The following is a 142,388-nucleotide window of genomic DNA, read 5'->3' as shown; positions in this document are numbered from 1 at the left end:
CTCACACTGTCTGTCACTGCTGGAATATCTGCTTGGTTTAGGATTCCCTGGCTCTACTGGAGCCTAAGGTGGCCTTAATGAAAATTAAACTCTTGGCCTGATGCTTTGATCACCTCATCAGTCTCTCCACTGTGTCATCTTTCCAATTATCTGACCAAAGCCAATGGGAGGGGAAAAAATCCAGGATTTAGCATTCTAATGAATTTCTCATTACAATTGTTACAAAGCTATTATTACAATACTTCCTAAACAGACAAAATAGTCAGGAAGCAATGCTGTGACACTTCCTGGCCCATCCTTGGGATGTTTAGAAATATGGAGAAACCACATCTCCTTGTGATTTCCATGAGAATGACCAAGCCAGCCACCATCCTGCCTGCCTGGGTCTGTGGCATCAGGCAAGGGAGCACTAAGAGATGCAGAAGAGACTTTATGCTTTGGGCTGGATTTTCTGTTGTACTCAAACATGCAAATTACTTATACCTAAGCAAAAGAGGTAAAAACCCTGTACATATGGGTGAAATGCAGAGTGAATTTCTACCACCACACTTGTTGTCTGCCTTGATGCTTCCTTGGCTGCTTGTCCTTGTGCAATTGTTTGTGTCCCTGTGAGTTTGCTCATGGGGCATTACCTACCACAATGTACCATTCTCAGGGAGCACACTCTGTGAAAAAGCATGCTGAGAACGAGGTTTGGTCTGTAAGGGAACATTCACAGAACTTTGGGGAGGGTTTATTAGACCCTGTTCCTAACTATGTGCAACCACCACTGAGGTGGTATAAATTCTGGTGTGTGTGTGTGCTAAAGGAATAAATGTAACACTTCACACTGCTGGGGGTATTGTTGTTACACCAGATAATGTGCACCATCACAACACTGACTTAAAACTTGTCTTAGCAGAGTGTAATATATGACTTGGAGCAGTCATTGAAAACTCTTTGTGAATTCTGCGGCAAAGGCTAATGTAAATAAAGGAAGATCAAAGTAAACTTTGAAGTAGGAATGGAGCCTGACATAGCTTAGCAAGACCTACTGTACTTAGGCATAACCCAACAAACTGGAAATATTTCATTTTCAATTTCCTGTCCAAGATATCAGCCTCTATGTATTTTTAGATTATTATTCTTATTGTCCATTTTGGTTCTCACTGCCATTAATTACAAAATATGCTGGCAACTCCTTTTACAAGTTTTCCCTAAACATATGGACTATATTTTCTTTTTAGAAACACTGTTGATAGTGCTTTATCATACAGCAGAACAGTGCAGTTTACCAACTTCTCTACACATGGAGAATGCTGTCATTCCTGCCACCAAACCATGGTGCAGCAAACAGCTGAATAAAGGCCCAAGAGAAGGTGGTGGGATGTAAATGAATCAGCAGACTCATCTTTCATCCATCCCTATTTCCATCTTTGTGTAGCACCTCTCTTACAAGCTACAGTGCTGCAAGCAGCTCTGCCAAGTCCCATTCTCCAGACCTGTCAGATATTCTCAGAACGAGCTTATCTCATGTTTCCAGCCATATATATCCACTCAGGCTCTTGAGGGAAGCAACACCTTTGAGTCTGACCCACACAGGTCTTCCTAATTCTCAGTGTCCAGTGCTGGAGGCTCCATGGGACAATCCTTCTGCCACTGTGGCTATTCAGTGCCTATGGATTGGGCTTTTTCCCTGCCTTTCAATCCGCAGGGGAAGGCGAATGAGCATCAACTGCAAGTGCCCACCATCCTTACACACAGTCCCACGCCCGGAGGCACATTCCAGCTGAAGTGGCTTCTCCCATGCCGTGCAGTGCAGCCGCTCGGCCGCTGGGCTATAGCAATGGGCTGCAGCGAAGGCAGAGTCACTGCGGGGAGCTGGAGGCAATGCTGAGCAGGCAGCTCCAAATACCAACCTGAGTTTCTCCAGGACCCTCCTGTATCACATCCAGCAGGGTAATGGGCACCTTTTATTGCTGCATGATAGACAAAATACAAGTGACTTTGATGCAGTACTTATCAGGCTGTTAAAAATGACTTCTGATAATTTTCTCCTTTGCAGAGGAAATGCCGGCTCTGCTCTCCTCCTCCTCTGGCAGTGTGGAAGTGGCAGAGATGTCCTGCTCTGTCCATTCCTGGAGCCCATGAAGGATGTGGTGCTGGGGGGTTGGCATGGCTGCCCTGGACTGAGCAAGATGATGAAAAGCAGCCTGGCAGCCACTTGCCTCCAGCTCTCCTGGCTGCCCTCCCAGCTGAAAGCAGAAGCCACAAGCTAACAGAAAACTCTTTTACGTTTCCAACACCTCCCTCAGCTGCAGCCAGCAAAACACCTGGAAACTGAGACCCCATTTCGAATAGGTTCTGAGCATAACATGAGCACAACCACCAAAAAAAAAGAAAAAAAAAAAAAAAAAGAGATTCCCAGTACATCAGCCATAGCATACACACTGACATTTCCAAACAGACCTAGTCCTTGTGGAGATTAAAGTAAATCCCACAGTATTTCATTCTAGCTATAATCCTAAATAAGAACAAATCTGAATCTGCTGTATAATATTAAATAACTCCCCCCTTACTTTTTGTTTTTCCTGTGTCAAAGAACATCATAAGCTTTGACAGTGACGTGTTCAGAAATAAGGAAATATAGACTGCCAGCTCTTCTGTTCATACAGAAGAGTGGCCAGCCCCTAACACACTGTACCATGAGCTGGATTAATTGCATTACATACTCTCTTCTAGAGAGAGAAGCTACACCCAGCTGAGCAATCTCAGGGCCTGCCCTCAAAACACTGATTGCTGGGTCAGTGCTTTCCTTATTAGGGGTTCATGGTGGGAACACAAACCACGAGAGCAGAGAGCTCTCGTGGTTTGTACAGCTCAGCAGAACACACAAACTGTCCAGCTGGAATGTATCTTATTAACATTGAGCATCAACTTCATGCACAGATAGCTTTGACATTGTTGGCACTTAAGTAACAATAAATCCCCAGTTATCTAGTGGGGTTTTTTTGGTTGTTTTTAAAGTGTTTTTCAAAGGCATCTCCCTTTGCAATGTGAGGTGTTTCTGTATTGTCTCTCTGCCTTAAGGGATGTGGTCTGATTGGTGTATTACTGCTCGCAGGGAGCCAGGCTCTGGGGATGTAGCTGTGTTGCCAGAAAGTCTGCACACTATAGACAGATCTTTTGTGCACTGCCAGTAAATTGTGGCTGTGACTCTGTCCCCAAGGGGTCCCAGAAGGTTTTGAACTGTAGGTGTATCTCTGTGCTGCCAGAAAGATTGTGGTTGTGGATGTCTTTGTCTGTGGGGATGAAAAGTTTTGGGCTGCTGATGTATCAGTATGTGTTATAATAAAGCCTCTGCACAGAAGATGTATCCCTCTCTTCTGGTAGAGGTCTTCAGGCAATTCCAGAGCTGTTTGTCCCCATGGCATTTGGGGCATTCACTGCTCTGGCATATCCACATGGTAATAGAGTTGTAGGTGTGATAATGCATTTGTGCCAAATTACTCACTGTATCAGCATATGTGCCATCCCTCTGAGGAGCTCAAGATGATTTGAAATCCCTAATTAAGCTTCCTACAGTGGAGACAATTAAGGATTATTATGGCCATTTTACAGACATTGTTGCCATGTTCCCTGGAAGGTCTGTGTGCTGCCTGCCAGGGGCGCACATAAAATCCACTGTGCCCTTTCTGGGTAGCCAATTTGCTCTTTACCATGACACTGACATGGATAGCTGTCAAAGCTATCCATCTGCACAAGGAACAAACCTTGGGGCTCAGGCAAAGGGAGCTTAGCTAGCCTGTACCCAGCAAACAGAGAAAAAACCTCGTGCATTCATTTTCTTGCCTTCGGGAACAGCGACCTTTGCCTCAAGGACAAACCCCAAGAGACTGCCCAGAGCCTTGCAGAGCCTGGGCGGTCTCAACACTCCTAAATATCAACTTCAGTGTGACTTTGTAGCACAGTATAGCAGTCTGTACTTGGGCATATCCCCAAAGGAAAGGATTTTCCAGCAGGATACAGTGTGCAAACATACAGCAATTTTCCCATGCAAATCTTTGTATCCGTGCCTGCTGTGTGCTTCCCCTTCAACAGTTAATCATCAATAGGGATGAGTCTAGACAACACTTTCTCTTTCATTCCCAAGCTAAAAATAAACAAGTGTGAAAAGATTCTGAATCCAGACAGATGTGTAACAGACTAAATTTTTCAGAAGATTGTGAGGATTCCACTTATTGTTGAGTCACTACAGTTCCACTTTATTTTATCCTCAGCATGAGAAGAAACACTGATTGTCACATACAGTAGTAACACAAAGCTGACTGTATTTTTCTCTGAATACTCAAACAATAGATATATAGAAGTGTGATCACTCAGGAAAGGCATCTGATCATATATCCAGATGAAAACTCAGGCCCCAAATACCCATCTGGATTCAGGAATAAACTCAGCACCTCAGGCTCATCACTAATGGAAAGAATGACACACACAGGCATGACTTCATGGTCTTGAGGCCTTGAAGATGTACATCCAAAATGTATATTATAGCAATATACATTTTATCACTTTTGGAAGCTGCTAAAAAGGAAAGAGCCAAATGATTGAAGCAATGTAGACTATCTACAGGGAAAAGGTGTTTTGTGCCAGTAAGTCAGAGATATTGCCTTTGGCTCATGAACCTGCATTATTTTTTTGGCCATACATTCAAACTTGACTCATGCAGACCCTACAAAATGCAAGAGAAGCAGAAGATGTCACTTGCTTCCTTAGATTCAAACCCCACATTTAAAAACTATGTTGAACATTATACACAACAGGGTTTTCTACCTAATTTTGTTCCCTTGTGATAGAGAAAAACGACCCTGGAATTTTGTGAATATGGCAAGAAGTTTTTGCATAAATTTTTTCCAGTTTGACTGTTTAACTGAACATGCTCCAGGCACAGCTGCTGAGCAGGCACCTGCACTAAACTTGACAAGCTGGAGAAGCCCAGGAGGTGAGTTGTGAAGGAAAAGTGAGCAATGGCTTTTCTACCACTTGTAGCTGAGCATGGGCTCTCCTCTATTTCCACCACCAAAGGTCCAGTTGAACCCTGTTATCCCACTGGTTTGATTTGCTTTGAATATGTTTCTGCCCATTTTGTATTTCCACTTTGTAAGGACTCCAGTTAAATAATTTACTTGTGATGGAGTGTGGCAATAATGATGTTGTAAGGATTTGTCAAAGGTTTGGTTTTTGAAACTGCTCTCCTAAAGGATTTACATTGCCAATGTATTTCCAAGAGCTGCCTTCCTCCTGACAGAGAGCAGAGCAGCACCTCTGAGCTGTGTGTGAAGGCAGCTTGAGCTGGGAGATGCAAACATCCCAGTGAGCTGTGGATATCCCTTATCTAGCCCAGTGGATGGGACCCTCAGCTCCACCTTCAGCTCCTTCTACAAGCATGGCTATTTCCACCTCCCTGGCCCTCGCTGGGAAAGCTGGCACCAGTCCCAAACCTCCCCCAGCTCTCTCCTGGGGCTGCTGTGGGTGACCTGCTGGTTGGGCTGACAGCCAGGATAAGTGCTGAGTGCCAGATTGCTTTTCCCTCAGGCAGCAACCAGCCAGAATAAAAAGGATGAGAAACTTGGGGCTGGGCTGGGAGTAGTTGTTTTTGGTTTTTGTTCGTTCGGTTTTTTTTTTTTTTGGTTGGTTGGTTTTTGTTTTAGTGGGGTTTTTTTTTTGTGTGTGTGTGTTTTTTCTTTGATTTTTTTTTTTTTTTTTGACTCATAGTATAGGTTAGAATCTCTAAAAGGTAATAAGGACACATTATCAGGCAGGAGAGGCTGCAGCTCGTAGGGTATACCTAGGAAAACCCTATTCCAGGTCACCCAAGGGATGTGGTAAGGAATAATGTGAGCAGAGGATGGGGGCTGAGATGGCTTGGAGGATCCTGTGTGTCTTTCAGACAGGGAACACCACCAGGTGATGGCCAGAGAAGCTTGGACTTGTTCTGCTTCTCAGACCTGCTGCTCCATCTGCTCCAGCAGTTTCCAAGCACTGCCAGTGTCACATTGTTTTTCACAGCTGCCTTGGTGATATGTGAATCCCTCTCTTAAGAATATTAGCTATAGCTACAATGTGGTCTGCTGCCAGTACTTGTTCTTTCAGCAATTCCTCCAGGAGTGGGGAAATGGCAAATTTTCAATCATTTCTATTATGGCAACACCTGAGGAGAAATTCACAGAAGAAAAATTAGATATTTTCTGTGCTGATCACTCGTTTCCTGCCAGATTTCAAAGCTGCCAGAGTTTTATTCTCAGCATGAAAACAATTACTGAAAGAATGAGGGTGAAACAATTAACAAACATGAAACAATTAACAAACATGAAACAATTAATGAAGGTGTTAGAACTTCTCAAAAGAGGTAGCAGGAGCCTTTCACTACATGAAGTGGCAGTGAAAGGCATCACAGTGCACTGTCTGGCTCTATAAACTGGCAGGTGAATTCAGCCCATGTGAATTAAACAGACTTACAGAAGGTCATAAAGGAAATTCAACCCTAGATAAACAAAATAAAGATGCAAATCTCTCAAAACCAAACTCCCTTTTGTGAGAAAAACCACCTATCACACCAGTAATCTCAGTCTTCCCCTCCTGCTCCTGTCTCAGGGAGGTGTCTGTGGCAAGACCTGGGAGCTGCTCTGTTTCTGTGACACCCTCCTGCCTCCAGATAAAGCTCACGGGAGCTGACAGAGCATCAGAATTTTATTTGCAATTTTCCATTGCATCACACCAGGCTACAAACACAATAGCCAATGTTAGCTGAGCTGGTGTGACATGGGCTTTGTTCTAACTCAAAAGTGTGTCTAAACCCGTTCCATCAACACTTTTTGTCGGGTATGAGACATGCAATGATTAATGGAGAGAAACTTCACCAAGCAGGGCCGTTCCACACCCTCATCCACCAATTCCCACCTATAGAAAACATGTCTGGGCAAGACTCCACTGTATTTGCTAGGTGAGATGTTTTCTCAGGAAAATAATGAGATTATTCATCCGGAGATTAGGGAGCTTGATTTAACCTTTCCTTTGAAGAAGCAGACTCCTTAATGACACAGTGCTCTCCTGGCAGTACCACACAGCTGTATTTCCATGTTGGACTTAGACCTGACTTGGGCATATGGGCTGTGCTAACTGTGTCATAACCCCTAAAAACTGTGTAAATTGGAGTCCTGGGCTCTTTTTTAATTTTTTTTTTCTTAAATTGAATAATTAGACATAATCACTGCTGCAGATGCTTCTTACCAGGGAATAAGCTATATGCTGTGGAAATGCTTCAGTATTACAGTTGTTTTTATTGGTTTGTTTGTTCTACTTTTTCAGTTTTACTGAAGTAGTTCGAGCATTTTCATATGGACAAAGGTTTTAGGATTTGGTGGCTAGTTCACTGAAGCTGCTATTGCATGTTTATAAATTCTGGTTTAGACATTTGTAAACATTTATTTCCTGGATGCCATCAGTTAACTCAGCCCAAACTCTAGCAGGGAGATATTTTTATGGTGAGAATGTAGCTATTTTCACTGTATGTTTTTATTATGACAATTCTCTGTGTGCCCTTGCCCAACTCCTCACTTGGGGGCACCTTCACAAGCATTTCTGTGCAAGTGGTTGAAGTCCAAGCAAAAAAAAAAAAATCAGGGCAGTATGCTTCCAGTTGGAATTTTACAGAAACAAGCACATATTTTTAAATTTTTTCTTCCTTAATTGTCCATAATTTGTAATCTTGTTTAGCTTTTTTTTGTTTGAGAATTGTTACTAGAAAACAGTAAACAAATAAAATGTAGTGTGGTTTGAAGCAGATTGACTGCCAACTAGATTTTTTAAAAAGGCTGTAATAAATCAGTGAGTCATCTGACATTCACAGGAAAAATGGGGGATGTGCAGTAGGAAGGGAAAGTGTAGAATGGAAAGGGTTGCTGCCCTGTTCTCCTGCCGTGCCTGTTTTACTGACTGCTGGAGATTGGATCTTAACCAGCATGGCCATATCAGAAAGAACCTGCCTCACAAGCACTTCACAGGAGCAAGGGCAAGAGTTGAGTTCATACCTTGCATCAAGGGAATTGCCAGAAAGAAAAGGTCAAGAAAGAAAAAAAAAATAATACAAATTATCTCTGGATATTTTTAAGCATGGGATAGGTTGATAGAGAGCAGAAAACAGAGCAGAAAACCTTTCAGAAAGCCAAATGAAAGTCATTAATGCCTGGGACTATGGGGAGATTGTAGGGAAGGAAGAAAAAATGTGTTCTGTATTAATTACACTGTAGACTTTTTCCCTTGGGTTCTCTCCCAGTTGGAGTATTAATGCTTTATAGTTAATTAGCTCTTCCTTCCTTCAAAACTATTTTATGATATTAATTAATATAGTATTGTAAACCAATTAATCTTACCAATTGGCTTGAGGTATTGCACAAATGGTTAAAAAAAAACAGTAACTAAAACAGAGACTTTATTAATCAAAGATTTTGGTTTTTGTTGTTGTTTTGTTTTTTTTTTTAACTTGAAATGAGCTGCTCAGCCCTATAACACAGAGACTCCAGGATCCCTGCCTGTAGAAAATTTGAGGCAGATAAAGTAGGGGCTGGATGCATGGACTGGGCACACCCTGCAGTCACACCCCCGGCTGATGGGGAACAAAAGATCTCTGGTAGCTTTTGACCAGGCACACACAGTGGCAAAGCTCTCCTTTTTATAACAAAATCCAGGGGAAAGGGGTAGCTGTGGCCGTGGCATCAGCACATTTTCACCACACAAAAGAGGTGGCACAGGGTCACAAATCTACCCTCTCACTGCAATTTGCCATCTCGTAGAAATGTGCTTTGGGGTTTTTTTCCTTTCCTGTGAAGAAGTGATCATTCCTTCAATACCCACCAAAGTTCCCAGATGTATTTGATATATGATGCAAAAGCATAATTCTCCCTTCCTAAGCCTTCCTTCCTCCCAGGTGAGGATAAACCAGAAAAAATTGTGGGAGTTACTTGGATGGATCAGCTCCAGGTGGAATTTTATTTGGAAGAAAAGCATGATTCTCACAGAATAGCAGCAGCATTATTTATTGTATTATTAGACAATAAACAATAATGCATTGCATCCCAGCTTTAACAGAGAAGCTTCACAGTCATTTCATAAACAGGAACATTAGGAATTTTATCATCTTGTTCCAGGTAATCATCTTGTTCCATATAATTATTTAGCTTTTGCTTCTTGGATGAAGCAATCTTTGAAAATCTGTTCATATTTAATTAGACACATTCCCTACTGACTGCCACAGGCATCTCCTGTGCAGGTGTAGTCTTGAAGCTGTAAATTCATTTTCAGGAGTGATTCCAGGAAGGAGCTGCTCAGAGTAGAATCTGCAGCATAAACCTTCTGCACCATTGGTCTGACCATGTAAGAGAAGAAGACAACATGCTCTGAGGCTCACTCCTCAGCAAGGAACCAGCTGAGCTATGTAACCTGGTCAGTGGTAGGTTTTCTTGTCATTCTTCTGCACTCAGTGCTTGGAAACCTTGCTCTTAGCCTCCTTGAAGTAACCTGGAGTTTAGATGTACTCAGAATCATCCAAAAGTAGGTCCTAATTTATTGTAAATGCAGGTGAACCCAGTGGGAAGAAATGACGATGTCTGACTCAATTCAAAACGCTGAATGATTTATTATACCTATGCTAAAATACATTAATATACTATATAAAAAGGAAGACACTAAAACTACATACTACTTTCTCTGACTCTAACACAACTCCTGACCCTCTCTCGAGAGTCCAGCTACAGGTGGGTTGGATTGGCCATCAGGGTCAAATAATCCTCCCCAGAATCCAATCAAGCACTCACTCCAGGTAAACAATTCTCCAAACACATTCCACATAGGAAAAACAAGGAGCAGAAATAGAAATGGTTTTCTCTTTCATTTCTCTCTGTCCACCTTTATGAAAAATCCTGAGAGGGAGAGAAATGTGCTTGCCACACTAACTGATCCGAAGGCAGGACCTCGAATGAATAATGGCCTGGGGATGGGCTTTGTGTTCCCACTGAATGTGCACATGCACATTCCTTCCCTGCCCTGAGCCTGTCGTGATCAGCTCCACGTGATCCCAAGCTTTAATGGCAATGAAGAGGCTGTGCACTAGAGCTGACAGCAGCGCCCAGCCACTCCCAGTGTTTCAGTCTGCTTCATGAGTGGCTGGGGATTTCTCCTTAGGCAAAGAACTCTGTTGTGGGAAGAAGAAGCTGGGAAAATGAATAAAGGGGAAGAAAAAAATGGGGCCTCAATATACTCCACAGTAAACCAGTAATCAGTGCCTGAGCACATCTGTCACACTACACGGCACAATCAAAAAAGGGTGACTGTGCCATAGCCTCTTGACTAGCAACAGCAAAGAATGAAAGTTTCTATCCTTCTTTCATTTGCAAACCACAACTGTGTCAACCTGCCTGGGACACAAAGATTGTACAAGCTTAGAACATCTCCACTAGAGAGCAATAAAAGGTATGTGCTGAGTTCTACCAGCTTTGGGGATCCAGCAGTCTCCTGCATTCAGTGAAATAAAGGATTGGAGAGAAAAAAAGGAATAGAGATACTAAAGGAATAGAGATACTCTATTGAGGCTGGACCCCTTGAAGAAGTCCTGATGGCAATGGTAGTGTCCATGCATGGAACATCATCTTGAGGAATTTCCCATTTGTTGCTCCAATACAACTGCACATAGTCTGGAGCACCCATACCTATATTTTAGGAAGAGGAAAGTTCATGTTTAACTCCCCTGCCTGATCTTGAGATGTCTGACTCAGAGAAAGTAATAACCATCTGTTGAGAAATAGAAAGCATTTTTAGAAAGCAAGGCTGGGACTTTCAAAAGAGTGGATGGGGTGTTTGCCTCAGACCAGAGACTTCAGAGAAACAAAGAAAGAACTCCCCTTTTTAACTGCTGAGTTAATCTGTTAAGTTTTAAAAAAATAGATCTTTCTAGTCTGGTCTCAGAGTTTCACATGATGTTTTGGAAATCAGTTCCTGGCTTCTCTCTCCTGTAGCCTCTATAGGAGCTCCTGTGTAGCTTCTATAGGAGCACAAATTTCCCCTGACATTGGCCCATCCTTTTCCTTTTACAGTGTTACACAATGTGCTTTGGGTAATGGCAAATTCAGCTCTAATCTTTTCATCTCCAGAAAGAGCTGAATTTTCTTAGGGGCTGTAAGAAGAGACTTCGGGGATCCTCTGGAGGGGACAGACTGGCAAGTCCAATTCTTCACTGTGTTCATAGTTAGAACAAATAGCCTGAGGTAAAGGGAATCCTCCTCTGCTTCAGAAGGTTTATTCCCCTGGCCCCAGGCCACAGCAATAAAGAAGTTCTTTGAAATTATTCCCCAGTCCATGATAACCTTTGTAAATCCCACATCAGGAGGGGATTTGGCAGAGTTATAGCTGCTGGTGTTGCCATTATTCTTTTCTTTTTCCATCATCCAGAACACGTTTGAGTTGCAGAAGACAGTGAGTTTTTTCTTGAGTGCCTGTACCTGGACAGGGAAAAGCTAAGGGTCTCTGTCTCCTCTATCCTCTCTTTTCTCCATGCTGCTGTGCTGGGCTCTGGTAAGGGTAAAAGCCAGGCTTCGTGTGATAGTATCATAATTATTATTAGTCTTGGATGATTTCCCAATGTGACATCAAACTCACTAGAACATATAAGAAGTGATTATGAGGATTAAAATGAACTTAAGCTCTTTCTTGCTGTCAATATGTATTGCCTACCTAATAGTACCTGAAACTGAGGAGTCTCTGTCAAACAGAGCCCATTTTTCATTACAAATGAAGGAATTTCACAGAGGCAAATCAATCTATTTTAGAAGAGATGCTCTTGGTTTGAATGAGTATAAAAAAAGAATGAGAATCAAGCTCCTAATATTAATATTTTAACTTTCTGCTTGTTTACCTACCATCATTCTTTATCCCTGCTGTAAACACATGGATGCTGGTGTGATTTCTGGATATACTTAAACAGGACCCTACTGAAGGGATTTCTTTTGGGGGTGGGAAATTGATAGCTCTGTGCCTGCAGTCAGCACTACTGAAGGCTCATCAGTGCCCAGCTCTGCTTTTTCCATATATTGCCTTTGGTGGGCACCTGAGAGTCTCTGAGCACTTCCAAAGCCTCACAGTGGCCTGGTGTGATGGGACAGCATCCCAATTCACAGAGGATTACATATTCACTCTGCCAACCTTTAAGCTTCTGGCTTGGCACATAGGAGCCTTAGGCTCCTTATAGAGTAAGTTAAATCCCCTGCCATCTAAATTAGGTATTCTGAATTATCACAAGAGATTAAAAACCTGACTTTCAAGCATGGCTTCTAATTTGGGAATATGCCACTCCTGGCTGTTCTGGGAGCACCTCGACCTTGATTAGCACATGGCAAAATCTGCAGGTCCCAGTGACTTCTCATCAAGCTGGAGGCACTAAAGGCCAGGCCTCCAACTGAACAGACAAAACCAAACACAACAAAAATCAGAAGCCAGTTTTGAAAACAAGCCTTATAGCTCTCTGCCAAAGGAGGACTGGAATAACTTTTAGGGGATTGCTTCCCTACATTTTTGAGTCCAAATGCAATACCTTAACCACAGTACCATCCTTTACTCTTAATTATAGAAGTTACAGAAAAGTCTAGAAGCTATGGGTCAAGCCAAAGGGTTTCTTTTGGGTTTTCAAAGCAGTAATGCAAACCTCAGGAAAATAATTTACGGGAAGGTACTGTCTCTTTAATGAGGGGAAAAATAATTTATTGGGAGGAGTGGACTACATTTTACCCATGATCTGCCTTGTTTACTCATAACACAAGGAAAACAGGGCTCAGAGAATAAAATGCCACCTAATTGCAGTCATCAATACTGCTGGACCTAGGCAGAAATGAGCCCTAACTAAAAATGCAGATGAAGCACCATAAAAAGTGAGAAACAAAAGGCTGTGAAATGTGCTCAGAGTTAAGAGAAATGGTCCTTTTTTTGTTGTTGTTCTACTCTCTCTGTGTTACTTTATTCCCAGACCATGCTACATAAAACAAAAACAAAACCAGTGGGGAAAACTGAAGTTGCAGCCAGAATTACTTGATAGTGTAGAAACAAAAGTTTTTTGAAAAGACTTCTACAAATCCTCAGTAAGTCTCTGTATCTTAAGCAATCCTCAGATGACTGACTGAATGATAAAAATGCAAACTTTCATATTTGGGCTCAAAGATAAAGAAGTCTCCAAATGAGCCTCAACTTTTCTGTGAATCAGGTCCAATTTTCCTAATCTGTGCTTCCTGACCAAGCACAAAACTACAGAGGTTTTATACAGATCTATGAACAGAAGATTTCACAAGCCCCAAACCAGCAGCTTTCTTCTCTCTATTTTTAAGGTTATCTGTCTTGAAAGAAATACTTGAAATAAATGGAGTTGCCCTCTCTTGCCCTTTCTATTATGTTGAAAGTCATCCTGAGTAGACTAAACCTCTAAAAAATATTGCCTTGATTTCCTTTCACTTCATGTCATCTGGATTGCCAGTTCTGGGTCTTCACTATTTTTGCATGGACATCTGCTGGCATCCTGTAAGGATGTGTGTCAATGCATCTCAGGCACTGGCTGAAATCACCAGGAGGTGGTGAAGTGAAAGGAAAGACACTTAGTGCTGGATAGCTTTGGAACAGAGATTTCCTTCTTCCAGCACATTAATTCATTTAAATCCAAACAGCTGAGTGCTTTTTAGGAGAGTATATGGATGGAAACACAGAGCTATCATTTCCTGACTCCTTGGAAGCTACCACTGGTGAGTGAATGTTGCCATGTCATCAAAGGATGCAGGGTAAACCCAGCCACCTTCTTTATTCTGGGACTACATCCAGGCCTGGATTAGGGCAAAACGTTAGAAAGCATATTTGGGGCATACATGAATCAGAAATCTATCTTTTAAAGTTTGGGTTTTGTTTCTATGTGGCAGGTCATTTTCAGCTGTTATTCCGTGAGCAGCACAGTAACCTGTCCTGTGTGTTCACCTTTAGGCATATTTGGACTTTCTGAAGAAGGCTGTGCTGCTTGAGTCTGTCATCACTTGTTGGTGCAACTTTTTAATTAAAAACTGACAAGGCCAAGAAGACTGACTGTGCAGTTGTCAGTGATTGATTTACAAGAAGTTTCTTGAAAGATCCCTTTATGAGTAGAGGTTCTTTGTTATTCAACCCAAAGAGGAGCACGCAGACCATGGACATGCTCTTGGAATCTGAGAAGGCATTTGTCATGACTGAGTGAGAGTATTCATTTGAAGTTCTTAGGAAATTTGGCACGAGAGGTCCCATTAAAAATCAATCCATTTTCTCAGCCTTGGAGGCACAAAGTGAGACATAGAGGAGAAATCTGACATCATCCACTTGTCTGACAAATCAGATGACTGGTAGAGTTGTTGTTCTAACAAAACATTGGGATGGGCAAATGATTCACCACACTATCCAGGGAATTATCTGTGTGCACTCTCTGGAATGCGAAGTCAGCCAGTGGCATATTTAAAAGACTGATATGTTGCTCACCTCTATCAGTAACTGTTTATATTTGTCTTCATTTCTTAGGTTGCAGTCCTGCAATGGTGCTAAGGAGCAAGGCTGAATTGTGTCAACAATGTCTTTGAAATCAATTTTTAGACATAAAATGAAAACCAGTGGAATAGCAACCAGATGTAGCATGCAAGGTTTCTAAGAAGGTTACTGTCAGGAGCAACTTAGCAAAAGAAAGGAAATCTTAATGGTCTTGCAGAATTTTGGTACTTAGAACCACAGTCTCCATATCTCAGCTCCCTACAGCTGTTGCTGCAGCTTGAGGGCTCAAATACAGCCCATGGTCCCTGGCATCTCACCCCATGCAGCTCTAAGTGTTGGCAAGCTGAGCTTAGTGCTAGGACTTGCCAAATTTCCTAGACTAGGCTTAGATTAGGAGCCAGAAGGTTTGGGGTCAGCACTTCACATGAGGCTAATTTTGGGGTCTATGAAGACCCCAGGCTGGAACATTATGCGTGAACTTGCTACTACTCAAAATTTGAAAGAAGAGTAGCTACCTGCACTGTGTGCCTTTTCTGAGAGAGAAAGCTTCACTGGCACTCATACAGACTTTTGCAGTCTCTCCCAGAAGAAGCCCTAGAATGCAGACACCTGTAGAGAACACTTTCAAGACAAATAGGGAATAACAAACACACCACACTGACCTCTTTACCATGGCAAAGCTGGAGAGTTCCAGGTGAATTAAATAGCAAAGGACCAGATGGACCACCTTACTGCAGGTATTGCAGGCAGAGGCTCTGAATGTTCCAGGGTGGTTGTCTATTTGCAAAGTGCCCAAGGCTGCAGCACAGGCACTGAAGACAACCAAACAAACAGCATAAAGCCCTCTGCAAGCTCCTTTGATCTTTTGTATAAATTAGGATTCAGTCAGGAGATTTATGAGAGCAGCCAGTGCTGCACAAATCAGCAGGGCTGAAAATTGCACAAGAACCCAGCACAGAGAGGGATACTGAAGAACCCACTGGGCCATTGTTGTGGCAAAGTCCTTTCTCTTGCACAGGACCCTTACAAAGCTCTTTCTGACCCCCGAGGCTGTAGTACCCTCCTGTGCAAACAGAACTGGGGGTACAGTGGGATTGCCAATCCAACTAATTTGCTCTATTTATATGTGCCACCACCTCCTCCAGCTAATTTCCCCCCATCTTGCTATGCTCCAGAGCATCTCATGATTGCTACATGAAGACTGACAGCAAGCAAAAGCAATTTGGATTACACTCTACTGTATTGCCTAGACTCCAAAGCACAAACTGAAATGGGGCAGTGTTGAGGGAGCAGTTTTGTTTCATTTAGCATGAGGACTGATTTTAAGAAAGCATAACTTTAAACCGTTTCCTCTTTTCTAAAATCTGTTTTAAGCTTTTTGATTCTACAGCTCCCCTGAAGCAGTAAGTAGTGCACACAGACAGAATGACCAACATGTACTTCAAAAAGAAAACGGAGCAAGAGAGAGATCTGTTCCAGCAACTACTGGACCTAATCCAAGAGAAGGCCCTAAAGCATTTCCCGAAGAATCCTCAGAGGACTGAAATGGAGCTCATTGCCCTGGAAAGAGCCCTGACACAGGCATTGCAGGGAGGAATGTCATGGATTAACTTCCTTTGCGATTGGCTCTAATGGCTGCACCCCGGAGCGCTGCACTCTGGAGAAGATGCACATTCAGGGGTGATTGGAGGGCCACCCCACAGCATGCAGTGTGCAATCCCACCAGCAGAAGATGGATGAGAACAAAGGCAAACAGTGTAATGACTTACACTGGGCATTCTTAAGATGTGGTGTGTGCTTTGCAGATGCCTAGCACTTTTCCAGTGGAGGTCCTGATTTGTATCCAATTAACTTCCAGTCTCCTTGCTTTGTTGCTTACCTGCCTCATGACCAATAGGTCAGTTCACCAGGAGCTTGCTAGTCAAGAAACAATGTGATACCTCTGGTTTTGCATTTATTTTCTTTTATTGCTTATCACAAAGCAAACTTATTCTGATGCCACCCAGCTGCCAAATTTCATTGGAGCACCACCTATTGAAAGCATAATATCCTTCCATGCTGTTAACTCCAAGTGTGAGTAAATGCAAACACATTCTTTGTTACACGACATTCCTTCCCCCCCAACTATTTTCTGGCCTCTAAATGGGAGCATAATGCCTCCCTGATCCTGTTTCCCTGACCACACGAGGCAGCCTGCCAGTGTATCCTCTTTGGCTTACACATGTCCAGAGGATCTCTTGACCTCCTGATCCCCACAGTGCTTCAGCATCTTTCTCATACACTCACAAATGTGCAAAAGCCATCAGACACTTCACATGAAAAACTCACAATACTAAGAATCATCAGCTTTTACAAAGGCACTGCTACTGAGTTCAGCTGTTCTGGAGAATATTCACAGCATATGCATACCCATAGTTCAGAATTAGACCATTGTTTTCTTCTGTATAACCAACATCATGAAAGGTTTTAGAAAGCAGAGAAGCATCAGGCAAGGTGTTTTTTCTATAATGATATGAAGCACTGAATTGACATATGTCAAAATCCACTCAGAGTAAGCATTCTCACTGCTGATGTCCTTGTCAGGAAGGGCATGAAAGGAATTTCAGTTTGCACAAATTACCTCTGCACCAAAGCAGGAACCTGTGACTCGGGGCATGTGATTTAATTTTGTGTGGTTATCTTATGTTTTATGCTATTATAAGTAATCAAAGCATTAATGTGTCAGCTGGTGCAGATACCTGAGAACGTCTGTTTGTCAGAAGTGACCTTTTCTAAACTGTTAGAAATGCAGTGCAACTAATAAACCCCTTTGCGTTGCTGTGTCCTATAAAGTGATACAGCAGCATCACAAAAATAACAAGTGCCCTGTGGCACAGCAGCTTCCACAGGTGAACAGTCATTGCAAAACTGCATCTGGAGAGAAGCTCTGTGTGTGAACCTGCTGCTGGTGCAGACAGGAGCGGAACCTCTGGCAACAGAGGCTGGTGGCCCCAGGATGGTCCCAAGATGCTACACCCAAAGTGCTGCTGCACTGAGCAGAGCTGTGACAGATGAATGTTCTGCTGAAGTACTCAGTTTCCTCATCATCATCGATACCCAAGAAGAAGCAGGGATGTGACAATGATTTCCAACCCCCCTGTACTTCGTGGTGGCCATCCCAAGGTGTACTGCCAGAGAAAACACCAGGTGTGGAATGAAGGGTCACAGCACCACAAGAGGGGCTGTCTTCCCAAAATATCACACCATCCCATCAGATGGGATCATCATCAACACAGCCATCAACAAGGAGCCAGTTAACTGGCTACAAACCAGTGTGGCTTGGCGTATTTAAATGCCACACAGTTTGATGATGTTTTGTCAAATAAAGTAACAAAGGATATCTATGCGTGAACTCACAGCCGTTATAGAATACAATAAAATGTTAGTTCTGCAGAGGGGATCTCTCTGCTTTATGTGCTTCCAGAGGGGATTCTGAGCCAGCCCAGCAGCTCTCCTGCAAATCCTCCTCCCATTAGAAAGAGCTGTGTGAATGCACAGGCAGCATGCATTAGAACACAGCCCATGGAAATGGCTCAGGAGCCGTTTGGCTGAGGTCCAGCCTGGAGTCAGCTGAGCATCTGCGGGAATGCTGGGCTCCTCACTGCAGGCATTGTCTCCAGGCTGACAGCAGCACAGCTGGGAGAAAGCACACCGAGGAGCCTTGGCAGAACCCTCCACTCAGTGCAAAATACTGGTGTAACGTGCTATGTTTGGAGTAACTACAGGAGCTATCATTAAAACCCTGTAAATGTGATGATGTTCTCTCAGTGCCTGAGGCTCACTGAGCCATCAGCTTATCAGATATGAATGCAAGAGACCGGATTGCATTCAAGAAATTTTTCATGTTTTCCCAGTATAGGCTGCCTTGAAAAAAAAAAAAAAAAGGAAAAAAGAGAGAGAAAAAAAAATTGAAAAGGAAATTCCTGAATAAAGGCAAGAAATTAATACCATATATAGCTAGGAATATTTGAGGATGATGTCCTGATTATAGAAAACAAAAATTAATATTATAGCTAAACAGAAGATTATTGCCAATTTGTTCTGACAAACACTTTTGGCATGTCTTGTCTGATGGTGCCCAGTACTTCTCAGACACTAAAACAAACTGATGTAGAGACAATTAAAATAAATGGAATCTGTTTTGTGACCCCATTGGGAACTGGAATTTAAGTGCCAGAAAGCTATCAGCATTTTATGCTTATGCACTTCCTAGGGGTCTTTCTGTCTCTTAGATTTGAAGATCACACCCCTTGGCTGGATCACAGAACTCCAGAAAGGCAGGCAGGAAAACATTCATAAATATGTAGTGAGGGAAATGGATAGATCCAGTAGACTAAAAGCATGACAAGCATGTGCATGAATAAAGATGATAAAAGTACTCTATGGTCAGAATCAGAGCTGTTGTGGAGTGTTTTTTCTGTAGTTGACCTCTAAAATACAAGTGGTGACAACCTTGCCCTGCTGAAACCAGTGAGATTTGTGCCATTGACTTCAAAACAGCTAGGATTTTACCCCATTTAATGAGCTATGAAAACCAAGCCAAAAGAATCCCAAGTGTTCCTTGAACTCTGATGAACTGGAAATCCAGTTTCAAACTGCAGAGCCCATGTTCAGCTCTGTAAGTAACAGATGCAAAGCAGAGGCTGTCATCTTCAGAAATACATCTGCAGGGGATCTAGTCCCACAGACAATTTTGTGAAAAAAGAAAACCAAACCCGCAAAAAATCATGTTTTACATGTTGGTCTAGCTACTGCAGCTGTGCTCCAGTCAGTGTGCCTCTCCAGTCCAGGATTTTTTTCCCCTTTCTCTTGAAGGAAAGCATTTGGAGCATGAAAAGCTATTGCTAAAATTTTGCCTGTTAATGTCCCAGACTAAACAGGTGGATTATTACTAAAAGAAACGGAAAATATTATATATGACTCTATTTAGAAGATAATCGGGTTCATTATCATTTTATGGCATATGGTAGTTATTTATGGCATATGGGAGTTCCCCATAGAAAATTTTCCCATATCCAAGTCCCTGTTCAACAGAAGAAAGATTCCTCTGTTGGTGATTCGGTAACACAGAAGAACTTGGGGTTTAAAGATCACATTTACAACGTGCCATGTGTGGCTTTATCTGCCAGGGTAGTAGCTCATTGTGCATGAAGAAAGGGCTGCATTGCCTCATTGGCAATATACAATAAATTATTGACAGAAAGAGCATGTGCCCAGTGGCTGCAAATTCCCTTCTAGAGGAAACCTGGAAGGATCTTAGTTTCTGGAGGCAAATGCCCAAGTGCAATAGTGAATAGGCTGCTTTCACTGTCTTCTCTCTCTCTTATTATGGCTGTGTCCTCTCACGACTGCATTTGTTGGATATTAATCTCAGACTTAGAACTCAAAGAGCTGACTGGCATGATGACACTCTGCCATGAGGAAAAGAGGAAAATGTGCTTCAGTCAGAAACTAATATTGGATTTGGGGGCTTGCCTTGCTCTATTTCCTTCTCCTGCTTCCCGTACAAGGGAGTTTTTATGTCTCCCCTGAGCAGACATTAGCAGCATGGAGAGTATCTGCCTCAGAGCATCCAATGTGCAGAAAAATAAGCCAGATTGGGCCCTGAAGGTTGTTGAAGTGACGTGAGGTGGCTGCCCACTGCAGAAACTTGGCCATCTTTCTAAGTGACTAACTGCAGAACTGACAGCACTAGGAACAGTCTGAAATTTGGGATGCATCCTGGATAAATTTCTTGACTGACAATGTAGAGAAATGCAGGCAGCCAGGGAGAAGACTTGCAGAAGTCTCCTCACCTGGTTTGCTGACTGAAGTAAGGAAAACTTGTTATAGTCAGGCCTCAACAGCAACATCCTGAAAACACTGAACAATAATATCTCCCTTATATTCACAATACATTCTAAGACAGCTATCCACACACTGTTGGCCATTAGGAGCATGAAATTATGAATAATATCCTTTCCTACATGTACAAGAGCAGAGACATCAACTTCCACCTAAATGCCAGTCCTGTAGGTTTTTAGAGCTGGATGTTTCCATTTAGCCTTTCTCTGTGTTTTATTAAAATCACAGTGGTAAAAGAACTCAGTGAAATTTGTATTCTGTACTATACAGCTTGACAAAGTATTTCACAAGCAGGAAAATACAAGTGAGATTTAAATGGAAGCAAAAAGCTGTATCCTGGATACAGTATGGTCCATTTACCTGTATCAAGGAGAAATGTCACACTGCAATGTGTGTGTGTGTTACCAAGAGATAACACATGCCTTCTGGGAATTAGGAAACATTTTGCCTTGCTTGAGCCTTCAGCAGAATGGCAGGAATTATCTTATGGTAATAAGTAACCCAAAATGTCTAATTCTTGCAAGAAAATGGCAAGGAGAAAACAAACAATTACTTAATTGTTACGAAAGATCATGTTCCTTCCCACTGACATAAAAGTTAGTGATTGAAGATGCCTTGGGAATGTATTTGACCTATCTATGTGTCTCTACCTAATGAATCTATGGGTCTGCAGTTTATTATGCATACAGGTATACTAATATAGGGATAGACACCATTTTCAGATGTGCATAGACATTTGAAAAAGACCTTTATGCCTATACTTAATAAATTGTGCACATATGTTTAACTTTATAGCTGTTTAACATGATGATACTCTTTAATAGGAATTTGGAACTGCTTTGAACATGTGGCCCTGTTACACCTTTTAAATGCTCTAAATGCTAATGCTACAGGATGAAAATGGAGCTTTTAATACAAGGATTTATGTACAGGTTCAAAAGTCAGTTTTAGAAATACCTAACTATATTTTATTTTGAATATAACTAAATGTGCATATCTAGAAGTATTATTTTTATTATAGCAATTAGTTTTCAATAGACTTTTAGAAAGAAGCAGCTGCAATCAGAGAAGAATACCTTTTGTCCACAAAATTTACTGTTTTATAGGTATTAAAGCTTAACTTAATTAGAGCTAATTGCAAGATTATGACACATTATAAAGCACTTCTCTGCATACTTAACTTTTGACATTACTCTAGACTTGCCTGAAATCTGCCACAGACAGGCAGGCACATGGCTGTCTCATTATTTTCATCATCTCTGGGTAAAATTCTACCACTCTGAGCCTTGGGCTCCTTAGGAATTTGACAGAAGCAAAAAAGAAAAAAAAAAAAGAAAAAAAAAAAAAGAAGAAAAGAAAAGAAAAAGGTATGGCAGGATGTTAATATTTGACTTTAGGATTAGAAGGGGTTTATGTTAATTATTGATATGTCTCCTTTAATGTATATGACATGTTCCTTGAGACTGATGAGATAGCTACAGAATATTAGTGACCTTTCCCTACACTAACGTTAAGCAAAATATTAACAACAGAAATTGCATTCCTTTACCCTTATTATTGGGAAGAGATCAAAGAACAAATTTGTAGCTCCATAAACATGGGCCTCAAAACACATTCCTCATATGAAGGTAAGGGAGTCGGCCCCATTTGCTCATTTGCAGAATCTACTCTTCAGTGCTCATTATTATTTGATACGTGACCAACACCAACATATTGCAGTCAATGGCTCGTTCATGAGCATTTAGGACAACTGCTTAGGCCAGCTGCCTAAAGCTTGGTATGGTTTGCTAGATGCACCATTTCTGACCCCATTTCTGCCCCATTTCTGTGCAGCTCTCCAACCCATAGGAGGATTTCAGCGTGGTTAATTCATGCAGGTTATGAACTAGGTAAACACTTTCACAAATATCTGCAAAACTTTCTTGCTACCTAGATATTATTGCAAGGGAAAATCTGTTTATCAGCATTGTCAGAATAAGCAAAAATGCATTTTTATTTAACTCAGAGGACCTAAAAATATGAGAAAAAGGAGAGAATCACGAGTTAACTCGTAAAAAATATGGTTCTACATAAAGAAATTAGTCAGGGTAACAGACTACATATGAAATTAATTTTGGGGGATCTCTCCATGCTGAAGACTTTCTGGATAGACTAATTTATTCTTTCCATTGCCATTAGTATGAAGGGCATAAGATTCCCCAAGAATCCCAAGACAGAAGGGTAAAAGTGAATTTTGTAGTTACACTGAACAAGTTTGAAGGGAGGAAGACTGGTATCCATGAAATGCAAATGAAGATAGGAAGAGTAATAATTTCCTTTTTTCCCTCTCTCCCAAAAACAACAGATCTCTCCTTTCCTCTGAGAAGCATCAGTCCAGCCTTCTCTCCTGCATCTCACAGGCTGCTGGGAACAGAGGGGAAGAAGATTTTCACAGTGGCACAGTCATGCTGCAGGAAAACTAAGAGCAAGGGTGAAGAGAAGCATGGGATGGGATGGGATGGGATGGGATGGGATGGGATGGGATGGGATGGGATGGGATGGGATGGGATGGGATGGGATGGGATAGGGAAGGCTTGGAGAGCTAGGTGGTGGTGCCAGCAGCTGTACCATCAGGAGGTAGGGCTCAGGTATTCAGGTGAGGACAGCCCATGCTGGCACTTCCCAGGTGCCAGCTGCTGAGGGCCTGCCCCAAAGCTTCCCAATTGCAGGGGATATGAGGACTATAATGAGAAAGATGCCCAGGTGCCATGGTAAAACAAGTTTTATAAGTAACAGAGATAGAAATATCACAGAATCATAGAATGGTTTGGGTTGGAAGGGACCTCAAAGATCATCTCATTCCACCCCCACTACTGTGGGCAGGGACACTTTCCACTCAACCAGGTTGCTCAGAGCCCCATCCCACCTGACCTTGCCAGTACTCCATGACCCTCACGGTCAAGAATTTCTTCCTAATATCTTATCTAAACTTACTGTCAGTTTGAAGCCATTCCCCCTTGTCCTATCACTACACACCCTTGTGAAAAGTCCCTCTTCAACTTTTTTGCAGGCCCCCTTTAGGTACTGGAAGGTGCTCTAAGGTTTCCCTCTCTTCTCCAGGCTGAACTGCCTCAATTCACAGCCTATTTGTCTTGTCAAGGTATTTCCATTTCCATTGGTGGCATTGGTTTAGATCTATCTTAAGTGTCCTAATCTGTGCATTTCTGTAGCCATCCATTAGTGGTTTTCTTATTGCTGTCACAATAAATTACTCTACAGTGAGTATGTGATTGCTAAATATTAGTTAATTTTGTTGGATCATCTTCCCTAAACCGAGCAATATTTTATTGGCTCTGTCCCTTGATATTCCATTCTCACCCTGCTATTTACTATGCTCACTTATTGCTTAATTTGAACTTTAGTCTGCTCTGTTATTTGTCCTCCACATCTCAGCATGCTACATACTGGTAATACTAAAAATCCAGATCCATATTCTGAGCTTATTAATGGAAGAACAATTTTGAAAACTTCTGTGTAGGCTTCACCAGAGGTCTATAGAGCTTACAAGCACCACGATTTTACACTGAAATTGCACATTGGTGCTTTTGTTGCAGATCATGTTGTAACATCTAGGCTTTTGTATGAAGCCTTAAATTCATTAACCTCGCGATTTCTGTCAGACTATTAAAACAAACGAATCTTACAAAGAGTGAGTAGAACTTGTAATTAGTAACACAATTACAATGAGAGTAGGATCTATCACCATGCACTATTTTGATATAATTACTAAGCATTTGCTTTGGCCCACAAGATGAGTCATTGTCTGCATAAATGATGAAGGGGACCAGCTTGTCTGCTGGTATATACTGGAATAGCCCCAGCGGGGTCACCAGTGAGGAGCTGTCTTACAGCCCCAAGGATTATGGCCCTGGCAGCTCCACCATGAGCCTCACTGGAAGTCATATCCAGTCCCTAGTGCATTTTCTCTAGGAGGCAAATAAAATTAATAACTAACTAGGAATGAAAATGAGGGAAAGAAAAAATACTTGCACAAATGTGTGGTTGCCTTTCAGTGAATCGAGTTTACTGCACATGCTACATCGAAAAAAATCTTTGCAATTACATTTTTCTTGGGGGAAGGGAGGTGTTTTTTTTTATGAACTCCTACACCCTGGTTAACAGCTTAAAGCAGGCTGAGTTGTGCAAGGCTGAGTTGAGACTGATTAGACAGGAAAGCACTCTGTGACACTCCCATCCGTGTGAAAGAAGAATGAAGCAGCTCCTGAAGTCCGTCCTTGCCGGAGCTTGATCTTCCTCCCACTTGTTCATGTCAGCAGTCCTGACGCAGGAGGAGGAGATGCATCCAGTTCTTACTCAGCAACAACTGCTATGGAAATCAGGGTGAGGGCTCAGCTGCTTTTTATCCATCAGGATTTGAACTACTGCAAGTTCTTTTCTAGTAAAAGCTCAATAAAAAACTGATCAGGAGACATTAGGATTTGTTACAGTGGATTTGTATACACTTCTTCAAGGGTAAATAGTGGCAATACAGGAGCAGTGCCAAAAGTAAGGATTGAGACACAAATCAAAACTAAAGAATTCATATATATATATATATACACACACACACACATATATATACATATATACATATATATATATATATATTTAGTTTTGCAATGGAAATAAACTTTGTTCTTGTCAAAGACAGACTTGCAAACCATACTGGAAAATGTTCTTTGACCCCAGTGAGATCTTCTGTCCTATACTTCATTGCAATCACATCAGACCCATGTAAAAAATGAAACTAAGCAAACCACTAGCTTACTACACTTGTTGTCAGATGTTTTACTTAGATTTTTAGTAATCCATCCTAAAAGATGCTGGACTTCAGTGTTTCAGCTAAATGTCCTTAATTCATTTTACATCACTACCATCAACACTGAGTTATGAATATCCCAGAATAAAGTCTGGCATTTTCTTCCATCCCTGTAAGCACTGGCACCATCACAGAGTATTTTTACTAACTTTAAACTAAGCTGATGAGTTATAGAGGGGAACAACTTTCCCTGTAACACCAGAGGGCCAGATAGGAATGACTGGCCATGATTAACCCCTGACAGATTTGAACAGTGACCTAGATACCAGAAGCAGCACAGCACCTAACAACAAGAAATAGAAACAAAATCCATAACATTTATTAAATATAGTGTTGCATTTCATCCCACTGCAGAGACGTCATTATCATGCTGTGGGCAAAGATGAAAATAGCATGACTGATACTATGTATTTATATAATGCATAATAATGCTTAGCAGACATAGAGCACTGTTCATTCTCAAAATGCAATCATTTAAGCCTCAACAAAACTGTGAGGTAAAGCAGTGTGTTGCTTCTTTTTATTTTTTTAATAATTATTTTTCCCCTAAAACTTATTGAGTAAGTGCATCACATCATGGGACAATAGATCTGTGGCCAAATTCTGATCAAATTACTTTGGTGAAACTACTAATTATCTTTGAAGTCAATGGAAAACTTCCAGCAATATGACCAAAATCAGAATCTGGATCCTATTTGTGCATGCCATAAAGCTGAATTGTTATTGGATAGCTTGGTACATCTAAAAATAACTCCTTTGATTTATTTTTATCTAATTTTGGAAATCAGGTTCACATTGTTTCTTACTTCTCTGGCTAACCTAAAAAGTAGACTCTAACAACGTCATTATTTTCCAGTTTGCTGTGTTCTCATATCTGTTTCCAGACACTCTCCTTTCCCAGCTGGGAAAGCAAGATGATGTGGTTTTGCAAGGGGATGGTTCTGGTGACAAACTAAGGCCCTGTACAGCCAGTTATCCCACCTCAGGAGTAGCCAGGTAATTTGGAGTAAGGTTCCCTTCCCTCTCTCTGCACCTTACTTTGGGGTACTGCTTTTCTGCAGAGATTGAGTCAGTTCAAAGTGAACCCTGCTGCCTAGTGTTCTCATCTGGTTGTTTTACACCCTTGGGATCTTTAAAGAGGACTTCTAGAATCTGTCCTCTTTTAAATCCATGGCTGAAGCTATTCAGTCACGGTCACTGCCAGATCTGTCTCAGCAGCTGTTACAGGAGGCCCAGATGGCCTTCCTTTGCTCCTGATAACCTTGGAGAAGGGGATGGATCTCAGCTTAGCCTTCAGTCCACTGTAAAACGTGGTCAGGACAACTCATGGCAATCAGCAGCTGTTGGCCATTTTGTTCCGTATGCAAATTGTGGGAGGGATAAAATTTACTTTCTCTTGTGGAAGTAATGAATTCATTTGAACAGGCCATTGTGGTTGAACTGCTAAAAAGTTCAGGAATGCCTGTGTCAGTTCTTTCCTTCCAACATTTTATTCTATCCTGTCATTTTGTCAATTAAGGCTATTCTGCCAGTTCGGTGCAGTCAGCAGAAAACAAAACAAGGCGATTGCTTTTTTTTGGGGGCTGGAGGAGGGGCTAGGGGAAAAATGGAAAAAAAAAGTACCACACAACCCAAGTCATTTTAAGCCTCAAAGTGGTAAAGTGACTCAATAAAAAATGAAACCCAGTACACTCAACAAGGTATTTTAACCAAATAAGGTATTACAAAAATAAGTCCTAAATAAGTAAAAAAATATTCACACAGAGAGACCACACAGACATGCTTAAATGCTGTAGTCAGGGGTTTAGCTCAAAGCTTTCTTTCCTTGTTCACCTTAAAATGGGCAGAGGAAAGATTTCAAACTGACCCCATGCTCCCTGAGGATTACATAGAGTCTTTGCCACAGTGAGAGACCTTCCTTTTACAGAATCATTTATTGGATCAACTCATAACAAATCCTGCAATTGTCCCTGGATCAAAAGCTGTTCTTCCTTGGATCAGAATATGCAATACTGCTGCAGGATAGCTCTGCATCTTTCTGCATGAAGGAGTGCTTGCTGTGCTACTGTAGAATACATCTTTGGAAAAATTAGATCCTGCCAGGGATAGCAGCTCCATTTAGCACAGAGTTTCTGTTTCCACAGAAACCACACCACTGAAGTCTGCAGAGGGCAGATGTGGAGTGAGAACATCTGTGACCACTTAGGTTAATTGCCTTTCCCAACTCTTCCCCCACTTCTGGTCTCTGGTGGCCCTCTGAAGATCAATGGCAGATCACCAGGCATCTTGTTGCAGGCTTTCTGCCATCCTGCCCCATCTCCTGGGGATATCTAAAGCTGGGTTTAAAACTGTAGCAGAGGGTCCCCGAGGACTACTTCTAGCGAGTCTCCTGTCTCCTTTGTCCCTGGCTTGCTCTCTGCTCCTGGACAGACCATTTAGACCCTCTACTCCACAGATCTACAGCTTTGCAACAGCTAAGAAAGCTTCCCAGCTCAAATGTAGAGGTGCATTATGATGTATTTGATAGCTCAGATACAACTATGATAGGAATCATGAAGATTTAAATGGTTATTTTACTCTTTAACATGCTTTCATAACAAATAAATATTTTCAGATAAAAGGAATGCCAAAATATTGCATATTCATTACAGATACTTTCAACATACTACATGGTTTTCATTATTACTCTCTGATAGTCTTTTCTAAGAATGTTAATGTTTCCCAAAAAATGAATAGCAAAAAAGATGTTGTCAGTGCTGATGCATGAAAATTATTCAAGCCTTACCTCCTCTGCCAAGATACTAATCGAAATTCAAGCTACAAAAAAAAAAAAAAAAAAGGAAAGAAAAAAAAGAAACTGATTTAAAAAGTAAGTTTGAAACCACTACTAAAAGCCACAACAGTCAAAAAATGCTGCAACAGAAGAAAACAAGGGGTGAAATTCGCAAAGTTGCCATTGCCCCAGGTTTCATTGTGGTTCTACCTCAGTGCTATGGTGGCTTGCTAGTTTCCTTTTGAAACTCTTCACATGTGGGAAGAAGTTGGCTGTATGGCTGAAGAGACTGGGGGCATCAAAAGAAAGATGAGATATCAAAGCTGAAGGAAACAATCAAAACTAGTTATTTTTAGCTATGATTATTAAGAGACAGTACAGAGATCTTTAACACAGAGGGACCAGTTTACAAGACCCTTCTAGTTTTTAGGCCATCAGAGACATGCCCAGGGACAGAGAAACTGCCCTTACAAGTTTCTTCAGATCACTGTCAACCCATATGTTTAAGAAGTAATTCTCTCTTCTCTGGAGTAGATTTTCCAACACCATTTTAGACGCCTTGGGGATGTGCAAGAAATTTCTGAAACTACAAAGTTGTACTGTGATTTTATTATCCTTCTCCCAGATGTCCAGGCAAATCAGTGACAAATGCTTCTTTTATTTAACATTTTCATATAAAGTTCTTACATGGATATTTGTAGGGCACTTCTTTGTAATGGCATAGAAAGAATAAAAACCTTCAGTTACGCAGAAAAAGTGAAGACACAAATTTAACTACTAAATTTCAGTACAACTGACTTTGAGACAAATTCTGGCCTGTTCAATGTCTTTAAACATTTTGGTGAGGTATTTTGCTCATACATGATGAGAGTATTCCCAAAAGGTATGGCTTGCTATTAAAAAAAAAAAAAAAAAACAAACTCATTTGTTTGCAGGTTTAAAGTATTAGAACAAATTATAAGTTACTTAACTTTCCACTTAGATTATACTTCCTAATGATTCTGACAGCAAAATCAGAACCTTGATTGCAACTATTAACATATTTACAAAGTCTACATATATTCAGAGTACACGTAATTTTTTTTCCAGTGTCCCTCATGAAAGTAAACAATCCATGGTGCCCTGTACCTGTAGTTTGTAATGACCTCAGGACTCCTTAATTCCACTGAAGCTTTACTGCATACAGCTGGAGGTATTTTACTCTTTCATATTTGTCAGGTCTTTCATTTAGTTTTCCACAATACAGTAGATGTTCTGGTGTAATGAAAGGCAATAAAGAGCATGAGTTTGCTCTGCTTTATTCACATCTCAGTGGTCACCTGTTCCCATGTTATTTCTGAACCTCTCACCCTTTTGCTGTTGAGAACTGAATTTGAAAATTGTGGGAAAAGGTTTCATTCCAGCCAGTGTCTGAAATCACTACTACAGTAGTGGGTGGGATTTGGGTCCTGGTAAAGGTGGTGGACTATTCACATTTTCAATGCCAAAGCTGAAGCCATTCACTAAATATACATAGCTCCTGCTGGGCACCAAGCAGGACTTAATGCTACTTGAAGCAGCAATAACTTTTGGCATATTTTAGTTGCAGGTCTCAGACAATTTGAAGCTTTCTCCTTCCACACTATTTTTGTGCTCAGACCACTGCCTTTCTTCTGCTTTGTCTCTTTGGAGAGTGACTGAGTTATGACAGGAGTGTCTCTGTGGTCACCTTCTCTTCCATGCAGCTCTTCAGTCATTGTCCCTGCATTTTCCCACCTGGTGGAAACATGAAGCCTGTAGTAATAACACAACAAAATTAAACAGAGTGATTAAATGAATGACTGACCTTGGCAACATGAAAGAAGATGACAACAGTAAAAACCATTGCCAAAACAACTGCAAAGCAGATCTTCAGATAACAAGAATTACTACGTTATTACACTTTTAATTTCTGATGACATTTTCCTATGAAATACTGACCAAAGCTTATTCAAATTGTAAGGCAGGAAGTCTCTCTAAGCTTTGCCTTAGTTAGTGGTGCCATTAAACACATTTAGAAGACATTGGAGCTTACACTTCTTTCTTCCCTGGCCACAGGTACATACACAAATCCATACCAGGATGGGCTTGCACCAATGGGAGTTTTGACCAAGTAAGGATTGCAGAATCAGGGGCCACACACAGAGTCCTAGACACAGTCTTGTTCTTACTTGGGATAAAAGTGAGTGCATTTTGATGAGCTAAGTGACTAAACTGGGTTAATATCCAGTTTGTCAACAAACTTGTTTTGGCATGCCGGCTAGACCATGGTTGCTTACCTCAAATAAACCCAATCTTGGATTATTTCATTCCCAGTAAAATGAAGGACCCTGGAATTTCCTTTGCAGTTGGTAGCTCCAGCTATGTGAGGAAACAGCTAGGATTCACAGAAGCCCTTGCCAGGGTTTGGGAGGCTTTGGTCTGAGGATGAGCTGGGAACCTCTCTCGTTTCCAGACTGACAAATCATGTATGCTCAGAGCAGCAGCATGCTGAATGTGCAAAGAGCAAGTCCAGTTACACTGCTCCTACAGCATGGGGATGTTCTCTGCCTGTGCCTGCATCAGCTGTTTTCCCAAATATGTGGAAAACTCCACTGTGGGCTGACCAGTGCTGAGGAGCTGGGGGTACCTCTTGAATGACAACAGGATTAATAGAGCCAGAATTAAACATACACTTACTAGTGTGTTTACTTATACATACAGATGCATATATATGTGTTATTTATCAGTAATGTATAACAGTCAGTGCTCTTTCATGAGCACATAAGAGCTTCCTGAAGATAGATACAAAACTTATGAAGTGCCTTCCAAAGTATTTTCCTAAGGAAGCTTTTCCAGAACAAGGACTGTGTTTACAGAATTTATGAAGATGTTTACAGCCTCAGCTACACAAATCTGTCAAAGTATTGCAATGGAAATTCAGACCCACTGTTTTGCTTCTGGTGCAGAGGAAGTTGGGGGGTTTCTTGCATTTTTTCCAGATTATTTTTAGAATTTGGTGAAGGGCTTTGCTGGTTTTCCAGCAAAAGCTGCTGTTGTGTAAACACTAGTAACTTCTCAAAGACAAAAATGCATGTATGGTTCTAATTTTAAGCACGTGAGGTCATTGGTTAAGTGCTCAAGAACTGTGCGCTGGTCGGACATGAGCAGAGGGATGCGCTGCACAGTTTTGTTGGTCCCATTTCAGCTTCAAGTGGGTAAAGGAGGCTGGAGAGCTGGCTGAGGTGCACAAATAAACCGTTTGATTTACACAGTTGCTCTGATGCTGACATAGGGTTTAAAAACCTCCAGAAGCCATGAATTGCAGACTTGAAGCTGTGCAAAGAGGCAGAAGGGATGCCCCACTGCCCTTCCTCAGGCTCCTGGTTACCAGAGACAACGGAGAGCCAAGGAGGGAGAGCTGCTGGCAACCCACTAGCCGACATCAGCGGCCCCAGCAGCCCAAGGGCTCTGTCCCACAGCCACACGCAGAGGGTTTGGGGCTCCCCAGGCCACGGGCGTTCTCCGAGGCCTCTGCACCCCGCCAGGCTGGGGGACACACCCGGGGCCTCGGCGGCCCTGGCCCCGGGGCAGTGCTCAGCCCTCCCCTCGGCGGGCAGCACCCGTCCCACGGCGGCACAGCCATTCATTACCGAGCTGGAAGGGACCCACAGGGACCATCGAGTCCAAGGCTCTGCGCACGACAGTCCTAACAATCAAAGCATGTGTCTGAAAGCGCTGTCCTAAAGCTTTCCAGCTCTCTCAGGCTGGCGCTGTGCCCGCTTCCCTGCGGAGCCCGTTCCAGTGCCCGGCCACCTCTGGGTGACGAGCCCTTTCCTGAGCTCCAACCTAAACCTCCCCTGAATGAGCTCCAGGCCGTTCTCTCGGCTCCTGTCACAGAGAGGGATCACTCCCGCCTCTGGTTGACTATGAGACCCCACATGGTTCACTTCAGCCCCGGGCCCAGGGCGCGCTCCCGCCCGGCCCCACCCGGGCTGGGCCGTGACGGAGCCGCGGCGCCGGCGCCACAGCAGCGCCCGCCCGCCCGCGCTTGGCGCGCCCGCTCGCACCGCGCGGCGCTTCCTGCGGCGGGGCCGGCGGGGCGGGGGCGGGCAGGGGAGGAGGCGGAGGAGGGGAGAAGCGAGGCGGAGTTGGTGCCGCCGCCGGATGCTGCGAGGAGGCGCCGCGGCCCCCCTGCGCTGCCGGTCGCTCACCTGAGCGGGCAGGAGGGCGGGGAAGGAGGAGGAGCCGGCGGCCGAGCTGCGCGGACCCCGGCGGCGGCGGCGGCGCGGCGGGCGGAGGGGCAGCCAGGCGGTCGGGCGAGGCGATGGCGCCGGGCGCGTAGCGGGCAGGAGGCCCCGCGTCCCGCCGTGTGCGCCCGGCTGCCGGCGGGGCCGGCCGGCGGGCTCCGCCGCGGCCTAGGAGCGGCCTCCGCTCTCGGAGCGCCGGGCGCGGCGCCGCCGCGGCCCGCACCATGTCCACCCGCACGCCGCTGCCCACCGTCAACGAGCGGGACACGGAGAACGTGAGTGCCGCGCCGGGACCCCCCTCCTCCGTGCTTCCCTCCGCCTCTCCCCGGTACCCCGTGGCGGCCCGGCCCGTCGTGCCGCCCAGGCCGAGTGCCCCAGGGGCGGGCGGGCCGCGGCCGTGCGGAGCGCCGGGCCGGCCCCGCCGCCTGCCCGCGCCCCTGGCTCCTCCATGCGGCGCTGCCGGGGCGGGCCCGGCCCGCCGCGCTCCGCGGCGCCCCAGCCTGCCCGCGGCCCCGGGCCTCCCGCGGGGAGCCCTCCCGCAGCCCTTCCCAGCGCTCCCGGGCCGGGCCGGGCCGGGCCGGGCTGCCCTTATATGTCCTCAGCTGGCCGCGGGCCCCCGGCAGCGAGAGGCCTGTAGCCCCTGCGGGCGGCAGCCGGCGTGCCCCGCCTTAGGGCGGCCCCCACGCTCGGCACCTCCGCGCCCGCCTTGGGATATCCACTTGCGGGCTGTCTGACAGCCTGGCGCTTCGCCTTGCCTCACCTTTTGGGGCTCAGCGGTACTTGCTCTTTGTTCGGTTTGCATCTCCAAGACGGTCCCTGGTGTTGTGTCCCTTCCTCTGCTTTGCTTTGTGTTGCCTCTGAGAGAGCTGTGGTCGTGTCCTTGGTTCTTCGCCGAGTTCATTGTATCTTCCTTTGTGCTCTGTTTAAACATCTTTGCGTTCTGCTCTGCTCCGCCCGGACTCGATGTGACCAATTTAATTCTCTGGTGTGGTGGTCTTCCATAGAAAATAATCGGTCTTGGCTATGATGGACAGTGTACCTGAGGAATGCTGGGCCATGTCTGGTCCTGTCCATCAGTGGTGATTATTTACATAGGTGGTAATGTGGGAGTTGTGAAATTTTCCTCTTGGATGAGGGGACCAGTGTTAAAAGCACTATTGTTTGCAATATGTATACTTAATTGCCTTTGGGAGGGTGGCAGAAAGAGGGGGTAAAAGGAGTAAAAGGAAATATAACACATGCAGTCATAGCCACCTTCTATTTGTGTGGAAAGTGATTGGTAAGGAACTAAGGAATATGGCCTAGTGGGCTGAAATGGGTTGAAGAAGATGATTGTAGTGCATCAATCTATTCTATAGGCATTCTGGCTAGTAGCAGGAGCTTCTAAGGTTTGTTGCTGTACAAGCCCTAGCAGTAGTGCCTCCTGAATAGGTTACTGACTGATATGAAATGAAAAGTGGGTGTAAGAAGCTGATTTGGAAGACAAAGGTAACAGAGATAATATAACGAGAGAAGTGAAACCCCAGTGTGGTGAATTATTATAATGAGCTTTTAGTATCAGTCACTCAGTGGAAGTTTAATTGATACAGCAATATCAGACTTATTGCTAGTTAATGCAAATAGATGTGTTTGGTCTGTCCTTACTCTTCATGGACTGATGAGTTCTGTGTTTGTAAGAACAAAAGCAAGTCCTTGGGATGAACATTTTGATTTAATTAAATGATAAAGTCCAGGTTTGCATGATACATGTTACTCATGAGTCTCTATTTCAAATGTATATAGGAATGTAGATGAGAGATAGATGACAGAAAAGGATAAGAAATATTTATGTTTATATCTGGTAATACAGTCCATAAGACTTGCAAAATATACACAAGGCAAATGGAAATATTTTCAAATATCATAATCTTTTATGGAATGAAAACTTCAGAGTGTTGGTCGTTAATGTAGAAGATATTACACTATTTGTGAGTGCTCAGTTTTGACACCTAAGGAATACTAAATATTAGTTTTTTATTACTGTAGTTTCAGAGAGTGCACTGGGCATCTGAAACACTTAGGTTTTTACAGGGTATCAGAATACTTAAAATTGCACATTTGCTTCTGAAAATCTTGGTGCAAGTCTGAAACCTTATACTAATGAATATCATCTCCTAGCCAGATAAGCACTAAAGATCTGTGCAGTTGTAAGCTCCCCAGTCTGCACAGAGTTACTCCAGTGCTGTCATTAGTCCTCAGGATTTTGGCACGGAGACCTCGAGCTCTGCCTGTTGGGCAGCCTCAGGAGCTATCCTGGCCACCCGTGGTGTCTCTTACATCAGACCTTTGGCTAAAGTGGCAAACGGAGGAGGGAGGAGGAGTAGGTGGTCCATTGCTGACTTCCTGATCAGCAGCATTCCTTGATTTAAAATGGATTCTGTGAGGGTGAGGTGAGACTCTTAAATTACTTTTAATGTGCTTCCTTCTGCTAATCAATTCTAATGGACTGGGGAACTGTTTATGCTGGTGGCTCATGATAGACAAAATCGAGCTAGTAAGCTCTGGGTAACCGAGGTGGTAAGTTGTAACTAAAGGGAGAAGTAATTGGGAAGAGTGAGGAATTAAAGAGCTGGTAAAAAAGTCCATCTTTGCAGTGCATATGTCCAGTTCTCCAGTATGTATATTAGCAAAGCTCTCCTGAGCAGCTCATGGTGATCTTCGGTGAAGGCTCTTTTCTTCCACCTGGTGCACGTGGCCATCTCACAGCGTTGCTCCAGTGTGTGACTCCCAAGGAATTGACTGGAGCTCTGTGTCCGGAGAGAGCTGATTGATGCTTCTGAGTACAGCCCTACATGTGTGTCCAGCTGTGCTCTGCACATGGGGTGAGGTTGTAGCATGAAATAATGGGGAGCTACCCTGCCACTACCACCCCCTGTCTCTTGGTAGCTGCTTTCAGTACTTTGAAATAGAAAACAAATAAAATTTTAATGTGTGCTTTTCTCAGTGAGTGTGCAGGCATTTGTGTTATCATTTGAAAAAAGAAATTATAATATTGGGTATAGCAGCTATTATAAGAATATACATTCCTTCAGGAATTACAGGAGTTCCTGATGGGATGGGTGAAAAAACTTGCATGTTTCCATAATGCCTTGTGCCTTTTGTCCTACAGTGCCCTTTGAAAATACTTTAGAAGGGATAAGATCAGGCAGCATATTACTTGATAAAGTCTTATCAGAAAGCTGGAGTGAAAAGAACAGGAACTGGCAGCATCGGACAGACAACAGGTGGAGGGAGCCAGGGCCCGGGGGGCATCAGTCTGTGTGTAACTGATAGGTCTCCCCTGTGGAGCTTCACACTCTTTTTCCTTTCTTTGTCTTTTCGCTATTCCTGACATCTCCCAGTGCTATGCTTAGCTTCCCTAGCATATGTCTGTAAATACTTTTCACTGGAAATGTTATTTCTCGCTCATGAAAGCTGTGTTTAAGGAAGCAAAGTAAATTATGATGATGATCAAATACTTATTCTTACTAGCAGTTTATTTGGAATCTTGGGGAAATTAATGGGTGGAGAAGGTACTGTATTTTCATGTGTATTACTGGATTTATTTTTTCAAGTGAGGGGTAAGAGCAGTATTCAAAATAATAATTTTCCCTGTTTTGATTTTGTACATGTAACTATTTACAGCCTCCTCTTGATGTATATTTTTGTACACTGTGACAGGTAGTGTATCACTGCATTTAAACAATTGCAGTCGGGGTTAGTTTGGGTGAGCTGAGCTTCCCATTTCTGCTGTTGGTGGAAAAAGAGGACAGGAATCAAAAGTTTTGAGCTAGACTGTCTCTTCTGTTTTCATTGAGTCGGTATTAATTGAGGAAAGAGGGGCTTTTATGTTTTCCCCTTCATAACGTGTTGCCTTGTATTGTGTAATTAAATTGAGGAATGGTTTTCCTGAATTAAGGCAGAAGAGAAGAAATACATAGGTCATATATTCTCTTAGATGTTTTTAGGGAGCTCTGTGTAAGAAAAGACTCAGAGATTCAACAGTTGGCTCTATTCTACTTGCTGTATAGTACTTTAAGTTAGTAAGAATGAGAATGCTGAAAGTAGCTTGCTTTTTCTGACATAAAGACCTCTTAGTCTGGCATAAGAATACTTTTTTTTCTTCCATAGTAAGTGTAATTTAGTCTTTTGAAGGTATTGCTATTATTTGTGAAGGTATTGCTGTTTACTTGTGCTGTGGTTTTACCTATCTAGCTAAATTTTAAAGTATTATTTTGTTTTGTACTTTTCAAATACCTCAAAGTTGTTTATTTCTGCTGGAGCAATCTGGCATGTTTACAGTGGAAGAAGAAGTGAACAAGGCAGGAGTGTTGGATGATAATTCTGGCCAGAGTTGAGGAGGAATGTGGGAATTGTGGTTTGTCTTTACCTAGCCAGTGCTATGTGAGAATGATTGAGATGGTGTGGCAAGGGAAGTTTTAAGAAGGATAAAGCAGTGACCTATGACCATGTGATGTGCTTCACTATCATACAAATAATTATAACTTTGACACATTTACACCCATTCCTTGGTTAGCTATGGGACGGTGACATCTCAGATGCCAGCTCAAGTGGGTGTGGTTAAGGATGCCTTTCTACGAGACAGCTGCATTTTAAAGAGGAAAGTTGAACAGGGCAAGAGATAAGAGGATAGAATGAAATGGTCAAGTTGGGATGATAATGATTATACCACGTTTAATTTCTTTTTTTTTTTTTCCCTTCTGGATTTTCTTTTGCACAATAAGAACACATGGTTTTGATTTGGACAGGGGGGCGTGGGAGAAAGTATCTGACAAGAATTTATCCCTTCAGGGCCTTAAGCAGAAGAATGGCCTAATTTCCAAGCCTTATGGGTTCAAGAGTACAGCTGTATCTTTCTTATTCACAGGAGATGGACTTGAGCAAAGTGAAGAACGCTTGAGTTTTTTCCTTGCAAGTTTATTTTCCTTGATCATAAATAGACCATTAGATTCTATGTTTGTTGAAATGGTAAGAAGAGGGTATGTGCTCCTAATCTTGTTTTGAAGGTTTGTGTTTTCTCTATGCAGACTTTTTATTGTTATTTCGCTTCACATCTGGAGTGAGCTTCTATGTTGTGGAGGGAAAACACATGCTGAGCTGGAGCACTATGCATGGCAAGAGCAAGGGTCATTTTGAAGTTAACCTTCTGTATGGATCAGAGAGAATCATGGGACAGGCAATACACATGCTTAATTTCATTTTCTTTATGCAAAGAGGAATATTTTGGTACAAAAGACTGAAAATGTTCATGGTTCAGTGTTCTTTATATGCATCACAAATGAGTGTACAATGTTAAGGCTCAGAAAGAGTTAATGCAGTTTGCTTGTAGAACTAGTTTCATTTCATACTTCATGGGGTTTTGAGGTTCACAGGTAAACATAAAGTTGGATTGTTTGTGGTTGATGTTCTGAAAACTGTACTTACATGGTCAGTGGACTTAAACACTGAACTAGAACAATGAGAGTATGTTCTGAGAAAACTGACCAGTTGGGTCTTTTCTGTTGTATATTAATGATCCTATGGACTTACTATTTATATTAAGGAAGATTAATTTTTTTTTTTAATCTCTGCATTTTAAATGTTTCAATCCTCAGTAAAGACAGATTTTTTTTCCCTGTGACACCTGATTGCATTTGCAAGCTAATGTTTCTACTATAAATGTGTTAAGTTTTTACCATCACAATTGCTGTTGTTCAGCAGAGGAATCTTCTCCAACTTTTAATTGTTATCGGTAGTTTAAACGTAGAAAAAGTAGTCACTTAATTTTTAAGTGCAGATACTGTGATTTCTCTAAAATTGTATTCTCAGTGATTTGTAGTTGTACTTGTGGAGTTCTCCTTATTCTCAGAATTTAGATAGACTATACTATCTCACTGATGCTTGAGAGAACTTTAAACAGTGTTCCAGTAGAGCAGATTAAGAAACTATCCTGTAAGAAGGAGATTATTTTACAATTAATGTGGAGCTAGAAAACTATAGTGCAACTGAAGCCCTAAAACAGGTTTCTTACAGATTGGCCTACTCACAGCTTGAGAGTTTGGGCAAACTTTTCATATGTTGCAATATCAGAGAAGAAAGCATTTTATCACTTCTTTTCAGATTTTGTCTTTTAGTAACTTCAGCCTGTCCTTTATTTTAAAATACATGTTTACAGTTTGTGCTGCCCTCCAGGTTAAACATACTACTTGTAAGCTGCTGCAGACAGTGACAAGTTTCAAATTTAGCTTATTTATGTTGTGGTCATGACACCATCTATTTTTTTGTTGTTGTTGGAAACACAATGCTTGCTTTTTGTGGTTGGATTTTTTTGTTGTGTTTTTTTAATCTTTCTGGAATTTCAGAATAGGCAAAAAAATTTTGTTAGGATTTCACAATTTTTTTCTGGGTCTTGATTCTTGAATGTTTGCTCTAGATAGTGGTAAATTAGGAAGAAATGTTTTGCACAGTTGACTGTTTGTGAAAACAGCCATGAAAACAGGAAAGTTTCATCAAAACATTCACATTGTTCAGTGTAATGAATATAATGCAAATCAATCTGAGTTTTAATAAAAAGGTCTTTCTCCACATCAGCTACCAAGCCTGGTTAATTGTTAGCATTTCTCTACTTCTTTCACATTGTCAATTAGCTTTTCTTTGGTGTGTTCTCTGTACTCAGTGCTAAACTGAGCTTTAAATTGGGCCAGTTGTGTTTCACATAAGAATGAATCATCTTTGTTTTTTGTGAACAACTTGGTAAAAGAGCAAAATCAAAGGCTTATTGAGATCTCAAGGTCAGTTTGAGACTTCTTAGCTGTATGTGATGATTCAGGTTAGATTGTTTTCGTGAGCATCCTAGTAAATCTAAGGTTAAAAATTCCCAGATGATAAGATGGCTGTTGTTTATAAAGTACATTTCCCTGTGACTGTTTCAACTTTTATTTCCAAAGTAGTGACCAATCATGCTGTAATTATTGCAGAAAAATAGTTGAAGGCAAGAACATTTGAAACCACACACTGTGCTTGTCATAATCCTGCGTTTTTTTGACCTGAGATGGCAGTCGAAAAAAAGTTTGGTTGGTTGGTTTTGGTGGTGGAGTTTGGTTTGTTAGGGGTTTTGGGTTTTTTTTTTTTTTTTTTTTTTTTTTGTTTGTTTTGTTTTTTAATATGAGCATTTTTTTCAGGGATGGCTTTTTGTATGCTTTCAAAGAAAACAGCAACTTTTGCTGAGAGACACATATTCACAGTTGTAGTAGGGTGCTTGCACAGTTAAATTCATCTGGGCTGCAGTTAACCTTAAAAGCAATGAACCATGATTGTTCATGGAGCACTTCCACAATTTAGTGTCTAATGATTGATCAATAGTATTTATGTGAAACCCAAAAGCACAGGTTTGTTTAGCATCTCTGTAGAGTGAAAGATCATTTTGTTCTTCTGCAATTCTCCCTCTTTTCAGGACAGCTGATGAACAGTCACTTCACATTGCTTAAATCCTTGTGGAAAGCAGGTTGTCTTGCTGGAGTGAATGTGTTTGTGGGTTTTCAAGCTCTCCTCTTTTGCTGTTGCATATGGTTTCAGGAAAAAGTAATTTTGCTTTTTTTATCTTGCTGTTCCTATGCTTGTGGGATGCCTTAGGTATAGGCTGTGATATCAAACTGAGAAGTGGTCTCTACTCCCCTTGTGTGGTTGGCATGAATGTACCTTACAATTAAGATTACTGTTGTAGAGAACCCTTCATGGCTGTTCAAAATTTAAGTGCTCAGTACAAATAGCTTCTGTCCCTTTGTGTGCAAACTGTTTCAGTTAGCAGTGTTTTATAAAAGTGTATGATTGTTACAGAGACCTAAATATAAAATACAGCAAGACAATGTGTGGTGAAGAAAAGAGTTCTCTTTCTTCACACTTGGCTTCTTCAAAAGCCTGACAGTATCTCAGAAAGAGGACTCTTTACGGTAAGCTTTAGCCAAAGTAATTGTTTATATGTCCAAGATGTATACCCACCCTAAAAGAGCATTGAATGGCCACACTGATATGTGTATCACAGCCACAATGATTTCTGAGGTAAGGGTTGTTAGACATAATGGAGTTTTACTGAGGTCACAGTGAATCAGGTTTGTGACTTTGGAGCAGCCTCTGCCTTGTTCACTGTGACCCTACTGATGTGCTGGGAAGAAGCAGAGTAATTATCCTGGTTTTTATTTAAACATCTGTAGAATTCACAAAAGTAGCAGAATGTTAATCAAAGTAGAGAATGATGTCCAAAGTTAATGTGTATTTCAAGTGATCAAACATAAGGAGTTCTGTCCAGCGGAGCTGCAGAACTGTATTTTAAATACATGGTTGTGATATGTTGAATAAGACCAGATCTTCACCTCTGATGAAAGCACTTGTGTAGAACATCAGTGTTCATGTAGCTGAACATACAGAGTTACTGGATAGCCCATGGCAGTCTTTTGCAAAAGCAGATAATGATATTACTGGTGACAAAGTCTAATTGCTTTTGTATTATAAAGCAAAGTAGTGCCTGATAACTTTTAAAATCTCAAGCAGACACAGAATTAGGCCAGGTTGTTAGAGAGAAGTGATATCTTTCATTAGACAGATGTGGTTGAAGAAAAGATAAGATTTGGATAGTAGCAGGGCTTGCTGGAAAGGCTCTTGCCTAAGGTGAGACTTGTGGTAAAACCTGTAGTGCCTCTGCTGTGCTTCTGTAGGAGGGCCCACACCTCCCTCACGGTGCAGTAACACACCTCCTTGTAAGCAGAGGCTCAGCCTTAGTCACTGGGGTAGAGTATATTTTAAGCTCTCCTGGAAGGTTTCCTCCTGGATTCCTCCCTTCCCCCCTGTTGGTTCTTATCTTTCTCATCTTAGCCCAATGCTCGAGAAGAAAGTAATAGAAAAATAAAGTAAAACACCTTTTACTTGTCTTCAAGCAGTACTTTTTTTTTTTTTTAGAAGGGAAAAGGCCATTTATTTCTAATCTTAAGGTTGTCACATAGATAATTTCTCTTATTTAGTCCCTCAAAAATGTGACCAATTTAATTTTAAACCTGGTGCTAGTCCATAACCTGCCATCACATCAGCTTTATCCTTACATATCCAATATGTATGTTCCCAAGATTCCGATTGACTCTATTGATTGATTTGCTGGCCAGTAAACCCCTGCAATTTGCTATAATCTCATATTCTGGCTCCCCCACCCTCCTTGTTTTCTCCCCCATTTTGCTTACTAACGTGCTTTTGTGCTGGAGCTTGGCATGCTCATTGCCAGCTTCCTTATGCTTCTCACTCTTTCTGGGACCTTTTCCAGTTTTGCTCATTTAATGACATAAGCAAACCCAATACAAAGCTTTATAAAAGCCATGTAGTTGTAGTGCCTGTTTATCCTTCAAGTAATACCCTTCTGTATGAATCCCAAGGAGTATTTTAATGTGGGAATAATCTGAATTGTAAAGCTAAAGAGAGTGAAAAAAATTCTTTGCTGTTGGTGATCTGGGAAGACCTGTTTGTATGCTGGGGGCTCTTTCAAATATTAGCAAAAATTATTACTACTAGAAATATTCATCAGTTAGACCATATTTTCCTCATTCTACCTTTCCTTCCCTCCACTCTGGTAAAGTTACTGGGCTGGGCTTTTTTCTCACATAACAGCAGAGAGTAACCAAAGCTTCATAGTGGTTGCTTAGACAGTACATACAATTTTATCATGTTCTCTTAGAGATTTTCTCCATACACTCAGATACGTGAGGAATTTTTAATGGGTGAGAGTTGCAGAGCTGGAGAAGGGAAGGGTAGGGTGTACTGCAGGCTGTGTAGCAGCAGTGTAAATTACTTGTGCTTAAACAGTAAATATCTGAAATTCCTTTTGAGAGTGCATGCTTGGCGTCAGTCATATGTAAGTATCTTTCTACTTCTTAGATGTTTGTCTTCACTTAAAATAAGTAGAAGCATAGCTCAGAAATTCAGAGAGTCTTATGTGTTAAGAGGAGTCTTGTTTTTGCCATGGAAATTACCTTAGTCTGTGAAATGCTACATTGAGCTCTTAGAGAGGATATGGTTGTTTTCCACAAATGGATTACTTGTGTAATGTATTTACTCATATCTCGTTCCAGATAATATTATTGATTTGAGGTAATATAATTCTTTAAAGCATTTGGGGTTTTATTTAGTAATTTTTTTCCAGCAGTAATCTGATTTTCTTCCCCTTGCCATTATAGTAAGGACAGTCTACTGGTGGTTAAAAAAAATCAAAGAATATGTCTTTACTTGTTGGAGTGCTAAAAAAGTATTTTTTTTCCTCAAGATCAGACTTTTTCCTTAAGAGCAGACTTCCAAAGGAATAGCATTTTTAATCCTTCAATACAATGAAATTGATACAGAAAATATTAATAATACTGTTCTGAGTAGTCTTTAGCAGACATACCTAGTATAATAGTTTTTCAAACTTGTTTTTTCTTTATTTGATATTAAATGAAATAGACTGGCTGCTTTTTAGACTTCTTTCTTCTAGTGATACACATAAGATGCACATGAACAAAGAAAATTTATGAAAGCTGTTCACAGTGTAACTCTTGCTCCATCTACTGCAGAGTCCAGTGAAATCTTATCCTCAAACCTGCTATGAGCAATGAGGGTTGAGCTAATGTAGATGCTGGAATTAGTCAGTGGAAGACATAATTATTATCAGAGAATGTATGCCTCCAGCAGTGTTTGTAGTCAGGCTAAGGGAAATCTAATCCCACAGCCAGCCTGTGGAAAGTAGACTGATAAAATTGCATTTAAAGATCCTTTTTAAGAAAGGTTTTTTTGGTCATCCAGTGACTGCAGAAGAATAACGCTCATATAAAAGTCAAGTTTGATATTTCCTAAATACTACATGATAACATATTATTACTGCTGCTTTTGTTACTATTGTTATTTTTAGGTGTTTCGTGTGACCCTTTATAAAACTTTGTATTTTGTTATTGTGTACAAGCTTTTTCCCTGTTGCTCATTAATTTCCTAGTGGTGTGTAACATTACATTTCAATACAATTTCTTTCAAGTGAGAGGTGTCAAGCCCTCTTGAGTGGTGTAGAAGAGATGAAGTGGACTCCTCTATCCATCTGTTTGTTTTCATTACCTTCAGGAAATAATTTCTAACTTGAAGCTGAATTAAATACAGCACTTGAGTATTAGATTGGAGTTATGATCAAGGGTAGTGTTAATGCTGCATGAGACATTTTCCTAATATTGTTTTGATTTAATTGAAGATTAGATTCAGCGAGTGACAGATAGAGAAAGCAGACTGAGGGGCTGTCAAGTTTATTGCCTGGAGTTTTTTATATATATATACACACATATAGGAGTTAAGTATACCTCCAGATGGCTTCCTGGCTTCCTACCCTTTCTCCAAAACTACTCCTGGTTCCAGGTCACCTGTTGGGTCGTAGGACAGCAGTAGAAAATTAATAGATTCTTTAACTGTTTGTTGAAAAGGGAAAAATATTTAACATGATAGTTGTCATCCCCAGAGCTTGGGAGCATTCTAGTTAGTTTGGTAAGTTAAGGGAAAAAATAGGGTTCCCAATGAGCCTGTGATAATTCAGGGATTGCAATGCTGTGTAAAGGGGATATGTGATCATCTCTTCTATCATGCTGTGGCTGTTCTCATCTTTTAAGAGGCAAGAGGCATTTTAGCACTGTGGGTGGGAGAAGGACCTTTGGCATATTGGTGGTGGAAGAGAGAACTGGCGGTTCATCCTAAGACCTGAAAAAATTCAGTTGTGTCCATTTGAAATCTGCTTAGGGATGACTTTTCTTTAAGGTTTGGTGACAAATTTCCAGTTTCCAGTAGGGAGGTTGGTATAATCCCTATCACCTGTAACATTGCCCTGACTTTCCCTTCCTTGAGACTGAATCAAATTAATTTCTGTTTTAATATGAGACAGCATCTGATTGGATAAGGCACCTCAGCTGGGGATCTCCAGGCATGCTACTCTAGTATTATCCAAACTGTTCTGATGTCCAGCTTGGGACAGAATTGAGAGTTGCCCCTGCTGATGGTGGGCTGCAGGCTGCTGTTGCTGCTACTGGTTATTTGATGTGTCACCATCAAGATAAAGGGAGTCTGAAATGCCCAGTTTTTACAGCCTGCAGGCTGGGATCCTGTGTAAAGTCCATAGCTGGGGATCTGGGCTTCCTCACCCACAGGTTGCAAGGACTCTGGAGAGGGTCATGCATCTTATCTTAGTGTTGGATTGGCTGCTTATTTTAATGACTGTATTAATTTTGAGTACATACTAGGTTTGTTCAAACTTCTAGTCAAAGATTATCTGACTTGTCTTATTAAGATTTACCTATATATATGTGTACATTATTTCTTCCACATTTTCCTAAATTGTTATTTTAATGGTCTGGGTAAATGCAATATCTGCTGGTTTTAATATTTTCTTTGCATCCTGTGACTTTTTTTTTTCTTTTACTTCCTTAGTAAAATTATGTAACATGCTTTATTACATTTGTTTTGTTCCTTCTTGTGCTTGGTTTTTACATCTCAATTACACTCATGTGTGATTTCTGTTCATGGTTTGAATTCAGCCCATCTACATGCTGTATGTGTGTGGTTATCAGTATTTATTATCTACTGTATCACTGGTGTCTTCCAGTGTAAAACAGCTAAATAAATGTATTCTTTTTTTCTAGGTATATTACATACTTTGCAAAATCTTTGAGGAATATTGTTGCTGTTTGCTTTTTTCCATATATCCGTTTAGCTTCCTAGTTGCATGTATTTCTGGAGTGCTACATTGCAGTAGTTTGTGATCATGAATAATTGAAGACCAAAGGTTAAAACAGGGCTGTTGCACAAGTTTAGGAGCAAGGGGCTCTGTAGATGTTGTAGTGAGAGCTCTGTGAGAAACGCACTCTGTGATCATAAGTTGCAAGGGCCAGATGCTGTTTGGACAGCTTAAAGTTAAGCATAAATCTGTGCAAGGCTGGGAATATATTTGCTAAGTTGAAATCTGGTATAGCATTATCCAGATAAAGGTAAATAATTACTACCGCTCAACTGAGGACATTTTATTTGATCTGTTAATTAACACTTAAGTGAAAAACAAGGTAGAGAGCACTCAGCAGAAGACTCTTTTCATTTTGCTGTTTGAGTTCACCATGTCCCAACCAGTTGATTTGGATACGTTGTCATAATCTTGCTCTGCTGTAAAGCATAGTTGGTCTTCTGAAAGCGTAAACTAAGTTTAGTGGTGTCCTTATAACTGTATCTACATCTCCCACCATCAGGTCATACTCTGCTAGGCTGTTCTCATGAGACAAAACTCTTCTGCTGCTTGAGTGCAGGCTTGTTGTCCGTGCCAGCTAAGATGCTTCCTCCTCTTAGGAAGGTGTTCTGGTTTTCTTGTGTGAAGGTATGTGTTGCTCCTCAGAGTCAACTTTGTGTTTGTGGAAAAAAAAAAGTCTGCAGAATGCTGAGTCTGATGAGATTCTGGCTTAAATATGAAAACTGTATGTTCTTGAGAGATGAGGTCCATTAAACCCTCTGCAGCTCTGTCTTCTGAGGCAAGACTTGTTACTGACACCAGAAGTCCTTGCTGCTGAGTGATGGACCAGCACATATTATCAAGCCTTGCACATGGAGAAATTAAACTGGTATTCTCTAGTGCAAGAGGACATGAAAGTGCTCTTCTGGTCAGGAAGGATTCCCTGCTCCTTCCTTGAAGGCTCTGTGGAAGGGCTTGAGTTATCTCTTTTTAATCTGTGTAGATCCATGCTTTCTAGTCCCCTCTTCTGTCTAGGCAACAAGTTAATTTTGAGAATTACTTTTAGTTATATTGTATGTTCTGTATGGTATGAAGGGAATTGTTAAGATGGGTCTCTGTACTCTTTAGATGAGACTTCCAAGATCCCTAAAAAGAGAACGTTAAGAGAATATGGGAAAATCATGCTGGACATTGGGTAATGGCATTTGAAACGGAGCTTGATATGATCCTCAAACATTCTAGAGTCCCTCATTGCCCAAGACAGTTTCTTTTCTAGGACATGTGCATCAATTAGTATGTACTGCTATCAGGTTAGATAATTTAATTGGTCATCTCTTCACATTTTAGAATCAGGCTTTACTTCAGAAAGTTAATAAGACCTTGAGATAAAACAGTCTTCAAAATTAGATGGTGATCTGTCTTGATGAATTTGTCATTGGATCTGGATCTGTCACTGGATGAATCCAGTAATTGGTATGTAAAGAATTCAGAAATACTGTCCAGCTTGCTGGAGGAGGAACTTTCTCTTTTGTGTAGCAAAGTGTTGAGGTGGTGCTTTGTCCACGCATGTCAGCCCTAAAGGGGAGCTTCTTGAGCTTACATTGTGTGCTCTTCTGAGGGTAAACAACACGAATAAGCAGGCCTGTTTACTTGTTTGTGGGATCTTTTTTGTTGGTTTGGGCATTTTTGTGTTTTAGGGGATTTTTGTTGTGTTGGTTTTGATTCTTGTCTGAGTCCTTGTGTGTTTTTACCTTGTTGTGGAATGGGGGTAAGTATCTCTCCTAGCTTAAGTTTCACTACTGGTGTCAATTTGCCTTTGGATTATCAAGAAAAGTAGTGTGATCAATTTTCTTTTCCATGTTCCTGTCCTGATAGTGTAGTTCCACGAGAGTTTAACATGGAGCTGATGTGATCCTGTCTTCAAAGTGCTGGGTGCTGTCTTTTGTCCTTCTGCCTGTGCTGCTGCTAGGAAGGTCTCGGGGGCTGCCTGTGCTCAGGGAGCTGGAGGTGACCCTGGCAGCAGCTTTGTGAGGGTTTCTCTGGCTCGGCTGCCTGTGCCATCCGTGTGTCCTGCTGCCCCAGCAGCAGTGAGTGTAGGTGTGTGTGGGCATGGCAGCAGTATTGGGTCACCTCCAGTAGCCATTGTGCCATGTGGGGACTCATCCAGAGTTGTTGTAGGTATGTAGTGGATGAGGAAAAAAATGTCCACTTCATAAATTTTGAGAGGAAGAATGAGTTGCAATTCAGAGCCTGGTCCCAATTAGCTGCTGTATCCTTTCATTCTGTAGGAAAACCTCAGCTGACCCAGAAGAGTGCTTGTTTGATCCCGAGTGTCAGACATGCTTCACGCTCTAATCTGGTCGCTCTTTTGTGAGTAAACCTTGCCTCCTGCTGCTGTTTTCCTTTTCTGGAGGCAAGCCTCAGGTTCCAGGATTACAGTCTCTAGACTGCAGAAACAGCCCTTTCGGTTTTGAAGTTGGATATTAAAGCATTTTCTGCTTCTTGAGCCCTGCAAATGCTTGAGGAGCTCCATGTGCTTGACATGATCCTGAACTGTATGTTGTTCCATGTCTCCCTTCTTTTGCCTTTCATCAGGCCTATTGAAAAATTACCTGGCTGCATCATTTAAAAGTGCAATAAAAACTCCTGCCGGTTTCCTTTGCCAGAAGTTTCGCTTTCTGGGTGTGTTCCTGTTCTTGTTTAGTTGATTCCATTAACAACCAACAGTTGCATTTAGTTTTCTTTTTGTTTCACAGGGAATTTTTGGGCAAACTGTGGGTGCTGTGGCATTCAGAATCAGTAGTGCCCTTCAGCTGCCTGTGCCTCCAAGTGCTGGCAGGATATCCTGGGAGAGATGGGAACACTCACTGGGAGCTCTGTGCTGGCAAGTTTGAAGAGCTCATGAAATAAGTCAAAAAAGACTGGTGTGGTTAAACTGTCACCTTCTGAGGAAAGAGCAATGGCTAGCAAGAAATGTTGAAAGAACTCTTGCCTGTGAAGGGCTGTGTTTAGATGTGTCCAGGAGGCTGCAGGAATAGTTTTGTTCCTTCCTTCCCATATGTGTTTTCCTTCAAAAAAATAGTTTGGTGTTAGGTTTCATGGGTGAGGGACATTTAACATTTCATTTTGACAAGATAGGAAATGCTTTACTCTTTTGCTTGATAAGGTTGATGGTAGTTTCTAGTACTGTACCAAATGACAAAAATGAGTAAACAAGGATTTTACAAAAACTTCAACTTTTTTTCCCTTCTTATGTTGGTTCTACCTGTGGTTTCCTGTAGCAGCTTTTAGCTGGCTTGTCTTAGTTTTCATGCGGCTACAGGGAGGGTTCAGTTTTGTGCTAGCAATTAATGGAGATGATATGGGCTGGATGGCCTGAATTAGCCCTGGAAAATCTTGTTTGTGTGTTTGGGATGAGTCAGGAAGGAAAGTGCCAGGCTGAAATAACTGTGCCAATTCTGAGTGAAGTGGAACAAAGGCAGGAAGGTCCTGTTCTGCTGCACCTGCACGCCTGGCCAGGCTGAGGGCTTCAGGCCCAGGGAGAGGAGGAAACATGTTAGCTGAGCTCGGGTTACAAGACCTGATTTCATGCTATAGAAGTAAGTATTTGTTTTTCTAAAATGCTTTGGCTCTCATTTTGGGAATGGACCAGCACATTTCTAAGGTTTTTTAATCCATCAAATAAAAAGGATTTGTAATTCCATGTGATAATGAGCTCCACCCTTCCATATGATGTTACTGCAGTGTTTAAAAAAAAGGGGAGTGAGCATACTGTATCATGCACAGGATTAATACAGGTTGGTGTAACCATATGGAAATGAGAATTATTCTAAAGATCCTTTAGTATGAACTACTGAAACTCCTTTTAGCTGTCTCTAGTTCTGCACTGTAGATCATGGGGTGTTTTCTTTACTAGATTGCTTCAAGTACAGAGCTGTAAACATTGCATCCTGTGTAGCTTGAGATGAGAAATACAATTCTGTCTCGATGTTGGCAAACTTATTTCTGTATGTTTCACATAGATTTGCATATGTTGAGCAGTTAAAAGACAAACAACAAAACCCCAAGCAAAACAAAAAAAATCCCAGCTAAACTTCCTTAGGGTTTAGATCCCATGGTAACAAGCACAGATTTAGATTTACTCAATGCTCATCATAAATTTACCTGCCACCCATGTACATGTCTGCTTTTGGGGAAAGGAACACTGTTTGTCCATTGGCATTGGGGGATTTTATTTCACCTTGTAGTAGAAATGTTTTCCTGTTACCATTGAAATTGTTTTTGTGAGATGGACAATTTACAACGGGGAAGAAAAAGGAGACACAAAAATAAAATTATAAATAAATTTCTATTATGCATTCACAATCTAGTATGCATTTAATTGCTGCTAAGAACTTAGGAGAAAAATCATGTGTACATACATTCAGTCTTTTAAATTGCCCTTTCCAAACCACTTATAGCAGAGGTGCTTTAGGAACTGTCGTATGATGTGATAGATAAGTGTGGCAAAAATAAAATGTGGTTTTGTGTATATGTAAGGCATACCTGGATGAGGAGGGAATCCCTTTCTTCTTCTGCCCCTGACTTTGGGATCAGGTACTATAATCACATGCAGTTTGCATCATACCTGTATCACCTTGATCCTCTTGACATATGATGCAGAACAAGCTCATATGAACATCTCTGATGGTTTCTACTTTGAGGTTCACCAAGAGCTTTAAAAAAATTGGACTCTTTCAGTTCAGTCTGATTGTTGCTTCAACAAAACTCTTGCTTGAGGTATCTTGCTAGAAGCTCCTAGGTCCTAAGAACTAGTGTCAGAGAACAACATGACGGCAGCTGGACATCCAGGACAGTATTTCACACCTCTGTCCCCTTTCCTTTCCTGGCATTATATTTTAAGAAACATTTAATTTTATGTGTTTATTTTATAGACTTTATTTTATGCTGACATAAACTGAATATCAGGAGTCATGTTTATGTTGTACGACTAAAGGAATGTTTCCCCCTACAATATACATATATTAAGAGCAAAACTGTTGCAGATCAGAGCTATTTAGAAGGTTGTCTTCTCAACCCTTCAGATACCCTCTGTCTGGGCTAGCTATTTTTAAAAATATTTGCATATTTGCAAAATAGGACAGCTGTTATAACTGTGTATGTGTATGGCACTTGCTTGGAAATAGTAGGAGTTATGAATATAAAAATTGGCTGAGAGATACTTTGGTCCAGGACAGCATAGAAAATACTGAGTGAGAAAAGTGTGTTGATTTGCCTTTGTAGAACTGCATGTGCAGACTTTGCTTGCATGGGCTGGCTCTACCAAGGAATTTGCCTTGTGATAAATCAAGATGGGGAAAATTCAGGACTAAGAGGTTTGTTTAATTGAGTGAGGTGTGTTTGTAGGCAGATTGATGTGTGGAAATTACCCTCTTACTATGAAGGACTATAGAGGCCCTCAGTGTTGTTGATGGAGAAAGGCTTTGTGGATTGGTGACTGGAATGGTTTGGGGGGAATTTTTAAGACCAGGCTGTAGCAGCAGTTAATATAGGTGATGTTATAAGTTTGTTGTAAACAAACTTCGTTGTAAGTTTGATCACAATGTATAATCCCTGAGAGTACTACTCCATTGGCTACTAAGTGGCTAAAGGATACTGACTACATAAAGTAGTGAAAGCCACACATTGTACCTACTTGGTGGGGTTAGTTCTTCTGCACTTTCTTAAAGGTGGTGTGGCCATCAGGTCATCCTGCTTTGGCAAAGTTACCTTGGGTAAACAAAGAAAATGATAGCTTTGAGAAGCAATGGGTCAGGTTAACTCTCTTGTGGTCTTACTGCCCTTGGATTTCTGTAACAACCCTGGTGGAATATATCAGAAGCAGACCTAGTATGGAGCAATAAGTGTTAATCGAGCTCTCTTTTGTTGCAATTTAAAACTGAGTGTTAGAAATACTTCTTTGAGATTCCTGAAAAGGTGGATTTTGTTCTGCATGAGTTCTTTTCTTATTTTGAAGTACTTGACTAATGTGCAAAATACCTAAATGCTCTAATAAACTGTTTCAGGTCTAAGCTTGTTACTGCTTCACCCTATTTTTGTATAAAATTGCATTTTATTTCAAGAAACATCTAATTTCATGTTTATTTCTAGAGACTATTTTACACTGACATAAATAAATATATTGAGTCATGTTTATGATGTACTAGTAAGGTAGTGTTTCCCACTACATATATATATGTGTGTGTGTGTGTGTGTCTATGTATATATGTGTGTATATATATATATTAGGGTATCTAGTGAAATAACAGAATCTCTCATTAAAATCCTGTGTGGGAAATGCAGCCTGTTGACTGGAATTGTTTTTGGATGACAGTGAACTTAAAGGAGAATGTTGGTTTTTACAGGCCCTTTGTTTCCAGCACCCTGAAAAATTTCTCAGAATTTAGAGATTGTTCTACTGAAATGGCATTTTAAATAGCCGCATAGTAGCTGATGCATAATGAATGAATGCATTGTAATGGAGCAGAAGGATCTGAAAACTATGTAGCCTGGCCTTCTAGACAGTGTGGATGTTGCATATATCTGTGAAATTCAGCTTTAGTATTCTTTGGAAATAATCTCTGAAATACTGTTATTTGACCTTGATTTTTATTTTTTCAACTTCTTAATCTTTTGTTTCAATTTTACTGAATGTTGATTTCTTGATCAGTTTCTACTTGAAATTCCTCTTTACCTTCTAACAATAGCAAGCTGTTTATGTGCAGAAAAGAGGCCTGTTGCAAGAATAATTTTAATTTCATTCAGTGCCGTTCATATTCGAAAATTGTATATATTTATGTGTGGTTCACAAACCAGGAAATTTGACCTTCTTTATGCATGATTTCTGTCATCTTTGGGGCATAGCTGGAGAGAATGGTTGGTTGACTCTGAGGAGAATCTGTTTGAGAAGGAATAATTAGGAACCATTCAGAGTGGCTTAGTTTTTCTGTCACAAAAGACCAAAATCCAGAATCATCTTGACCATGAACCTTGTTACTCTTTTTTCCTCTTCAGATTTGGTACTGTTGAACTGTCATTTTGATAAAATAATGCTTTTCCTGTTCAGTCTGCATTGAAATGATCTATTCTGTGAAGGCATCTTCCTCTTTGCCCATGGAATTGGTTGAGTCTATCCAACTGTTTCTTGAAGAGATCCCTTCAGGTATCTGTTGAGAGTAGTCTAATCCTATGAAGTATATGAATGGCAGCTGATATTAGGATTGCTAATCCTAATAGTAAAGATTTTATTCAGTGAGTAAAGAGACTAAAAGATTTCTAAAACTTGTTTGTGTAGCATGGTGCTGTAGCCCTGGATGGGTTCTAAGTGCAGCTGAAGTATTCACTGTTAGCACTATACAGATACTGATTTTGCATTTATAGGGGAGACTTTTAGGGGGCTTTTAGGTGTATTTTTAGGGGAGACTTTTCTTTGGGCTGTGGTTTATCACATGTGGGGCTGGTGTCTGTTGCTGAAGGAATGTTTCAAAGTCTTTTTTGCCTGAAGCTGCCCTTCTGATCTTCATTTTCAAAGTCCACAGAAAATGCTATAATGATGTGCTTCTAAAGAATAAATACTATTACTAGCGTGTTATTTCACAGCTGAATAAGTTTGTCTGATATACAGAATCTAAACATGCCTGGCTTGCTTGGTTCTCCAGTAATTTGGAAAGCAGTTTAGCAGTGGGAGTACAGTAGTATTTTGCAGAAAGACTCATGCAAAGAAAAGACAAACAAAATTATATTTAGGGCTGTTCTCTTGGCTATAGTGAATAATTAATAATGCTGGAGGTGATGTAAGCAGGGTTGTGCTACATTTGGGAAGAACATTCTGGTTGTGGTATACCCCTTGTTTTTTCCGGTTGTGTTGCAGCTGTTTGCTCCTTTTCCCAATTGCACTACTGCTTATGTCCTGAAATAATCCTGCCTGGTTCAGTGGGACTGCCTGTAAGCCTGAGTGTTTACAGGAGGGGATTGACTTCAGTCTCCAACAAATGCAGACTGAAGCTGGAAGTACTGCTTTAAATTCTGGTTAGATATGAAAATAATTCCATAAGGAATGATGGATGAGGTCAGCACAGCCCAGCATTAGGCTGGGTATTGGGAGAAGCAGTAAAACTCCAGCTACCCTCAGACTGCTTTCAGCTTAAAGTCAGCGATCTATGAACAGGCTCGTTAGTGCTCTGTACAAAGATATCCACTTTTTAATTGAGGCAGTCAATAATGGGAAAATATTCAGGTAATGTGCAGGTGTCTGTTGGTGCTTTATGCTTAGCTGGGAGTAAGCATGCCTTTCTGCTATAAATCTAAAAACTGCTCTGGGAAGACACTCTTTCTACCTCCAGTATTTGGCAGCTTTCAAAGTCTGTAACTTAAAAGATTAGAAGCTAAATTTTACCTGTTAAACATTTGTACCCATCTGCCACTCTTAGAAAGTATTTGAAATACTGAAACACTTAGCACTCCTTTGACATTTTTCATTACTTTGGTTTCTCCTTGGAGCAATTCCAAGCCCCATCTGTAACTTGCCCCTTATATACTTGGAAGTTAGAGTACAGAAGCAGATTTCAGTGACTAACATTTAACGTGGGATGATGTGTTGGCATGCATTAAAAATAACTTCCTTTTAGTTCTTCAGACTTTTGAGATTTAAAATATTTTATGCGATCTCATGGGGTTTTAAAGAATAGTTATTTTTAAATAAAGATGTAGATAGTTTGCTACTTGAACAAGAACTTTAAAAGATGCAAATATGTTTTGGGAACAAAGTTTACTTGGAAAAAAAAACAAAAAGTAATGTCATTTAACTGAAGAAAGTTAACCAAAATATGCCAAGGTACAAATATATTTTGTACAGTGTTATTTTCAAAAGACCAAATTTGATTATGATTAGACAAATTTATTTGCAACATAGACCTATACTGTGTGGTTTGGCATCTTTAAAAAAGTCTGTAATAGATTGTAGATTACTGCCTAGGTATGTAGTTTTGCTTTTGGAGCTGGTAAAATCTTTCTTTTTCGTGAGACCTATATCAAACTCTGCCCAAAGGTAACATTTTCTCATTAGGCTGCCATTCAGAGTTATCAATTATATTGCAAAAGTTAATTAAATTATTCCCCTTTGCATGTTTTTATACTTGTGGTCTATTCTGTTACAATTGTCTAAAATCCAAGTAGCTAAATTCCCAACTATTTTGTCTGCCTTGCAGCATACCTCTGTGGATGGATACACTGAACCACACATCCAGCCTATCAAATCAAGTAGCAGACAAAACATCCCCCGATGTAGGAACTCCATCACATCCACAAATGAAGAGCATCCTCACATTGGAAATTATCGCTTACTGAAAACAATAGGAAAAGGAAATTTTGCTAAAGTGAAGCTGGCAAGGCATGTGCTTACTGGAAGAGAGGTAAGCCCTGAGAAAGACTGTCAGTCTGATTTGTTTTCTTTGGCTCACTTTATAATAAGTATTTCTTCTAGAGGATGTTTCAGGATATAGAAGAAGTTACCTGACATGCCTGAGTTTCCACCTAACCACCCACTGCCTTTTTAAAATGTAGCTTCTTGGTGAAAGATCAAAATGTTTGTTCTGCATCAAACGGTATTTTGGGGCTGAGAAGATGTCTGTTCATCCCCAAGCATTTCTAAAACTGAAGAGAAATGTATTGATAGGCAAATTTCATTGATATTGGTGATATGTTAATAGATTAATCTTATGTTTGGAGGGCCTGGACAAGATAACCTTGTTCAGTCCAAAGACAGACAGATGTATAAAACTGATTCCTCAGTGGCAAAGTTCCATGCTTCTGCTGGTAAATCTTCATAGGTTTGAGAATTTTGCTTGCTGAAATGTGTAGAAGTAGACACACATGCGTGCTTTAGAGGTGCATCTATGCTCTTGCTCACAGACGTGCAGTATGTTTTTGTTCAAACCTTCTTCTGAGTTTAGTAATTCATAGCTGTTTGGTTTTTTCCCAAGGTTGCTGTGAAAATAATAGATAAAACCCAGCTAAATCCTACTAGCCTGCAAAAGGTAAGAATAGACCATAATATTTGAAATTCTGTAAACGGTCAAACTGTGATCCTTTATTTACTTGACAAAAATATTTGATCCCCTTATCTTGCTAAACAACATTTTTGTGTGTGACCTTGGGAGAGCATGGTCTCTCTGCTATAATGTGCACATTCATTTGTCTGAGGGCAGTGACTCCATGTGGTTCCTATCTGAGCTTTGTTGTTTTGCTCTTCCTTCCTCTTCTCGCTTTCCTCCTTGCCAACAGTAACATTTCTTTTCAATTAGGTATACAAATAGTTTGTCTACATGCTAGACCAAGATTTAATGCTGCAAAGTATGATATTCGTCTTGGATTTTTTTCTTTAATGTACTAATTGGGTTTTTTGAGGACTTAGAGTACCAACTTATATTGCTTTAATGTGTTTTTCTACATTTGTCTTTATACTCTTTCAACTTTAATAAAATATTTGCTGAACTCAGGGGACTTGGTGGCAATTACTTTTTGTGCACAGAATTGACAAAATGAGTGAATATAATCAAAGCAGTGTTGTTTATGCCTGCAGATGAAATTCAGAACTCTTTCATAGTCATTGTGATAAGGGTTTTATCAAAACCCTGGGGATTTTTCTTTGGTTTGGATTTTTACTATTTAACTCTCTGTATGTTTTGTTGTGGCTAAAGCACAGAAATGTTGTACTGTCCTACTGGGGGATGCCCATTACAAAAATTTGGGATATTTTTTGTTTACAAATACTAGACTGCTGTTGTCTGTAGCTGTAGAAATGAGAGAAAGAGGCCAGGGCTTATTGCTGTTCATTTATCTCTGTCTGCTGCTACAATTTATTTTATTGTGTAACTTTGGTTATGGAGAGGTGTAAACAGCTTTGCTTTAATTTCTTTTTTTCTTTTATCTCTTTTATACTTTATTTGCTTTAACATCTCCTTTGTAGTACTTGAGTGTGAGTTCTTCTGGATTTTTTTTTTTAATTCAACCTGCTGTGCAGTCCATGCAGAAGATTTGCTGTTAAGTCCTATATCCTGTATTAAGCAAATCTCTTTGCTAATATTTGAGCTAGAGAAGAGGGACCTGCAGGGGCAGCATGTGATAGAGCATATTGTGGAAATCCTGTGCTGCTCACGTAGCTTATTTCCTAGCTAGCTTGGTGTTCACACTTGAAGGGCTGGGTTTGTCTCATTGTTGAGCAATGGGAAGCTAAAATATGTTAAAACTTTCTGGAAAACTAAGCAAGAAAATCTCAGCTTTGGGAAAATAGTTTTAATGTTAAGTTGTATTCCATACAAAAATACTCACTAATAATTCAATAAACCATTCCAAGTATAAATAAGGCTTCCATAGCATACAAAACATGCTCTCACGTTGCACAAATAATATGTAAAATAGTGATGAAATAGGACATTGCTGCTGTTACTTGGTTTTTTTGAGTGGGAAGCTGGCAACAAGACAAACAGTGTTAGGTACTGTTAGAAGCAGCTTATAGCAGAACTAAGGATAGACATTTAAATTTAGTGATTAACTGGAATTTCATTCTTCAGGAACTTCTAAATATATTGATCCCATGCATCTTCTGCTCACACTGAAAAATTGGGTAATTTGTTGGTATCATGTTTCCATTTGTAAAATACTGATTATAGTTTTCAGAAAAAATAATCTTTGTTTTGAAGCTTTATATGTCTTTAGCTGTGACTGAGTGAATGAATATTGGTTGCCAGAAAGCTCTTAAGTAAACTTAAGCCCAATTTTTGCAGAGTCACTGAAGCAATTGTAAATACAAAGCAAATAAGGATGAGAGGGTGGTTCATTAGCGTGCTTAAGATAATTTCTGTTAGTATTTTAGTGGGTCATTTGTGGATTGTTAGTAAAATCATAAAAATTCTTTTTCTGTTCTGTGAAATCAGACACACTTTTTTCTTCACTGAACTATTACATTTTGTTTGTGATTCTCCTTATACTATTTAGTATCACTGCAGTGTGAAGTTTTATGATTTTGTTATCAGGCTTATACTGTACAAAGGACTGTTAAATGGTTGGGTTTTTTTCTTCAAGAGGCAGTGTTGGGAATGGGAAACAGTGATAGTAGTATTGTGTTGATAGGGACATTTATCTAGTGAAGGTTTATAGAGGACACTGGAGTATGTTACTGGCACGAAAATACCACTCCTGAGTTTGAACCCATCTAAACTCTCCTGGTTGAGAGGATGGTCTCTAGAACTTCAAAGTATAAATTTTGCAGTTCAGCAAAACTTTTAGATCTTCAGTCACTACTGATTATTATTAATCAAGACAAATTTCTGGTTATCTTGGGTGTGGGATCACTTACAAAACCATCTCCTTTCCATTCACCAAAGTATGAAGGATATTGAGTGCAAGTCAGTTTTGCTACAGTACTTGCTACTGACCTAATTAAGTGAAATGAGTCATCATGGCTTCACATGCACCATTCTGTTTTGTAAACAGACATATTTGAGCACATACTTCACTTGCTGGAAGTGTTATACAAGCTGGGTCTGTAGTTAGTCACGGGTATAAAAGCAAAGAGTGTTTAGTTTCTTCCTAGCTGCTCACCGGTGTTTTCATGCCCTGTTGTATTCACAGGGTACTTCAGACAGAGTTATTTTAGATTGTGTCACAAACATTTGATGGCTGAAGTAAGCTGACCTTGTGAATTTTTAATATTGCTTTCTTGTCCATGCAATGTGATAGCTTATGTTAATGTCTTAACTTACATTGTATTTCTCACTCCAGGACCTCTACCTCTTTAAATAGAAAACCTATGTTGAATTAAGGGTCCTGCCTTTCTATTTTGTTTTCAGTTTGTTCAGTATATGGTTACCACCATACCTAGTGAGCATCTGTTTAGAACAGAGCTGGCTTTATTGTTGACTTGCAGTCTTGATAGTAACTTACTGTACTGGCTTAGCTTTTTCCACTGTTACTATTGTAATTTGTTTCCAAATATAAGTATTTGGGTTTTGTCATAACACAAACTTGTATCAAAATAGCCAGTCTATTTTTTACATGTCTGCTACATTGAAAATTTTGTCTTCTACTGGCTTCAGCAGGGTTGTTTCTGAAACAGCATTCTGTTGCTCTTCTGCAAACTGCTAGTCGAGCAGAAGGTGCTTTTTTTTCATTAATAGGTTTAATTAGGATATGATTATTTCAGATATGCCCCTTCTAGGGGACAGCAAACTTTTTATTCTTTAAGCATGTTTGGAGCCTCTTACTTAAGTTCCTCTGTTGTTGAGGAAAGCAGAACAGAAGTAAAGTAGTGTGGAAGACTTGGAACAATTTCAGTGTGTTACCTATTGAGAGCTGTGCTCCTTTTGCCACATCCCTTCTCAGTAACGGTTTAGAAAGTAGAGCAGCTTTCAAGCACAGTTTTCAAAGAAGAAAAAGCTTTGGTTAACTGAATATTTTCAGTTTGATTGTAGTAACTTAAAGTAAATCTTAAAACATAAGTGTCAATCTGGAAGCAGGTAGAAATGTTATTAATGGTTTGGCAGATCTTTGCTTTCTGCAGTTTGTTCCTCGGAAAATTAAGCTGGAGGCACAGGAAACAATTTTTCAAGTCTTTTTCCTAACTACAAATTTTAGAAACAGAGTATGGTACTGGCTGTCCCTTTCTAAATGTGAAGCTTTTGAGGCTACAGCACCTTTCCAACAAGGAGATGCTTATTCAAGAGCTTTTTTGAATGGTAGCCTTTATTAAGAATGAAGAGTAGTCCTGTAAATGTGTGGTGGGGTGGTGAGAGATAAGTCACTTATACCTTCTGAGAGAGAAGGACACTGCTGCTCAGGAAAATACAAGTGTGTCTGAATTCTGAAAATGTCATTTTTTGTCAGTAAAATAGATCATAATCCTGCAGCAGGTTGCCTTGTCCTCAGAAAACAAACATCACTGTTCTGTCCAGATTTTTATAGGTTTAACAAACCTGGCTTTGTAGGAAACAGCACTGGTCTTCTTGCTTAAATATCTCTATGCAGAAAGGTATATCCTGAGTGTTATTGAGGGGCTAGTGGTATTGTTCAAAGGTGTTTATATTTGTAAATACATGATTATTGGCATTGCACGTGTTAATGAGCAGCATGCTTCTGCACAGAGAAGGCGTGGAGGAGGAGATTTATCTCAGATAAGGTAGTGCTTCATGGAATGCAGAGTTGCAATATGAAATCATGTCCTTGAATACTGTTAAGGCTTTTATTCAGAAATATTTGTGGAACAAAATTTCTTGTCACTGTAAAATCAATTTTAATTTTAAACCAATTAGAGTCTTAAACCAATTAGTAAACTTCTAAATCTTGTGAGAATATTGAATAGAATAATGCACATCTTTTTTTTTTTCAATTTCCATATACTTTACATGAAATATAAAAATGTGAGGGTTGAAATTAATTTTCTATAGAAGTCTCATGTTTTAATCCAGTCTATGAAGGTATGAAGGTTTACTGCTGTACCTCTTATACCAGTCTTAAGTTATCTTTCCAATCTTTTGGGGAAGAACTGATTTTTCCACATACCTGCTTAGAATCTCTTCTGATGCTGTACCATCCATTGGATTAGATTTGTTGGCTTCTGGTTAGTTTATATTGTTTTAGCTGAGAAATTTATTCTTGTATAACAAATTCCAATACTTAGAAAAACAACAAATTCACAGTGAACATCCTGACGTGGTGGTTTTTCTTAAAAATGGCTGATTTTATGAGGAAAAGATATTTGCTCAAATGAATTCTGGTGCATAATATTACATACCCTTGTTTTGTGGTTTAGACATAAGCAAACTACATCTATTCATATTTGCTCAGAGAAATGCTTTTGTAGTCTTCACTTCCCTCTGAAATTGTTTTAATGGCAGTTATAAGGCAAGTGCATAGTAACTAGCATGAAATACTTAAATAATGCAAGTATACATCTGTAATATTATTACTTGAGCTGTAGCAATCATACTTTATCAAAAACTGAGTGCCAATAAGATGTTGCTCTGTAATCTTAATTTGTAGAATAAATGCAGAATTTTAGAGACATAAAATACACTAAAGTGCTACTCTTTGGGGAGCTGTTCAGTCTCTGGCTTGCATCACTGTACCCTTTTGCAATGGTTGCATCTGATCAAATGGGATTAATTTTGAAAATGGAGGGTGAGATGTCTCTGCAACATGAGAGAAACAAAACAGCAACAACACACTTAGTGTGTTGAGCTCAGTCTCTCTAAGGAGGACTATAAGATATTTCCAAAGATATTTCCAAAATGTCTAAGCATTACACTGAAGAGTGTGAGCATTTCTTCATTTATTTCGGCATCCTATGGTAGCCCAATAAGGGACCAAAGAGTGTGCAGCACATTAAATAGGGGCTGTGCTGTTCAATTAAACAGTGCAAGCCTATCAGTATTGCCAGCCTCAACTACATAGCCCTGAACTACATAGGCATTTTTGATTTCTTTCCTTTGAGCTGCTAGGTTAATCTTGATGCATCTCTAATTAATAAAGCCATGAATGGTAGAAATTTAAGACCAATAAGTTCTTGTTTATGTTTAAAAAGAAAAAAAATCTGTGTGAAGTATATATACCAAGAGCTTTAAGTTTGTCCATTTGTTTATTACATGATTTGTTGTCACATTGACTTTCAGCAATGATAAACCTTCAGGACTTGCAGGGGGAGAGAGGGGGAATCACTGCTGCTTGTGACCAGTGTAAAATCTGGTAGTTGTGGGAAAAGCAAACTTGACTGCTTCACCTCTGTGGAGCAGCAGGACTTGGAGGATGTCAGAATTCCTGGTAGCTTCTTCCATTTGAACCATCTGTGTGTGACTTTTGTCTAGGGCTTCATCTTACACCTGCAGTTTCGATGTGTTCACGGTAGTTGGCAGAGCTTGCCAGTCACCAAAGAGAGAGTGAATACTTGTGTGAATAATCTGTAGGATTTGGTCAGTGTAGAACTCCAGAAAGGGCTGTGCAACTTGATATTTGCATAAAGCTTAAAAATTGATCTGATTTTGTTATGTCGTTATTTGTAGTTTTTATATTGGTTTAATGCATAAAACGTAGATTATGTTTTCTGGAGTTCACTGCACTATATTTGTGTATATTTTATGCTAATGCTACTTTCTGTGGCCTTTTCTGTCTTCTGCTTGACATTTAAAATTGCATATCTTGTGTAATTTTTCCCTAATAAACACATTCTAAGGAAATTGTCCTGCTTCCTTGACAGTTGTTTCGAGAAGTACGAATAATGAAGATTCTGAATCATCCCAATATTGGTAGGAGCCCTGCATTTCTGCAGACTTTTCTTCTGTTATACTGTTTACATTTTACTCTATTTGGCTGTATTTGAATGTAGGGCTGTTAAACTTTTTTTTAAGCTAATAGGGACAGTAAGCATCCAGTAAATGCTTCATTGTCTCCCCTCCTTTATTGACTCTGCTTGCATCAAGAATTTTGCTCAGAGGAGGTAAACTGCTCAGTCCAGGAAAGCCTTACACAGAGTAGGAGATGTGAGCTCTCCAGTCTATCAAGTACCCCAACTCCCCTCTTCCATTGAAATTATTCTTGAGACCCAAAAGCATGAGTTTCTTAGGTGAGAGTAGCAGAACTCCATTAGTTCAGTCTAGGAAAGACTCCTGCTGACTGATATTTCCAGAAAATTAGAATTACCAAGTATGTAATTTTCCCTTTCTGCTTTAGTTCTTTCACCTACCCCACAGCTTCAGGGCCCTACTTTGTGATGACAATTCTTCTGGCTGAGGAGGGCTGGACAGTCTTGTTCCAGAGACAGTTAATGGTCCTGAATTGGCCAGAGGGCTTGTTGCATACAAGGTATGGACGAGGTGTACAAGTTATTACATGCTAGGCACTCCCTTCTCATCCCTTAAATTGTTTGTTGCTTTTTCAGCATTCATAGCTTCTGCTGTTTTCTGTTTTCTTGGGGGTGGTGGTGGGGGTGTGTTTGTTTTAAATGAGTGGTTATATTGCCATCTGAGGAAAGTCAGACTTAACATTTCTGGTATCCACTTGGTTTTTAGCTGGTCAGAATCTTGGATTTCTGACTGTGAGCAGTTTGCTAGCAAAACAGGGGAGGTTTGTATGATCTTAAATTAAGTCTGTGTCAAATTAAACACTAATTTCAGCATGAACTCGTTTGTATAGTGTGCATAAACTTTGAAAAAATTGTGAATTAATATGCTTTATTATCAACTGTGATGTAGAAATTAATTTTTGGTCTTTTTCCCCCTCAAAAGAATGCTAACCTAAAGGATATAAAGTTTCTGTATGTTTTAGTGTTATCAGTGGCCATAAATTATACTCATTCCATGAGTATAATTGTTTGTTTGTACTGTGCTTTTACTCCTGGCTGCAATCTCTCTCTCATTCATTTTTTTTTGCAGTAAAATTATTTGAAGTTATTGAGACTGAAAAGACGTTGTATTTGGTAATGGAATATGCCAGTGGGGGTAAGTGAATTCTGAAATATGCGTTAGGGATAAACTGAAATGCCAGTTACATGCCTAGAAACGCTTTAAGGATTTAATGGGTTATTTCAATGTGGCCTTCAGAGCAGTCCCAGCAGACCTCTCAGGGCAGGATTTCTTGATTCTGTTAAGCAACCTCTTAGGTTTGTGCTCAAGGATAGTTTCCATTCTGAGGTTCCTGCTGCAGTATCAGGAGATAATCTGGCACAGATTCTGGCAAAAACTCTCGCTCATATTTATCTGCTATATTTAGGCAAGTGCTGGTGCCTCATTTTATCTTGCAAATGTGTGCCAAAGCACTCGAGGAGGCAGATCCGGGGATGGGAATCAGTAACACAGGAAGGGGAACCAGCAGGCTCATAGTGAGAGGATAGTGAGTGCCTGCTTGAGAAGCTGCTTAGCATCTGAATGGGAAATGTTTAAATGTGGGAAGAGAATCCAGCACAGCACCAGTGACCAGCTAGGAAAGGCTGCTGTCAGACAGTGCAAAGATAGGATCTGAAAGGCATTTGAGCAGCTTTATTAGGAAAAGAATAAGAAGGAATAAACAGAAATAATATAAATAGCGTTAAGTGCAGCCACTAGAGATGTGCAAAACAAATCTGGTTCATAAGTTGCTGGATTCCTAATGTGTCTTACACACGATATGAATATTTTTTGTGATTGAGTGTTTGTTTCACAGTGGTTAAGTAAATTTAAAAATTGAAGCCTTAGTATGAAGGGTTCCATTTTTATTTCTTAGTTATTGTCTGAATGAAATCTAATGTGAAAAGTCAAAAGGAATTTTTCTTGGCTGCTTCTATATCCTTTCCCTTCAAAAAAAGGAGCAGCATGGGGTGTGTGGTGTTTTCAAGTATGTTTTGATTGTGTGTGATAGTAAAAAAATTAATACTGATGCTTTGTCCTTGTCATGCTCAGGAGAAGTGTTTGACTACCTAGTTGCACATGGAAGAATGAAAGAGAAAGAGGCTCGTTCAAAATTCAGGCAGGTATGAAATTACCATGTTCATTCTTTTTTTGTTTCTATTTATGTTGTTTTCGGATAGACATGAGTGTGAGCAAACTTATTTTATTTAACAAAAAATTGTTTAGATAGTGTTTACTACAGCTGCAGTGGAAAAAAAATCCCAGAAGAGAAAAATATCTACTTCCTACATACTGTCTAAAAATAATAAAATTGTTTTACATTTTCTTTTAGTCAGTGTTCCTAAGAGCCACTTCTTTTATTGTGACTCACTTGAACTTTAAATCCTTTTCTGAATATTTTAGGATTTTACAGCTGTTCTAGCTAGAGATATTGGTATGATGACAGGTACTGCTGTATCATGTCACACTGTTTCGTATGAAGGCTATTCTGTAATAGGCTTTTATCTTCTTATTATAGACTTGCTCATCTTAATCCTTTTCTTACTCTGGTTTTAGTGATTTTTTTAGGAAAGCTTTAATCAGATAGATATATCAAGTTTGGTGGTTTTTTTCAGAATTAAGTTATATAATTAACATTTAAAGAAACTGTTCTTGCTGTTTCAGACTTGTTTTTTGTTCTATATTTGAAAGACATGGCAATAGTGAATGAATTGTTCTGCTAGGGATGAACTGCAAAGATATGCAGTTGATATTTTAGAAGATATAATCTGAGCTCATGTATCTGGCTACTGTCTTGAAGGGTGGGTTAATTTCCTTTCAATGGTTATTGCTATTGGGTGATTTGCTTTTAAAAAATACGATTCTCCAGTTATCTTGAGAGATATGTATTAAACTTCTCTTTAGTAGGAAAATGAGCTACTTATAGGGACTTGCTAGTTTTACTATTTAAGCTTCAATGAAAGAAACTTAGATGAATATTTTTTTAAGATAAACATTTTATTCATTTGTTATGTTCTAGTGCATCATATCAGGAAACAAAATTACTAAATTATATGTGAAAACTTATAATGAAGTTGAAATAAAATATTTCACTTATCATCTTGGTGTTTCAGATTGTATCTGCTGTACAGTATTGTCATCAAAAATGCATAGTTCATCGTGATCTTAAGGTAGGTTGTTACTTATTTTACTTTTTGCTGCCTATCATACAGACTTAACTTCATTTTATATATTAGTCCTTGCCACTGCCTGTGAATGCCTCAAACATGTGAATGAAGGAATTATCACTTGTATTTCATTCTCAGTTTCCTGAAGCTCAAAAATAATGTAGCTTCCTTCTTGGAGCAGAAGAGAGACAAGAATAGAACATGTGTTACTTTCATTCCAGTTTTGACTTTAAGAAAGAGACATGCTCTCCAAAGAATTATACCTGCTGTCATGCTGGTATCTAAACAGTGAAGCTGCAGATCAATTGATACCAGCCATCACTACTTACTTAAAATATTTCCAGTTAAGGTATATTGCAAGGATATATAAAACAGTCTTTCCTTAGTGATTTATAAGAAATACATTAGGTTTTTAATCTCTTTGAGTTTCTGGTTTATATTCTAATGTTTAATTTGTACAGGAAAAATCAATTAAGGGTAAACAGAAATTAGTTGAATTTTTTTAAAAATCCTTAGTAATCTATCTGTGTAAACCACCAGACTATATTAAAAGTTCAGCAAATGCAGGTACAACCTAAGTCTTGCCTGACATTGTCTTCATGCCAAGTTTAGGTATCATGGGACTTGGACATCATCTTCACCCACTTAAAAGCTTTCTTGTGCTCTTGCTTTGATGCCTTAGAACATTTACAAAGAAAACACTGGTGTCAGTTTTTTCTTACTAATGTATCTGAAAACTTGTGAAAAGCTGAGGTTGAATAATTCCTAAGGGTTTTTCTTCACCAGTATCTTTTGCCTTATCTCAATGCACTGCAGCACTCTTTCAACCTCATCCTTACAAATCTGTTTCCTGATACCTGTCAATCTGCCAGTTCCTGCATGTGCACATGAGGATGGATAATAAATAAATACATCCTTTTCTGCTGAGTTGTCCCTGCCCTAGGAGTGTTGTCTTCTGATGGTGGTGGTGCCTGCCCAGCACTCTGAAGTCAGAATGCAAGGAAGGAAAAAATGGTTGGATTTCTTGACTGAAAAAAAAATCCTCTATATCTTGCCTGATGGTTTGGAGCCTGTGAATGCATTGTCAAGCTCCCTGGAGCTTACTGCAGCCACTGCTGTTGAGCTTTCCAGAAGGCTGCACCCAGAGACCTCTTGGACAGCCAGGACAGGCCCTTCACTGGTTCTCTAGACTGGCTGGGAGTAGGGAGCCAGCCATCTCCTCATGCTTATCTAGTTCTGGCTCCTTCAGCCCAGCTATGTGACTGAATCTTGCTACATTAACCTCTGTGCAGCTGCTCAGCATCCTGAGCCTTGCTCTTTCTCCTAGAGCCCCTTAGAGCCTCCACCTCTCTTCCATTTCTTAGTTCCATAGCACACACACAGATCACAGGCCATGCTCTCAAGCCTATGCAACACAGCTTTGCAGCATTCACACAGGAACTACCTGCCACGAGGAGTCTGCTGCTGATCTCCTTCCTATTTGCAAGGCAGCCAGGCAGGTTTCAAAATAACTTTTATTTGATTTTTTTTCTATGTCTTTTCTTGGCTGGAGTTATGCTAGACTCATCTGAAAAGTTCAGGGTAAAGTGTGATTGAAAGCCAGTCAGCCTAGCCAATGAAAAATATGTTTTCCAGAGGAAAAAAGACTAAATGTGTGGCTTTGAGGAGGTGTTCTTCCTTCATCTCTTCTTTCCGAGTGATATGACATCTCTGTCTCATTTAAAACTCTTCTCATGGAGCTGCAGAGAAGGAAAAGCAACTTTAAAGTGGTGTCTGCCTTCTCATCTGCTTCTGTTGACTCTCTACGGTATCAGCACATTGAGCAATTGATATTGCACCACAACAAGACAGAGGTCTAGCACCACTTTGGATATTTTTGACACAACTTTTTGGTTTTAATAACAGTTTATTTACAAGTTATGTCAGACTAAACTGGAGAGATGTGTAGGAAAATATGCAAGTTTGTCCAGGCTATTCTGGTAGAAAAATTGTCTCCTTTTTACTTTGTAATTATAAACAACTTGTTTAGAAAGGGCTGTAACCATTTCCAACTTTGCTCATCCTGTGATGCACAGAACTTATCTTTTCAGGTAATAGTTTTTGCTTTGAACATGTAATCAACAAGAGCACTGTCTTTCTTTTTGGCATATTAAAAAGGTCTTTTGGTGTTTTTGTTTGAAGTAAGGAACCTGCAAGCGTGGGGCACTTGGGGTAGCAGAGTACTGTTGAACTAGGAGGACTATTGTAATCACAGAGCAGCTGCACTGACAGTACTGTTTTCACCACAAGGAAAATGAAGTCTTTGTGAAGTAGTGTAGAAGGCTGTCAGATCTGGAAAACAGCTCTGTGAGTCTGTCTGCAGGCACATCAGCTGGAACCAGCTGGGATTACAGGTCATGAATTGGAAAAATAAAATATTTTTCAGGATTTTACTCCTGGTAAAAGCTAAATTCTTTTGTGCAGCTATTAGCTTGATATACTGGTAGTTAACTGTCTGCTGTTCTGCTCACTGAGTGTAAGCAAAATTATTAAAAATAAGCTCAAACAAACCCAGACAAAATCATGTTTACCCTTTTAATCAAATCCGCTGACAATTAGATTGCTGCTTCTCTGATTGTGAGCGGAAGCATTTTTATATTTTCTGTGTTCAATTCTGAGCACAGCATCTGATGAGAGATGTCTCTTTGCTGTAAAACTGTTGTTTGGCAATAAGGTGAACCCTCTGGTCTGGTTAACATCTGGCCTTCGGTTGAAAAAGTAGGATTCCTGCTCTTCTTGGTGCTCTCTTGTGTTGCTGGCATGCAGATCAGGAGCTGAGACTCAGATAAATAAACATTGCCCAGTGCTGTTGCACTCCTTGCACAACATCCTTGCATTGTTGTCAGTTCTGCTGCACTCCTTGCACAACATCCTTGCATTTTGAGAAATCACTTTATTCCCCCAATAATATATTAGTATTTCTGTAACTTCACCCTTTTTATTTTCTTACCTACTTGTGATGCTAAATGTAAGATACTGTTTACTGACTCTTCAGATACCTGTGCACTTGCATCTGTGTATATGTGGTACATTGCATTTACACGATTGCTGCACAGGCATTAATCTCAGATGTATAGAATACATTCTGTGTGAAAAGAATTAAATACTTGATTGTTTAATTAAATACCATGGTGTTGCTGAAACAAACACTAATAATAAAAGGGAAAGGATTTTTTTGGTACAGAATGCTAAAGTACAGCATGTAGCTTGAAGTGTTTCATCTTACAAGCAGAAGATATCTTCTTCTTAAGTCTTAAATTCATTCTAACATTTACTCTGCCATAATGGTAAATGATGTCTAGGATTAGATTTACTCTCCCTGGCATCAGAAATTGGCATGAACCTGTCAACAGCTTCAAGTGCTATTCTGAGATGTCTAGATACTTCACTCTAAAGCTGAACTAAGTTATTTCTTCCAGAATATAAAATGTTGATAGTTGATTCACTAGCTGACTTTTCAGTTTGTTTAGCTGCTCTTAAAAGTTATGTTTTCTTTAGTAAACATTTCTGATTTTCAGTCCTTGTAACATGTATGGGGGATTAGTTTCTTTTATTCTGCAAGAAAGAGGCAGATGGTGAACTGTTTTAGTAAAAAACATTTTTGTATTTATTGATAAATGATATATTGCACTCCATATATATTGCACTTATATATGTTATATATAATATAATCTGATACAAAAATCCTCCTCTTCTATTTTCCTCTTAGGCAGAAAATCTTCTACTTGATTCAGATATGAACATTAAAATTGCAGACTTTGGGTTTAGTAATGAGTTCACGGTTGGTAATAAACTGGACACATTTTGTGGCAGCCCGCCTTACGCTGCTCCTGAACTTTTCCAAGGAAAGAAATACGATGGCCCTGAAGTGGATGTGTGGAGCCTTGGGGTGATTTTGTACACACTAGTGAGTGGATCACTGCCATTTGATGGTCAGAATCTAAAGGTACAGTTACATTATGAAAGCTTGGCTTCTGCTGGCTTTAAATCTTCTGTCTCATCAGGAGCTCATCATTTAAAACTGATTTTACAGGAACTGAGGGAGCGAGTCCTGAGGGGGAAGTACCGCATTCCATTCTATATGTCCACAGACTGTGAAAATCTGCTGAAGAAGCTACTAGTACTGAATCCAATAAAAAGAGGCAGCTTGGAAGTAAGTAATTTTGGCTTGGAAAAAGGGGGGCTTAAATTAAGAAAGAATAAAATACATACAACAGTTGTTTGAGAATTCTTAATTTTTCAGGATCGATACGTTATTCTTGTTTTAAGGGCCCAAAAGTCTTGTTAAATAAAAAAAATAAAAAAGGAAATGTCCCAGAAACAGTGCAGCTTGAAAATAGAAAGTGTTAATCAATGAAAATCTACCCTTAATTGCAGCTGTCTTAATAGCTAAAATAAGAACATTACAAAGTGTGAATTCTTCCCACTTGTTTCAGTCAGATAATGGAGCTAGTTCAAAATCTGTGGAAAGTGGGACAAGATTGTAAATGTCTTCCTGGAGTTTTTCAGAAAAACGAGACCAGCAGCAGGCAGTGCCATAAGCTTTTTCAACTGACCATTTTCATGGCTTCTTAAAAAGGATAGGTGCCAGAAGAATAACTAGCTGATGGAAAAGAGTGTCGATTTTTTTGTTTGCTTCAGTGCCATAATACATGTAAACACTAAGAACTCCGTGAATGGTAAGCTAATGATGGCTAGTTATTTCTGTTTGAGCCTTTCTTCTCCCTCTTCTGGCAGTGTTGTTTTTGAGTAGGTAGAAAATTTATATATATAATAATTCCTGCTGTGTCCCTTGGGTAAAATCTGTTTGGGGTATTTCTAATGAGTTATGATTGTTGTTGTTAGTAAATTAGGTTTTCTTTTCATGGGATGTGAAAAATATCTGTGCAGAACTTGTAAGATGTCTAAAAGCTTCAGTGTTTTTTAAGGGGCTGTTTTGTTCAAGATTGATGTATTGGATAGTACTTGCTGCATAGCTGATATTTAACAAATAATTGGTGTAGAGTTCACTCTAAAAGCTGCCTGGGTCTATTGTGTGAATTCTTTAACAGGGAGGGATTTTTTAAAATAACATCTGCTTACCATAGAGATGAAAGTAGAGCAGAAAATAAGTAGAATACTTTTAAAATAGTATTTGCATGAGTTAATCACTAGTGACTTTTGTTTCATCTTTCTACACTTGTGCAGAAGTGGATGTGTTCCAGAGAATAAATCCCATTTAAGCAGCTTTTTGTTTGTAGTGGCATGACTTATGCTTCCTGGCATGGAGGCAGGCTACCTGTGCAAGGAAGCATGGACTCACTGAGCTTGGCCTGCATGCAACTTATTCCAAGCTGATGCTGGTTTATGGCTTTTTACAGATAGTTTTAAGAGAATAGTGAATGATGGGCTCTGCTTTACTGATATGTGCTCATTATGTTCTCTGATTACTGTCTACAGGACATAATGGTAAGAGTGTAGACATTTCAAAGATCACTGTTCACCTGTGTCATGTTTAGCTTTTAGGGAAGTAGTCTTTTCTTCTATTGAATTTTTGTCTGAATATTCAGCAGTTTATCTTCAAATCTAATTTCACTTTCATCCTAGGTATTGTAGCGTTATCCAGTTCTTGTAAAATTCCTTCCTGGCCCTGGAGAGAGGTGTTGGAGATAGCAGCTTTGCTGAAATGACAGGGCAGTCAGATTGTGTGGAATAGAGAGAGAAAATGTCATGTGTGACCAAGGGTCCTGAGCCAGTTCCAAAATACTGATAACAGACATTGATCAGTATGCTGACCTAAGGGGAGGAGAGAGGCATCATGACCCTTTTTTTCCAAAGGAATATTCTTGAAATCACATTTGCTGAATTAAAGAGTGTGGTATGTGGTCTGGAAAGAAATGTCTGCCTGAACACTTCTAAAAATACATGTTTAGAATGAAAGTATAAATTTGTTGGAAGCTTCTAAAAGTGGAAAAGCTAGGTCATCTTAGGTTGGGGAGGGGGATTTTTTTGTGCTTTGCCTTCTGATTATTTGCTCAGTCCTAGCCATACAGCTTCTCAATTCCCATGCATGTTTTTGGCAGACCATCCAAAAGGATGTTTGTCAGTGACATCAGCACCAAAGCTCAGATCCACACAGGACCAACCACATGGTTAGGTTTAGCACTTGTCCTCTGGTAAGAACCAGGCAAATCTTTATTAAAATGCTTCCTCTAGACTTTTTCATGGCTCCAGCCAAGAAGTAACATTTTCTAAATGAGCATGTTGTCATAAACCATTAAATCTTCCCAGGAAGTGATGGGGAAAATGTACTGTCAGAGAAAATACCTCTTAACTGACAGGTTTTCAACTAATTCCTCTTTCCCTTTACCCCAGTTTTTAATTCTTTTGCATAGTGTTGCTCTGAAATTTCTCCAGAGCAGATTTATGCTTTCAAAGTGTAATAAAGCAAAATAATTTTGACACAGACAAGACTTGAGCCAGACCAGATTTTTATTAGATATTTTTCCTGAAAATGGAGGGAAAACTCATCAGTAATATCTAATTGGTTGAAATTTAGTTTGGATTGGTGTTTAAGAAGTACAGTTTGAGTCAGATTTCTAAATATTCTCACCAAGGCTGCTGCTCTTTAATCAGCTGACTGAAGGCCCAGCAGAACTTACACAAATGTAGTATTGATCCTGGAATTGGATTGTTTGTGTCGCTTCAAAATGCTTAATTGTAAGAGCCTGTTAAAGAGTTGTACAATAACTCAGTGTGCCTCTGAGGTCATGCATTTAAAAGACAGAAGCCAGCAGAAATGTAGATGGAAACAGAAAGCAGATTACGTTGAACTCTAGATCCACCTGCTGAAGAAACATAAAAAAATGTAAGTGGGAATTTTCAGGTTTGTTGGTTAATTCCAGAAGGATAAAGAAAGAGGGGTAGAATTTGAGCCATGATTTCTGTCATCCACTTCATCACGCTTAAACTTCAGATTTATTTAACAGTATCTTTACAAAATTATGATTGCAGAGAGTGCATAATAGCCTTTGGGCAGGCTCTCCTATTCCTGAAAGGCTACAAATACATAACCCAAGTCTGTTGTCTAGTAGACTCATGATCTGTATGTCAGAAATACAGTATAGCAGTATGTGTTCACCATACCTCCCTCTTTATCCCCTCAAAAGCCAAAAAATAATTCCATGATAGAACAAATCTTTTAAGTGTTACTGTCAGCAAAATGTTAATTGGCACAAAGTTCTGTATTGTTCTTGTAAGGGTACAGCTATTAGGATCTGTAATTTGGCAGTAGCACTACATACAACGAATTTGGTTATATCAATGGAAAATTGAGTCTTTGGCTCTTTGTGAGAAATAACTTAATTCAGTGTTTGCAAGGCAGATTTGGAGCCTGTGGGAAACTTGATTTGCTGGCACTTGTTTTGTTCTTGTGTCCATGTAGTGAGCAGTATTAGCATCTGTCCCTGAAGAGACATGTGTGCTTGTTGCTGCAGGAGGGAAAATTATTTTAGCAGTTTAAAGATGAATATGTTCTTAAGGCAAAATTGTGATGGTTAGGGATTCCAGACAATCAATCTGACAGCCTACAAAAAGATCCAGACCACAAATGAAGGAAATTTTCCAAAGAAGGCAAGAGAAATTTTTGAAGTAAATAACTGCATGGTATAGAGAGAGTTAAGAGGCATTTGTCCCTCCAGCCAAACTTGGAAACATATTTAGGTCAAGTGCAGTGAGAAGATCCATAGGAAAAAATTGCCAGTTGGCATCATGATCTTGAAACTAATGACTGTAGGAAGCATCAGCACATTCCTGTATTATATTTTAGTTTTTAAACACTCCTTCACTATTATTCGAAGGAGCTCTTTATCATGATAGAGCTGGTATTGCATTAGCATCTTAGGATGTTAACCAAGAGGAGCACATGGAAGTGAAGTGTACAGAATGAAAGATTTTGTTTTTCAGTGGTTTTTCTGGTATTTTAGACAGGGTGATGGCATGGAGAATGGTAAATAGGAGGAATGAACTTATGGGAACATAAGGATGTGAAAGATAAAAGAAAAATAAGACGTGAGGAGAAAAGGTATGAGGGAAAGAGCAGCATTCAGATTATGAACTTCAAATTGCTTTCCAGCAGCCAAGCTAGCACAAGTGTAATGGGGTATGGTAAAGGGCATGTTGGCCTAAAGCTCTTTTATTTTCTTAGCAAATCATGAAGGATCGGTGGATGAATGTAGGCCATGAAGAAGAAGAACTAAAGCCATATACTGAGCCTGAGCCAGATTTTAATGACACCAAAAGAATAGGTAAGACTTTCAAAAGCATGTTGCATCTGGTGCACACAGGCAGTTTTATCTTGGAAGGCAAACTAAACTCTTACGAATATGACCTACAATCTCATCATACAAGTAAAATTCATTTCTTTATTTAAATGAGAAATTCTATTACATTGGCCTCCTTATAACTACTGTTGCGACTTCACTGAGCTGACATCAATCTACAAGCACAGCAAAAGACAAATAAGACTACAGCATTTAACAGACTGAAGGAGGCAGATTTTGTTATGAGGGCAACATTTCTTGCCTGTTGTAGTAAGAGAAAGTTACTGTTTTGGCCCAGTAGCTATTCTTAGTTTCTATTTGCCAGTGCTTTATTTGTTGTTGAATAACACTGAATGTTGTATAAATTAGTTAAGAGTTGTATAATATAGTTGGGAGTTTTCAAGATTAAAATAACAAGAAAGAGAGGTGTTAGTAGCATTTTCTGGTTTTGCACAGCAAAAAAACCTCAGTGGGGTGATTTGAATCTTAGTTACTTGTAAATTGTAAGGCTGTTTTTCTATTTTCACTGTTCTTAAGTTGTCGGTAAACCCAAACACATTCTGCTGATCTGGTTTTTTACTCTTAGACATTATGGTCACAATGGGCTTTTCAAGAGAAGAAATCCATGAATCTTTAGTAAACCAAAAGTATGATGAAGTCATGGCCACTTACCTGCTTCTAGGTAGAAAACCACCTGAAGTAAGTGCTGTTCACATTTTCTGGTTTGGCCTTCATATGTTGCTGGGTTGAATGATGTTTTTATTAATTATTTTGTAACATTTTTCTTTTAATTGTGATTGATAACTTATGAATGTTTCCCTTTTCATATCCCCTTGGACATCTTGCTAGTTCCCATATGAAGAAATAAATTAAATCCTCCAGTATGTTCATGTTTGCTTGTAAATGTGTGTAATTGCTTTTCTAAAACACTAGCTGTTAATCTGAAGTGTCGTGACTTCTAAGTGCTGAGTTTTCTTCTTATCATGTGTGTTTTCAGTTTAAATCTGAAATAATTTAGAGCAATTATTTTTCTGGGTACTCAGATGTGACATTCTTTATTTCTCAGAAATGTGCTCATCCTCTCTCACTCATATACTGTTTTATAGTATATTGAATTATTCTGTAAGTTATTGAATTGTAGTCATTAATAAATTTGTGGTAGAAAATCTTTGGGATTGTTTTGGAACTAGAAGGATCTGTACATCTTTTGGGACCATGTGGATTTTTCAGGAAATCAGAGACCAAGGCTTTATTTTTGAAGGAATTTTTTCCCTTGCTACTTTGTTGGCCTTCCCCCAGTTCCGAGAAAGTGTAGATCTGATATGTGCATCCTTGAGTGCATTTTCTCACATTTCTGAGCCAGAATTCCTTTCTGATGGCAGAGCATGGAGGGAATCTGTCTAAAATAATTTTGGCTCACATTGTTTGGAAGAGGATATTTGTCTTTTCCTCTGCTTTTACATAGAACTTAAGCTTCCTAAAGACTAACAAATCAGTGGCTGAGATACAGACCTTATAAAGATGTTTTCAAAGCCATAAAGGATCCTTTAGTCAGTACTTGCTTTTTTAGTCCTTCTGACTCAGTCCAGTGCATTTTAAAATTGTTCTGGAGCTATGAATGCTCTTAGGCTTAAAAATAAAATTGAAAAAGGCAAGGGAAACCATTCTGTGGCTTCGGTTTTAAAATAGCACCGTTTTTGTTTCTGTCAAGATTCTTCTAATTTTGTTTTGAGCATTCATTAACTATGTAGCTTTAGCTATGTGTTTTTAAAGTACATTAAACACAGATGAAGAGATAAAATTCATCTTGAAGACTACTCAACTCCAGATACAATGTTAATTTTTTTAAAAGTGCCTTTGATTGCAACTTTTTGCTTCATAGTGCTATAAAAGTACCAGTAATGTTGAATTTCATTTATATTTTGAAAAACTTGTTTTCCATGTAGTTTGAAGCAGGTGATTCCCTGTCCAGCAGCAACTTGGGTCAAAGGTCTCGCCCCAGCAGCGACCTCAACAACAGCTCAGTGCAGTCCCCCGCTCACCTGAAGGTGCAGCGGAGCATCTCCACCAACCAGAAGCAGCGGCGGTTCAGCGACCACGGTGCGGATGGCGTTCCAAGTGAAATTACAGCCACGGCTGATGGGAATGGGCAGGGTTTTGTGAGCCTGGCAGGGCCCCCACTCCGTGCATTTGTTGTGTAGCTCATCGTGATGTGTGTCTGTGTGAAGGTTTCCATGGTAAATCTGGATCCGTGCACCTCACAGATTTAATTCTTTGGACTTGTTACTTGGCTGGCTCAATAGATGAGACACTGAGGGTGTTTTCTGCTTAGGAGCTAATGGCAGCTATTGCTCTGGATAACCCCAAGGGCAGCAAACCAATTATTTTATCATTACAGGAAATGTTTTTCAGGTGAAAATGCTTCTATCAAAAAAGAATATGTATTTAAAACATGTCATGAAAGATTATTTTTTCCCTCAGCTGTCAAATTGCTATAAATATTTCTAAAATGTTTGTCCTTTTTCTCTGCCTAATTTACATTACTGTTTTCTACATTTTGTTAGCCGATGTGATTTTATTTCAAAGGAATGTAAAAGTCTACTGATGGAGGAGTCTTCCCAAAACATTTTAAAGAATGATGAGGGGAAAAGAATTGTAATATTTTTCAAGTATAAACAGGCTTGTAAACGAAGTAGGCCTAGGGTTTTCAGGGGAAAATAATATTTTGCAGTGTTTAGAGGAAAAGGTATGCAGCAAAAAGTACTGAAAAATTTGAAAAATATAATTTAATTCCTTCTTTCATAATACTGTACAAATTGCATGGATTTAAAATGAGAATTAAAATGTTCTTCTAAGTTTTACATATTGATGTGAAATGGGAAGTAATTCTGAACTGCAAATTGGAAGTGAAAAGAGAGTGGGTAAAAAGAGCACAGGCTGTCACGGCTTGATTTAGTAGGTTGGTCTGTGTACTGAGTTTGCTGTCAGAGTTGTTCAAATGCTTTTTTTGGACTCGGGGAATTATATTTAGGCTACTTTGGCCAAGAAAAATACAGTGATTATTTTTAGGTATTTATTAATTCTATTTTTATTTGGCAGTTGGCCCCTCAATTCCTCCTGCTGTGTCATACACAAAAAGATCTCAGGCAAACAGTGTGGAAAGTGAACAGAAAGAGGACTGGGACAAGGATGTCTCACGTAAACTGGGAAGCACTACAGTGGGATCCAAAGGAGAAATGGCTGCAAGTCCACTTGTGGGTCCAGAAAGAAAGAAGTCAAGTGCAGTTACCAGTGTGAGTTGGGTGTGCTTTTGGCTTGTTATATTTATTTTTTCCCTATTTAAACAAAATGTGCAGCGCAAGATTACTATAGACATAATGGGTACTGAATAAGCCACTAAGTCTATTTCTGGTGACTTTTACTGGCAGACAGAAATAGGCTACAGTAGATGCCTTTTAAAATAAATCTTTCCCTTCTCCCTCAACTTTACTTTTTCTAACACTAACATAACAGTAAACATGAGAATGTCTGCACTTGGGCAAACTTCGGTTTCTGTCAAGAAAAATATTGGATATTTAAGGAAAAGAACATAAGAATAGAGCCAATATGGAATGCTCTTGTTCTGGTTTTTAATGCTTGTCTATCTACAAGGAAGTCAAGGGACTTCTGATTCAGAGATTTCATTTGATTAATCCTGCATAATATCTCTCATGAACTTTCTCTGTCAATTTGGCTGTTTGGTTTTCTGAAACCACTTCATTTTGGACTTCAGAAATGGAGCAGGATCAGGGGGATCCACGCACTCGTTCCCTTGCGTATGCCTGCTGATATGCTTTATAACCTGGCTGTTGTATTAAGGAACTGAGCTAGCAAATTTATAATTTCTTAATGTTTCTATTATGATATTCACAGTTCTGTAAACTGCTATCATATTACTGCCTCACACACCTTTGTTCCAAATCGGACAGTCTGTCTCTTCTAATGTGAAAGCATCTACTTTGCCTTTTGGTAGTTCCTGTGCAGTAGGATTGATGTTTGGGATTCACAGTGAAAAAAATACTGCATGGTGTTTAAGCAGCTACTTAGGAGCAAAAGTTCATGTGAGGAGAAAAAAATATGCATGAATCGTGATTTAAGATTCAAGTGTACTTTATGCTATTTCAAAAACATAGTCTGTTAAATACAAAAACTCTTGCCGTCTTTTAGTACAGTAGACTGGCAGCAGGAATTCTCATTGTCCTTTGGGATTCTACATGCTCCCATCTTGGATATCCTGGGAAGATGATGTGCATTTCTATTAGAATTTTCTGAAAGGAAAATAAATGCTGAAGTTCGTTTAACTCCTAATGTTCTGCAGGCTGTGTCTGGAATACATCTTCACATGCTTTAATTTTTTTTTTTTTTTAATTGGTTGTTGTCTCCTCACCCCTGCAAAAGTCTTTGAAATTATGGTTGTGTGGATTGCATGCAGGAATTTTGAGTCTTCTAAGATTAGATTTCATATCTGAGCTTTTCCAAAACTACATTGCCCCAAAGCTGATTAGAGTCATGTGTGGTACAAGCTGATATGTCACTATCATTTCTCTGCTTTGTGAGAACTAATTAAATGGAGTATCTTTGCTGTGAAGAATGAGAAATTGATTTACTTGCTAATGACAACTTCAATATATGTGCATTTTTAGCTCTGTTACTATTTTGGGGACTTTGAAAGGCTTTGTGATGGGCACGATTAGGGAATATTGGTGTCTGATATTACAACAGTAGTTCAAGGTTGAGCAGGTTACACAGATAGTAAATATTTTTGTTTAAAACTCAAACATTTGAAGTGAAAAAAAGCTAATTTAATGTGGATAATTAAAAAATATTTTTTTGTAACTTTGGGGGTAATGTGATGTTACCTTCAGAAAGGCAGGATTTCTTGAAAACATATTTACGACTTTTAGTCATATTTGTGTAACTCGGGAGAGTTTAATTTCAGAAACAGTTATTGCAGTTGTTAATCTTCCTTACAATTTGGCCTTAAAACAGTTTATTAAGTGGTCTCTGTGGTGTCATATTAATGCTGAAAAACTGTAGGTGAGAGGGACCTAAACATAGTAAATCTTGCAGAGTTCATTATGTCCTACAGTACCCTAGTCTAGGGTATTTGAAGTCTTTTGCTAGCAGGCATCAGAATGTAATGTTAGCACAGTGCAACCTCTCCCACCCCAAATTCAGTATGTAGTGTATTAAAAAGTGAGAATTTTATGTCATGTATTAAAGCTAAATTTTCAGCTAACCTCTGCTTCGTAGGGATGGAGAGTATGTTTAGGCTTATTTTGGGAAGTCTATCAAAACTACTGTTAGTAACAGAGAAATACTATCTGTATTTTTGCAACAAGACATATTTACCATGTTATCTGCATCATAATTTCTGAGTTGACTGACTTGATTGTATTTCCATAGTAGACTGTATTTCCAGATTGATAGTATTTCCATTTTCCTCTTGAAAGCTCTTTTTGACAGGAGCAACAAACTGGAGCCCTTGTTGGAAAATTATGCTGTGCAGGAAAGCCTTTCAGCCAGCCATAGGTGTGTTGTCTGGGATCCCAGTTTGTTTGATCCCAGGGACAAATAATACAGGAACACAGTGTGTGGGACTTGCATAATAATTCTTAGTAAAGTATGTGTCAGCAAAATTAAACTTCCTTGTGTTCTCTCAGTGTATTCTCAATGGTGCAGTAATGAGATGTGGGAGCTATTGGAAAAAAAACAGCTGATGATATAAGTGATTTGTGTTGCCAGCTTGACTTAGTAGATTTGAAAGCATTAACAATATACATAAGTGGCTGAAACACTGTTTTGATTTGCTTCTTCCAATGCTTAGATTTTTGTACAACATGATATACAGTAGAAAGTACTTAATTTACCTTTGATATTAATTATCTTCTAGAATAATGTGTTTTCTGGTAGTGGAATGACAAGGAGGAACACTTATGTTTGTGAACGTTCTTCAGATCGCTATTCTGCAATACAGAACGGGAAGGACAACAGGTATTGTTCAACTTTCCTTGTTTCTTAGCTTGGGTACAAGAACTGAGGCACAGAAGAAGCAGGTTATGCAAAATACAATTATGAATCACAGTGTGAAATACATAAAGTCCAAGTGTATGTTTTTATCTTCCACTGCTGCTTCTTTGTGATGAATTTTTAAGCTAAATGTGTCAGTCGGCCTTTGCTTCTTTTTATGGGATCACATTGATTGCTGAGGGTTGTCTTCCAACACAGGACCAAGGAACTGCTAACAGCTAATTGCTAAGTGGGCAGTTCTGCTGTGGAGAGCTTCAGATGGATTACTCTGACAGTGTAGCTTTTTCATTTCCTGCCTAACCACTCAAAAAGCTGAAATTATTAAAATTTGTCGATTGTTTTCAATATAAGTTTCTGGCCTAAATAGTATTTTCATAGTGATGGTAACCAGTTTGTGTCTATTTGTGGGATGACAATGAAACTCAGTTTAGTATGTTTTAAGTATTGTGTTTAACGCTGCCAGTTAGTCTTTTTAAAAATCTTTTGTTCATACCTGTTGTTGTTTAATCCCTGTACTTGACTGAGAAATAAGTTACTGGCTTTAATGGAGAGTAATAAAAACTAGATTTTTAAAATTTAGATTCAAATAACAGCTCTTACTCTGATGCTTTTCAAGTTATTCAAATCAAGTAGTTACTGTAAAATAAAATCATAGCATGAAATAGCATAATCTAATAAACTAGTTTTCTTTTGTTTTTTGTCATAATGTTTAAATTTTTTAATGATGCATAAAATTTTGGAAATAAGAAGTACAGGTTTTTTTAATTTACAGTAAAATTATGAGTGTGGAACACATAAAAGACAACTATTTAATTATAAACACTTAAAATTAGATTTCTGCTTTTTAATGTACTTCCTTAAAGCATTTTATTTTCAGATTATTGGATGGGTACTTTCAAAATGTTTTCCCAAATTTTTGTGTATAGTTTAAAATATTTGAACAAAGGTAGTAACAATCCTTTTTTGCAAAAAAGCAGGTAACAGATGTTTTTTAGATAGTGTTATAATATGTAGTACAATATTTTTTCTGATCTGACAGATATTTTTCTTTCAAGAGATTTAATACATAAAATGCTATAAAGTATTTTTCAAAGTTTTTCATTTTGCAGTTGATTTTTTCTATAAACATATAAATAATAAATTTTAAAATTATTAAAAATATTTATAAATCTTTCTATAAATATTAAAGATTCTTAACCTCTGTTCCTTTCATGAGTGCAGTGGATATTGTGCTCAGTTCTTTGAGCATATTCTGAAAAATTAGGAAGAATTTTCTTTTCAGATATATTCTTTACCTTTCCTACATGATGTTATATTGCAGTTGAATTTGGATTTGGTGCAGCTGAATGTCTTGTGTCATCTAATTATTTATCTGAAGTCTTTACCTCTTTGCTACAGATATTTAGCTGTGGGACTCCAGTTGCTAATACATTATTAATGCAATTTCACTTATGCTTGTAGAGACAGAGCTGGATTTTGCCTTAATTCATTTGACTTTTTAAAAAAAATTAATGGCACAATAGTTTTGCCACTACTTTCATCTTTCTTGCCACTTAAGAAAGGAAAAATAAAAGTAATGATAGAAGGAATTGTACTTTGAAAGGGTTGACTCAGCCCAGCAATGTCTGGAGGACACTGTCCAGAGAAGGACAAATTGGTCCTTTAAAAACCAGTCACTTCCAAGTGTTAATGTGACAGCAGTTCCAAAAATTTCATGTTTTAGATGTTTGTTTTAACTGCAAATAAGTGTATTAATGAAAGGAGTGTCTATTTAATCAATCTATTTAAGTATTTGTGAATTTCTTTTTCAGTATTTTTTATTCTGTCCTGGTATTCATTGTTGTCTTTCTTCATTACTTTGAATAATGCATGTGTAAGCTTTAATCTTGGGAGGAATGAAAAGGCCTAACTTAATGTATATGGAGAATTCATTTATGGATTAATGTAATTTTCTTAGAATTCTGTATACTTTAGCTGACTAAGGTGGCCTGGTCACTCGGTCTTATGTTTAATTAAGCAGCACTGCTGAGTTCTAAAAGAATAAATGAATTCTTTTCTCTCTTTTTTGTAAGGAGTTTTACACTAACCTTTCTTTTCCCATTCATCCATCCCTGCTGCCTTGCTACCATGGAAAAGCCTGACGGAAATGTCTGCAAGCAGCACATCCTCTGCAGGCTCTGCAGTGGCCTCTGTCTCCGCACGCCCTCGGCATCAAAAGTCTATGTCTGCCTCTGGTCACCCTATCAAAGTCACACTGCCAACCATCAAAGATGGTACTGAAGGTTACCGACCAAGGTAACAGATTGATGGGCATTTCTTTATTGCTGTGCACTTCAGGAGTGCTCTTGTTCAGTTTGTGACAGACATCAAAGTGTTTGTAATCCAGTCAAAACTGCCATCTTGTGTTCTGGTTTTAAGCAGGAGTTTGCTCAAGTATTGTGGGTATTACAGGTGATTTAGACCTGATTTTGTTCATCATAGAGATGATTTAAACCTGATTTTGCATACAGTTAAAGTTCCTTGACGGCCTCCCTCTGGAAACTTCTCAAACTTAAGTAGTTAAAAATTTGAACTGTACAACACAGGCCACCATAAATTGAAATGAAATACTGGAATGTAAACCTCTCTGATTTGTAGGTTGCTAAGCTCACTGGTGTCTAAAAGGACCATGGTATAGTTGTCCTTTCTATTAGCTGCCTGAATAACTTTATACACTTATTTCTGTCAGTTTATGACTTAAGAAATATCCATTAAGTTTTTTGGGAATGCTTGTGTTAAGGGTATTACTAAACACATTTTTCCAGGAGAGAGCTGGAGACACTTTCAGGTCTCACCACAGACTTTTCTACCTTTTTTCTTTTGTCCTATTATCTGTGTATACTTTTTTAAACAGCTCTAATACTTGAAATAGAAATAATCATTTTCATTGTACAAACAGAGATATGAATCCTAAAAGCAAATCAGTAGCACATTCAGTTTTTAAAAGGAATCAAGATTTGGATTGATTGAGAGGCGGTTGTCATGTAGCAGGGCTTTTAGCCTGGTCTTCCTCGTTATTTATGCTTCTGTTTTGCCAGCAGCGCAACTCAAAGAGTGCCTGCTGCCTCCCCATCTGCTCATAGCATTAGCACCACCACCCCGGACCGGACGCGCTTTCCGCGGGGCAGCTCCAGCCGCAGCACTTTCCACGGGGAGCAGCTGCGGGAGCGGCGCAACGCCACCTACAACGGCCCGCCCGCCTCGCCCTCCCACGAGACCGGGGCGTTCGCGCACGCCCGCAGAGGCACCTCCACGGGCATCATCAGCAAGATCACCTCCAAGTTCGTCCGCAGGTTGGTACCTCGAGTTTCTACAGAAAAAAGAATTATAAAAGCCCAGCCTGTAAGCAGGATTTTATTTGCAAAGTCTTCGACAATTTCCAGTTCAACTTTGAAGTAAATATACATTTAGTTAAAATGCTGCTTGGTTTGTGCGTTCCTTCCAGAATCTGCCTTGTTTTACTAATGTGTACATATTGTAACCATTGTTTGGCCAGCTATTCTGCTTCTTTACCTTAAAGGAACAAAAGAGCACTGCTCAAAAGGGGCTTTTGCTCCTGTTTCACAGCTGTGATACAATTGAAGCAGAATCAAATTCATTTAAATCCTGAAAAGAGTGATTTCAAAATAAGTCATTATTTAATGTTAACAATATTTTTCTTTTTTAATTGGATGCAGTCTGTTGCAAGGGCAATATTTACAATCATTTTATTCCTGTGCTTAAAAGGAGTAGGTATTCACAAGTTAATTCCGATAATTCTAAAATATCTGAATAAATGAGAAGTTAGAAGCAGGCAGAAATCTGGAAGTGTGGAAATAATAGTATTTCAGTATCACACAGCCTGTTTTTTTATGTCAACAGCTTCTTCAAATGTAAGTTCAGGTTTCTGAAAGAAGAAAGCACACACATCCTGGATCTGCATTCATTCCTGTGATGACACTATCAGTAATAATCCTGTGATGAGTGGTGCTGAGAAAGGTTTTCAAATACACTGTTCAAGATAAGTGACAGTCACAAGAGCTTTCCTAAAAGGGGGACTTAATTTTCATTTTGCCTCTTTCTACTAGTGATTTATCTATTAATTGCATCTGGTGAGCTGATAGTGCATCAGTGTGTGTCTAAGTGATACCTCCTATGAAGACCTAAAAAGAAAAAAGTGAATGAATTATTTTCTTTTTCCAGGAACCTGAACTTACTACAGGACTCTGATCCTCCATTATTGGTATCTCCAGAACTTTTATAGTTGGAAGGAGAGAATTGTTCTCTGACTTTAAAGAGCAAAAAAGTATTACAGCAAAGCTAGTTGACTGTTGTCAGTGTAGGTTTCTAAATAGGAAGAAAGGAATTTTCCTGTTGAGTAACTAATCAACTTCAAGAGTACAGGCTGCTTTTTTGTGTAATAGCTCCTTGTTTTTTTGCAAGGAATGGTATCTTGACTTTGTTTTTAAGAGTTAGATCAAAGAAATAATGTTTTCATTATCTTAAAATATTAAAATAATTTTTAAACTATATGTTTAGAAATAAAATATCCTAAATCTATGTATTTTAAATTTATCTTTATTATAGAAGATTTTATACCATTTCCAAGTATGTTTTATAATGTTCAAAGTATATTTTGTCACGGCCTTGCAGGGTGTGTGTTTGTTTTCTTACTGGTGATAGGGGGGTGTTTTTTTTTTTTTTTAATTTGAGTTGTTTAAGACTTAGTGGCTGGGATTACCTGGGTGGAGGTCAAGGGGTCTATTTTTTTGCTGTTCTTTGAGTTGGATCACGTAACTTTTAACTTCTGTACTATTCAGGAAATAATGGTTTAAATGATTTTTACTAGAAGGTGTCATGCATTACTTTTTTTGCTAACTTTTGACAAGGGTAAATGCCTTTTCTGGTAAGTATATTAAATAAATGCTTAATGAGAATGCTTAGTAAATAGGGTATTGAAGTTTTTTGAATCAATAGTTTGTCAAAAGATACTTCCATGGTGTTAGTTACTAAAGTATTAGTGTTTTAAAGGTATTACATTAATCAGGTAATTGAAATTGGGTGCTAAATATTGGCACAGTAGCACTAGGAACATACCTAAGTGGCTTACCCAGTCTGGGGATATATTTCAAGTTGTTTCATACTAAAAAGAGATAATATAAAACAGTTCCTTGCAAAGCACAGCTCTAATGCAACAAGTTAAAGATACATTTAATCTTTAGTTCTCTAATACACTTACTGAAGTCAGTGTAACAGCTGATTTGCTTAAAGTTAAGCAGATGTTGAAGTAACCTTCCTGAACTGGGCTTCAAACTTTCGGTCTCACAAACTCTTAGGTACATCTTACTGTTAATTGCTTGAGTGTGCTTAAGCATGAGCTTGTCTCAAAGTACTTTCAGGGATACACAAACCCTGACCCACAAGGGTGCAGAGTGGAGCCCCCCTGGACCACCTTGATCAACTGCTCCTCTGTGCTTGCTGGAGTTACATGTGGCCATTGCTCTGTCTCCAGTAAGTTTCAGAACAACATGTTAATTTTGCCAACAATTGGCAAAGTGGGAAAAAAATTTAAACAATTACACGTCAGAGCCAGAAAAAAAACAAGGTGTCATAAAGGGTAACTAAAACAACAGTTGTGAAAAAATTCTATTAAACAGTATTAGGCTTAACATTATTATACTGATTCTTTTTTTTCGTCAGTAGCTATTTAACATTGTTCTAGGTTTAGGTTTTCTTAACTTTTATTTTTCACCTTTATCATTGAATCTCAACCTTAACTTTGTTTTGAGGGATCCAAGTGAAGGCGAAGCCAGTGGCAGAACTGACACCTCAAGGTGAGGAGTCACTATTAATACTTCGCTCCTAGGTCTTTCGAATCAAGTGATTTCTTAAAGCCTTTTAAATCAGGATGTAAAAGAGAATAGTGCTTAATTATTCTGTATTTCAAAACTGTTTTCTATTTGGGGGGAGGGGGTCTTGTTGAGGTCCTTTATATATCCTTTATTTCTGCTTTCTTGCGAAGTATTTAATACAAAACTTTATGTAAGAGTATTCCTTTGAATAATAACACCCCCTATAGGAGTTTACCAATCCTTTAGGCACTTAGAATCATGATTTGACTTATAAATATTTAATGGTGTTTACTTTTGGTTTCAGTGGACAGTGTAAATACTTTGTGTGTCTGTGTGTATATATGTATCTATTAAATTTTTACTGTAGTTACATACTGTGCTCATTACTAAAGCTGCTGCTTGCCATAAGTAAACACCTTATAGTCCCTGAGAAATGAATGTCACTTGCTCTGAGAAACAAAGCAAGTGACATTCAGACAGAAGGGTTGGTGACTGCCAAATATTGAATTTCTGTGGCAACCACTGTACACAAATCTATAGATGCTTTGTTAGCAATATAACATTCCTTCATATGCTCATTTTCCAGTATATCTGCTCTTTTGCCATGTTTCAGCTTTTGGTGTGCTTAAGCACAGTGCAAACCTCTTTATTTTTCTGCTTTCTAATGAACAGGCATTGTAGTTTGCATTAATTCTAAACTGGTCACTTACAGAAAGTATTGATTTAGTTTTCAAAACAGAAAGCCTATTAAAAAAAAAAAAAAACAAACAGCACATTCTTACCCAGATACACTGTATATAATACACAATGCATTTATCTTAGTTAGCCCTTTTCAATTCAGAGTCTCTTAGCTGTCAAATAGTTATGGAAAGGGAAAAGAGACTGAGTGTTCAAATTAAGTGTAAAGTTGCTTTCAGCTCTTGCTTTCATTCTCTAGCTTTCTCTGCTTTTTGTCATCCTACAGTGTCTGTTTTGGGCTAACAAAGTAATTTGAGATCTTATCCCTGCTCTATCCCTTAATATCAATGTGTTTCTCTGGGGGTCACACAAAGTTGAATTCGAAGTGCTTGTTTTGACTCCTCTCTGAATAATGATGGCAGTTTATAGACTTGAAATGAGAGCAGCACCTCTCCCCAGTGACGGATGGGGAGGCATCAGCATCAGGAGTACCTGGGGCAAGAGCAGATAACAGTTGACTGTGGAATTACTTTAAAATAATTTGTGGTGGCTCTCAAAATGTTTTCTGCAATGGAACAAGTAATCTATTTGATAAGGGAGCATCAGACTAAGAGCAGTAATTGGAAATCGTTCCCTTGCAGTTTTGTCCTTTATCAAATAAAATAGTTTGTCTGTATTTGTAAAATACACGTCACTGTTTCTTACTTGTAAAAGTTGCTGGCCATGTACTCAAATGGTGACAAACAGGCTGTTCACAATCAAATTACAGTCCAAAATCAGCCTTATCAGTTAAAATAAAACGTTATTATAAGGTATTTTGACACAGAGAGAGGTCAAAAATCTAAACAAATACAAAAGGTGGGGAAGGCAGAAAAGAAGGGAGGGAATTAACTAAAGACTTGTGAATTGCAGGGTGGGATTTCTTCCTCTGCTGCTTTTACAGTATGATTTCTGCTTCAGGATTGTGTCCCTCAACTTCAGTTTTGTTCGTGTATGGCATGCTCCAGATCATGAAATCAGCAGAACTTCAGTCATGCTTTTACATAGATTCCACTTTCTTTGGAGCAGTATGGAGTAACGTGTGTCTGCTGCAGTTCCCATTGCACGTGTTGTCATCAGAACATTGTAGAGCAGGGGTTTCCAAACTCGCTCTGCTGTGTGCCACTCCAGTGGCACGGTGCTGTGCTGAGCACACGGCACGTGGGGCGGGGCTGTTCCAGCAGCGTCCATCCCACTCCCTGAATTAGCTTGCCCGTGACTTGTGGCATCTCAGTGGCAGTTTAGAAACCCCTGTTCAAGAACTGTATTTCGCTTCTCTCTCTCAGCTACGCCGCTCTGGTTTTGACTTTGCTGTGTGTCACTTGTTCCAGGAGTGTTTCTGGGGAGCCCAAAGACAGAGAGAAGGAGGATGGCAAAGATTCAAAGCCACGCTCCTTGCGCTTCACATGGAGTATGAAGACCACGAGTTCTATGGACCCGAACGATATGATGAGAGAGATTCGGAAAGTGTTAGATGCCAATAACTGTGATTACGAACAAAAAGAGAGGTTTTTGCTCTTCTGTGTCCACGGTGATGCACGACAAGACAGCCTTGTTCAGTGGGAGATGGAAGTCTGCAAACTGCCACGATTGTCGCTCAATGGAGTTCGCTTCAAGAGAATATCTGGGACTTCTATTGCGTTTAAGAACATTGCATCCAAGATAGCAAATGAGCTTAAGCTGTAAAGAGAACCTAAATTCTTTGGGATCAGGGAAGATTCATACATGATCTACACTTTGAATGTACTGGTTTCGCCTAATGTGATTGGCCTGTGAAACTCCCCATGTAGAAATTGCCCTTATTGCAATAAGGTTATACATAGTTATTCAGAATTGTAAAGTTAAATCCAGTATGACCTATATTAAATAACTGTAGCTAAAGAAGTTATGTTCACATGTACAGGTAAGTATATAGAGCATTCTGTTCATTTTATGTTCATAGAGTTGTATAATAAAAAGATGACTGCTTAAATTCAGATCTTGTATAGTTGTCTAGATTTCTGCACAGAAATGTATGTTTGATGCTTTGAGTTGGAAAAGTTCTTCCCTATCATTTACATTTTTGGTGGGTTTTATAAGTCTTACCTCTACCATGCATTTTTTAAAAAACTTGTGTCCTGAATCAAATGCACAAACTAGTTTTCACAACTGTAGCATGACCGTTTTTAATTATTTAAAAATTGTTCATGAGTTGAACCAAAAGTCAGTGAGTAATTGGCTTTTGTTCTACGTGAGACTGTTCCTGCTTATCTTTGGCTCTTATCCTTGTTATTGGACAGTGTTTAGTTGAAAAAAAGAGACAAATATGTTTACAGTGTTGGCACTTACAGTTTAGAAACTTTGTTCTGCCTTTGGCCAGCTCAGAGCTGTGGGGGAACAGAAACCAGGCATAAGTGATTTCTGTCTGCAAATTCCAGTGCTTATTCCCATGGCCCATTAACAAATGTAGCGCCAAAATGGAGAACCAGAATAATTTCATTTGAATATCTTGGTGTAAAATATCACTTATTTGCTGCCTTCAGAATACTACAAATTCCATTTTATGGAAATCTGTTAACATTGGGACTGTTTAATAGCACAAGATAATCTAAAGTGTTGACCAATTGTGTAAGTTAATAATACCACCTCAGGAATTAGCTTGGCTTTTGGAACATGTGCCCCTAAAGAGTACATGCAATTCCACATAATATTTTACAGCTAAACATACATTGTTTATAATGATGAATTGTTGATTTATGCTTTTGTGGTTGTACAGTTTGTTCCCATGTAACCTGTTTGTGTTTAATATTTTACCAGATTTCTTGTATTTATTCCACATCATTATGCCTGTAATGTGCAGCTTTGTAATTAGGCACTTGCCTACTGAAAAGAAAAAAAAAACAGCCCCACATTTTTTTTCCTTCATAATTAATGATTATAAACTATGTAAAACCACTAGTACTGGTACATTTTAATACTTGTTCTTTTGTACTGAATTAACCATAGAGGTTGGTTGTGCAATGTTATTTAATGTCGTAATTACTGTAATATCAACATATGGGCCCCATCTGCACACTCTTGTGAAGAATAGAAAGTTCATTAAGAAATCGTCACTTTAAAAAATAAAAATTAAAAAAAAAGCTGTGGTAAACTCTGTAACCCTAAGTTAGAAAGCTGTAAGTGTAGTAATGTGCCATTCTCTAATGGCTTCTTGACCAAGATGGACTTTACATACTGTACTGTGATGTAGCTTTCCTATGTAACAGTTATGTTCGGAGATGGACGTGTATTGTTGCCTTAGAAAAAGGGTGGTGTTTGGAAAGAAAGAACTGTAGCCCCTTTTCTTTTTTTTTATCTGATGTTCATTGAACCAAATCTGATGCAAGTCATCTTGATTCACTGGTGCACTCTATTAAAACTTACTTGAACAGTTCTCATACTAAAATACTTGTTGTTTCCCCTTTATAAAAGCACAGTCATCACTGCAGGTAGCAAAACAGTTTAAAGGTGCACAGGCTCCATCTTCAGCATGGTGTGAATTCAGAATTAGCATTGCATGGGTTCACTGGTCCTGCACTGTTCAGAAACTTATCAGTGGTTTAGCATTGCTGAGAAATGGCTGTCCAAGAGCTTTACAGGAACTCACCAAAAATTGGTCTGGGGAGGAGGGGGTTTTGTGTCTGCTCAATTTGCACATAAATGTCCATAAAAGATCAATTTTTTTTAAAAAAAATACACAACTGGAATGTAATCGTGATGCTAATCGAAGGTCATGTATGAACTTGGTCATGAAACAAAACCCTTTGCCTTTTCAGAAGAATCAGTGGACAAAATATAGGTCATGCTGTGAGACAGTAGGATTAAGTACTTAGGAGAGCTTCCCGCTTTACAGGCACTGTTTTTCCATGGCTAACTTTGCCCTAGATTGCTGCTGGTTTTCACCGTTTCATATAACCAGAGATGTATCAATGTTCCACAAAACACACAGCTTTTCCAGAGGACAGAGCTGACAAATTGTACTCCAGCTTTCCCATGAAACATGACATTGCCAATTTCATGTTTATATATCATGGCAGCTTGCATATGGTGTACTGTCCAGTGGCTGCCAGAGTGTGAAATTGCCCTGGTTCCTAAGCCCTATGCCCTCCTCCTTTTGTCTTTCTGGAAGATGACCCACCTCATGCTCTCCATAGCAAACACACCTGGAGCTTCCTCAAGGGCACAGTTTGCATGCAAAAGGTCTAAGTGCACACAAGTTCAGCATTTGGCTTTCCAAATCTGCTGCCCCAGCAGGAGTAAGACAGGAAGACTGGAGAAGGCAGTTCTGAAAAAGGTCTCTGGTTTTATTGGCAAACAGAGTCTTCTTAGCCTGGGATCAGTGAGACGGTGCCTACCCAACCTCAGTGCCTGGCTCTGGGCACCCTCAACAGCTGCCTTGTGCAGGACCTGTTACATACCAGTTACCCCTTAGGTAAGAGTGGGATAAGTGCATTTCAGATCCCAATGTTCCCAACTTCCATGTGGGAAGGGACTGGTGTGGCATTTTATCAGCACAGCTTTAACTTTAGAAATACAAAAGAGTTAAATGCCACATCAAACTTCCCAGCTCGAGGCAAAGAAAGGTATGTCTTGAACCTTTGGAGGTCTCATGAATTCACATAATTTGTTGTACTCGTAATATTATTGGCAGCATCTCTGGGGTGGTGTTTGGGATGGGTGGGGGGTGAGCAATGGGGTTGCTGCATGGTTCAGTAGTCAGGGTTGGGGGTTTTTTTGCATTATTTCTTGCTTTGAGGTATACCAACATTTCCAAAACTAGTGCATCCCTTTTCACACAGTCCAGTTTAAAAACATTAAAATGTATATAAATCAGTGAAAATACAATAAACAGTCATTCCTGGTCCACTGAATGAATGACACTGCTGGGGAACCAAGTGGGGTCATTATGCCATATGGTAATGGATGATGCTAAAATTCCATGAACTGTTTAGACATGAGGTTTTGTATTATGTCATACATCTGAGGGTATCTTGGACCTCTATCTCAGAACATGTGATTCCCCTGGAGACGCTAAATCCCAGCTGAGAGATGTATTCTGTGAGGTTTTTATAGTTGAATTCTGGAAAGGGAAGCAAACTTGTGAGATACAAATGAAGTCTGTGGGGAAAGGCCTGCCTCTCTTGGGAAGATAGGGAAAAATTATCTACCTCAGAGCTTCTCCTTTATTGGGATAGAGCACTTCTGTAGTGACAGTCCTGAGGCTTAGCTCACACTTTCCACCCTTCAGGCCTCCATGGCCCCACTGTTTTTTACACAGCTTTCTGGAGCTGTGAAGTTGGTGAATCACCATCCTTGGGGCAGATAAGAATGCAAAGTGCAGGTTTTACTTTCCAAATATCACGCACAGATCTTGGGGAGATGCAGGTTGAAGGCTTTGCTCCTTGGTAAGAAAAATCCAGGGGAAAGGATTAGTCTGTCCCCGTGTTGCATCTGCTTGTCCAAAGCATTCATATGCACATCAAATGTTGATAAATACACCAAGTAGTTTAATAAATTTTATCTATCCTCCCTGTGCAATTTTGGGTTTCTTGATGTGCCCCAGCTGAGGAACGCCGCTTAGGAGAGGCAGCTGTTACACTGCGGCACCCCAGCCGCCGAGGTGGGGCTGTCACAGCATCTGGGCAAAAGCCACTGAGAATCTTCGCCACTTTCCCCTTGGCCAGGGCTAGCCGAACGCAGCCCAGGACACAGAAGAGGCCGTTCACCCGTGGCTTTAGTAGGAACATATAACTGAGGGATGTGCAAGGAGCGTGGCGTTTTTCTCTGCCGGGCAAAGAGCGGGACCTCCTGCAGCGGTGCTGCCGTGGGCCGGGGCAGTGCGTGCGGTGCCACGGAACCATCTCCGGGGCCGAAGCAGCCCGGGCGCGGTGCGGTGCGGGGCTGTGCCGCTCCATCAGCGCTCACCTGTCCCCGCTGAGCTGACGGGCTCCGATCCCGGGCTCCCGCAGCGGCTCCCGGCTTCCCGCACCAGAGCGGGTCCGCAGCCGGGGCAGCGCCAGCCCCGCGCCGGGCGCCTCTTCCCGTGGCCGTCCCGCCCCGGGGAGGGGGCAGCGGCCGCCTCCGGCCACACCTGTGGCGCCGCGGCGGAGGAAGCGCCCGAGGTCGGCGCCCGAAGGCACCATGACGGTGGGCGCCAAGGTGAGGGGCAGGTTCTCCCGCCGCGGGGCCGGCGACGACCGAGTCTGCATCCTGCCCGGCGAGGAGGAGGAGGCGGCGGGGGCCGGGGGCAGCGCGGGGGCCCCGCGGCCGGCGGCGCTGCGGGAGGAGGAGGAGGAGGGCGCCGGCTGCAGGAAGGTTCGCTTCGCCGTCCTGCCCGGCTCCTACGAGCCGCTGCGCCCGCCGCGGGCTCCCGGCAAGCGGCACTACGGGAAGCGCCTCAAGAAGTACGGAAAGGTGAGAGCACAGCGCGCCCGGCACGGCCGGAGCGGGGACCCTCGGACGGGGACCCTCGGACGGGGACCCTCGGCACGGGACCCTCGGACGGGGACCCTCGGCACGGGGACCCTCGGACGGGGACCCTCGGCACGGGACCCTCGGCACGGGACCCTCGGCACGGGACCCTCGGACGGGGACCCTCGGCACGGGGACCCTCGGACGGGGACCCTCGGCACGGGACCCTCGGACGGGGACCCTCGGCACGGGACCCTCGGACGGGGACCCTCGGACGGGGACCCTCGGCACGGGGACCCTCGGCACGGGGACCCTCGGACGGGGACCCTCGGCACGGGACCCTCGGCACGGGGACCCTCGGCACGCCATGGGGATCCCCGGGTCTGCGGTGCCGAGAGGGCAGCGGGGCCGCTGAGTTCCGAGGGGCTTTTGGAATTGCCCCTCATCCCGCGGGCATTTCAGGACCAGCGCCCGGCTCCGAGGTGGGGTCGGGGCTTGCTCCGGACCTGCCCGGGAAGGAGCCGGTGCTGCTGGAGGGGGGCCGGACACCGATCGTCGCCTGGATCAAAGAGCACAAAATCTGTCTGTTCGAAGTGAAAATGACACTAAGCTGATCCATGTGACGGGTGCTTTGCGTCGCTTGGTTCTGCGTTTCCCTCAGGGTCATTATTTAAAAACTATTCCTTAAAACTTCCAGTTAATTGGCCTGCTATTTTTTTCCCTTCCACTGAAGTGCCTGAAAGAAACGATAAACAGCCCTGCAGGACATTCCTTGGCCAAGGTGACCCTTAGAATTCACTGCTGTGAGTTACAGGGGCAAAAAATAAAAGCAGCTTGTTCTTCATCTGTAACAGTAATTTTGGATCAAAATTGTTCTTTTGCTTTCCTGTGTGGGAAGTCACAAGCCCTACAGTCTGGTGGTTTGGTTTTCCTCCCACCGGAAGATTGGTGCCTTTAGTTACAGAACTGCCATGTGGAAGAATTCTATTGTTTTTCTCTTGTTCATGTCACTTAAGTACATCTCAGGTATGTCTTGGATGTTCGTAGCAAACAATAGTTTCTATGTTCGCAGGAGAAACATTTCTGTGTCAGGAATCCTTTCCTGCTGCTGAGATGTCAGCATGAGACTTGACTTTCTACTGCATTATATCAAAAAAATCATGATTTTGGTAAAGATATGCTTGCTATGTCTGACATGCAGAAAATGCCATTAGCCTGGCAAAGTTACTTTTGAAATTCAGTTTACAGATGTCAGCATTGTCAGGAGCTGCCTCTCAAATCCTACTGTTTCATAAAGAAATGAACAGAATATTTCATTCTTTCATGATGAATTTGATCCTTTGCATTTCCAGCACAGTGTTTTCCAGGTCCCATGCTGTAGGAAGCTGTCTCAAGCCATAGGCCTGATGTGTACGGTACAGTTTTGCGAGAATATTTGCAGCAGGTCATCACTTTGCTGGTGGTGCTGTTGGTATAAAGATGCCTTTAATGGTGTTTAGAGCACAGGACAGCTCTTAGGTACTGTGTATTCCCTTTTGTGTTGGTCAGATGATATTCCCACGGGGAAGTGTTGCCAGTTTGGCTCTGGCATAAAGAACAACTCATGGAAGAACAGGTGAGGTCTGGGTAAGGGAAGGGCAGGAAGGGGGAAAGAAGACTCCAGTGTGACATAGTGAGGCAGGGGCAGATGTGGGAAAGGAAGGCCTTGCACCTCTCCTCCAGCCTCAGGATCTGCCCCCAGGCTCGAGCCACCTTTTTATTTTGGCATCTTAACTCCTTTTGAGTGAGTTTCCATGGGAGTAAAACCAGCAAAGTTCAACTGTGTAGTATCATCATGACAGCTGAAGGTTTTTATGTGCCAGAACCTCTGTGATCCAGCTTTAAGAAATCATAAGAATATAATAGATATTGACTAGATTTCACTGATTTAAAAATACTTACTCAGATTCCATTTTTTCTATAAGAGGTTGTTTTAATCTAGTCCTGCACAACCATAAGGAGTAAATAAAAATTAATTCTGATATTCCTCCAAATCTGACTACATTGTATTGATTCACCAGCTGAGAGTGGCCACATGACCAAAAGCTATCAGAAATTAAATTAAAATTAAATTAAGGTTTTCAGTTAAAAAATCCATGGCAAGTTTATCTCTAGTGCAGTATATAGATGAGTTCCTGAATGTGTACTGATGGGGACCATAACTTTCTTACTTTGACAAAAGAAATTGTATTTTGACAAAAAGCAATGACCTTTCCATAACAGTATTCTCAGTGATTACTGCCTTCTTGTTCAGCTCCAGTTTTAGCACACTATGAACTTCTAGGAATTGCTAACATAGTTAGAGCATGTAATGTGGGAATTATGTACTTCTACAAACTAGGGTGAATTTAAACTAATTTTATTCTTGAATAGAATCACATGTAAAAGCCTGGCTTCCTGTGGAGGCTTCATCCGTTCAGCTTAACTATACCCTGTGGGTGTGTATGCCTATATAAAAATAGATGGTAAAATGTTTTTCCACTCTGCAGCCCTCGTTAGCTGTGGGAGAATTTCATTTTCTGGGCCTGTGACATTGGCTGTCGGAATGATTTTACGTGAAGGTATTTTCTTTCACCCTGTCTTTTTTTAATCCCTTTTTATCATCTCTCTCCCCAGAATGTTGGGAAGGTTCTGCAGAAAGGTTGTCACTACTTGGTGATTGGCCTGCAAGGATTAGCAGCAGCCTATTCTGCTCCCTTTGGAGTGTCAACACATGTGGCATCCTTCGTCCGCTAGGACAGCTCCCTGTGCCCCATGGGAGAGGACACGAGGCCATTGCTGCTTTCTCAGGATTAAATTTGAGACCTGGATCTGAAAAACCTCTTGGACCAACATCCCTGAGCCTCTACACCAGACTCTTTCCAAGACTGAGTGCTCTTCTCTGAAAAAAATTCCGGTGCTTTGTAAAATCAGATTGGGTCAAAGAAGTGTAAGGATGAGGAAATAATCTTTGAATAATAGAACTGAAGTTTGCTTTGGGGCATGAGTTGGTTTTCCAGAGCTTCCTGCTGTGTGGAAGGGAGCCAAGGATGGATGGAAAAGCAAGTAGGTGAGGGAGAGAGAGGAAAACAGAGGATGGGAGAGCAGCTGGGGAGGTGGAGATGAGTTTGGGTAGTGAGAGGAATTGTCAAAGAAGTGGAGGAAACAGATAACAGAGGATTAGGAAAGTGTTTGGTTTTCTGAAATTCTGAGTTTGGTGCGGTTTTTTTTTACCTGAGAGGGTTAAGATTATGAGTGTACTTAAAAATATACTTGGACATAAATGGAATGTGGCCTGAGACATGGAGAGCTCTGCTGCATCATAGTTGTTCATTTCAAACCCTGGACATAATGAGCCTTTAAATAATCATGAGAAAGATGTAAAAATACAGAAAGAAAATAAGGTGTGTATTTGTGATTTTGGGGGATTAAAGGCTCACTGTGATTAACATTTTCAACTTTTCCTCTGCTACTGTGAAATCTGCATATATTTTTTTTACTGGGAATGGAGTTCATATGTGATACTCCTGATTCTGGAAGCTGGGCCATTTTACGCCTGATTTTGTGGTGTTCACCAGGGGAAAAACAATTGATTGCCAGCAGCATCTGAGGAAAAAAAAAATATATATATGCAGCATTTGGTATAAGAATGAACAAGTGTGATATATGAGAACAAGGCCAAATAACCTGCCAGCTCCATCATCATTTCTGCACCTGGAAGCTGTAGGAGGAGGATGTCAGTATCAGATGGCTCAGCTCAGTGCTGCAGATGCAGCAGCTTCCATGCCACACCTCCAGGGACATAAATCATATATTGATGACACAGGAACAAGGTGGTTTATGGGCCTTAAAAATTTTGTGGGGTTTGTTTGTTTGTTTGTTTCTGTCAGTCTTTTGTGGTAGTTGTAAATGACTTCCCTGCTAGCACTTTCTATGTATTACATATCTTTCTAGTTTTGATGGTGTTTTTGTAATCAAGGAGTTGACTTAACTGGAAAAAAATGCTGTTCACTTGCTTTCTTTGCCTTTTCTGAACAAAGGAGTTTGTATGTCTTGGCAAACCACACTGTATTTCTTTTAAATGTAGCAAATGAATCAGATGGGGGGGGTGGGGCAGGGTGTTATGCTCTTTTCTAACTGGACTGTAAATAAAAGCCACGAGATCCATGACTGTTTTTACCTACACACGTAAGTAAGCGCACAAAGGAGGAGTTTCTCAGCAGCAGCCCAGGGGAAGCTGCAGTGTAAACTTCCCCACGTTGTTTTGCCTGTGGCCTCAGGGCCCTGGCAGGACATGATTGCAGCCCAGACCGTGTAGAAATGCTCAGGAACAGCAAGGTGTGGAGATGAGGCTGCAGAGGATCTAAGGTTGCAAAAGCTGGGGTAGGAGTAGCCACAAAGGGATTTTGCTCATTGATTTCATACCTTCAGTTGTTTCTCTTGAGCTTTTTTGTAGGGACAGACCTGTCCCTCTTATCTGCCCCACCAGCCTGTTGATAATGCAGTAAGAACAAGGTTGTCCTAACACCCGTATGCCACACCAGCCTGCAGGGTTTGGGATTAACTTCAGATTTTGTTACATGACTGCCTGTTTCACAGTGCTCTTACAGCATAAATCATTAAACCTTTTTTCCAAATTACTAAAGCCATGCAGGAAGAGACTAGTGTCTCTATTTTTCTGTGTGGAGTGAGTGTCCCATTGATTTGTCTGTATGTCCCCTGACTAGTAAGGCTGCTCCCTCATTGCAACACACAGAGTCCAGCCCATTCAGACCCTCCACAAAGGTAAACATGAACCTTAGCTCCTGAACTGCTCAGCACAGTGGACTTTTGCCTGCTGACATCCAGCCTCTGCTCACCTGGTGCAACTTTAAGGGAATAACCTGGTTGCTATCCATACAGAACCTGAATGACATGTACGTGGTGCTTCTGTGTGAGCCTGAGAAAAGAAAAGCTTCAGGCATATTGGTGAGTCAGCTTTGGCTGGCCAATGTTTCTAAAATAGACCAAAAACAAAGAAAGAGGAGAGAGAAAGGAAAAGTAAGCAAGTAACCTGTGCTGCTGCAATAAACCTGCTAATGATTCATTTTCCTCCTGCAAAACGAACTGATGGTTCTCACTGAGGTTACCAATTAGTGCTGCTTATCAGTTCTCCTTGAGCAGTGATTCACTCCTCAGCTCCTGAAGGGAATTTGTGAGGCCAAGCCTTGGCTTCAGGGTTTGCTGCTCTCTTCATTAGCCCAGCTGAGGAAGCAATGCCTAGGAAATCTTAATCCAGAGGGCGAGGTTCATTTCTCAGCTGGGTGGATGGCAGAGGGCTGTACCTCCTGTCAGCCATGGCAGCATCTCTGTTGGGCCAGGTCTGGCTTAGCTGTGGTGCAAGCAGGTGGAACAGGGCAGGTCCTGCAGCTCTGTTGCTAAATGTTGTCTCAGTGGCATGAGAGATGAGGAAATATTCCCTGATCCTCTCAGTGTTGGCTGGCAGGTCACCTGCTCAGCCAAAAAAATGGGCAGCCTCCATCTGAAGCAGAATTGCCATGCTGGAAGTCTGCACGTGAGATGAGGGAGAGCAAGATGCTGGTGATGGGGAGGAGGCTGGGACTGGGGAAGAGCCTGTGTTCCCAGCCCCGGTGGGTGCCAAGCCATGAGGACAGTCTGGGACATGAACCTTGGCTTCTGCACAGGTGTTATGTATTCTTGGCAAGGTGGTCCTTGGAGGAGCCACCCCAGCAGAGACAGCTTTCAACCCACAGGTGCACACAGGCTCTTTTATTAAAATAGGCTTGTCTGCAGCTGAACTCCTGGTGCCTCTGAGGAGCAAAACAGGTGTTTGACTCACTCATAAACAATGTGGGTTGCAGTGGATACCAAAGTGAATACATGGAGAAGGTTTGATTTGATGTTTGAGCTGGACAAAATATGTTCCACCCTTCAGCCCCTTGCATGAAACCTCTACCCATTGTTTCATTTGTCAGGTTTGTCTTCAGTGGTGTGCTGCTGGCCTATCTGATTCCCTTCAGCTTTCCATACACCTTCCACTGTGCTTTATAACAAATGGCAGGATAAATAGGTTCAGGAAGCTGAGTACATGTAAGAGTGGCAAGAAATACGTAGTGAACTTGTCCATGCTTTTCTCAGAAACAAACTCCACTAACCAGACAGTTTGGCAAGTCACTTTTACTTTAAATTCCTGGCTACTCCTTGTGAATGGCCAATGAGTCACAGAGCAGAATAAAGCATATTTCTTCTGGTTTTGCCAGAGTATTTAATTACTCCTCTGGCTTACCACAGGCTCTGAGGAAATGGCAGAGGACTCAGAGCTATTGTCCTTTGTCCTGTAACATTAGCAGCAAGGAAGCACTCTTGCACAGCTTGCTTTGGAAGTGCAGTGACTGAGAAGAGCTGTACCACACCACAACACTTTGGCACTTCCAGGTCTTTGCCCCTCCCAGGTCACAGATCACTCCAGGGATGAATGTCCTTTCTGACCTCTGCCTGTCTGTAAGACTGGGAAAGGGGCAGGTTTTGTTTTGGGGTGCAGTCAAACCAGTTGTCTCTTTTTCTGTATCCCAAGTCCCTTGTTAGCTGAACGCTGGCCTCTTCCGAGACAAAACTGATCCTAAAATATGCACACAGTTGCTGCAGCTACCTGTACAGAGTGTGCTTTGGAAATCCTTTTTTCTTCAAGGAAAAGCAGAGAGCCTGAAGAACTTGTAGATTAATGGAGATAATTAAATTAAGAGAAAGTAAAGGAATAAAATAATTTCTTTTCTTCTCCTTTCAGGATGTAGTATTAGGCTGCCAGGCCTGTTTTGGGGTGAAGTCTAGACTGGGCTCAAAGAGGGTGGTGCACTTTCCTGAATCCTGCAAGGTGCATGAGGAGAGACACAGGGCTCTGGACATTCAGCTGGAGGAGAAAAGACTCGGGAGAAACTTGACAACAGCTTTTCAGTGTGTAAGAAAGGGTTTCCAACAATATAGAGCCGGGCTCCTTACTGAAGTCTACAGCCAGACAGCAAGAGATAATAAATCCAAACTGGGGAGCTTTCAGCCAAGTCAGGGAAAGCAGTAATATGATCACTAAGCATAAGAGGATACTTCAGGAGGCTGGAGTCGGTCTGTGGAGTGTCTCAAGGCATGACTGTACAAAGTGGGAAGCAGCCCACAGCGTTCACCTTGCTGTGAGCCGGAGGCTGGAGGAGAGATCTCCTGGGCTTCTGCCAGTCTGGATGAGGCTGAGAATGGGATTCTTCCATGGTAAGGAGAAAGCTTTTAATTTACCTACTGTATGGAAATGTAGAAGTCTGAGCTCCTCGCCCTTGCTAGAAGCACAGACGCGAAGAATAAAGCTTTGCTCCTGGTAACAAGGAGCGACTGGCGAGGGCGGCAGCGATGCCGGAGGAGCAGCTCCGCTTCCACCGCTGCTTCCACTTCCCTGCGTTCCACTGGCTGAAAGGCGATTGTCCTTTACTGCCATCTCCTGGGAAAAACCCACAGATTTCCAGCCTGCCCCGTTGTTCTGCCTCATCTCCTGCAGGGATTTCCTGCCTTTCCCTAGGCTGGCCTCCAGAGCCATCCTCAGGATGTGGGGACACAGCAGTGTAATGTGCATCTCTGTACACCGGTGTTTCCTACCCAGTGGAATCCTGATCTTGCTCTGCCCAAGTGTTTAAAATGTAAAGCTATAGGAACATTGTTTTTGTGTCAGTTTTTTTTTTTTCCTTCAACACCTAAAAATGCATTGCACTCTGCCCTGAAGTTCTTGCTGCATCTCAAAAACATTCCTTAAGGAAGATTCACTAGAGGTGAGGGGATGAGCCACAGCCACTTCTTGGTTCTAAATCTCATCTCATCAATTGCCTACAAGAGGGTGTGTCATTTTGTACAGGAGCTTGGCAGGCTGGAATGAGACTCCCCCAGGAGTGCCTTGGACCCCACTCCAGCAAACCACAGTTGCTTCCTCATGCTTTTTGTATTCCCCTGTTTCTGCTGCCTGTAAACGATTCTTTGCTCCTTCCTTTCCTGGGACGCTGGACTAGCGTCAGATTGTTTTTTCAGCTGTGCCTCAATTAGGGTGGGGACTTTCCTGTCCTTGGTGAATCCCATCCTGCCCTGTGATGACTGATAAGCCAGAGCTGCAGAAGTGTTAATGTTTGTGCTGCAGAACAAATGCCCTGCTCCCCTCAAAGCCTCTCCTTTGGTCCTTACCTGCTCTCCCAGGTGACACACAGCTCTACCCTGGAGACTCCTGAAGCTGCCGATGGATGTTATATTCAGATGGAAAATAATAACATTTACAGAACACTAGGAGAACTCATAAGGTCAACGGCCTCTATTAGTTAATGGGCCAAACATTTGCAGGAAAAACAATATCTGTGTTTTCCTGATGCATTTAGAAAGACTGAAGTTTAGTTTTTGACTGGAAGAAAAAGATAATTGTCAATTAATCTTCCTATGTGTCTGGAATGACAGCTGATAGTTACCAAAGTAGCTGATCAACCAGCTCAGGTTTTGGGTATAAATAATTCTCTGTATAGGGAAAACCTCATCAAAAAAGAGATACTTTTATATATTTGCTCTGGCTTCATTAAAAGGCATCCATCATTAATGACTCTATTTATGACTCTATCATTGCCAATTACTTGTCTGAGATTTTTCCACACATGAATTTCAATGAGCTCATTTCTAGTGCATGACTCACTGAACTCCGATTTCCTTCAAGATTTTAAGAGGAAACAGCAATGCTTTTACCCTCCCCTCCTCTCTGTGAAGGAATTTCTTGAAATTATTGTTTGTTTTAACTTTGGAAAAAGGATATATTTTGTGTGTGTGTGAGTATAATGTGATTTTTATCGCATCTTGTTGAAATCAGCATATTTGGCCAGTTTATCCCCTCATCCCTGCCTTGTGCTGAATTATCAGAGAGTCACTGAAAAAATAATTGCCATATCCCTGGTGTGTGCATTTAATTCCTTTACTGGGACAAGCCCAGGCTACATTTAGTTCCATTCTAACACAATGACACCTAATTGAGGCCAGCATTTTGCTGTCTTTGTCACTATATTTTTCATAATGTCCATCCAAACCTCTCCTCTCAATGTGGTTATATATATCTTTCCAAAGTACAGCACTGTGTACATATTGAAAACCTAGAAAATCCCCATCTGTTTTGTGGTGGTTTTTTTTGTTGTTGTTGTTGTTTTTTTGGGTTTTTTTTTTTTTTTGTTTTTTTTTGTTGGTTGGTTGGTTGGTTGGTTGGTTGGTTGGTTTTTTTAGTGGAAACAAGTAAAATTGTTCAACTCTTTCCTCATCATTCAACTTAGGCCTCTGACTGAGCTGCTGCTACAAGAGTGTCTAGGTTTGTCTCTAGAATTATCTAAAATATCCCACTACATCTGAAGGCAGATACACCTTTTACATTCTCCATAAATTTTTTTTTCTACCTGAAAATTTGTCCTGTGCTACTGAGTTAACACCATGCTTTTTAAAGCTATGTCAGCATCATCCACTTTCATGACTGAGGGAGTCCAGCCCCAGTTTGCTGCAAGACTGACACTGTGAATTTCTCATGTGATCAGACACATTTTAAAGAAGCCTGCAACAAGGGAAGACCTGGTGCAGAGAATGTCAGCACAACTGTCCTGAACTTTGATGATGTTATCAGCAATTGAAAACATGTTTATTTGCTTTTTAAGGGCAGGAATACTGTGCCTGCTCTGGCTACAGCAAACAGCTCTGCCACACAAGAGGCTGTGTTTGGATTGCAACAAAACCAGTACCTGTTTTGTCTGAGTGGCTCTATTCACATTGCTTAAGAGTACAAGGAGCTGATGGCTCCTAGGTAAGCACCAGTGTGCCAGGGATGGAGGATGAAACAATCCTGCTGGTCAGGCTGTTGACTGGAGGCTGTTTGGGAGATACCTGGTGTGTGGGTGAAAGCCTGCAGACTCAGACCTGAAACATTTCACCACAACTGTGCTGTCCACAGCTTTTTCTGATCTTGTGTTCCTCGTTTCATAGCAGGAGAAGAGAGATTATACAGATGCTGCTGCCTTCTGTTATTTCTTTAAGCTCCTCATGATACTCTTCAAGAAGAGTTAGGGCTGAATGTAACAGAAGGGCTGATTTAAATAAAATCTCCTTAGGCTCCTTAGGTCAGTAGATCTAAGGAATGAAAGCTTAAGGTCCTTCTTGGATTTTAAAATATTTTTTTTCTCTAAATTAATACCCAATTGTTAGCCAATGTGAGCTATTTCTGAATTCAGTTAACAAGTCATTTGAACTAAAATAATCTGGTTCTGTACATTGCTTTGCTGCCCATAGTGTGCAGCTAGGAAGGAGCTGTAGCTTCTCACAACTATCAAGGTCTCTACTTCTCCAAATTCTCATGCTGGTAGAGTAGATACATGCTCCAGACCTATTTTCTCTGGCACTCAGAAGAAACAAGCAAAAAGTAAATCACCCATTTATTTTCAGAAAAAAATTCTCTCAAAATTCTGTTAAATTCTGTTATTTTGATGCCTCATAGACAGAAGTTTGGAAAGCAAAATTGTTCTGCACTTTGCAGTTTGCACAGTGGAGAATACTGTGCTCAAGAAACCACAGGAGTTAATTACTCATTTTTGCCTTAAGCTGGTGTAAATAAGCATTAATGTTTGTCAGAAGTGGACAGCATAAATAGTAGTTTGTTTGGTTTTTTAATTTATTTCACGTGATGCATTGCTTTCCTAGTTAAATTCTAAAACAAGTTTGTGTTTTTATCTCTTTAGTACTTAGGTTAATATAGTTTGGTTCCTGCTTGCAAGCACTGCTCATCAGACATGAGATAGTTGCTCACACACAAGATGCCTGGTTCCCCTTATAGCATTTTTCTGCTCATGTGGGTGCAGGTGCAGATTAAAGATCACTGTGTGAATTCAGTTAAAGTCAACAAAATATAAACTCCATGTTAAATCAGAAGATTAATGATTACCAAAGAATGCAAGGGCTCTCCGTCCACTCAGAGGGGTTGCTCCCCTCTTGTGTCTGTGGAGGAGTCATAGAGGCAATCACAAGTAATAATTTTTGACTCAATGGGTCAATGATTTGAAGGTGTTGGGGCAGGTCTGGTTTTACCAGAGCAAGCAGTTTAACACCTATGATTTACCTGGAGCAATGTGGGGATCCCAGGGATATGGAGGACAGGGTGTCCAGGACAGTAGCACAGGAAGGGGTCTCAAGTGACATAGAAGGTGAGCAGGCAGCAGGTTGTCTCTGCATGTCCTCCACACAATCCAACAGCAGCATAAGGCTCTGCTGATCAATAGTTAATCTCCAGAACTGTTCTGCATTTGTTAAAGGGGCAGATTCTAAAAAAACACAAGTTCTGTTTATCTTTCATGTTGTGGTGTACTTGTAGAAGGGGAAAGGTCCCAAAACCCATGACTGGAATCAGAGCATGGTTTAAACAGCAAAGGGGTGAACCAGAGGGCAAAGGCACTGCCCTCCTTGTATTTTCACACAGCTAATGTTACCAGGGACCTGTACCCCAGCATCAATTAGTAAAATGTGAATAACAAGGAGCAACAACCCCAAATGGCTGGGAGACCACAAAAATAATTGAGCATCCTGATGAGTTATGTACTCATTATTCCCTTCTGTACCACACCTACTCAGGTGGACTGTTGTCGCAGCACTGCTGCCTGTCCAGCACCCTTCATCTGAAAGAAGCAGGCAAAGACATTTGCAACAGAATCAGGTTTAATTCCCCTCTGTGCTCAGGCAGCTCTCTGTCTCTTTGGCACTATTTGTGTCTTGATTTCCTGCTCACAGTCATATCCTGGTCCTTTTAATTAAGGACTCCTCTGTGCACTCCCTTCTTGCCCATGAGGAAGATCAGGTTTTGGGGTCATGCCAAGTAGGGATAGATCTGCTGTCACTGCCTTTGCTTCTGACATCCATCACATTGTCTTCATCCACCAGCTTTTCACAAATCCCACCGTACTTTTTACAATCTACGGTGATTCCCATTGACAGGAACATTTTCCAGTCCTGGTCTGTGATCAAGTGATTCTTGAGGTCAATTTGAGGAACTCTCCCGGCTTGATTGCCCGCACGTACCCATTATCAAAAAGGTTCACAATAGCCTCATCTTCAATGTCCCTCTCCACCAGGATGCTGCTGATGGAGTACTTCCAATAATCCATTGTGCCTGGGCTGTCTGAACCTCCCAGAAATGCCCAACATTGAGCTTCCCCATCTTCTGCATTCTGGGACTTTGCTCTCAGCACACTTATCACTAAAATTTCAGTTTGTGAGTTTGGCCATCAGATCCCAAAGCTCTCGCTTTGCCTGTGAGAACAGACCTGTGGCAACAGTGACACTTGCCACTCCAGCCTGTATTTGATGTCATATTTGCCTTGCAGCTGTGTATCCCACAAAGCAACTTCCCTGAGGAAGGGGTCTCAGGAGTTTGGTACCAGGCAGAGGGGGTGCGCAGATGTCCCGACAGCACTGGACACCCCATTTACTGCCCTCCATGCCTCCATCCCCCTGCTCCCCTTTTCCCCGAGCCAAACCCAACGCGTGAATTTGACCTGTGTATTCCCACACGGCCCACACTTCCTGCGGCGCTGCTTGCGCCGAAAGCCCGGATATGGGACGGAACGCAGCATTTATCGGCGCTTTGCCGAGCCGGACGCTCGGCCGTGGGTGTGCCCCGCTGCGCCGCCCCTTTCTCGCACCGAGGCTCCGGGCGGGCTCGGAGGGCCGGGCCCGTGTGCGGGGCGGTGTGAGGGAACCGAGCCCGTGTGAGGGGCGGTGTGAGGGGCCGGGCCCGTGTGAGGGGCGGTGTGAGGGGCCGGGCCCGTGTGAGGGGCGGTGTGAGGGAGCCGAGCCCGTGTGAGGGAGTCGAGCCCCTGTGCGGGGCGGTGTGAGGGGCCGGGCCGGTGTGAGGGGCGGTGTGAGGGAACCGAGCCCGTGTGAGGGGCGGTGTGAGGGAGTCGAACCCGTGTGAGGGGCGGTGTGAGGGGCCGGGCCGGTGTGAGGGGCCGGGCCCGTGTGCGGGGCGGTGTGAGGGGCCGGGCCCGTGTGCGGGGCGGTGTGAGGGAACCGAGCCCGTGTGCGGGCCGGTGTGAGGGGCCGGGCCCGTGTGCGGGGCGGTGTGCGGGGCAGGGCGGTGTGCGGGGCGGTGTGAGGGGGTCGAACCCGTGTGCGGGCCGGTGTGAGGGGCCGGGCCGGCCGCTCGGAGCGCGCGCGGGCCCGGCGGCCATGAGCGGCCCGCGGGGCGCGCTGGGCGCGGCGCGGCCGGGCTGGCTCTGGGGCGCGGCGGCGCTGCTGGCGCTGGGCGCCCTGCTCGGGGCCTGGCGCTGGGCCGGCCCGCGCCGCCGCCGCCGCCTGCAGCGGGTCGGGACGGTGCTCAGGCTCTTCGTGTACCCGGTGAAGTCGTGCCGGGGCGTGTCGGTGCGGCGGGCGCAGGTGACGCCGATGGGGCTGCGCAGCGGGGAGATGCGGGACAGGTAAGGCCGGCCGGGCTGGGGCCGCGGGTGACGGAGTTTGTTCTCCCGGGCGCCCGCGGGTGCTGCCGGCCCGGCGCTAACGCTGTTGGGCGCCTCTGTGCCCCCGTCCCGCCGCAGGTTCTGGCTGGTGGTCAGGGAGGACGGGCACATGGTGACAGCTCGCCAGGAGCCGCGGCTCGTCCTTATTTCTGCCCACTGTGAAAGCGGGAACTTGATCTTGGAGGCCGGGGACATGGAGAAGATAAGCGTGCCTGTAAAGCTCCCCAAGAAAAATCCCGTCCACAACTGCAGGTACTGAAGAAGGATTTTTCTTTCCCGCTTCCCTCTCTCTCAGCGTTGTCTTTCTCATGTGCTTTTCCTTTCAGGATTGTGTATGTAATATGAAATGCTTCTCATTTCCTTATACAGAACTTGAAGTGTAAAAGTTCAGTAGCTCTGTATCTTTTCTGTGTGGGTATTTCTCACTGTCTGCTTAAGTGAGATAGACTTCAAACCACAGCCTGTACTGACAAGGCACAGTGGTGTCAGTAGGTTTAGATTAGTGTTAAGAAGAAATTCTTCACTGTGTGGGTGGTGAGGCACTGGTACAGGTTGTCCAGAGGAGATGTGGGTGCCCCATGCCTAAAAGTGTTCAAGGTGAGTTTGGATGAGTCTCTGAACACCTTGGTCTAGTGGAAGGTGCCTCAGCTTATGCTAGGGGAGTTGTCCTAGGTGGTCTTTAAGGTTGCTTCTAATCCAGACTGTTCTGTAATTCTGTGAAATTCTCTGCCATGTATTACACAGGAGGCCGGGAATGGTTGTCATAACAAAAGCTCTGCTTTTAATCTGCTAAACACTGGTGAAAACAAAGCTCAGGAAAAGATGACACAGTATCAAAGACCATGCATTACACGTCTGCCAAATGAACTGTGATCTTCTGTCTTTATAGAATGTCTTGTTTGCTTATTTGTTTTTGCTTCTAGTGTTTTTGTTCTTGCTTGGGTGAGCAGCTGCATCTCGGAGCCTCAGTCATGCACTTGAGTATTTCTTGATCACTATGTGCATCAGCATTTTTGCATGCATGCTGGCCATTCAGAGCTGGTGAGATGTTGGAGTTTAGACTCCCTGGCCCCTGTCTTTAGCCATTTAACTGAGGTGCCTCAGTGAAAAACTTGGTAGTCCAAGGCTCACCCTGAGGTCACAAGGGAAAGACTGGCATTCAAGGGGCTTAGGGCATTCTCTGGAGGTGCTACCCCAAAGGAGTTTCAGGTGAATGAGTTACAAACAGTGATTTAGCTGTGTGCTTAGAGTTTTGCTGTGCGACTGCAGGCCTAGTTTTTTTATCTATATATAGAAATCCGTGCTGGAAAACTGCCAGCAGAAAGAGGAAAACCTTTTCTCTGCTAAAATGTCAATTAATATGTGGGTGTTTAGAAACTGTAAGTGGTGTAAGGCTCTACAAAGTTATACTGTAAGTGTTTGTTCTTTGGATAGCAGAGATAGTTAATGCTGTAATAGTAACTAAAAGAGTGGTGGCAAGGAACTGCATTTGCTTGCTTTTAGCATAAGTCCGTTGCTGTGGAAAGCCTTGATCAGCATAGCTCGGTATCTCTGTTTATGCAAGGTAGGTGCAAGTTCCAAATGGTAGCATTTCTCCTGGAGAAATGGAACAGGCTTTTACAAACCTGTGCGTAATGCCTGTGTGTTGGCCAATGGCACATGCACTGCAAAACCGTGCAGTTTGCAAGATGCTATTTTTCTAAAATTTGTTGTGTCACTAGAAGAATATTTAAATAGCCTAATACATTGCAGAAATGAAAAGTTAGCTTGGATTTCTTGGATTTTCCAGTTTTAGAGCTCAGGGATATGTTCTTCTGGTTTATTTTTTTTCTTTTTCTTTGTTAATAAATTTGCCTTCAAGATGAGTGCTTATGGGAGCTCATGTCCTGTAAGCTGGAGCTAAAGCAGTGCCTTACAGATATCTACAGGGTAGACACAGGAATCCTAGCAAATGGATCAGGGATATTGATGCCAGCACACTAATGATCACTCCCCTAGATGAGTAAATAAGGGCTCCTAGGAGCTGGGCTCACTCTAGAGGAGCTGCATGGGCATCTCGATGCTTCGAGCTGCCCAGGATATCATTGCAGATAGGAAACAGCAGTGCATTTGGGTCAAAATGGCTACTTTGAAAAGTGAAACAAAATTACTCATGACTGGTGTCAAAGTATATTGAAGGATTGAGTCAAGGTTTAGCTTTTCTTGACAGGAAAATGTTCCTTGCATAAACTTGTTTGTATTCTGGCCACTGGCAGTGGCTTTTTGTGCCCCATGGACTTTGTTTCCAGTAGAAATCTTTAACCTCCTTTAAGATACTGAGCTATTTTGTATGTGAAGTCTGAACTGAAGAGTCTCGCTCATCTCTGGCTAAAGTTTGACAGCACCCAGTATCTGAAGGAAAGTTTCCTTAACAGTTAGGGACACTTTTAATTAATAACATTTGTACATATCAGTTGTGATAACTAATCACATAATTTCAAACTATTGTTCATTTTCTGAAATTAGTTGCCTTTCAGCTGATTTCTCATTAGAAGTCAATTGGTGTAGCAGTCATGTGCAAATGCAGGAGCAGGCCCTTTTTCCCTCAAAGCGGGGCAAGCAGGTAGGTTTATTACTGTCACATTAACACTATTTCAGAGCTCGTTCTTTCACCAGCTGTTACTGTCTGGTCATGTCCATGTTCTTTAGCTTTCAAAACACAGTGGCCACAAGAAGATTGCCCTTTGGGAATGATTATTTTTCTTTATATTGTTACCGCTATTAAAACATGTTTTTTACCTTTGAATAAGAAGTTTCATTGAACCTTCATGTTTCCAGCTAATGTGCTGCTGTGTTGTGACTCTGCAGGGTGTTTGGACAGGATATCCAAGGCAGGGACTGTGGTGATGAAGTGGCTCAGTGGATCACCACTTTCTTGAGCTCAGAGCCCTGTCGACTGGTGCACTTTGAGCCCTCCATGATGCCAAGAAAGTCAAAGGATATGATAGCCCTTTTCCGAAACACAGATGAGGTAAATGAACACTTTTTCTCAGAAATATGTCCTTTTAACCATTTTCACCCACCCACCAGAACCTGCCCCTTCCATCTTTGGTAGTTGAGCCCAGTTTAGCACGGTGTGTAGTTGTATGCTAAAACCATGTGAGTATTCTTTTCTGTAAAGAGGCGACTTGCTTAATTTTTACTTCAAATTTGTTTTAAACTATTGACCATTCACAGCTAAAGAGTCTGAAACTGATACTTGAAGAGGAACTTTTACATTGCAGAATACAATACCCTTCTGTGTCTCACTGAATACAAAAAAGTTACATCTTTCATGATGTTTTGATGGTGTAATCTGTGTTGCACAGGATTCTACTCCCTATCCCTTGTTAGGTCTGGGAGTATACTGATACAAGTTGTGTTACTTTGTATTTTGTTCAAAGGAATGATGTTTAAGCAGAATGGTTACAGCTGTGGGCCTAGGAATTAAAATTCCAAGGAAGTTTCAGAGTTCTTTCTCTTTCTGTGGAAGAGGCTTGAAGGTATGATATTAGAGAAGTGTCATAGGAAGGAAATGCTGTGCTCAGATATCCTTATATCATTTTAGCCACTGCTGCCCATCTTTTCTTCTGAAGAATTCTCTCAGGTGAAGATACTTTGAATTGTACCAAATATAAGGTTTTTAAACAAATTAAAATTGCAGGTACCTTGCTTTAGTGATGTTATTGTCTGTAGGGCATCAGTGTTTTTGCTTGTTGTTGTACAAAGAGAAGAAGGTATAGACTTCTATAGGTATGCATTTTTTATGTAAGGGCACTGAGATCAATAGAAGCACAATGTTTCATCAGAAGAGACTTGGATAAGGAGGGGTGATGTTCTGGAATTGTAGCAAAAAAGAAAAGGCAGAATTTCTTGGATACTTATTTCAATGCTCATCATCTTGTGGTTGAAAGGTATGTACAGGAATGGAGTAAGAATAACATAAGAGAAAGGCAGGAGGGTTATATACTAAAATTATTACCAAAATGTCTCTTTCTTTTTTTTTTTTCTCTCCCCCTACCTCTGTGGAACTCCACTTCATGGATGTTTAGAGGTTTTTAAATACTGTTCATTTGCCTTATTTGCTAATATGGCCCTCCCACTGCCCAGGCATCCCAGACTGATGAGTGGACAGCTGTAATTGAGTATGGGCTGTTCTGGATGTAGAACTCCCTCTGGTGTTGTGATAAGGCAATTTGAGCACACAAAAATTGCCATGGTGACTGAAATAGGGAAAAGCATCTTGTTTTCCTTGTTAACCTACTTTCAGGAAAATCAAAACTTGACCAGAGCAACCTAAATGGCCACTGATTCCAACATCTTTTGCCATGTCTTTTGCCATGCAGTGACTTTCCTCCCATGCTCTTACAGCAACCTTAGGATTTGGTGATGTTTGTTTCTGTAGATTGCCTATCCTGACTGCAGCCCAGTCTTGATCATCTCTGAAGCTTCAATGGATGATTTAAATACCAGGCTGGAAAAGAAAGCTAAGATACAGAACTTCAGGCCAAATATTTTTGTAACAGACTGCAGTGCTTTTGAGGAGGTAAAATAATTGTCTTAAATGTCTTTTTGAAGGTTTGGTTATGTTTCTTTATAACTCAGTTGCCCTGTGTGATGGTGCCAACAAGGGTGAGGAAAGCTGCTATTATGTGATTTTTACAGCTCAGTTCCAGAGAGATAAAGCTTCAGCTCACATCAATGCATGTGAAACATTGATGGAGGTCACAGGTCTCTGGATGATTATTTCTCAAATTGAAGAAGCCCCTAAAGCAGGAATAGATTTTTATCTCCCAGGATGATTTGCAATAGAAAGCTTGTGTAGATGAGAAGCAAAAATTTACTTCCCCTAAAAATTTCCTTTATGCAAAACTGTAGATTTACCAGAGGCCACAGATCAGATTATCACCCATAGAGCAAGAACAAATTGCTTTAGGTCCAGTGATTCAGAAAAGTGTATGTTGCAGAAGAGGATTCATTACTTGTGTGTCTGTCTTTTTGGATAGAATTATTAGTGTGTCCTGAACTGGATAAATGCAGTGACAGTAGGGTTTTCATTACAGTACTGTAGTGTAACTATGCATATTTTGAAGGTGCTAGTAAAGGTGATCATCTGAAATGGTGCACGTTTTTGTGAATGACTGTGCCACTTCTGGAAAAGTAATTACATGTGCTTGTGTCTAATATATGCCTAATGTTTACTTCCCTCAGGACACCTGGGAGGATATTCTTATTGGTGATGTGGAGATGAAAGGGACTGTGTGTTGTGGCAGGTAAACACTGGAGACCTTTATTTTACATAGGAACAAAGAGGTTTGTGATAAGAAGCCCTGACTGATTTGGCACTGTCTGTCATTGCAGGTGTATTTTAACAACCGTTAATCCAGACACTGGGGTCATCGACAGGAAGGAGCCCTTGGAAACATTGAAAAGGTTATAAAAATACCACTATTTCTTAAACTGTGGGAGAGGATTTAGGCTAGACACCAACAGCTGTTAGACTAGTGTTTTAAAAGTGGTTTGAAGTGTGTGTGGGACATAATGCAATGTGAAGGCCTGTGTATATTGGTTTCCAGTCTACTTCTTGCAATTCTATGTGGTAAGAAAATTCAGGAAGTTCTCTTCTTTATTGCAAACTTCACATTCCCTGTCTCTGTCACATCTGCTACAGTAAAAGCTTGGGGTAGCAGGTATTTAAGGTATCTAAAGGTCTAACTTTTGTTCTTTGACTTTTCTTTATAAAAGGATTTTTTTTATATATTAAACATGAATGTGTGAATACAGTAAGGTTTTTTTCCCTCAATTTGAACTGCTTGCTTCTCTTAACTAGAATATTTATTTCGTTTTTAGTCTAGTATGATGACCAAAATAAGGCTTCATTATTTGCATGTCTTCTTTGTCTTCTCTTTCATCACTGATATTTTGATGCGTAGGTTTTGCTAGCACTTATTCTAAAGAAGGGCTTTCTCTTTGCAGTTACCGCTTATGTGACCCATCTGAGAAACACATTTACAAAACCAGTCCTCTCTTTGGGAAATACTTTGCTGTTGACAAAACTGGAACGATTCAAGTTGGGGACCCTGTGTACAAGATGGTCTGGGAATGAAGGAGACTTTGATCAGAAGATGCTTTTTCACTTTGATATGCAGATTGTTTTTCCATGTACATGGTCACCAGCATAACTTTTTCTTCTTCCTTGCAATATTTTTTTGTACTCTTTAAGGTGCAGGAGGTTCTTCGACGCTCTGAAGTGCCAGTCATTTCAGATCACAGAATCTACTGGCATACCTGTAATAACCATATCTTTAGTTGAACTGTGGTGGTTCAGGAGGCTGTGGTAGAAGAAACTGATCCATGACAGACTTTACAGCACCACTGTGAGCATCGCACTTCCTAAAATTTCATGTCAACAGCAGCATTGGAATCCAAATTTATGTACAAGAGTTTGCATCATGTGTTGGATACATTTAGTGCCTATAAAGAACCACAAAAACAGTCATGTCAAGCACAAAGCATATTTGTCACAGAGCTGCCTTTAAAAGTGATTATGGAGTGCAGATGGCAGGGCTCTGCTTCCCTCCTTTGGTCCTAATTATCTTGCCCTGTCTATGTCCAGAGGTAGCTTTTAGCAGTGTTTCTTTCCTTGCAGTTGTTTCCTGAGGATTGTCTGGAAATAATTCCATTATTGTGTACTGTCTCTTGAGGAGCAATATCAGAAGGAGGATTGTGAGCTTACTAAATAGTCAGGTCTAGGGGCAGGGGTGCCAGGTAATGATGTGTAAGGCTGTGGGCTTGTTTAGTTTGTGACTTCTGCTTGACAGTTTGAACTGTCAATTTTTTATCCTGGGAACAATACCATAACACTGAGGCTGTAGAGTTGTGATGCATTTGCTAACAGAGCAGTAGAGTTTCCAGTTTGACTAAAATAACTGGATGTTCACTGTGTCAGTGACTTCATGGACGCTGGAGGGGAAGAAAAGCTGTATGGGGTGATCTGATGTTGAGCCTGCCCTGTTCAAGCTGTTGTCCTGGCCAATATTGCAGGGCTCATGCACAGCTCCTCTCTGGGTCAGTGAATCTCATTGTGTAGACAGTTAGGCTGCTAAGCAGATGTTTGGGAAGCTGCAGTTTGGGCATGTTAGCATCCTTACTGGATCTGCATTTAAATCTGGTTGTCCCACAGTCCTGTTCCAATCTAACCAAAATGTCAGCTGTTTGTAGGAAGCTGATAATTATATCTTCTACTGCATAAAACAAATAAGGAAGAAAACTAATTGAATTACAGCAATGTTATCTTTTTTAAATGTTACATGATTTTTATTAAAAAAAAAAAAAATGTAGCCTCCAGGAGAAAAGCCAGCCATCTTTCGAATGCTTGTCTGCTTGTTTCTTTTTTATGAATTTCTAAATTTTAAAAGAGTGTTGTCCTAGCCTATAAAAGGAATCAAATTGAGTGTGAAGAAGGACAAATATGCTATCTGATGTTTAGAATCTTCATTTTCTGTTGTAGGTATGAAAAGGGAATTTTGGTGCATGTTCACAACTCAGACCTGCAAAATGAAGAGCTGTTGAGCTTTGAGGAAGTGCAGGTGTATGTATGCTGGATGTATGTAGCAAGCCTGAAGCAATCATGTCAGGAGGTAGTTTTCTATTATTTGTGAACTCATAGTTGCTCTGAATGCCATTTTGCCAGGAGGGGTGTTCTGTAAGTATTAAGTTTTCCTGGGACATTCAAGTGCCCAGTTTGAAGTGCATGTTGCATATTTGTGTATTGTTATGCTTGATGCAGCAGCTAATGGGAAAAAGTGAGAGGAAAAGTATCTTTTAAAAAGAAAAAGAATTCCAAGGTTCACTCTTAAAATGCACATGTTGAAAGTTCTTAGTGTTAGAAGCTGAAAGTTTGTGGAATTCCTAATGGTGTCATTAAGCACAGGCAGCCTGCTGGCCTGCCAAAGCAATTAGTTAAGAGTGTGTCTCTTCATTAAGTCACAGAAGCGGAAGGAAAAAGAGCAGATTTTTTTGCTTCTGGCCAAACATTTTTTTTTTCCACTGTTCTAGCAGCATATCAGCATTTACATAACACAAATTGTGTGGTGTAGATCCCATTGCAATTGGGTGGTATAGATCCTGTTGCCTCTCATTAGGCTGCTGTCAAATGGGCTGATTTGGAAATGGGGTTGTCTTTGCAAGGATAAACTGTCATCTGCATCCCTGTTTGGAAGAGGCCAGAGATCTAAAACCCCGATTTACTCCTGTTAAGCCTCTTAGCAGAATATGGCTGGAATCCTAAAACAGGTCTGCATCTGAGTACAACATGGTTCACAGATGACACTTAAATCAATTATGTGGCCATTTTGTGAAGCATGAGTTAGAACATTGCAATGTAAATATTTTCTTATGACTCTTGATTTGCTGTAACTGTAGGAATTGCATTTGATTTTTTTAAAGCAGTATCGACAATTGAATGAAAACATGTCAGTCATAAGCCACTGGTTTTTAAATTGTGTACTTAAACAATTGTTAATTTTTTTAACTCTAGAAGAAGAAAACAAAAGTATAAACTTCTAATGAATCCAACTTTCTTAAGGTGTAACATTTGTGATTTTTTTTTGTTTTCTGTTTCAGCATTTAATTTTGACTATTAACAAGATCTCATATATAATTAATGCTGATGATTGTCTTTTTTAATCTTACCTCTGAATTCAGAAATATATGCAGTTAACCAGGATATGTGTAAGATAGCAGAACCATCAGATATAAGTGGTCATCAGACTCAGTTTTGCAACCCTTATGATCTAGATAAATATGCTGGTTTTGCATTAATTGATATTTGGTGAGGACAGAGGAAGAAAAGAAGATGTTTACAGACTTAACTTTTTTTTCCCCCGGAGATATATGAAAATAGGGGAATATGGGCTTAAAAATATGAGAGTTTACTCAAGTCAATCCATATCATATCTCAGAGTACAATACCAAAACATTTTTTTACAGCATTTATTGTACCAGTAGTTCTTGCAGAAGACTTTGTGTGAGAATGACAGTTGTTAAAAGCAGAAATTGCTGGGTTGCTTAAGATTTGTGGTGGGTACATTTTCATCCAAGAAAACCTGAGAGAGATCTGCTTCTGCATCCTAAGGAGAAAAACAGCCTTCCAAAGGCATCACTCTGCTGGTCTGTAAAAAGACAAGAGATTCACAGATCTTGCTTCTACAAATGGCAAAAATTTCAAAAAGGGCTGCCACAGGGTGTTCATTTCTGGTCTATCCTAGCACCTTAAATTGCCTTTTTGTAATTCAAGATCCATAAGAAATTCCCTGTGCTAGGTAGCTGCAGGACTGAGTACTACACATGCAAAGTCTTTGTTTCTTTTGGGCAGAAGATTCTAAAAAGTGACGTAGGGATAAAGCCTACGTGTGTATCAGTCTTAAGCTGGAAGAGAGGCAGTATTCATACCTCATAAATGTTTATATTTTACATAAAATTCATTGTGTTAATGTTAACAGTCTCAACTTAGAATATCACTGTTACTAGTAATTCTTTGTATTTGATCTGAAGAAATTGGTGAACTGAGTAAGGATTTCACACACGGGGCCTTTTTGGTAACAAATGTACTTACTCATCATGACCAGGAAACGGGAATGGTTGGATGGGGAGAGGAGATGAGCAAGGCTTAAGTGTGTAGAGGGTGTGTGTTAGGGCTGGAGCTGCACGAGATGGGGCTGTCAACAAAGGCAAGATGCTGGGTGCTTCCATGTTCTCCAGGTGTTTCTGTGCAGATGGACTGAGAATGAGCCCTGGCTGAGGAATAGCATCAATTCCCAGTATTCAACAATAACCTGGCCTGAGGAATGCCACTCTCTACAGTGGGCCACAGCTCATCACATCAACTTCTGGAAATCACAGAGTGGGTCAGGCTGGAAGAGACCACAGTTTCATCTTGTCCAACCTCCCTGCTCAAGCAGGGTCACCCCAGAGCACAGGGCACAGGGAGGGAGACTCCACAGTGAGGGAGACTCCACAGCCTCACTAGGAAATCTATTCCAGTGCATGGTCACCTGCACACTAAAGAAGTTCTTCATATTCAGGTGGAATTTCTGTGCATCAGTTGCTGCCTATTGCCTCTTGTCCTATTGCTTGGCACCACCAAGAAGAGCCTGGATCCTTCCTCTTGCTACCCACTTTTGGGTACTTATGGATACTGATAAAATCAAACCACAGGTAATTGTAGCTTGAGCTAAACATCAGGTAGAGACTGTCTTCCACTTGTGCAGAATAAGGATGTGGAGCAGCCTGTGGTACATCACAGTGAAGAGTTTGGGTAGGAACCTCTCATTTTTGCCCTTGGATTGTTACACACGAGACACTTAGGCTGGTTGAAATTTGTCTTTCCTCCAGGAGCAGTATTGTAGAGAATTGTATCTTTAGCACACAAAATTGCTCTAGTAGCTTATCACTGCTTGTTTAACAGTTGAGTGTTCTGGCTTTCTTTGGGCACTAGATAATAAGCACAGTGAAATAATTATTCTGCTTCGTTGATGTGCTAATCATCATAGCCTCTTTACTGTTGCGTTCCAAAAACCAGCTTCATTCATTGTTAATTGAAGTGTGTCTTTGAGAGATTATGTAGAATGACAATTCCTCAGTCATAGCAGCCTCAATTACATTTAGTAAGTCATGGACAGTTAGTTTTAGCAGACCTATCTAATTTATGCCCTTTGGCATAAGTTAAAAGTGGCAGCTAAATCTCTTAATTTTTTCAGGATTTCACACATAGACATGTATGACTAAAAAAAATTAAAACACATGGGTAAAAATGCAGTCTTCTCTGACTGTAGGAAGCAAAGCAATAGACATTAAGTTCAGCTTGGAAAATACTTGCATCATCTCTTCACATAGCATGGACCACTGGGCCAACTTCCTGCATCCTTTGAAAACTTGAGATTTTTGGTAAAAGATCAAAAGCCACAGTGATAGTTGGACTGCAAGAATATCATGGTAGAGATCAAGAGTACCAGCAATGTCCTAGATTCTTTCAAACATAAAGACTTCACTCACTGAAAAACTATGTTCCACTGTGTTTACAGTTGTGCAGTTTGGTGGTCCATATTCACTCTCCATTTCTTGGGTTTATTTTAGGTAAAGCGGAATATTGTCTTTGCAGTTACCTCAAGGAACAGGTAACATGAAGTTTAATTTCCCTCAGTTGTCTTTTATTTCTATTTAATACAGCTGTCCAGTGGTAGTTTTCCATATCCTGGGCTGTGTGACTTTTAGCAGAACTAAATATCGTCCAATTCATGCTCTCAGAAATGTGAGTCACAAATATCCTAATTAGGGGTGCAGGTTACTGTGTAATTAATCCTTGAAGGGAACAAGCGAGACAAATAGATCCATCACTCTAAGCTTATTTTTGGGTTTGTTTGTGGATAGTCTGGAAAAATAACTAATTGTTTTTCACGGAATTCTGAAAGTATCTTCTCAGCTGTGGAAGTGGTTTTAAGAAAAGGTTGAGTTTATTTAACATGGAAAGGTGCACACTGGGGTCCTTCAAAAGAAATAAGAGCAGCTCTTGGGCACTGGGTCTGATGGAGCAGAAAGTCTGTGCTACCCAAACACCTGTCCAAGTGGTCCGCTGGGATCTCCATCAGAGCAAGACTCTTTTTTAAGCAGAGTGGCAGTGTTGGCTGTGTGCTCTCAGAGGACCTATTCTGGGAGCAGCTGTGCTCCGGGAAGCTGCTGGGCCTTAGCCCCTGGGAGGATGCTGAGAGCAGATTAAATTTAAACTTGCTGGGAGCTGGGAGTTCTGTGGCACTGCTGATAACCTGGCTCAGGTTATCACCTGGGCTCAGGCTGGTCTTGTAGAATCTCTCTTGGAAAGCAGTGACAGCAGTGCTGGCATGAGTGGTGTGCAGCCATGAAGGGGTAAGTGACATACATACTTAAGATTGCCAAGAGCAAAATCTATCTGATTTCTTTAGTTTGAACATGCAGCTGGAGCTGAGGGAAGTCAGGCAGTGCAGCAAACAATGGAAAGCTGCTAAAATAATTAAAAAAAAAAAAATAGTGTGCTTTTCCCCTTTTTTTATTCTGTATGGAACACAGAATAATTTGGGTTGGAAGGGACTTAAAAGATTATCTAGTTCCAGCCCCCTTCCATGGGCAGGGACACCTTCCACTAGATTACATTGCTCAGAGCTCCATCCAGCCTGGCCTTGGAACACTTCCAGGGATGGGACATCCAAAGCTTCTCTGAGCATTCTGTACCAGGGCCTCACCACCTTCACAGTTAAGTATCGCACTTAGCAGCTGTAGAGAAACTGGAGCAATGGATGGCATGGCTGGATAGTCTCCTTGCATGGAGAGCAGAAGAGATTAGCTCCTGCATCTATGGAATTTAGAGTGTGTCTGAACCTTTAGTTACTTAGCCTGACTGTAAAAATCACTGCATTTAAAGCTTTTTTTTTTTTTTTTTGTCTGCTTTGCAAAAGAAAATGATCACCTTATTTGCATAAATATGTGAAAATATTATTTCATTTAATTTAAAACAAACCCAAAAATACTCCTCCCCCCCATGAAGAGCCTCCAACCCTAAAACTAAAAATCCTTGTCTTTCTTCTGCTGCTTATTATGAAAAAGATTACTGATAGCAAAGTTCCAAAGAGTAGAGAAGTCACGTTGCTGATCAAAAAGGGAGTCCTTAGTTTAATGCATTTAATCATTATGAAGTCCTCTGCCAACATATCTTCAGTAAAAATGCATTTTCCTAAACAGCACTGTCAAGTTTAGCATCCTTACAAGAACTTTGGAACACCAATGCTTGTCTTGTGTTCTGCTGACCTTCCTTCAACCCTAAAATAGCTGTTCCTATCTCACTGAACTTTCTATGTACAGAAAGACATTTGATACCAGCTACATTTGAAGAAAATAAGCTATATTTAAATCTATTAGTCAGTATCACAGATAGTTCCTGCCCTCCCCCATACCCCTGGGATTGTTTGCCCTTTTTAAATGGAATAAGGTTTGGATAGAGTATGTGTCTCTTGCATGCCTGTTCTGAAGGGGCCTCCCCAGATACTATTTAATATATCCTCTGTTAATTAAAGGAGAGGTCAGTGTATTTTATCTGTTCATCTAGGTGCTGTCAAAGTGGATTTGGAGCTGGATTTAAAAACCATTTTAAATTTGTAAATTTGGTGGATGCATGCCTGCAGGTGAGTCTAAAAGAAAACCACACTTAGACCAACCTTATTTATCCTTTTTAAAAAATAAAATTTGATTGTCCATTATTGAAAATAGAGTTCATATAATGCTTTTGGTTTTATTTAGGGTTTACTTGTGGACAGTCATTGTTTGGTCTGCATGTTCTCCCAGAAATTGCAAAATCTTGAAATTTACCGCAAAAAAAATCATACAACACAAATGTGGTTTTGAAAAGCAAACCAATTCCTTCTGTCCTTTCACTTTTTTTATTGGGCAATTCAATATGGATGTTTTTCTTTCCATCTTAAACCCATAATGTAGTCAGCTGTTTGTGGTGTATGTGTCTATGTGTATATATGCATGCATTTATATTTATTTTTGAATGTCTAAGAGATCAACCTTGGTTTCAAAATGGTGTGCTTTGCATTTATACTCAAATACTTTGTTTTGTCAGGTTCCCCAAGGTTGCTCCAAAAAAATGTCTGAAGTCATCTCAGAGTTAGCAACGTAATCAGTTCTAACCAGTTTGTTTCCATTCCTGATTGCTTACTTTTTCCCATGAGAAAATCTCTTTTGGATAGCATCTTTAACTTGTGGAAGGGAATGGGAGCTCCATTCCTACAAAATGTGAAGGTTCCCTGACTTGCTATTCTTGTTTCATGCTCACCACAACTTATTATAGATGCATGCGTGGATTTTTTTCTGTTTTCTTTCCTGGCAGGTTTCCACTAAAAAAATTGAGGCATTGCTTTTGGTATTTTCTCTGGACTAAAAGTCTCCCATCATCAGTGAAATAAAGCAGGAAGGTACACAGTGTCCCAGCCCCAGATGAAGTTGTGATAATTAGCTTTTGAAGCTTTAGAAGTTGATTATTTTGTTGTTGGGTTTTGGAGGTTTTTTGTCTTTTCTCTTTCCATTATTTTTCTTGGCTTAGTTTTCTTTCTCCTTTCCTCATCTGTGTTTAGTGACTAATAAATGACCTGGTGTGAGGCATCTTAAAGGAAGTTCCATCTAAATGTCCAGCCTCAGTGCTTCCTGCTGCACTTTAAGTCCCTCACTGCCATACATCTCAGTGCCTTTGTACATCTCTTAACACATCTCTTAGTGCCTTTGGGTGCTCAGTCTCCTTTTCTGCAGGTTGAACATCTTTCCTAGACCTACACTGGCTCTTAGTCCATTTGCCCATGTAGGGTGTAGTGCAGCTAGATGGGAAGGGGCTGTTGGGATTGCATTGGGACTCTGCTCACCGTAACATGTGCTGAGGTCAGGGAAAGGAAAGGCAGAAGACCAACTATCATAATTTATTAAAATGCAAAATAGTTTGAGTTTATGTTTGCCAAAGCCCAGTGAAAAATGATTTCTACTGGATAAAGGCAAGTTCTACTGGGAACATAGAAAAATCACTGTTTCTCCTGGGGTTCTGTTTTACCCCAGTGTGTCAGGCAGATTTCTGGAGAGTGTATGGTCATAAATGGGGTCCCGTCTTGAAAATGCCAACCCCTGGTGTCTGGTGGGCTGTACTGTATCAAAGGGCTGTGCACCTTTGAGGTGTCCCAGAGGCACTTGGGGGGATACTTGCACAGAGGTGACAAGCTGACCCAGCAGCCTCCCCCTACTCTGATGTGTGCACATCTCACAGCCTCCACATGCTGGATGGTGCCAGGTGGCATCCCCAGAGGTACCCAGTGGAACTGGAGAGCAGCCTTGTGTGTGCCAGTGACCAGCTGCAGCCTGCTTTAGCTTTTGCTGTGACCCTTCTGCTGAGGGCTGGCTGCTGGCCTTCTCTGGAAAATAATGTTACTTATTTTGGTTTTGAAACTCCAGTAAATCTTTTGCTGTCTTTTGCACTGTGCTGGGACATGTGGGGTTTTAAATTTGGTTATGCCTGTACTGTCACAGAAGCTTTTGATTAATGCATCACCTGCATGCCAAATAGCTACCTCTTGAAGATGATATACTGAGAAAGAAGGAAAGATGCAAAATCAATTTGGGATATAGGATGTCCCAAGCTGATTTGGTTAGAGTGAATTTATTTATGTCTAATCCCATTGGTGTCAGAAATTCTGATTTCAATCTTCACCCCATAAGGAAATTAAAAGCCTTCACACTCATCAGTGCCAAGAAATAAATAACTGACCAAGATTCTCTCTTCAGACCTGTCCCAAGTGAAATTTTGTGCATAATTTTTTTTTGTTTGTTTCATTTGTATATGTGGCTGGAACCAGTCCCTGCCAGTGGTATGGCTGAATAGCTGGGAGCCTTCCACAAATTGCATGGAACAAGCTCATGACAGGCAGGGACACATAGATGACATGAAGGTTTGACATAGATCAGCTTCTTGAAAATGCTGTGTATGCTGTTAGTCACTGAGAAGGAATAACTATGCTAAACAAAACCATGCAAACTGCTCTTCTCTGCTTTAAGATGCTCTGGCAAATTTTGCAACAGGGACTAAACAAGTGGGAAAACAATCACCTGGAAAGGAAATCTCTGGGAAGCTTTTGAGGTGGTGTTGTGGTTTAGGAATGGTACTCCTCAATTCAGTGCCCCCCTTCCCCAAAGCACACACTGCTCTCTCTCACTCTCCCATTTTCCCTTTCATTTTGGCCAAAATTAGGTATTTAACAACATTCTTTTAACGTCTTTTAATTCTTTTAATTTTGATGGATCAGAACAAATGGAAGAAAACACTTTTCATGTATTACAAAAAAAAAACCAGGTGCATTTCCACTATCTTTTGGAAGAGCACTGGGGAAATCCCTGCTCTGAGCACTGGACTGCTATGATTCAGCCCCAGGAACCTGCTTCACATTGCTGCTCAACAGTGCTGCATCAGCTCTGTGCAAAGAGGTGGCACCCATGGGTGGTGGAGGGCACTGAGAATCTCCAAACCCTCTTTCACAAGCTTGTGAAAACATGGTTGAATATTGCTTATGCAGCCAACAGGAGGAGCAGGAAACCACATCTGAATTAAAGGCAGGAGTCACTTGTAAAATACTTCTTTGGTCACCTCATGAAGAGTTTGCAGCACTTCAGGTGTGTTAATTCACCTGGTTCCATGGGAGGTAAAATGCTTTGATAATGACAGACTCTGCCAGCATTTTGCAGTCAGAAAATGGTGGCTCCTGGAGGGCTGCCAGGCATTTCTCAGAGACAGGCAGGAGCCTTTGCTGTGCAGGGCATTTACAGTGAGCTGGCAGCATCCTGGAGCCTAAGGTGTGCCAGAAGGCAGTCTGCACATTAACTGGGTCTGGAAGCCCATGGTAGTGCAGGCCAAGGAACTTTGAGCCAGCCAACAGGGCTTTGCCAGGTTGAATCCAGAATGGAAGTAACACATGAATTCTGCTTGAGGGTTATCTCTGCTTGCTGCTCCACTGTGCTGTGAGGAGCTTGGGTTGGTGCTTACAGGGATGATTATTTGTCTTGTCCTTGGCTTTTTGGGTACAGAGCCTTTTTAGCTCCTCTTCCCTTGCACTACAGGTTGTGGTTGTCTCCCTTTCTGAAGCAAAGCCTGGTGATAATCATGTATTACCACCATAGATAGTCAGTGTTGATCCACAGCTGCAGTGGTGGCAAAACTGCATTTCATTCCTATGAGGGGAAGGGCAAAAAGCTCATTCAGGATTTAATGTTTTCTGCTGAAACTGAAACCAGAATGGCTTCTCTGCAGGGCATCCTGTATCCCTAACTTTACTGCAGCCCAAACAGTCTGCCCTCATAAGCAGATGATAGGATTTAAGAGACATGAATGTATGGTAGCCCTCAGTTTGTGTATAGCTGAGCAACAGGCTGGTCCAGGTTAGGCTTTAGGAAAACCTTTTTGAGTGATAAAGGGGAATAATAAAATCATTTATGTTAGAAAAAAATCTCTGAGATTGAGTCCAAGCTGTGACCAAACACCACCTTGTCAAACAGACCATGGTATCGAGTGCCATGTCCAGTTGTTTCTTTAATATCTCCAAGGACAGTGACTCCACCACTTCCCTGGATAATCCATTCCAGTGTTTAACAAACCTTTCTAGGAAGAAATCCTTCCTAATGTCCAACCTGAACCTCCCTTGACACAGCTTGAGGTCATTTCCTTGGTCTTGTTATTTGTTACCTGGGAGAAGAGACCAGCCCCTACTTGGCTACAACCTCCTTGCAAGCTGGAGAGAACAATGAGGTTGTCCCTGAGCGTCCTTTTCAAGAGAAATAGAAGGTGGACAAGGCTGTGCAGGCATCAAGAGACACTTTGCTGGTGGAGATTTTTAAGGACTAGTTGGACAAACTTTGTATAATAGAGTAGTAAATCCTGCCTTAGAGCAGGGATTAAAATTGAATGGTTAGTCACAGTCTTTCCCACCCCATTGTTGTGTTTTTTTGGTGTATTTGTTGGTTGGGTGGGATTTTTGGTGGGGTTTTTTGTGGTTTTTTGTTGTTGTTGTTGTTGTTGTTGTTGTTTGTTTGTTTGTTTTTTGGTTTTTTTTTATATATATTGCTACTTTGTAAATTCTTTCTAGAAGTGTAAGTGCAGAAAGGTGTTCAAAACATTTTAGCCCATGGGTTCAAGCATTGCATAATAGATATGGCATTTTAAATCATTAAAAAGAAATGCTAATTCCTGCCTATTGTGCAATAGATAACTTTGGATAGAAAAAATAGGGAGGCTAAAAGAAATTTTGATTGCTCTTAACTCTCCCTGCACCTTCTGGGAAAAGCAAAACAAAGTAAACAAAATCTAGATTGTATGCAATCTGTGGGCACATCGACAAGCTGAATTGGCCTCACTTATCCAGTGAGCACAACAAACCTGTGTGGCTTCTCTTCAGTTATTATTTATATTTGTAAAAGCTCACAGTGCAATATGGTGTCTTTTTACCCACCATTTCCGCTGAAAATTGCTTTTAGGGTGATTTCTTCATTCCTTTTTTTGATTACTGACATGTTCCACATTTCAGTAACGCTTGTTTGAATACACATAGCCTTAATCACTGGCCTTTTTAAATTATGTCCCTTAAACTGTGAAAGTTATGGGTTTGTAAGCCTAAAAATCCATATATCCAGCATCTCCAAGACCTAGAGCTGAAACTGAAAAATTATTTCACCTGAGTAAGGTGAGTAGGATTTGACTTGGTATCTCAGTGTGCTACAGATGATCTTTGTCTTTCCCTTTCTTCAAGATGTTTTTGTGGAACTGCAAAGGTTTGTCTTGCATCCTTCAGAGCTCTGTTTTTTTCTTTTTTTGTCTGAGCTGATGAGCCTGATAAATTCATCACACAGGAGCATCCCTGTTTGTGTTACCATGTTATTTATATACAAAAAATGCAGCACTGAAAACAACACTTCCTCTGTGAGACCTGTTTCAGCTGAAGTCTACATCCAAGAGGTCCTGATGTGTTCTGCTGCCATGTACCTGCTCACTAGGATGTCTGTAAGGCTAAATGAGAACTCTGTCTATAACGGGCCTCAATGCAACTAAACTGAATGCTCTATTTTTGATCATCTTACAAAACTCATAAACTTCTCCCAGATAAAAGAATTCAGCACGACCTCTCTAGCCTGTCTTAGGACTGTGCATGAACTTGAGGCTCCCATAGTTACAACAAACTGTAAGTTTCCAGGAAAGGGAATCATTAATTTGAGAGGCTGACATCCTTTGCATCCCAAAGGACAGATCCAGCTGAGGATGCTTCACTCATGCCTGAAGGAGCTTTGCATTTGGCAACACAGTGTCCTAAATCTGTGCTAGCTCTACAGTTGTCAGCAAACTGTTCTAGTCCTATCCTTTTCCAGATGTTCAAGAAGTAAAGCTGTATTTTACTCTTACTGTCAGCTGTTTGATAATGCTGCTCCTTTTTAAATAAATACAAAAGTTAGGATCTTAAATTACAGATGAAGTATAAATACTCTTTAAACTCATATTTGAATAGAGTTTCTGTTGCTAACCTGTCAGGGCTCTGTTGATATTACTGGAGCTCAAATCACCCCTGGCTGAATCTTTCAGGGAACTTTGCTCCCCTTGCTCTTTAGGTGGTTTGGTAATATTGGAAAATGCAACTCTTTTGGCTGGAATCTTAAGAAAGATTCTTTCTCTCTCTCGCTCCCATATTCCTTCTGAGTTGTGTATTGCATCATACTGACCTCTGGAAAAATATTACACAGATCCTGTGACTGGCCAAACTTTATTCTTTCCTCTCATGCCACCAAGTTTGATCTTCAGGTTTTCTTTACAATGTATGCTTACTCCATCTAATAGAACAACAGTCCTGAAATTAGTATGGATTATATTTTAGACCATATGTTTTATCTCCTTGGCAGAAGAAATGTGACAGGGAAGGCAGTTCTTGTTTACTGTACTTTCTCTGACAGACCAATGTAACTAGAATGCACTTAGGTTAGATGAGAGGGATGAGATAGTTTTGCTTTCTTCTCTGTTCAATTATGGCTTGGACAGTGACCTGAAAAACTTTTATCAAGCAGAAGGAATGCTGTAAAACAGCTGTTGCAAGTCACTTAGCCATGAGCACCGTTATCTGTATTGGAGTAGTCTTTATTAATTTGCTTTCTTCACCACCTGTTTGCTCTCCTTTTGCTAATCTGTCCTCATGAGTTTACTTTGTCTTTACTTAGCAGTTTTCATGAGGTGGTTCCTTGCCCTGGCTTTCTTTCCTAATAACCCTCATTATTTGCTTTCTTAACTTATTAGAATTGTATAGAAATAATATTGTCCTGTCATTTTTACCATTGAAAATTACTTACTATATGGGATCAGTTTTCCAAATAACTTCATAAAATGGTATGCTATTTGCAAATAGGACTGTAACTCAGATATTCAAATTCTCATTTTTCATAGTCTCACTTTTTATACTTTTTAGACTGTAATGACAGCTTCATTCTTTGATCTGAATAAGCAGCTCAGATCTTGTGCAAATGAATAGTGCTTCCACTAAGTGTTTGCATTTACAATGTATTTTATGTATAAGAGCTCCAATCAACTGAAATGCTGAGAATTTTGTTTAAATCAGATTTTTTTTTTTATGGTGTCTAGTTATACATGATTTAAGATTATGGACTTCCATTTTGGTCAGCTCCTGGTCTTTATGTTGTATGTGTTCTGTATAACTCCATCCTCCAATTCATGTGTGTGGCCACAGGACAAAAAAAAACCAAAAAAAAACAGACAAAGCAAAACAAAGCAAAATTCTGAGAATAAGTAACACATTTAAAAGAAAAGATGATTAAAGGTATGCCTATCAAAGACAACAATTACCACATTCCTTCTATGCAGGTTTTTGTATTAGATGGTTAAGTATCTTGAAAAGTCTTGTGATAACAGAGATAATTGTATTGGAAGTGTGGTAGTGCACATTTTACCTGTCTCTTTTCTTGCTGTAGCTGCATGATGAGAATTAGGATTTCCCAAAATTCTCCTGAATTTCCTCTTTGCAGTGCCTAATGCAGAAAAGCCAATTTTCTCATTTGCTCTTTGTTTTGGTAATGGTTATCTCTTCATTTATCTGTTAGTGAAAGTAGATAGGGAGTATTTTATGTGCAGGCACCTATAGCTCACAGGACTGGCATAATCATTTAGAGGAGAGTGGTGGAGTGAAATGGATGAGACTTTTGTTTAGACAGGGATTCTGTTCCTAGCTCTGCCTAACGTGACCCTGTGCAACCTTTCTGAGCCTCCTGTATTTTATCTCTGACATGGGTGGACTGATACTTGCTTTCCTCATAAAGCAGGAAGATGGAACTGTGCTTAGTAATTATCTGTCTGAAGTGTCAGCATCATTAGGCATGATCAGGGGAAGAAGTAAAAACAGGACTCATGGGTGTCCTCCAAGCTCTCCCTGGCTGGCGAGGCACTCCAGCAATCCCAGCTGTTCTTCCTGTAAGTGCCAGTTTTACTCAGTTGTTTTTATAAACCATGGAGGAGGGACAGTGGGTTCAAGAAAAATGCATGGGATGGGTAGGTAAAGTCTCTAGAAATGCTAAAAATACATATGAAAAGTGAGACCCTTCTTTCTTCTGCAAGTGGATCTCAAAGCAGTGCCACACCAGCACTTAAATCCTGATGGACTCTCTTCTTGCCAAAATCTGAATTATTTCTACAAACCCCATAAATATTACAGGCTTTTTAACAAATCATAAGATCATTTAGCTTGGAAAAGATCTTTAATATCATCGAGTCTAGCCATAGGTTAAACTGTTGAAACAGTGTAATTTTTGCTGCCCTTGTTTCTAGGAGTAGATGCAGGCCAATGGCAAGGGTGATATGTCTCCTAAAAAATGCACACATTTTTTGTATTTACTCTGGAAAACAACACTGAATTAAACTGAGGCTGACTAATCAAGGTAAATGCCAAAAGGTCAAGGTAGGATTTTTTTTTTTTTACTGGCAGTTTTGCAAAAAACAAAATCTCAATTCCATACCATCTTGAGAATTCAGCCTGAAAACAACAGGAATGTCAGCATGAAAGATATTACTATTTCAGGTCTTTATCAGTTTGGCTTAATCTAAAATATTCAGAGTTAAGATGTATTTTGGTGGAGTCCCATGTATAAATATTTTTATGCCGTCTGCAGAAATGCAGTCTGCATTTATCCTAAGCTTTAGTGTTCCTCATCAGTTTTAGCATGTAAAGGAAACTGTAAAAAAAAAAAAAAAAAAAAAATTAAGAAACCCAAACAACTTTTTAGTTCCTCTCAAATTAGCTCTTTTTATAAGCTTGCTTTGAATTTCATTGCACTGTGTTTATGTCCAAATTTTCTCAGTTCCTTTTGTGTGGCAGTTTTCCTTGGTTTGGATGGGTATTTCATACCAAAAAAGGCAAAAAGAACATAGATTAAAGAGAGTTGAAGGTGTGATATTTAAACTTCTCTAAACCATAATAATTTGTTGTTGAAATTTTTTCAGTCTAACAGCTTTGTTAGGGTCTAGGGTAAACAATCACTAAGAAATAAGAAAAGTGTAATTCAATCGGAGCAGATTAATTGCATGCATTATTACCACAAAGATGTGTATATGTATCCTCAATATGCCATGCACAGAAAAGCTTACTTGGGATTTCACGTACTGAATTTGGAGCAAGGGCTGTTTTGGTTGCTTGAAGGTCCTCTTCCCTGCCCTGGTCTTCCATATTATCATCCACCCAGCCCTGGGTCTCTGATATTTTGACACCTGCTGGGTCTCAGGTCGAACACAGTTAATTAACCCATATGTTGTTGTTTATTTCAATAAAAATACCAGATTACTTACAAAGAAATTAAGCAATTTTCAACCTCTGAGCATAGCCTCATGGGACAGCCAAGGACAGCTGTAAAGTTCTTCTTTTTTAAGAAGTTCTGGTTAATGTCAGCTGAGAAGGCTCTCAGTAAACAAATGAATAATTGATTGCTCAGCTTTCACATAGCTACTGCGTTTCTGGGCTCACATGACTCATTTGTGAACCATTCCTGTCGTCCTAATGCCATAACATTGGAGAAATGATGATTGTTTCTTGGAGGATTCTTCTGTGGACATAGTTGCCAAGACCAAAGCTGTAATGGTTTGTTATTATGACCTTTGTTATTCCATTAGGCTCAATAGCTTTAAAAAAAATGATGTGTGCATACTTTAGGAAAGTTTTTACCCTTTACATTGACCTGACATCATAGTTTATCCTACAAAATGTATTAATGACAAAGTAGTGTTTTCATGTCAGGAGGACAAATTTTAACAGCTATAATCTGCCCTTAGTCATCATAAATACAAATGTATTGGTAAAACAGACCTTGTTAATGCAGCCAAGACAAATGCTAGGCTATATTTCAAATGAATTTGGAGCACTAGTCTATACACTCCATGATTTTTTTTTTTGTGTAGCTTCAAATACATTATTGTCAAAGCACTGTTAACATGGTTTTCCAGGGGGTATTGTAGAGCAGTAATGACCCATCAGATGCAAACAATCTAGGCTGTTTTTTCTTGATTACTTGAAGATGTGTAAATGTCTTTGAGGATAAAGAAGGGCATGGGGAGCATTTGATTAATATTGTTTCGATGTTTTTTCAATACTTGAAAAATCAACTGTAAAAAAACCTTGTGACTCTGACAGTACTTGCAAATTGCCTTGTACAGTAAAAAGTTTCATTTCTAATAAATTCTGTACATTATAGTTAACTGAATTACACCCTATCCAGTACCCACTGCAGTTATGATATAAAGTAGGTTTGCTATTCTCAATTGCTCTAGAACTTTGAGGTTAATAGAGTGACCACAAGTGCTCTGTTCTGGTTTTGCTTCCATAAATTGCAAAAAGCAAAAAAGCAAAAAGTTGGCTTCGTTCCTTGGGTCTCTCAGGGCAGAATGGTACTCTAGAAGAAGCTGCAAAGCAGAAAGGCTCTCTGCTTTCTTCTAGCTCCCTTTCATATTTCCTAGCTGGTGCTTGAAGAGCTGTTGTTACCTGCATAGACCTGCCCTGAGAGGTCCCAAGGAAATGTATAAGAAACCCTTGGCCTTCGTTTTTCCATTGCCTTTATGGAGAAGGACCACCTGTCACTGTCCTCTGACACCAGCGTGCTGCCAACATAATGGAATCTTCCCCCATGGAGATTTTGCTGTCAGGTTTTTGTGCAGAGAAAGGAAGCAGTGAACTTTCAAAACTCTTCCATAGATTTGCAAGGAAGCAGAATTGAGTCAAATTTGGTTATGTGTGGGTTCAGGTAAAGGGAAGTTTTTCCACACTGCTTGAGTTTACAGGAGAAATGCACCAGAAGGTCTTCCCCTGTGTTAACTCCTGTTAACAGTGGTGCTGGAGAAATGTTTCTTCCTCTCAAAATGACACTGCACTAAGGCAAGTTTGCAACTATCTGTCCTATTCACATTGTAAGCTGAGGAACAACTATTTAGTGCTACAAAAAGAGATTTCTACACAAAGTGCTACAAAAAGTGAATTCCTGATGTCAGGGAGCAAGAACAGACTTAGCACAACATCTCTCTGCAAGACAGAAACATCCATTGCATATTATCCCATGCATATGGATAAGTACATATGTAAAGATTCATCTCTCTGGTTTTCGACCTAAATCCTTGTGGAGAACAGTCTGTGTCTTAGGAATCCTGGATGCAAAATTATTGTGCTTCTGCTCAGTGCTGTTTAACTGCTGAATTAATCAAGTAAAATTGCTTAAGGCCCTAGAGGGAAGGATGTAATAAATCTTAGGAATATTTGTTCTGGTTTATGGCTAGGTGAAACTGCGTAACATTAAATCAGATGTTATAAACATTTGCAATGGCATATTTTCCTTACTCGGGGCATTGTGGCATGAGTCTTGAGAAACTAAAGAGGGTATGTCCTGAGGACTGGATGCATTTATTCTAATTTGTTATAGCTAACAGCGTTGCTTTGTGCAGGGTGGGAAGGGGCCGGCTGCTGAGGAGCTGCGCGCTGTGCATCCCACGCTTTCGGGTAGAGGGCAGTCGGGTACCGCACACGGGGCTGGGAGCCCAGCTCCGCCTGAGCCTGCTGCTCCGGCCTGGGGATGGAGAGCATCCCCTATCCCCAGATAAACTTCCCTGAGATGGAGAAAAAGAGAGATAGATTCATTGTACCCAGACTCTGATATTGTTCTAGAGCAGGACAATTTGCTGTTCTCTGCACTAGGAGCAGAAGCTGCAGAGACATGCAGCAACCAGTTGAAAAAACTATCCTGGCTGAAATAGGAATCTTCTAAGTTTAAAATGGATCTGCCTTGAGCTGTTTTCCTTCCTGCAGTGAGGGACAGTCCCAGTGCACTGAGCAGAGTGTGCTGTTCTCATGCACAGTGTGTCCTGCCCCTGGGACATCGATCACTGGAAGCCAAGCAAGGAGGCAGAGCCTTTTTCCCTGGAAAACATGAGAGCCTGCCATTCCAGCAAAAAGAGCTTTATTTCACTTCAGGGGATGATGTCCTGAGGCATTTTTGGGGTTTTTTTCTATCTAAATTACAAGTACCTGAACAGGGTGATTGCACTATGCTTGTTCACTGTATGCTTTGCTCTGAACCCTTCAGAGCTGCTTAGAACCTTTGGAAGGTCTAAATTATGTCAGCCTGGATAAGGAGCCAAAGCTGGACTCCCCTTGTGCCAGGAAGTGAAGGGTGAGCTGAAGTTTCTGGGTTTGAGCCCTGAAGAAGAGCCAGCCCTCCTCTAGCCAGGGATGGGTGCGAAGCTGCTGTTTCTGCCCCTTGTGCCCCAGCCTTCCTCTGCAAGAGCTGCTTGGTGATTTGCTGGGTGAAGCAGTCAGAGGGGCTGTGATTATTGTATTGTCCCAGTAGCTTGTGGCCCTAGACTGGGCACAAGAGCTGGGCTGTTCCACAGGAGAAAATAAGCCCCTGTGCTTTCAGGTCTTCTTCTTGCTCAGGTATTTAAGAGCCTCTGGTTGATGGGAGGATGCAGCTGCTTGAGTTACTGGAAAGGGTTTCTTAGGAAATTACTCCAGAAGCTGCATGGCACAATTGGAGCTTTTGTTGTTCAGCTGGTTCAAAGGAAGGCAGAAGACAAAAGGCAACCCAGGGCAAATGTCTGCTGCTAAGGCTGAACAGGTAGTGTTCATTCATCCTTCTGGACTGTAAAAGCCCAGCAGGGGACCAGTGGGACACTTTGCTTGCACCAGAATTAAATCTGGTGCCATGTCACTCAGCTTCTGTGGGCTTCTCACACCTTCCCAGCAGAACCTGCACAGCTGCTAGGCAGTGCATCACAGACAAATCAGAACCTGCTTTAAGAATGCAGTTGAGAGCATAAAGGATGCAGGATGGAACTGTGTCTGCAGAGGGGGCTGAGGGTCTTCTGCTTCACATCTTGAAGTGGCTGCACTGTAAAGTGCATCCCCAGAGCTACACAGGGCAGGAGCCACCTGCCACAGTAGCCTTGCAGACACCTTGACCAGTTGGCTGCTTCCCAGCTGGTGTTGGAAGCCTCTTTAGGGAAGTGCTCCCTGATGAGGGGCTTTTACTCATCCAAGGGATTTTTTGTCATTTTCCATTGGGTTGATGAAAGCACAACTCGTGAGAATCAGAACATGCTTGGACAGTGAGGGACCTTCCCCTCTTTGGGAGCAGTGTCTGGGTGGGAACTGCTGTGGTGAAATGCCTCAGGGTTTGCCTATCATGGCCTCAAATCCAAGCAAATTCCCAGCTGTGATGCTGGCAGTGCTGGGGATGCTGCTGTGCTGGTGGCCATGAGCACAGTGCCTCCATTTCTCTGCTCCCTGGCTCCTGCCCTTCCCATACCAGTGCACCACACCTGTGCCTCTGTCCCAGCAGCCCAATGTTACACCGGCTTTGTTTGCAACAGCTGTAGAGAGCAGCAAGGCCACACCATAAAATATGACCAGTTTTTATCAGAACAATTTCCTGGGAAGCTTTTTTTCTTGCTTTTCTTTTCTTTTTGTTTTTCTCCTTCCGTAACGTAACTTTAGGTTTTAAGAGGGGAAGGAAAATAATAAATAGTCTAGAGAAAATAGATTAGTGGGGCAGTGTCTTAGGATACTGGAACAAAGGGGCATTCAATGAAGTTAGAAGGTGGTAAATTCAAATCGGAGGAAGTTTTTCATATGAGGTGGTTCCAGGCTGAGGATCTCATTGCCTCCAGAGATAGCAAAGGTCAGCAGTATGGTGGGTTTTGAAAGGGCTGAAATTTCGATGGGCAGCAGGAATGCTGTGAGTTACTGAAGTCAGGAGAGGGTGCATGGTGTTAATTGGATAGAAATAGTAAGCTTTCAGGTGAAAAATGACCTGTTTATCACAAGCTAGGATCTGCAGAGGAACAGGTTATTTCAGTGCTTGGTGGGACTCCAGGAGCAGACCTGAACATCCCCAGCACAAAACAGTGATGCAGAGAAGCTCATTCAGGGAGCCTGCAGCAGCACAAGAATATGAGCAAAGAATATGCCACAGGGCCACCCTTCCTCTCACAGGCTCAAGCTTTCAGAGCTTCTTATGTGAGCAGGTTTTAGACACAGACACTCTGGACTTGCCTCTAGTGAGAAATTTTGAGTGTCAAGAAACTTGGATTTTATTCCTCTGCTTCAATGCTGTTGTAAAAATAAATGTCTTTAGATATATTCATAGAAGTTAATGGAAGTCTTGAATAGAGCTTTTTTTCCCTCCTACCGACCTAATAAAATGTACTGCTTTTTCTCCCAAGTATTTTTATATTAGCAGGCAGTGTCTGCTGCTGGAGGAGGACTTTTCTAGTGCTATAAAATTACTCCAGATGGAGACCCTCTTGCTGTTCACTGACTTCAGGCTCAAGGAAAGCTAAAACATAATGCTCGTCCTGATAGCCACCATCCTCAGCCAGGAAATACGGGCTCAAGGAACAGTGGTGATCTCCTCTTTTGATGTCTGATTTATTAGATGTCTGCTAAAACAGCAGTTTTGGAAGAATTTTTAGATTTTCTTTTAGAAAAGGAAGAAAATTAATGAAATGGGACTGATACTCTGGGCTTGTCAGGCATAGCACAGAAATCAGTCCCCGCAGCTTTGGTGTTAACAGTCATACTGAATGTCTGGATCCAGTGCTCATGGCAGATCATTTTTCCATCTGCTTGGGAAAGTCACGGCCATTCTCTCCCAAAAGCTGACATGGAGATGCAGCCAAACTTCTTACTGGCAGGCTGAGCCAGCAAGGGCTATGGCTGCCCACCACCATCAGGACCAAATGCTATAAAAAAATTAGACATTGAAGACTTGTGTGATGCTCACTGTGCAGGGAAGGAAAAAACTGCTTTTTCCAGTGTGCAGAGGTACATCAGTGCTGTGCTGGCAGTGAGGTGACAGGCTGAACAATTCCAGTGTGAGCTCAGTCCTGCTCAGGACGTCTCTGCAGAGCACCTGGTATCCAGACATGCTGCTGCAGCAGCAGGAGGGCATCCAGTCTGGAAAGATTATACCACTGCTAGCATATGCTGCAGCAGTAGTGGAATAAGGATTTTCTGTGCCTTAGTGCTGAAATGCTTCAGGATTTACCTATCAAGCTCTGAAATCCAAGCAAAGAAAATCCTGGCTCTGGTGAAGCACTGAACAGATGCTCCCTCTTGTTCTTTCTGGTATGGAAGAGGCAAAGAAAGTTATCTATTAGCTTATCTGAGCTAAGCTGTATAGTAAGAGTCTTTGCATCATGCCCCTTTTTTGTTCTTGCAGAGAACCCACTCTTTCTTACCTGTGAGACAATTTGTGCACATTTCAAGTTTTCTTTGGAAATGGCTTGCACTAAACTAAACTTCTATTCCCTTTCTCTGTAGTCTGCCAGGTTTTCTGTTCTTTTCTAAGTGACCCACACTCTAGCAGCTTGTCCTGGCTGCTGTGCTATTGTTCCGCACACATGTGCTATCGCCACTATTGCTGCCAGGCTGTTTGTCTTTTGATTGCATGTGGCTGGAAGATTAAGCCTCAATGAGTCCAGTTACTTTCTCATGGGTTTTCCTCTCCTCCAGCAGCTCAGCCTGGCAGGTGACTTTGCCATTGTTGTGCCATGTGCGGCTACGTACGCACGTAGGAAGTTCACAGGGGAGATTTTCTGTGTTTTCCCTTCCTGCCGAGGGATCTGTAAATGCTCTGTAAAAGCCAAGTGCTTGACTTTTCTGTTGTCCTCATGGCAGCATGCTGAGGGTCAGCTGTGCACCATGGTTTTCCTCAAGAAAACTTGGAGATTTCAAGGAGGGGAATTGCAATCCATTGTTGGATACCGGTTCAGTTGGCTTTTCTTCTCCACAGAAAACAGCCGACAGGAAAGCAATTACAGAAGCAGATGTGACTTGTGACGTAAATGTTACTTCTGGCCCTTTTGTACCTTTTTTTTTTTTTTTTTTTTTTTTTTTTTTTTTTTTTTAACTAATCCTATAGGGTGATTCCAAAGCAAGTCAGCTGGTATGTGAGACACATGGGCATATAGTGGTCATTTCAAGCTTTTCCTTGGCTCAGTCAGATCCAGGGGTAATTTGCAATACCTTAGCAACCATTTTTAAAAATAAAATTAGCAAGTAAGAGGAATTTTTGGAGCAGCTTCAATATGTGTATCCTGTGTAATTGCCTTCATGAATCCCACTGCTCTGTCCACTGACTGATGTCTCTGTTGTGAGCAAGGTATTGAAGTGTTGCTTGTAATCCCTTTGTAGTAATAAATCTGTGTTTTCCAGCTCATATTTCTTCTCAAGACAACTTAAATCCATAGCCTGAAGTCTGGAAATAAAACTGGTTTTAACTATTTAGGTATTTTAAATCACCTCATTTTTAAGGACATCGCATAATTTCTGCTGTATTAGATGGAGCTGTTACAAAGTGTTTGTAACCTTTCTAAATACTCACTTGTCTAGGTGTTTTGTGAGGATAAGCCCAGTGGGCCTCCAAGTTTGATCTCCCTCTGGGTCCATGGTGAGGCCAGCAATCTGGTCCTTGGCACACTGGTCCCTTGGCACAAACCCCTTCCCTGAGCAGCCTGGTGTCCAAGTCATCCTAGGGCTGTGAATTGCTCCCCCAGACAGCTGCAGCCCAGGAACTTGTGTCTCCCTGCACTTGAGCTTCCTTGATGCCAACACAGCAGTGCCTTGGTGCTGTCTTTAAGCTACATGCCAGCCTTGGAGTCCCAAAGGGAGTGGTAACTACTGGAGCCCTGGGAGTCAGACCCTGAGGTTGTTCATCCCTTTATGCACAGAACCTTCATTCTTCCCAAACTCGCCTGGCATTGCCTGCCCAAAGCTCACTTGTCAGCTGGAAACTGGACACACAGGCTGTTACTGACTGGTGGCAGAGGCAGGCACACATCTGATACACATCTGGTTCAGTGGGCACACATCTGGGGCAGAGGACATGTCTGCTGCTCGCCTTGCTGCTGCCCAGCACTGCAGGGGCCCCTCTCCCTGCCCACAGCGCTGCAGCCGGGCAGAGGCAGCACAAGTAGTGGTGGACATCAGGCCTGCTCATGAAATAGGGCCCTGTAAAGCTGAATTCACTCTATAGCCTTCACTGGCAAAGGTTTTGCTTTCAGGTTCTGTAGGGGTGGCTGAGGAAGGGAAGTTGGCAGCCACAGCTGGCAGGAGTGGCCACCAGCAGGCTGCAGCTCCGAGCGGCACCTGTTAAATGCGAGGGCTGACTCTGTCTCACGTTAAGTTATTCACACACTCATATTTCTGGCCAGAGAAAACTCTTCCAAAATATGCCCTGCCTCATTAGCAGTCCCCACCCAGGGACCTCCTTTCAACTTCTCCAAGCTTCCCAGCACCTCACCACAGGGACCAGTCAGGGACACAATAGCTCCAGCCTGTTTATTTCATTTCACTTTTCCTCTCCTCTTGGCCGGCAGCCAGCAGAGATGTTCTTTGCAAAGATAATAGTTTCAACTTAATCATTCACCTCTTATGTGTCTAAAAGGAGTTAAGGAGACTGGAAGTTTCCAAGAAAAATAAATGAACTGAACTCTTTCGAGGGGGCCTCTTTAAGGCTGTTTTATTGATTTAAAAAAAAAAAAAAAAAAGCAAAGTAGCAAGCTGTTCTGCACATCACCCTTGCCCTATTTATTTTTTAAATGCATGTTTAAATTTGGAAGGACAGTCATGAATAGAGGGATTACAAAGTGTTTCTCTTAGTGAAGGGATTTGTGTTTAGAGAGATGCTTCCAGTGTGATATTCTAGTTGTGTTCATTCTGGGAGTTGTAAAGCTGATCTCCATCTCAGAGGACTCCTTCCTCAGCCTGCATGTGGGTGACAGGCAAAAACATACTCATTTATTTAGTTTTGGTTGGTTGGTTTTTTAAGAGGATTGCGATTCTGTGTGGTTCATTTTGGGGTAGTTATTTTTGTCGTGCCCTGAAGCTCTGATGTTTCAGAAAGCTGAAGGGCCCAGTCCCTTGATGCTGGATCCCTTTGGGTTGCCTCTAGCTAAGCAGCCACTATCACCAGCTCCTTTTGGAAATACGACCTTTGTTTAAGCCACAGAAAACACATCCTCCTTCCACCTGGCATGGCTGGGGGACAGTGATTAAAACCCATATCTTTCCCACTGGCATATCCTGTCCATAAAGCTGTTGGGAAAATGCATGTCCTCCAGAACTGTTGATAAAAAAGAAAAGATTTTCCTTTCGACAACATTTAGCAAAGGCTTTTTTCATTTTTTTTTAAATTGAAAACCTGAAAAATTGGATGGTTTTGATAAAGAAGCTCACTTGTAGTGGAGGGTGGATTAAGACACCAGCAGTAAGTCTGAACCTGAGGAATGAGCTCCTAAATCATACAGCTTTGGGGGAATCCATATTTTCTTGTAACCCTCAAACCAAAAGCTATGACCATAGGAAGAACCAGATGCCATCTGGAGAATCTGTAAGGACCAGCAGGCTGCCCTGATCTCAGGCTGCTTTCCCTTGGTTCCCTGGGATGGGGCTGTGAGTTGTGATTCTGTGATTCTATGGTTCTTTCTGTGGTTTTCCTACCTTCAAAGAAGCCTCTTTTGAGAAAAGAGTGAAGTATCTGAGTCCATCCTCTGAGCAAAGTGACTGTGTGGTGCTCTGAGCTCTCTGTTGTGGTGCTGCCTTTTGATCATGCTTGAGTGTGTGCATGTGTATGTACTTAGCACCCTCTCCCTAGAGGGTCTCTGCCTGATCCCACCATTGGAAAACAGGTTCCCTTGTGGGTACAGATTGTAGGAATCATGTAAGTGTCCATAAAATAGTGGGAAAGGGAATAAAGTTTTGATTGTCATTCACTATTCATAAAAATTCATGCAGTGCAGACACCTATTTTCCAGGCTTTGACAACTAGGGGGAAAATTGTCCTGCCAGGTGGAGTGGGATTTCCAGTTCTTCTTTTCAGCAAATGAAGGGCTGAATTTAGCAAGCTTGGAGTGAGATGGAAGTGAAACACCCGTCCTTCTCCTCCCCCTCTTTTTCCCTTTTCCCCTGGGGATGCAGCACCCTCCTCCTTAGAGAGCACAGGCGTGTTAATTTTCATGAGGCTGTGATGAGGCTCTGGGCTGGCCATGTATTTCCCTTCCCCCTCACTGAGCTCTCCAGTAACCACACATTACCCAAGCCCAGCACTTTCTGCATGACTCAGATATTTTTTTTTAAGAACCAGAATGCAATGGACATTTTCCTCGCTGATACCGCTGGGACTAGAGGTCTTTTTTTTCCCACCAACCTTAAAAACATGCTGATATACTGCATTTTTTTTTCCTTTGCAATATTTTGTTGTTATTAAAACAGCACCAAGTCCCACTGCACCAAAGGATGGGATCTCTCTTGCTCTTTTCTCCCTTCCTCAACAGCTAATCAAAAAAAAAAAAAAAGTTTAATTAGACATTAAAGAAAACACTGAGGGATGCTGGACCATCCTTGATGGCTGGGCTGAGCTGGGGGCACTGGCAGTGCAGGATGGAGACATGGCACAAGTGGCAGCACCCTGGGGTGCAAACGAGAGAAGAGGAAACAGCTGCCATCCTGACAATGGATCATGCTGCAAAAAAACTGCACATTTCTTAGACCTGAGGCATCCAGCTGAGCCTGGGCATGCATCAACCAACACCAGGTGAAGAGTAGAAAATGCCTTTGTGAAGGCAAATGTAGCGACCTGCAGTTCCTCTGTCATGCAGGGTCTGGGTCCCAAATACAAACAAAAGTGCTGGGCAGATGATTAAGTTGAACAATAAGGCAATGAGCTCCCACTCAAAGCTCTCTGAAGCAAGGAAAGAGGCTTTGGAAGGGCTGGCATCAGCTTTGATTGCAACACAATGTGGCACAGATGATCTGCATGCTCTCCCGTGCTGGAATCGTAGATTTGTGGTGGGTGTCTGGGTGGATCCGTGTTCTTGTCGGCTCGGCGCAGGGAAGGGCTAGCACTGGGCTTCCCCAGGAAGCACAAGCAATATGTGGAGCCAATGTGTGATTCCTCATGTGAATCCCAAGGGGTTCAAGTGGACAGGTTTGGGGCCACAGTTCCCAGATGTTGCCTGCCTGATGTGATTATTCAAGCCTGAATTCCTTCAATTGACAGCCGTGCTATTTCCAGTCTCTTAGTCAGCATATACCACTCCACTTCCCAGTCTGATGAGACCTGGATTTTCCCACACTCCTCCTTAAATGGAAACACATTGTTCATCTTCATTTTATTTATTTATGTGGTACAAAAAAACAAGATACTGCTGTAACTTTGAAGTGCTGGCTTCTACAATGGTTGGTTCCTTTTTGGAGCAATGGGTTTTCCTAAAAGCCGCTCTCAGCAAGATCCTTATCAAACTTTCCTTAGGAGGAGACAATGAACATTTCACAGCATGAAGAAAAAAAAAATAAAAAGGTTGGTGAGAAGACAAATGCACTAAGTGAAGAGATAGCCAAGGTGAAGATGAGATCCCTCAGCCTTGTAAACACAGATTATTTTCTGTCTGACCCACAGTTTCCGGACATTTCACTCATTGAGTCTCTTCCAGAGTTAATTGAGGGGTGCAAATAGGGACCTGGGCAATGTCTGGACACTTCCATTTGGAACATGAACTTCACACTTGTGTGCCCAAATACCAAGAACCTCGCTGCCTGTAGTTGCCAGGGGTGGCAATTATGAAGGGATCTGACAGAGAGAGGTGTCTGTGCAAGCCACCAGGGGTGGCTTTCCTCAACAGGTCTCACTGGAACCAGTTTGTTCCCTACCGGGCTGCAAAACCATTGGCTGACCTGTGTGGTGGCACTTGGAGCTATAGGGAGACAAACCTCCTGCAGGAGCCCAGCTGCCAAGCCTTGTGGGGAAGGGGCGACATCTCCCACAGCCTGCCCAAAACCTGTCCTGTATCAGATCGATGCCAAAGGATGCTCTGGGCAGGGACAACCTGGGGTCAGCTTCAGACCTCTCCTAAAAATGCCAGTGTCACTGGACAGCTGGTGTGGGAGATGAGCAAGCACAGAAATGGATTATCCTAGCCCAGCATCTGCCAAATTGACCAGCACCTGTCAGCTCAGCTCCACAAGAGCCTCCATGGGGGCAGTGGAGCCACTCCTGCGGGTGGCCAATGCCCTGGGTCAAGGCAGGGGCCTGGGAGTTGGTTCTGCTGGGGACAATCACTGCTGTGCTCTGGCTGAGTCCGAGCAGCTCCATGCAGGCGAGTGGCAGCTCTGTGCAGAGGAAATGTGTCGGCTGGCGTCTGCTGTGGGTTTTTTTTTTTTCTTTTTAGCCTAATTGTATTTTTAATTATTTGTCAGATGGTTTCAAGCCAAGACTGCAATCAGTCAATGTTTGTTGGTTAAAATAGAAGTAAACACTAGGTTATATAAACAAAGGAGTGCTCTGGTTTATTGCCCAGGGATAACGCCGGCATTGTTGCATGGATCCTCATCTGAAGGCTTTGAAGATTGCTTGCTGTATTTATTTTTCTAAAGATGGATAATTCTGTTCTATTTGCACAGCTTCAGAAGGGCTTGAATAGACAAGGGGTAAAGTGCAGCAAAGGTGGGTCTGGCTCTGAAGGGGCCTGGCGGGAAAATGTGTTTTTGGATTCTGATCTCATCCCAAAAATGTCTTGCATTTGAATACCTTTAGATAGCTTACACATTGGAAATGCCAAGGAACCGGAAACCTTCGCTCCAAAGTCAACTCTGCTTTCATTAATAATTATTTAAGACAGCACTGAGAGAACAAAACTGTACTATGTGGAGCAGAAAGAAGCCCATGAGGAACTTGGGGCTGAGCGAGTCACACTGGGTGTTAAGGATCAGCATCCTGAGATGCAGGAGAGGTGTTCACACGAGGTGGTGGTGAGGGGTGTGACACAGTGGAGAAAAAAGAGCCGCCCTTCAAGCAATAGCAGCAACAGCAGAGCCGGGCCACTGCTGGGGAGAGGCAGGCAGTGGATGGGCAGAGCTGTACCCCTGGGGCTGGGGAGAAGCTGAGTCTGGCTCAGATGACCTCCAGCACCCACTAAGGCAACATTCAAGGAGTGTATGTCCTCCTTATTTCTTCCTGTGGGAGAGATGTTGACCCTATTTTACAGATGGGAAAAAGGAGCAGCAGAACACAAGGATGCACATTTTCTTGCCTAATGTGGGACTTGACTTCTTCCTTTGGGCCTGACCTGGTACCATCCCTCACCTTGTTTTCTTGTCATAAAGCTGCTGCCTGTGCCTATGATCCTTCTACAAGTCCTGGAGATCATTACAAATAATATGAGATTTATCACTTCTCTGTGTAACATGCCAATCCTGGCAGCACGTCGTGAAAGCACAACAGCAACAAGAAGCATATGTTCTGCAAGTCAAGTTAGTGGGATTTTTTTTTTCACTGCCAAGGACAATAATTTTTTTCCTCTCTTTTTTTTTTTTTTTTTTTTTTTTTTTCCTTTTTCAAAATAAACATCATGCTGGAATGTGCTGCAGCAAATGGCTTGGGGTCTATTATATTTCATGCAGCTTTCTAAACAATTTTCAACCCTGCTGGCCCAGTGTCAAACAGAAGGCAACCAACAATAGCAAAATCCCATTAAAGCTGAGAAGGTTCCTTCCTGAGGTGAACACGGCCAGAAATAGTAATCTTGGCTCTCTTTACAATTTGGCATTGGGGACTAATAATGCCTGTTCTCCTAATGGAAATTATCTAATTTCATCCAAGTGCAGCTCCAGAGAGAGCTGGGCTGACGCACAAACAGTCAATATAACAACATTCTTCTTGAAGAGCTGAACAATGGTGCTTTGGTGGGACCGTGATTAACAACGTCAAACTAAGAACAAACAGAAGGTGTAAAAATAGGCATCTGAGGAGTTGACACAACGGACTATTTTTCATCTGTAAGGCCAGAGGAGAATAGCTTGTTAAATTGTATGCTTGGAGCACTTCATCAGATGTTGTGTGGAATGACGAAAAAAAAAAATGCATTTCCCATCTGGGTCTGAATGTACTGAGGAACTGCACATGCCTTATTAATATAAATCACGCTAGGAGTATAATTCCCATTAGCATTAAAGAATCATTTTTCAATGAAATACTCTTGCACCAGGAACACCTAGCGGGAAATAATGATGTTTGCTTCATTTGGAAAGAATAGTAAAATACAGTGTGGAGATGGAGAAGGTAGAGAAGCATATCTTCCCTCCAGTGCTATGGGTTTTTGTGTCTGCTGTAAGATATCCCCTTCCCAGCCTAGCAGAACTGTATCCAGCCTCTGTGCAGAAGCCCCCAGAGGTGGTAGGGAATGGTGATGAGGGGAAGAGCTCCTCCAGAAAACTGGAGCAGTGCTATGGCCCAGGGTTGAAACTTTGCTGTCCTGTTTCCCACAGGCCCCCACCCAGGCTGGGCAAAAGAAGAGGTCCAGCCTCCCTCCCTCCACCCCTGCTTCCTCCCCAGGGCAGCCTCACATTTGGAGAGAGCTGAGATGGCTTCAGGCCACCTCCACCCCCTTACCCACACGGTTCAACCTCACCCTGTGGAACTCCTTGTTGTCAGCCTAAAAATAGCCCTCCCCAAAACCAAATCACCGCTCTGGACATTATTTCTCACGTCTTGAGAAAAAGCAGCAGTTCCTACATTTCCCTGTAATA

General features: G+C 41.1%; 3 protein-coding genes across 8 annotated transcripts; all 3 read left to right on the top strand.

Annotated features, from left to right (window-relative positions):
• Window positions 1–32,482: 32,482 nt before the first annotated feature.
• On the top strand, window positions 32,483–89,099 carry MARK1 (microtubule affinity regulating kinase 1). 6 transcript variants are annotated; one of them, XM_021552517.2, is made up of 18 exons: window positions 32,483–32,607; window positions 54,350–54,553; window positions 55,124–55,177; window positions 61,390–61,438; window positions 62,564–62,629; window positions 63,566–63,636; window positions 64,627–64,683; window positions 68,429–68,665; window positions 68,753–68,872; window positions 72,905–73,004; window positions 73,606–73,718; window positions 74,966–75,119; window positions 76,119–76,312; window positions 78,952–79,052; window positions 81,225–81,383; window positions 82,169–82,420; window positions 84,896–84,940; window positions 87,007–89,099. In XM_021552517.2, the coding sequence occupies exons 1-18, from the start codon at window positions 32,557–32,559 to the stop codon at window positions 87,359–87,361; spliced, it is 2,382 nt and encodes a 793-aa protein (XP_021408192.2). In that variant the 5' UTR covers window positions 32,483–32,556; the 3' UTR covers window positions 87,362–89,099. The 6 variants fall into 6 exon arrangements, 5 of the variants coding, with proteins under 5 accessions (XP_021408192.2, XP_021408182.2, XP_021408210.2 ...); XM_021552507.2 differs by having other exon boundaries at window positions 82,166–82,420; XM_021552535.2 differs by lacking the exon at window positions 84,896–84,940.
• Window positions 89,100–91,745: 2,646 nt separating this feature from the next.
• C3H1orf115 (chromosome 3 C1orf115 homolog) lies at window positions 91,746–96,289 on the top strand. Its single transcript, XM_021552776.3, has 2 exons — window positions 91,746–92,107; window positions 94,760–96,289. Exons 1-2 carry the CDS (start codon window positions 91,835–91,837, stop codon window positions 94,877–94,879), a joined length of 393 nt encoding a protein of 130 aa, XP_021408451.2. The 5' UTR covers window positions 91,746–91,834; the 3' UTR covers window positions 94,880–96,289.
• A 9,081-nt stretch (window positions 96,290–105,370) lies between these two features.
• MTARC2 (mitochondrial amidoxime reducing component 2) lies at window positions 105,371–114,252 on the top strand. Its single transcript, XM_021552610.2, has 7 exons — window positions 105,371–105,618; window positions 105,736–105,909; window positions 108,505–108,667; window positions 110,081–110,221; window positions 110,887–110,948; window positions 111,037–111,108; window positions 111,652–114,252. The coding sequence occupies exons 1-7, from the start codon at window positions 105,371–105,373 to the stop codon at window positions 111,779–111,781; spliced, it is 990 nt and encodes a 329-aa protein (XP_021408285.2). The 3' UTR covers window positions 111,782–114,252.
• The last annotated feature ends 28,136 nt before the right edge of the window (window positions 114,253–142,388 follow it).

The sequence above is a fragment of the Lonchura striata genome, chromosome 3, assembly GCF_046129695.1.
Source record: "Lonchura striata isolate bLonStr1 chromosome 3, bLonStr1.mat, whole genome shotgun sequence".
NCBI lineage: Eukaryota > Metazoa > Chordata > Aves > Passeriformes > Estrildidae > Lonchura > Lonchura striata.
The sequence above is the reverse complement of the archived record's forward strand: the minus strand, read 5'-3'. Positions and strand labels throughout refer to the sequence as shown.

What these genes read in the sequence shown, in the direction of transcription:
- MTARC2 (XM_021552610.2), top strand. Translation starts at nt 105,371, where the DNA reads ATGAGCGGCCCGCGGGGCGCGCTGGGCGCGGCGCGGCCGGGCTGGCTC. An exon ending in TTTTCCGAAACACAGATGAG is followed by an intron (nt 108,668 to 110,080) that starts GTAAATGAACAC and finishes TTGTTTCTGTAG; the next exon opens with ATTGCCTATCCTGACTGCAG. An exon ending in GGGACTGTGTGTTGTGGCAG is followed by an intron (nt 110,949 to 111,036) that starts GTAAACACTGGA and finishes CTGTCATTGCAG; the next exon opens with GTGTATTTTAACAACCGTTA.
- MARK1 (XM_021552507.2), top strand. Translation starts at nt 32,557, where the DNA reads ATGTCCACCCGCACGCCGCTGCCCACCGTCAACGAGCGGGACACGGAG. An exon ending in TAATGACACCAAAAGAATAG is followed by an intron (nt 73,005 to 73,605) that starts GTAAGACTTTCA and finishes TTTTACTCTTAG; the next exon opens with ACATTATGGTCACAATGGGC. An exon ending in ACTGAAGGTTACCGACCAAG is followed by an intron (nt 81,384 to 82,165) that starts GTAACAGATTGA and finishes CTGTTTTGCCAG; the next exon opens with CAGCGCAACTCAAAGAGTGC.
- C3H1orf115 (XM_021552776.3), top strand. Translation starts at nt 91,835, where the DNA reads ATGACGGTGGGCGCCAAGGTGAGGGGCAGGTTCTCCCGCCGCGGGGCC. An exon ending in GCCTCAAGAAGTACGGAAAG is followed by an intron (nt 92,108 to 94,759) that starts GTGAGAGCACAG and finishes CTCTCTCCCCAG; the next exon opens with AATGTTGGGAAGGTTCTGCA.